At 34.7% G+C, this 102529-nt stretch overlaps 4 protein-coding genes across 4 annotated transcripts; all 4 read left to right on the top strand.

Moving 5' to 3' along the window:
• Positions 1-16051: 16051 nt before the first annotated feature.
• On the top strand, positions 16052-73082 carry LOC133337756 (titin-like). The gene is made up of 17 exons (XM_061545961.1): positions 16052-16180; positions 16212-16274; positions 30224-30283; positions 40522-40682; positions 40751-41062; positions 41220-41363; positions 41468-41562; positions 42663-42672; positions 43666-43914; positions 46927-48495; positions 48568-48768; positions 55692-55952; positions 56612-56758; positions 58430-58583; positions 58663-58820; positions 63635-63755; positions 71734-73082. The coding sequence occupies exons 2-17, from the start codon at positions 16214-16216 to the stop codon at positions 73080-73082; spliced, it is 5052 nt and encodes a 1683-aa protein (XP_061401945.1). The 5' UTR covers positions 16052-16180; positions 16212-16213.
• A 2870-nt stretch (positions 73083-75952) lies between these two features.
• On the top strand, positions 75953-92105 carry LOC133337755 (putative inorganic phosphate cotransporter). Its single transcript, XM_061545960.1, has 11 exons — positions 75953-75983; positions 76330-76401; positions 76525-77079; positions 77159-77307; positions 77420-77531; positions 79927-80024; positions 80101-80275; positions 89203-89339; positions 90646-91731; positions 91793-91977; positions 92087-92105. Exons 1-11 carry the CDS (start codon positions 75953-75955, stop codon positions 92103-92105), a joined length of 2619 nt encoding a protein of 872 aa, XP_061401944.1.
• A 3937-nt stretch (positions 92106-96042) lies between these two features.
• Positions 96043-96896, top strand: LOC133337754 (putative inorganic phosphate cotransporter). Its single transcript, XM_061545959.1, has 3 exons — positions 96043-96064; positions 96123-96259; positions 96321-96896. Exons 1-3 carry the CDS (start codon positions 96043-96045, stop codon positions 96894-96896), a joined length of 735 nt encoding a protein of 244 aa, XP_061401943.1.
• A 96-nt stretch (positions 96897-96992) lies between these two features.
• Positions 96993-97659, top strand: LOC133337753 (putative inorganic phosphate cotransporter). The gene is made up of 2 exons (XM_061545958.1): positions 96993-97403; positions 97465-97659. Exons 1-2 carry the CDS (start codon positions 96993-96995, stop codon positions 97657-97659), a joined length of 606 nt encoding a protein of 201 aa, XP_061401942.1.
• Positions 97660-102529: the final 4870 nt, after the last annotated feature.

The following is a 102529-nucleotide window of genomic DNA, read 5'->3' as shown; positions in this document are numbered from 1 at the left end:
ACAGTTGTGACTTCTCATGTCCTTCGAAATGGACACACGAGTCAGTAAACATTTTTTGGGGACTATAAATACATTCATATTCAATTTTAATTAGTATGAAGTAATTCACATTAAAAAAATCTAGAAATTGTGGGCTAATAATAAATAGGAGTTATTTTAAAAATAATAATAAAGAATTTCAAACTTTTAGAGAACATTATGTTTCCCCCCACCATAAAATTTGATGTTCCGTTTTCAACATATCCATATGTTCCCTGGAATACCCAAACAGTGTATTGTGGATTAGTATTGATTCAATGTCGATATATCCATGACCGTTCTGATGAAGATCGATCCTTATTAAGCGGGTCAAATGGGCCCATACTTTTATGTGAAAAATTACAAAATTTGTATTCTATGGTGTATTATCTCTATGCACATAGACTTGAAATGTTTATAGTATATCCGAGAGGAGTGGTTAACCTTTATATTTAAACCAATTATATTGTTGTCTGTTTGTGGGTGCGATAATTTTAATTAATATGATTACTTATTTATACCCTTCACCACACTGTGGTACAGGGTATTATGTTTTTGTGCATATTTTTGTAACAGGCAAAAGGAAACCAGATAGGCACATGGTTCCTTTTGAGAATATGCATAGAATCACTTTTAAGTCGATTTATGCATGTCCGTCCGTCTGTCTGTCTGTCTGTCTGTCTGTCATGTATTTTTGTGAACAAAGTACAGGTCGCATGTATGATCCGATTTTAATTTGGCCCAAAGACAATCCCTATTGAAATTGGAAAAAATCGGTTCAGATTTCGATATAGCTCCCATATATATATTTAACCGATTTAATGTAAAAGGTCCCTATATATCATTCGATTTGCACGAAATTTGGTACAGCCTAATCATTTAGGTCTAAAATGATGTGTGTAAAATTTCATAAAAATCGGTCCAGATTTAGATATAGCTCCCATATATAGTTTCGTCCGATTTCATGTAAATGGTGCCCCAAAGTCCTAATATATCTTTCAATTTGCACGAAATTTGGCATAACGTACTGAATTGAGCCTAGAATGATGTGTGCCAAGTTTCGAGAAAATTGGTCCAGATATAGATATAGCTCCCATATATATAGTTTCGACCGATTTCATGTAAATTGTGCACCAAAGTCCCTATATATCTTTCGATTTGCACGAAATTTGGTACAATGTACTGAATTGGGCCTAGAGTGATGTCTGCCAAGTTTCGAGAAAATCGGTCCAGATTTAGATATAGCTCCCATATATAGTTCCGTCCGATTTCATGTAAATTGTGCACCAAAGTCCCTATGTATATTTCGATTTGCACGAAATTTGGCATAACGTACTGAATTGAGCCTAGAATGATGTGTGCAAAGTTTCGAGAAAATAATTTCAGATTTAGATATAGCTCCCATATATATTTTCGTCCGATTTAATATAAATGATGTACCAAAGTCCCTATATATCTTGCGATCTGCACGAAATTTGGTATAACGTACTGAATTGGGCCTAGAGTGATGTCTGCCAAGTTTCGATAAAATCGGTCAAGATTTAGATATAGCTGCCATATATAGTTTCGTCCGATTTCTTTCGATTTGCACGAAATTTGGCATAACGTACTGAATTGAGCATAAAATTATGTCTGGTATGTTTCGTGAAAATCGGTCCAGATTTAGATATAGCTCCATATATAGTTCCGTCCGATTTCATGTAAATGGTGCACCAATGTCCCTATATATCTTTCGATTTGCACGAAATTTGGCATAACGTGCTGAATTGAGCATAAAATTATGTCTGGTATGTTTCGTGAAAATCGGTCCAGATTTAGATATAGCTCCCATATATAGTTTCGTCCGATTTTATGTAAATTGTGCACCAAAGTCCCTATATATCTTTCGATTTGCACGAAATTTGGCATAACGTACTGAATTGAGCCTAGAGTGAGTTCTGCCAAGTTTTGTGAAAATCGGTCCAGATTAAGATATAGCTCCCATATATAGTTTCGTCCGATTTCTTGTAAATGGTGCACCAAAGTCCCTATATATCTTTCGATTTGCACTAAATTTGGCATTACGTACTGAATTGAGCCTAGAATTATGTCTGCCAAGTTTCGAGGAAATCGGTATAGATTTATATATAGCTCCCTTATATTATAGATTGATTTTAAGTAATTGACGCACCAAGGAACAAATATATATCTGATAGGAACAAAACGTACTGAAAGTAGTATAACCTAACCTGTACCAAGTTTCGTTGAAATAGGTTCATTTTAGCATCCATATATAAGTAAATTGTGCATCAAACTCCTCATATTTGTTAGATTGACATCAAATTTTGCACAACGTACAAAATTGAGCATAGAATAACGTAGTTGGGTTTTCTAGAAGTACAGACATAGCCCAATGGATTAACTATTGATATTTTTTTGAAGTCGATTTACATACTTTTGTCCCATTGTAAGAAACGAATGACATGTTTATGGATAGATCTAGGTCGTTTCACATTTAGATAAATATCACATATTTTATTTCATACAATTTCATGATAATAGTCCTGTTTAATATACCCATAGTGGTGAAGGGTATCATATAGTCGGCCCCGCCCGACTTTACTACTTTCCTTACTGGTTTGATCATGGTTATGAAATTTTACATGAGGTTTCGATTATGTTCAAGGACGACGCATATAATTTTCAATGATGATAAGTTCATCTAATGTGAATGAAATGAACCAAAAACTTTATTTTGTCTTGTTTTCTAGTCACTCTAGACGTTGTGTGTATCAGACGAACATCACAAATAATGATATAATTTTTTACTCCGGGAAAACATGATTCGGAAAAGATGGCGCAGAGGAGCTGTCAAGAGAGTACAAATATCGCGAAATATTACCAAGGCTCGGGATATAGATCCGCAGTAACTTAGAGCTCCGTAGTAGTTGCGTAGGGTATCATATGGTCATATGCTCGGCCCGTTCTACTATACTTCTCCGCTAATAATAATTAATGAATCGAATAAACTTTTTTTATTAATTTTTGATAAAAAAAGTCAAAAAGTCGTAACCCTAATGTGTACCTTTCTATTATAGATAATTTGAGGGCCCTAACAATATTTTTCACCGAAGTAGGTATAATTTGGGCTTCCACAAGGTAAAGTGTATATTAAATTTGTCATTCCCTTTTCAACACCTCTATGTCGATTTATGCATGCCGGTCCTGACTGTCTGTTGAAATCACGATAGATCTCGCAAATTTAAGATAAAGCTTTAAAATTGTGCATCTATCTATTTACTCCTAAATATAGGTTTAGTATTGGGTTTTTAACATAATTGACTGTAAATTACTATTATGGGTTCTCATTGGTTAGCAAATTTCTCTATTAAAAATGAGTCCACATTTTGGGATAATGGTACTCACCATTATTCGGTAGTTTTTGGAGTTTAAGAATGCTTTTCTATCTACCAACAATTATCAATATTGGTCAACTTCATACTAAGCCGCCATATAAAGGTTTCGGTATTTTGGGAATTTTAGGCATTTTCTTAAGGGTTGGTAGCAAATCTCTCTACGAAAAATGATAAATTTTGGTATACTTTTGGGATATTGGTATTATGTCTCTCTCATGGAAGCCCTGCTCCTATGTGCAAAAAACTCTAGTAGTCGATTTTCACCATCATTCCTAGATACCAATTTTTACCATTAAAGAAATTTTGCAATGCAAGAAATAGATGATAATCGATTGGTGCTAAGTCCGGACTGTGAGGCGGATGCATTAAAACTTCCCAGCCAAGCTTCCGAAGTTTCTGGCGAGTCACTGTGTTGCCTAGCGTTGTCCTGGTGGAACAAGACACCTCTCCTGTTGGCCAATTCTGGTTATTTCTGGTCATTGTGAATTTTTAGCTCCTGGGTGATGTTACGACTGCAAACATGGCGGTAAACTTCGATCATTTCTCAGAGGACCGGGATACTTGTGCGAGGTGCATCTTTAACATCAAACATTTCTGAACGGAATCTATGAAATGGATTTCATTTTCCCCAACCTAATATTACGATTTGCAAAGTTTGGATCAATATAGACATTCCATTATCATGATATTGGAGCAACAAATTTTCAAAATGTTGACACTTTGTGGGAGAGGTACCAGAAGGAGTGTACTGATGGGCCACTTCTTTGAGTTCGATATAGGCTAGGTTCGTTTCATATTTATTTTTATACAGTTTCAGTTTCAAATTTTATACAGATTCAAAATTGTATCCTTTGTGGGGGAGGTACTAAAACCACAGCTCCCATTTCCCAACAATATACAGGTGTGGTTAAAACTATTAGGTTTGGTTCGATTCGTATGCTCTGTTCGCATGATGCATTTACAGCACAATTGTCATAATTTTGTGGGGAAGCTACCGGAATGAGTGAAATTTTTGCCTCCATCTTCGGTACTAAAACCACAGCTCCCATTTCCCAACAATATACAGGTGTGGTTAAAACTATTAGGTTTGGTTCGATTCGTATGCTCTGTTCGCATGATGCATTTACAGCACAATTGTCATAATTTTGTGGGGAAGCTACCGGAATGAGTGAAATTTTTGCCTCCATCTTCGAACTTAATTGGAGTTTGCAAAAAAAAAAAAAAAATTATTTCGATGTGCAAAGTTAGGATCATATCGGACATACCATTCGCCAAATATTGAATTTAAAATTTTGACAATTTGACTCTTCGTGGGGGGCTTCCAGAAGGATCCCTTTCGAACATAATCTTGGCTTGGTAAGGATTAGGTTGTTTAAAGTTTGGTTAAAATCGGATAGTTCGTTCGCATGATATTATGGCATTAATTTTTTAACACAATTTTGACCATTTTGTGGGGGATGTACGAGAAGAAATACCCTATCTACGAACTTGAACTATGTTTGGAACAAAAATAATACAATTTACAAAGTTCGAGCTATCATGTGTATCAACCGGCCAGATCGAATCCAAATTGTCTGAAACGGATTTGCTCCAAAGAAACATGAGGTCGAAGACCAATATTTCGATGAAGTACATTTTTGCCGTATCAAAGTTAGTATAGCCTTATTAGCCATAAGGCTGAGGGTAAAACAATTATCAATGTTTTACTATAGCCCCCACATAACGGTACCCCAATTATCCGTTATTTTTGGGATTTTTCTATGGAATTATCTGTAATTTGATATTTGGGTTCTCATAGGTAATTGGTTCACTTTTTATCATTGATCCACATTTATCAAAGAACGGATTTTTGGCAATTTTTTTTAACTGAATTGGCTGTCATTGGGTTCTAATTAACATCTTTTTACCAATAATTATTAATATGGGTAAATTTTTTAGGATAGATATAATGGCAACCCAATTTGCTCTAATTGGGTGTCAAATCAAAAATTTACCATGGCATAGCCCGTAATGTATAAAAGATTACAGGTTACAGGTATTTTATATGTTCACTTCATGATGGAGAGTATAAAAATTTCCGCTCGGTTGAACTTAGCGACATTTTTACTTGTGTTACAGTATAGTATTGAAATGCGGGTCAATGTTTAGACCTAGCATCAATACATAGGTACATTTTTCCATGTGACGTTAATTTGCAATTTTGAGTTTTTAAATCGGATTGCCTCTACCGATGTGGTTCTTATTTGGAAGTATGTAGTATTAGATCACCTCGCTGAAAATTTTCCATATAGGTTAATATGAAATTTTCGGTATTTTGAAGGTCACGAAGGTTTTTGTCGAATTTCTCCGAAGATTTCAGGCAACACATTGTAATGTAATTGGAGATATAAATCAATCAATTCCAAGTCGTTCTCAAGGATTGGCATCGCACAGATAAGGCATGTTGCCTGTTATCATATCCATTTTGGGAAACCCTTTACATCTACGATTCAATACTCACTTGAAGTTTTTATGTGGCTTAATTCTTCGTCTTATCATAGTTTACTTTATAAACTACAAGGACATTAATTTGTTTTATTAATCACACTTATTTATCTTTCTTTTGTGCCCAAGGAGAACAAAACCAAAATGTATAAATAATTTCTAATATATATTGTTATTGTTATTAGTAATTGTTATTAATGACAAATTTCCTTATTAAAAGACATTTAATTAATAACCTTGAAAATGCGTATATCTGTAGGGCAGTTAATTGAAATCGAATTAAGAAATTTTTGCTTTCAATTTATTTGTCAACAAAACTATTAACTGATTGAGGTTAAATTATTGGCACAAAATTGTTTTGTGTAGGAGAAATTTCTTTAACAATTTTTGAGGCATTATAAAAAGAAAAATATACTCTCCGTTTTGTTTTTAATAAATATTAGGCTACTTAATATTTTTGTATGATTATCTGATCTCCTATAGGAATATATTTTAGTTTTCTAAATTCAGACCTGCTTGTCTCTATTAAGTAGCTTTTCATTGTCTTCTGTTTGAGCGCACTTTGGCTTTCTATAATATCCATAGTATATGAGGCTGCTATTGGAAAATCAATTATCCTGCAAGAGCACTTGGTTTTTTTATATGAAAGTGTGTCCAGACATTATTTAAATCTCAACCACGATTTCCATACCCTAACCTTCCACCCCGTTGTTGTTGTTTAACACCGTTTATTCTATTATATACTTTTACCGAAAAAAAAGAAACTATCAACAACCTAAACAATGTAATTGCGGCCAGAATGCAACTGACCGCAAGTAATTAATTATTTATAAACATTTTTATATGGAACAATTGAAAACCAGAAAACAAAGGCAAACAAAGTTTCCCACAACAACAACAAAAACAACCACTACAGCGATATGTTTCACATGCAATTTTATGTTAGGGACATATAATCCTGCCGTATGATATACCCTAATAATAACAATGATGACTGATAATCATGGAAATATGTCGGGAACAAAATGACAGCTATCCCTTAAATGGTATCTGATTTAAATGAGGTGGCAAAAATGTTTCGTGATTTTTGTTGAGTTTTTTTTTTCTGGAATTTTTAAATGAAAAAAAATGTAGAAAAAAAAATGTTGACACATAGGTTTTTCTATGGTATTCGGTAATTGATTCAAGGGGGCGTTACAAAAAAGTTATTGCGTTGGAAATATTGGGATTAATTTAAAACTCTAAGCTGCGAGTTGAAAATGTTTGACATAATCACCAATAAATTCTAAAATTAGCTTAAATAATTCTTTACAAATATATTGAAAATACTTTAGAGACATTGTCTACGCATTACCTAAGTTTTTGAGTCAGTTCGAACCATGTAGAGTATAGAAACCCTATCGTGATATTTTGTTGTATTGATTTTTTTTTTCAAATTAAAAATTTAAGCAATTTCATTGCAATTCACTGAAATCGAAAAAAGAACAATGCGTGGGAAATCTATTGCAATTAAATACAATTTAGAGAACGATTTTCGTTAGAAAATGCGAATGACGAAATGTATTCGTAGGCATTATCCAAGATTTTGTCCACCAAAAAAAAATTATAAATAATTCAATATGTTTTTCAGTTCAAAATTGTTGTTTTGTTCTGCAGGTCATATTTTTAGAAATCCGATAGTCAACTTCGCTCAAAAATGTACAAAGGGGTGGACCTTTGATCAGGGTCACGTCAAGAATGTATTTTAGTAGAAGACCAAAATGAAAAGGATCAGAAGGTCTTAAAAAGTTCTTCTCACAGTAGACATAACTGAGTTCTAATATAAAACTTGAAGTTTTCAGGAGGTCCTTTTATAAATAGACCTTCTGCTCTTCTGCAAGTTATTATCCTGATAGATCAGAAGCACTTCTTACAGAAGACCAATTTTCTTTTTATAGAAGACCAGAAAGCCATAAATACATGGCTGTCTTCTCATAGAAGTCTAGAATGTCTTCTTATAGAAGACAAGGGGGTTTTCTCATAGAATACCTAGGATATCTTCTCCTGTAAGACCAGAAAGTCTTCTCATAGAAGAGCAAGAAGTCTTCTGATAGAATAACAGTAGGTTTTCTCATAGAAGACTAAAGGTTTACTCATAGAAGACCAGAAAGTCTTCAAATAGAACACCAGAAGGTATTCACATAGAAGACCAAAGGCCTTCTCATTGAAGATCAAAGGTCTTCTTATAGAAGACCAACGGTTTTCGCATAAAAGACCAAAAGGTCTTCACAAAGAAGACCCAATTTCTTCTCATAAAATAGCAGGACTTCTGAAAGAATATCAGAAGGTCTTCTTATAGATGAGCAGAAAGTCTTCTGATAGAAGAGCAGGAGGTCTTCACATGGAAAGACCAAAGGGCTTCTCATAGATGAGCAGGAGGACCGAGGAAGTCTTCTCGTAGATGACAAGGAGGTCTTCTTCTCATAGAAGACGAGGAAGTCTTTCGATTGAAGACGAGGAGGTATTTTCATAGAAGATCAGGAGATCTTCTTATAGAAGACCAGAATGTCTGCTATTGCAAGATCAAAAGGACTTCTCATCAAAGACCACATGTTCTTGTCATTGAAAGTCGGCGATTTTTTCATAGAGAGTATGATCGTGAAGTGAGGACCAGGAGGTCTTCTCATAGAATATCGGGGTGTCTTCTGATAGAGGGCCATAGAAAACGTAGAGTTTTTCTCATAGAAGACCAGAAGGCTTTCTCATAGAAGACGAGAAGGTCTTCTCATAGAAGAGCAGGAGATTTTCTTATAGAAGACCCAGAGGCTTTCTCGTAAAAGACCAGGAGGTCTTATCAAAGTAGACCAAAATGACTTCTCATAGAAAAAAAGTTCTTCTCATAGAAAACCCATATATCTTACCATGGAAAGATGAGGTTTTCTCATAGAAAGTGAGGTGGTGAAGTGTGGACTAGGAGGTGTTCATATAGAAGACTAGAAATTTTTCGCACGGAAAACCAAGAGGTCTTCAAGCAGAAGATCAGGAAGTCTTCTTGCAGAACTTAAAAGGTTATCATATAGGAGAATACGAGGTCGTCATATAGAAGGCCAAGATAACTGCTACTGGAAGAACTGGAAGTGTTTTCAAAGAAGATCGATTTGTCTTGTCATGGAAAGTGGGAGGTGGTTTTCTCATAGAAAGTGAGGTGGTGAAGTGAGGATTAGGAGGTGTTCATAAAGAAGACTAGAAATTTTTCACATGGAAGACCAATAGGTCTTCAAACAGAAGATCAGGAAGTCTTCTCGCAGAATTCACAAGGTTTTCATATAGAAGAGTAGGAGGTCGTCATATAGAAGGTCAAGTTAACTGCTACTGGAAGAACTGGATGTGCTTTCAAAGAAGATCGATTTGTCTTGTCATGGATAATGGGGAGATCTTCTCATAGAACGTGTGGGCCAGGAAAGTTTCTCATAGGTGACCAGGATGTCTTCTGATAATAGATCAAGGGATATTCTTATAGAAGGCAAGGATGTGTTCACACATTTTCTCGTAGAATACCAGGAGATTTTCTTAGTACAAGACCAGAAGATCATCCCGATGAATACATTTTCACATTGAAGATCAAGAGACCTAATCATTGAAGACTTCTTAAAAAAAACAAATCAAAAGTTATTTCTGGAAAATCCTGAATGTCCTGAGAATGTAATTTTATCGAATACCAGAAGGTTCTCATAGAGTAGACTTAAAGTGATTTTTTATAAGCCCCGAAATTCCACGTATATAATTCCAGGAGGTTTTCTTATAGTCAATCAAATGATACTCTCCTATAGGAGACCATTAAGCCGTATCATAAAGAAATGTCCAAAAGGTCAAAAGATTTCATACCAGAAGTCCAGAAGGTCTTCTTGAAAAAAAAACGGTCCAAATTTATTCTTGGAAATAACTGAAGGTATGTTTATAGAAAATGATAAAGTACTTTTATCGAAGACCAGAAGGTTTTCATAGCGTAGACTTGAAGATTTTGTAGTATATAAGGAGGTTCTCTTATAGTCGGACTCTTATACATAGAAGTCTGGAATATCAAATGATACTCTTATAGGAGGCTATTAGGTTGTTTCGTATAGAGAACCTGTAGAAATTCAGAGAAGATCTGAAGTGTTTCCCACTGAAGAACTATTGTCTTTCTAAGAAAACACTACAAGGTCTATTCGGGCTCTTTTTCGGTATTTTGAAGGGGTTTTGTACAATTTCCAATCATTATTGGTTTTACAATTTTTGGAAAACTTTATCTTTTATACTACCTTTTCACGTCATATATTCAGTATAGGTCCAAGTTTTGACATAAACTTCCCACTACATACTCGGTATTTTAAAGTCTTTATCTTAATTTTCCAACCAATAAGGCTGTAACTTGGCATTAAGGAAATTATCTTTGTAGAAAAATGCCCGCTATAGCTCCAATATCAAGGTCCTGCCCTATTTCCGTTTTTTTTTGGTTTACGGAGGCGTCCATCCTGGCTGTAATTTGGTATTTCAGATTCAGACAATATGGTACTTCAGATGAATAAAAACTTCTTCTCAAAAACATGTTCAATATAGGTCAATGATTTTAATAGTACCCTTACAATGGTCCATCATAATTTTCGGTATGTTAAAGTTACTAGAACAGTTTTCCAACCTGAGTTTTTGTAATTTTATTTTGCCAGATGATAAATAACACCTATGAGGGTGCTGGCCTATTTTATATATTCTAAGTGTGTATTTCATGGTATTGACGAAATTTTCCTAGTTTTCTTTTCAAAAAAAAAAAAAAAAAAAAAAAATCGATTTCACCATATATCGTATGCTGCTGGGCCATGGGTTCGACAACACGGTTCCATAATGCACTCCATTGTATTGGGTCTCTATGTCATTACAGCTCATTACAAATGCAACATGCAATAATGACAAAAGAAACGAAATCTGAATAGAAAAAAAATCACTTTAACCGAAAATCAAAAGCATATGTTTATTGAAACAAAATTGGACACGAAAATGTGTTATCTCTAGAAAAAGGAGAAATAAATATAATAATCCTCCCCCATAAATCGGAAAAAAGGACAATAAAACAAAAGAGAATAATACAAAATATTGTCACTGCACGAGAGAGAGAACCATCTTCGAGAGAATACCCACTATTCGTGTTGGACACAATATTTTATTATTATCCTTTAATGGAGATTGCGCCAGTTTCGAACATTAACTTATGGCCACAACTAAACCGTTATTCCTCTCCCCCCAAAACCCGCAAACACACACACACACTCACACTTTTATATTCTCTAATCTAACTACAGTTGTACGCTGCCATTTAGTTTGAATAATTTCTTCGAATTCAAAACTCGTCGGTCAGTTGCAGTTTGTCTACGCCACTCTTAGCTACACGTTAACGTGTCCGGTCGATTGTCCACTTCTTTTTTCTGTTTGTTTCGAATTTCAACGGGATTTGAAATGAAAAAAATAAAAAAAAGTTTTTAATGTAAATGACACAGCCTTATAGATTTTCAACGCCTACGGTACACAAATTGACTGGATGGTGAAAAAAGACACACACACATTCACGAATACAATAACTCAATACAAATGCAAATTGGCAATAGAACAAAAGGCAAACCTAGGAGAGAACGTGCCACTGAACGGAAGGAAATTCACAATAAAAAACGTGTGATTTTTAATGGGGCTACCCAACGTTCAAATTCGATACGCCCCACGTCAAACAAGTGGTCAAAAGTGTCATTGTGTGAATGAGTGAATTACGAACCGGTGCATAATGTTGTGAGTGTGTTTTGGTACGTTTGTGTGTAGATGTGTGTCGTGGAAATACATGTGAGATTGCAGTGCAGTTGATAAAGTTGTTGTATGAGCAATTTCATGTTAAGATAGATAATGTGAATGAAATATTTTCAAATTTACGTGGGTTATCATTATTTGGGTTATTTCATAATTTTAGTGATGGGGTTCTCTGTGATTGTCTGACGATGCATTTTATTTTCTTAGCGTTCCTCAATTAGCCTCGGCGTCTGAAGGTTTGTTGAGCCTGGTTGACTTCTTCCGTTTTTATGAATGGTTTTTGGTCAACACCCTCATGGGCTTTAGGATGCAATAAAGAGTCGAATTCATCAGTGAAACTTTACATCTAGGAGGAATGGATTATACTTCATCATACCTTAACAAATATTCAAATAAGAATATGGGAAATTACACTGTAAGAAAAAGGTAATAGGCAATAGACTTTAAAGCTATTTAAACAAAGATTCGGCAGGATTTTACAACAACATACCATAAAAAGTTCACAAAGTAGATTTATACTGGAAAAAACTATAGTGTCCAATTGGATTCGTTAGCAGAAGACCTAAATATGTCTTTGCAGAAAATGTTGGATATTGCCCCATTTAAGGGACCTGACCAATTTTCCAATTTTTTTTTGTTTAAAACGCCGCCAACTTGGCTGCAATTAGATATTCCATATTCCTAATGAATAAAAACTTCTTTCCAAAAAATGTCAATATAGTTTTATGGTCTTTATAGTCTCCATTCAATAGTCCATCATAATTTTCTGTATGTTAAAGTTTCTAGCGCAGTTCCATGATATAATATAGTCCGCTATGAAGGTGCTGACCGATTTTATCTATTGTAAATGTATACCTCATGGTATGGTCTAAAGTATTCCTGGAAGTATACGGGGGAATTCTTGCTTCGAAGTAAACAAGCAAGGGTACGTAAGGATTCTACAGACTTAAGTAGGTTACATGACTCTCGAAATATTCCTCGGAGATCCCTGCAAGCCAGATACATTGTGCCGATATACAAATATAAATCAGTGAGCGGAGCAGTATAGTCCGACGGGGCCAACCATATGATACCCTACACAACTACCACTGATCTCTATGTTTCTGCGGATCTACATTCCGAGCCCGAGTAATTCTTTGAGATATTTGTACTCTTTCGACCGATTAGAAGTCATCAGCTCCTTAGAGGCAAATATTCCAAATCATTTTTTACCGGAATAAAAATATTGTTATTTTACACAAAAAATACAAATGGTTGTATTTCAAGTCTGCTTAATATTTACTCTCTTGACCGATTAGAGATCAACAGCTCCACTTCGGCATAGTTTCCGAATTAAAAAAAATGGTTTATTTTCCCGGAGTATAATAATTACTCCATAAGATTCGAATTTTGTTATTTACTCGAAAAAGTTTTGGTTCAATATTTAGACTGGCTATTCGAATTAGTTGGGCAGATCCCCTTACCCAGTGAAAATTCGTTATGTTCGACTTCTATTCATCTAGAGCACTAGGCAAAAACAAGGAAAGATGTCTTCATCGGCGTTGCCAACTGATATGTATCCTCAGCCGTGGTTAGCGGAGGTCTTCAATGTGATGTTGATAAAATAAGTTATTCAATTCAAGGAGAGGACCCTTCGGGCTTGATCTAGGCTTGGTAAAGATAATAGTTAGTTCTAAGTTTTGTTTAAATCGGAAATTGCATTCGCCTGACATTTGTGAGGATTGTACCAGAAGGAGTGGACCAATGGGTCTCATCTTCTGAGTTGATCTAGGCTTGGTAAATATGATAGGTCGGGCAATGTTTGGTCCAAATCGGACATTCCAATCGCCTGATATTGGATTTATAAATATTGAAAATATTAGAATATTGAAATATAGAAGGGGTGAACCAATGGATCCCATCTTAGGACTTGATTTTGACTTCGAGAAGATAATATTTTGTGCAACTTTTGGCTAAAATCGGAAATTTCATTCGCCTGATATTGGATTTCTTGAAAGTTTCTACCATTTGTTAGGGAGGTACCAGAAGGAGTGAGCGAATGAGTCTTATCTTCGGCTTAGATTTAGGCTTGGTAACTACATTAATAATAAGTAGTGCACAATTTGGTTAAAATCGGACATTGGAAATATTGAGGTACATGCAGGAGTGGACCAATGGGACCCATCTTCGAACTTGATCTAGGTTAGGTAAAGATAACATGATGTGCAAAAGTTGGTTCAAATCGGACATTTATTAGCCCGATATTGGGTTTACAAATATTGACCGCTTGTGGGGGAGGTACCAGAAGAAGTGGATCGATCGGTGCAATCTTAACATAAGCAAAGTTTAGAAGAAAAAATAGGATGTGCAAAGTTGGGATGAAATCGGTTACTCCCTTCGAGAGTTATCGTGCGCAACAGCCAGCCAGTCATTTTTAAATCGACTCCAAATTGTCTGAAACGGATTTGGTCCAAAGAAACATGGGGTCAAAACCAATATTTTAGATGAGGCACATGTCTGCTGTAGCAAAATGTATATACCCTCATTAGCCGTAAGGTCTTCATCAGAGCTGTCATGCTTACTCCATGGTCAGATCTCTTTCTATGTGTAAAATTTCGTGATGTTCCTGTCATAATTGTGGCCTCTAGAGCGACTAGACAGAAAAACAGACAAACATTAAGTTTTTGGTCCATTCCAACAATAGTGATCTTCTTTGGCCAGAACCCGTCCTACATGCAAAATACTGTGGGCTGTACTGTGTTTACAAAATTGCATTGAAGTGTCTGATTCTGACTCCACTCTAAAATAGATCCAATCCGCAGCTATTTAATGTATAACAGTATCAAAAAATATTGACTGTAAAACAGGATTTACATTAGAAGTTTTTACCGGGTTAACCTACAGTATGAGGATTTATTTGGCATATTTACAATATATATTGCCAATTTTTACCCACTATGTTAACGAAATCCGATACAATGTAAACGTACTATAATGTGGCCTTGAATGTTCCCGAAGAAAAAAATTTAATGTGACCTAATGATAAGACATAGCGCCCATATATGGTACCGATATATTTTTTTCATTTTTAATATCGAATCCGATAGTTATATATGTGTCACAGAATGGACCTATTCAAGTAGGTTCATATTGTCGCATTACAACCGATTTTGGTTAAATAGTTTGAGGATCCTAGTCGAATTTTACAACTAAAATGGCTTCTTCGTATAATAACCGAACTGTTCATATGTTCTCGGCACGTCCAATTTAAGGTGTCTTTTTCAACAATAGTGGCTACACTTAATATTCGTCAAGTTCCAAGTTTGAGCGGAGACTAAAATATTTTCTAGCAGAAAAGGTTTTGACATGGCCCCTGTAAAAGGGCTCCGCTCGATCTTAAGTATTTTGAAGCCCCAGCATCACTCTTCAGCCAAAATTATAGCAATTGGTTATTTGAGGTTCTCAGGGGATAAGATATCAGTTCAGATTTAGACATAGTTCCCATATGTATTTTCTTCCGATTTGATTAAATGATTTTGTAAGCAGATTTAAATATAGCTTCCATATATAATTTCGGCCGAAAAATATAGGAAAAATTATTTCCTATTAAAAAATGATAGATTACAAAACCTCCCACCTTAAAAAAAAACTTCATCCCTCTGCATGCAATGGTTCATATACATTTCTATCAGTCATCAGTGTATGTGTGTGTGTTTTTAACTGAATGCATTTCGTTCTAATTTTTTTCAACATCATTATTACCACAAAAATAATAATAATTATTATAATAATCATCGCCATGAATTGAATTGTCCAACAGGATAGTGACAAAATATGAAAACACTAATACATGGCATTTTGTGTAAAAACCCAAGTGAGAAAAATATGACTTATTTTCCGGTGTCATTTCTATTTCACAGAATATAATAAAACAACAACAAAAATGGCGAATGCAAAAATTCCACCTCAGGTCATAAGATATGATAAATTAGTTTCAAACACGATGTTGAAATGAGGTGAACGTGAGCTGATAGACATCAATGCAATGTTATTAGCAAAAACAACAACAACAAAAATAACACCAACAAAACAAAAATGAGAGACAAGTGAAATATCTAAAAATTCATATGTATGAAATGTTGTGTGGAAAATTTTTATTAAAAACAATTTGTGGCTAGTAAAAAATAAAAAAAAAATTGTAACAATTTGTTAAACATCAACGAAGTCTTCGTGAATACGGTCGTAATCTTCAATCGTCGTTATTGTCGAGTCGTGTAGTTGTTGTATTATTGAATTCGTCATTACATTTTGTTTCGGTCATTCCATGCCATTCATTCATCGCCACCGTCGTCCTCGAGTTCAGTTTTCTTCCATTTATCGATGAGAATTGTAAAACGGAAACTAAACCAACAAATATTGTCCGCCCTAATGAATTCATTGTACACGGCGGGTAAATAATTAACAAAGTTTTTGTTGTCAACAATTAAATATTGAAACGAAACGAGACGAAATAAATAGAAGGAACAAAAATGCCTCCCAAACGTCGACGTCGTTTTCAAGGCTTATACTATCATTCGTCACCGCCTAAAGGTAAGTTGGGAAATTTTGTTCGTGTATTATTGTAAATCTATTTATTGTGGTATTAGTATATTTCATGGAAATCTTTTAATGTATTTGAAAACTGTCGTTGTTAATTAATATTATTAAAATATAGGCTATTGACTGAAAATGAAAATTGTATAGAGGGTTAAAGTGATTTAGAAATTCGAGCCACCTTCTTGGAGGACATGTTCTCAAGGTTTCCAGATTTAGGGTCATGTTATCGATGCCATTTTCGAAAAAAAACATTTGCCATATTTTACTTCCTGTTTAGTTTAACAACGCTGTATAAATTATCAATCTTAGAACACCGGGTGCAGAACACGAAAGAAAACAGGGTTCGTACCAGATTTTAGGTGTTGATCAATGTCTATTTTTTTCTATAGGAAAAAACACCTCAGGGGACCTGACGATTTTTTTTCTATAGGAAAAACACTTCAGGGAACCTGATGAATTTTTTCTATAGGAAAAAAACACCTCAGGGGATCTGACGAGTTTTTTCTATAGGAAAAAACACCTCCGGGGACCTGACGACTTTTTTCTATAGGAAAAAACACATCCGGGGACCTGATGAGTTTTTTCTATAGGAAAAAAACAACTCAGGGGACCTGACGAGTTTTTTCTATAGGAAAAAACAACTCAGGGGACCTGACGAGTTTTTTCTATAGGAAAAAACAACTCAGGGGACCTGACGAGTTTTTTCTATAGGAAAAAACAACTCAGGGGACCTGACGAGTTTTTTCTATAGGAAAAAACAACTCAGGGGACCTGACGAGTTTTTTCTATAGGAAAAAACACCTCAGGGGACCTGACGACTTTTTTCTATAGGAATAAATACCTCAGGGGACCTGACGATTTTTTTCTATAGGAAAAACACCTCAGGGGACCTGACGAATTTTTTTCTATAGGAAAAAATACCCCAGGGGACCTGACGACTTTTATTCTATAGGAAAAAACACCTCAGAGGACCTGACGACTTTTTTCCATAGGAAAAAACACCTCAGGGGACCTGGCGACTTTTTTCTATAGGAAAAAACACCTCAGGGGTCCAGACGAATTTTTTTCGATAGGAAAAAACACCTCAGGGGACCTGACAAATTTTTTTTCTATAGGAAAAAATACATCAGGGAACCTGACGAATTTTTTTTGATAGGAAAAAATACAGGGGACCTGACAATTATTTTTTCGATAGGAAAAAATACCTCAGTGGACCTGACGAATTTTTTTCGACAGGAAAAAATATATCAGGGGACCCGATATATTTTTTGCTATAGGAAAAAATACCTGAGGGGAACTGATGATTTTTTTTCTATGGAAAAAATGCCTCAGGGGACCTGACGAATTTTTTTTCTATGGAAAAAATACCTCAGGGGACCTGACGAATTTTTTTCTATGGAAGAAAATGCCTCAGGGACCTGACGATTATTTTCTATAGGAAAAAACACCTCAGGGGACCTGTCGAATTTTTTCTATAGGAAACCAGTAAGGAACCCTTCACCACTATGGGTATATTAAACAGGACTATTAACATGAAATTGGATGAAACAAAATATGTGATATTTATCTAAATGTGAATCAACTTAGATCAATCTATAAGCATGTCATTTGTGTGTTACAATGGGACAAATGCTGGGCCGTTGTGCTATGTCTGTACTTCTAGAAAACGCAACTACGTTATTCTATGCTCAATTTTGTACGTTGTGCAAAATTTCATGTCAATCTGACAAACACCATTTGCACCGTTTACTTACAATCGGACGAAAATATATGTGGAATCTATATCCAATATAAACCGATTTCAACGAAACTTGTCACAGGTTGGGTTACACTAATTTCAGTACGTTTTGTTCCTATCAACCATATATTGGTTCCTTGGAGCGTCAATTACTTAAAATCAATCGATCTATGCAATATTAGAACTTTGGTACATTATTTACATTAAATCTGACGGAACTATATATATTTTAATCTGAACCGATTTCCACGAAACTCAGCACACATCATTCCAGGCTCAATCCAGTATGCTATTCCAAATTTCGTGCAAATCGAAAGATTTATAGGGACTTTTGTGAATCTTTTACATAAAACCGGACGAAACTATATATAGGAGCTATATATAAATCTGGACCGATTTTCACGAAACTTGGCAGACATCACTCTAGGCTCAATTCAATACGTTATGTCAAATTTCGCGCAAATCAAATGATTTTCAGGGACTTTGGTGCACCATTTACCTAAAACCGGACGAAAATATATATGGGAGCTATATCTAAATCTGGACCGATTTTCACGAAACTTGGCAGACATCATTCTAGGCTTAATTCATTCTAGGCTTAATTCATTTCGTGGAAATCGAACGATATATAGGGACTTTGGTGCACCATTTACCTTAAATCGGACGAAAATATATATGGCAGCTATATCTAAATCTGAACCGATTTTTCCCAATTTCAATAGGGTTCGTCCTTGGGCCAAATAAGTGAACTGTGCCAAAAAAAAACACCTCAGGGGACCTGACGAATTTTTTTCTATAGGAAAAAACACCTCTGGGGACCTGACGATTTTTTTCTATAGGAAAAAACACCTCTGAGGACCTGACGAATTTTTTTCTATAGGAAAAAAACACCTCAGGGGAACTGACGAATTTTTTTCTATGGAAAAAAATACCTCAGGGGAACTGACGAATTTTTTTCTATGGAAAAAATGCCTCAGGGGACCTGACGAATTTTTTTTCTATGGAAAAAATGCCTCAGGGGACCTGACGAATTTTTTTCTATGGACGAAATTTTTTTTTCTATAGGAAAAAAAACGCCTCAGGGGACCTGACGAATTTTTTTCTATAGGAAAAACACCTCTGGGGACCTGACGATTTTTTTTCTATAGGAAAAAACACCTCTGGGGACCTGACGAATTTTTTTCTATAGGAAAAAAACACCTCAGGGGACCTGACGAATTTTTTTCTATAGGAAAAAAACACCTCAGGGGACCTGACGAATTTTTTTCTATAGGAAAAAACACCTCTGGGGACCTGACAAATTTTTTTCTATAGGAAAAAAACACCTCAGGGGACCTGACGAATTTTTTTCTATAGGAAAAAAAACCTCAGGGGACCTGACGAATTTTTTTCTATAGGAAAAAAACACCTCAGGGGACCTGGCGAATTTTTTTCTATAGGAAAAAAATACCTCAGGGACCTGACGAATTTTTTCTATAGGAAAAAACACCTCAGGGGACCTGACGAATTTTTTTCTATAGGAAAAAACACCTCAGGGGACCTGACGAATTTTTTTCTATAGGAAAAAACACCTCAGGGGACCTGACGAATTTTTTTCTATAGGAAAAAACACCTCAGGGGACCTGACGAATTTTTTTCTATAGGAAAAAACACCTCAGGGGACCTGACGATTTTTTTTCTATAGGAAAAAACACCTCAGGGGACCTGACGAATTTTTTTCTATAGGAAAAAACACCTCAGGGGACCTGACGAATTTTTTTCTATAGGAAAAAACACCTCAGGGGACCTGACGAATTTTTTTCTATAGGAAAAAACACCTCAGGGGACCTGACGAATTTTTTTCTATAGGAAAAAACACCTCAGGAGACCTGACGAATTTTTTTCTATAGGAAAAAACACCTCAGGGGACCTGACGAATTTTTTTCTATAGGAAAAAACACCTCAGGGGACCTGACGAATTTTTTTCTATAGGAAAAAACACCTCAGGGGACCTGTCGAATTTTTTTCTATAGGAAAAAACACCTCAGGGAACCTGACGAGTTTTTTTCTATAGGAAAAAACACCTCAGGGAACCTGACGAGTTTTTTTCTATCTATTTTTCTCAGGGGACCTGACGAGTTTTTTCGATGGAAAAAATGCCTCGGGGGACCTGACGATTTTTTTCTATGCAAAAAAATGGCTCAGGGGCCTGACGATTTTTTTTATGAAAAAAATGCCTCAGGGACCTGATGATTTTTTTTTTCCTATGGAAAAAAATGTCTCAGGGGACCTGACGAATTTTTTTCTAAGGAACCTGACGACCTTCTATGGGGACCTGACGACAAATGCTTCAGGGGACATGACGATTATTTTCAGCAATTTGTTTAATGTTAGAGATACATTACCTAAGTCAACAACATTTTTATTTCATTGACAATGTATCTTCTTTTCAATACCATCTCCTATTGTTCCTATAATTTTTATATGGGAAATTACAAAATTCTTTTAAAATTCCATTAAAAAAATTTTGAAAATTTTTTTTGCGAGCACATTTATGATTTTTGGTACATAGGTTAAGAAAAATATGCTGATTCGAAATCTGTTCGCGTTCACAAATTCGGATGCTGCGCACAAAAGTTATAGCGGTTTTAAATCTTGTATTTCAAATATATATTAAATGAATTCCTATTCGTTGTAATTCGCGAATTTCTTCACAAATGCTTAAACACCATTGTTTTCTTTGCATACTAGTCAAATCACACTGAAATACGGTTTAATAGTCGCGAAAAACAAATAGAAACATGAAGATATCGGAAAATAAAATAAATTAATTTTTGAATTAAAACTATTTTTTTTTTGAATTTTCGATTTTTTTAGTATGGTTAAGAGGATACGGTTTTGCCTTAATCTTCTAAAATATACGACGCTTTCTTCTGCAAATTCTTTTAGATGATTGTTAAATATCGGCAGATTCATCTGATAAGAGTTTCGACGTCATTAATGGCTAAATATATTGCATTTACAATACATAAAAATGATCAATATTGAAAAGCTTGCAATTCGCGAATTAATTGAAATCAGTTGATGCGCATGCGATTTTCGTATAAACCGAATCAATGTCTTTCAATAATTATTAATTTTTCAATGTTTAATTTAGCGGTCAAAGTGTGCCACTCGATGCACTTTACTATGCAAAAACCCTAAAAATGGCTAAAAATCACGCAACGTGCATACGATTTTTATGCGCATCCGATTTTAGTAATCTCCTATGAAAATACGCAAAAGGACACCTATTTTAAAAGGATCGGTTAGAACCGCGGATGTGCCTCCACAATCAATTTTGGATAAAATATGCATATTATTCGCGTATCGATGTATTTTTGACCTATTTCCACGCAGATTCGCGAATTTGACAATACAAGCATAAATGCATGTAAAATTAATTCGAAGAAAACCGCGATTATTTACGCGAATTTGTCAAAATAAGTTTTTGCAGTTTTTCCCACATTCAAGGTACCTATATCCGCCGTTTTAATGGGCGGAATTGAACATGGATGGGCTCATTAGATCCGGCACGTAAAAAAACTAAAATCACGCGGGGTTCCACGGAATTTGAATGGACTTTCTTAATTTTAGACTAAAAAAATATGTTTTTTATAAAAATTTACGCACTAAATTTTCGTCTTTGGAACCCAATTGCAAAGAAGCTACAGTGGGCACATTCATGAGATATACACTAAACGAAGCAGAATCACGAGTTCTACGATCCTATAATTAGTTTATTCTATTGTCTGGATGCGCATCCTAATTATAAGAAAAATTCAAAAAACACCGAAAATCCGGCTTCAAAATGTCAGCATCCATTTTGGGTGGTTGCAGTGATTATATCGAAAAATCATACATTAGAACCATATTGTCCATGTGGTATTCTGCAACTTAGTCACTGATCACATGTGTGTGCGTTGTGTAGTTTAGCCACAAATCGGGAACGAACACAAAAAAACTCGTTGGCTTCAACACATTTTCACCCATTTTTTTACATTACCACCATCACAGCTTCCACGCAACTTATTATTTATTACCAATATTTCAAGATTTTGACAAGAACACTTCATTTTATAGAATTGAATTTAAATTATATGCAATATGTTCATATTTCGCGAGTTATAACCTTGCAAACCTCAGCTTCAAGGAATTTAAAAGATTTTTGTAATTTCCCATATACCCAATGACAAAATTCATGCATGTTTTTGAAAATTATGGTAAACATAATTTGCATTATTAAAGGTTATGACTACATTTTATCGTTTATAAGTCACGAGTCTAGAGATAACCGCACATAATTCCTTTGTAACGAAAAAAAAAAACAAAAAACACATCATTTAATTGGCTATTCAATCGGTAAAGTGTTTTTAGATAATTTTTATGTCACTCAGACATGCAAATCCCAAAGAGACAGGAGAATTCACGCACACTGAAACGCGTACGCAATCATAGGAAATATGCGTAGGTTGCGTGTTCCCCAAGCCCACCAAAAAAACGTGGTGATTAGTTTCTTTGTTGTTTGATGTTGGGGAACAATTAAGTTATACATTAGTGGTGGTTGAAAAGGTGTTTGTCTACATGTATTTTTTTATTAAAGTGTGATTTATAGTACAGTAGGCTCCAGATAAATGTAAAATATTAATTTTTTAGTAACAGATCGATATATGTTGCTTGTAAATTGCATTTACCTCACATAAAGAAATATTATTACTCAGGAAATAGGTGCTGAAGTACTATGTATATGTAGGGGTTTCCAATAACGACCAGTTATCCCAGTGATACGGCTACATGACAGAGTGAATATGTACATTTAAATGTTAGAAGTATACATGTTATTTCCTGTCTATTTCCTATAGGCCTATTACGACCGATTTATGCTGTTAAAAGCGTACATTCGCTGATTACATTCAATGTATTTGATACCCCTTTAGAAAATCCTAGTTCACTTATTTATTAAAGATTTGAGTTGTGATTATCTGAAGTCATCTGTATTTATATGTAAAGTATTTTCACATAAACATGCGAAATATATATAAATGTGTATGTAAATAATACATGTACAGATAATTAATATTTGACAATAAATTTCGTATATTGGCGCTATGGGATATTAATTTACTTTTTTTTTGTAGGGCAACAAGTGTTATTGCAAATCACGAAATGTTGATGATTTATGTGTCGGTTAATAATTGTCCCAAGCAAATCTATTAATATGACTCTTGAGAAGTTAATAATTTGTTAATAATGACTTTTGTATGATATTTTGTTTGGCGATCTATGGAATCATTCGTGTCAAGTTGATGAATTTACACAACTATGTTGTCAGGGTATTATAGCTTTGTGCAGCCCCAAATGTTTGTAACGCCGCGAAATATTGGTCCTAGACCCACCTTTAAGTATATCGATCGTCATATCTCGATTAGCTGAGTCGATCTAGACATGTGTGTCCGTCCGTCCGTCTGTCCATTATAATTGTAAACACGATACAGGCCACAGTTATGGACCAATCTTCACGAAATTTTGCATGTAGGATGGATTCTGGCCAATGAAGACCCCTATTGTTTTTGGAAAAGATCGATTAAGATTTAAGGGATGAAATGGACCAAAAACATAATTTTTGTCGGTTTTTCTGGTCGCTCCAGAGGCCGCAATTATGGCCCAAACACAGAGCATGGAGAAGGGGCTCGGGCCAGAGAATAAGCATGCATGTTTTGATAAAGATCGGTCAATATTTAGCGGGTCAAATGGACCCTGACTTTTGTGTGAAAAATGACAAAATTTTTATTCTATGGCATATATATTTACTCCTGGAGGATGTAGACCCGAGGAGTTGATAGCATATCCAAGGGGAATGGTTGGCCTTTAACTTGATACCAAATATAGTGATGTATCTACTCAGATGTGGGAGTTACAGTCAAATATTTACAGGTGCTTACGTATTCAGATACTATTTAGTAACCCATTACCACACTAGAGGCGGAAATATAGCGCGGAACGCTTTGAAATTTTCCACGAGGGTCCAGGTGTGGTCAAGGATAACGTCTATAATTTTCGGTGATGATCAGATAATAATAATAAATATAATAATAATAACAGAATATTCGAAAAAGTAAGGAATATCAGGAAATATTACTCAGACTCGGAATAAATATCCTCAGAAAGTTAGAGTTCGTGGTAGTTGTGTAGGGTTTCGTATGGTCGGCCCCGTCCGACTATACTGCTCCGCTCACTGGTTATACCCTCTGTCTTATGGCTAATGATACGGCAAAAAAGTGCCTCATCGAAATATTGGTTTAAACCCCCATTTTTCTTTTGACCAAATCCACATCAGACAATTTGCAGTCGATTTACAAATGTCCATCTTATGTCGGGCAGGCTTGTGCGCACGATAACTTTCAAAGGGAGTAACCGATTTTATCCGAATTGTAGATACATATTTCTTCCCAACATAGTTTGAGTTCGAATGGGGAATATCGGTCTACTCCTTCTAGTACCTCACCCAAAAAATGGTCAATATTTTGCAAAAAAAGAAAATAAAAAAATTAATATATATATGTAATTCCGAAGACCTCCGTAAACCATAGACTGAGGGTATATATATATATGTAGGCAACACCGACAAAAACTTTTTAGAGGTTTTTATGAAAATTATATGTAGGCGAAGTTGGGTTTTACTTCCGTCTTAGGGAGACTTCCCTCTTCTCGGTTTCTATTTAATTCGAATCTCAAGAATGTCACTTTAAAATTTCAAGGGAAAATCTCAGCAACTGAGATTTTCTGATTCAGTGCATCAGAAAATTAGTCGGCAAAGGACCTATGAAGTAGGTCCCAATTTTCAACCACAAACAACGCTTATTGGTTTATATTTTATCTCTTTCAGACCCAGCTTAAGGGGACCCCCCCATTCTCGGGGTCAAAATTTTTTTTGATTTAATTCGATTCTACACTGATTCAAGAATGTCTCTACAAAATTTCAAGTGAAAATCTCAAGAACTCTTGAAGATATGGCCGATTTATTGTGTCAGCATCAAGTGACGGCTAAAGGGCTTCTCAAACTTTAAACGCGTTTTTCTCTTTTCTCTCAAAAACTAATAACCCAATCGATTCTAAACTTTTACACGTTTCTCTGTGAGTGTATAGCTATGGTATGAACTAGGATAAAGCCAATCGGTGAAGATCTTCCTTATTTTTTTACTTGGTTTTTGGTCAAAAATCGGCGATTTTCCAAAAATATTTTTTCAAAGGTCCGCCATTTTGTTAATTTTAGAGCGATGTCAATAATCCTAGTTCATACGAGAGCCAGACATGTACTCTTTCTAACACCGTTGAAATTTTCGGATTCCGATGTTCCAGTGAGGAGTTATCATGCCCGCCATCAAAAATAAGGACTTTTCTTTAATTACAAAAAAACAACAACAAAGCAATAACAAACTTTTCTTGTAAATTATTTTTCTTCTCTTTTAAATCTTCAAATATATATGTGCAAAGTTACAAACCTTAACAAGCATTGGTATTGATTTACCAGTCCATTGAAAATCTTGAAATATTAAAATCGAGAATGGGTGGGGTTCCCTTGGGTGGGGTTCGGACAATGGGTATACTAAGGGGATCCCACATTCTCACTTTCAAAAAAAAAATCGATTTTTTATTTTTATTTATTTTTTATTATTTCAAACCTATTAATTTACAAGAATGTCTCCTTAAAACTTTAATTGAAAATCTCAACTACTCTTGAAATCATAGCCGATTTATAGTCTCATCATCAAGTGACGTTATGAGCGATTCTCAAACTTTAAACTCGTTTTTCTCAAAACAGTGTTTTTACGGATGGCGGGAATGGTATCTCAAAAGCTAATTTAAAATTTTAACACGTTATTCTGTGTAATATATATGACAGGATTATCTATCTATTAAGTCCTGATTAACACGTTGAATTTTGTCTAAGCTGGTACCCAGAAATCGGCGTTAGTCTTTTGGATAGGTCGATATTGTTCCGAAGGGATGTACACTATTAAAGTTATAAATATAAATGTCGGCTGAATAAAACGTATATATTTTAAATGAGCTTATTACAACATTTTAATAATACTGATTTTACTCTCAGCCTCTTTTAATTTTTCATTTGCTTCGCCATAAACATTTTGAAACTGAAAATTCACAGGACATCCTTCCAACGACTTTGTGTCGTTCCTTTACACACTCTACTTCAAGGAAAGTAAGACAGAAACCCAACGAGAATATCCGTTTTTTGTGAACACAAACTTGCCTTCATGCTATATTCCGTACAAATAGAATTTCAAGAATTTTCCTTAGCCACTCGATGTTTTTCAACGAACTTAACTACTGGCTGTGTGTATTTTTGTAGAAATACTCTACATGATTGAATAGCTTCGTTTGTAATAATAACATGAAATTCTTATAAATAATTAAGTTTTAGGATAGCATAATTAAGTAGCATTTAATTTGACGATTATCGAAATTAATTAAAGAAAGAATAAGAGGGATATATAGGTATTATGAATTTCAATTGAAGTCGATATAATTCTTGCTTAATATGCAAATATTCATGAAATGCTTTGGGAAGTGGAACATTAGATAAGAACATGATTGAAAGGGTACGTTCGTTTGGAGTGATTGATTTTTTAATACAAATGAATGTAGTTATAAACAAAGTATATGGTTCGCAATTGTTGCTTTAATTACTTTAAAATTATTGAAACTTGCATGTGGTACGCGCAGTAACATTACCTTAGTTATATGCACCTCAAAAAGGATCAAAAAGCTTTTATACAAGTACTTCCAATTTTTATAAGAATACGGATTATTCTAAAGAAACCTATTATATATATCCTTAGGTAAAATTTGAATTTTTTAGTTACGCCTTTTTGCATTTATCAAATAAACCCACTTGTAGTTACGTCTTTTTGTTTTTTGTTAAAAGAAGCTCCTTTTTTGACCGCAGACGTGTCAATTTTCAATTTTTTGTTAGTTACGCCTTTTCGCATTTTAGCTGACGATATATATATATATATATAGAATGTCTATACAAAGAAAAACTAGCATTTCATTACAATATACAATATCAGAATATCGCCAAGAGGAATCAGGTAAACTTTAAAATAAAACCATTGAGAGGAGCACGTGTAGTCGAACTTCCATGGATCTATATTCGACTAGAAAAATACGATTTTGGTCCATTTCGTTCAATAAATATAATTAGACTACCATAGAAAACTGCAGGTGTCGTCTTTGGAACTTAATGAACATGGCGATAATGGTACTACTAAACCATATCAGAATAGGTAGAACCCAGAAAATATTTACGTATAACATACAACAATTCAGAGGTCAACTTATATTGACCCGCTAAATATTGACCGATTATCATGAAAAGCCATACTTGTTTCTGGGTCGTATCAATTTCTCCGTGTACAATTTTGTGGTGTTCTTGTCAGAAAAGGACACAAATAAGATGTTTGGTCCAATCATCTCCTAAATATTAACCGATCAGTACCAAACCGAGCCGAACCGATGGTACATTTTGTGAGGCTTGGTCCATAACGCTGTATTTACAAATTAAAATGCACAGACGGGCGAATAAGCTGTCTATTTCGACTCAGCTAGTCGAGATATGGCGATCGGTATACTAAATGGCATATTCAGTAATATTACACTGAGCAACAAGAATTTGGGGAGAGTGGAATTTCTTATGTGTACGAAAGGCCTTGGTGAATATATTAAGAATTCAGAGTTATGTTTTTGTTTTCAGATAAGCGGGTTACTTTCGAAATGATATGCCTGCAGTCAAATGGAATAAATAGCTGATTATGAAGAACTGTCGGATTTGTCCTATTACCTCACATTAATAACATTTATTTGTGGGAAGGAAATCCTGATGGTTAAATTCTCACACACATACCTGTCTTTGTTATAGAATCGGTAAACACCATTTTAAAACCAGTGAGCGGAGTAGTATAGTCGGTCTGCGCCGACCATATGATAGCCTACCCAACTACCACTGAGCTCTAAGTTTCTGCGACATTTGAACTTTCTTGGCCGATTAGATGTCAACAGCTCCTCTGCGTCGTCTTTTCCGAAACTTGTTTTCCGGGAGTAAAAAAATTCCGAGCCCTCATAATATTTAAATTTTGTTATTTTATAGAATCGGTAAACACCATTTTAAAACCAGTGAGCGGAGTAGTATAGTCGGTCTGCGCCGACCATATGATAGCCTACCCAACTACCACTGAGCTCTAAGTTTCTGCGACATTTGAACTCTCTTGGCCGATTAGATGACAACACCTCCTCTGCGCCGTCTTCTCCGAAACTTGTATTCCGGGAGCAAAAAATTCCGAGCCCTCATAATATTAAAATTTTGTTATTTTATACAAAATTTTTGTGGTGTTCGGCTTATAATTATGGGGTCTAGTGCGACTAGAAAGCAGACAAAAATACATATAATTCCCGAAATATCATCTGATAGTCATCGAAAGTTATAGGCGTTATCCTTGTCCATAACTGGAACCGCATGTACAATTTTCCTGCCGTCGTCTCTAAATATATGCATTCTAATGTGGTGATGGTAAAACTAAACAATATCGGAATACATAGCCACCTGTAAATTTTTACGCATAACTCCCACATCCAGCGACATACCCCAATATATTTGGTATCAATTTAAAGACCAAACACTTCTCTTTGATATAATGTCGACTTCTCGGGTCAATGTCTTTCAGGAGTAAATGTATACACACCAGAATTTTGCACACAAAAATGGTGTCCATTTGACCCGATAATACAGTTATGCTTATTCTATGGTCAGACCCCTTTCTCTGCGTAAAATTTGGTGATGTTCGGGTCATAATTGTGACCAGAAAAACAGACAAAAATAAAGTCCATTTCATCTCCTAAATATTTACGTATCATTACCAAAAACAATATGGATCTTATTTGGTCCATAACTGTGGCCTGTATCGTGTTTACAAATTATAAAGGGCAAACGGACGGACACACATGTCAAGATCGACTCAGCTATTCGTATGAAACAATTTTTTTACAATACCTCAAGTAGTTTAAAAGTTGTCGCACAAAAACCATAGTCTAAAATTGTTAATTTTCGGAATTTCAATCTACAGCATCAATAGATGGCGTTGCCGGTCGCAAAATAGTAAAGCAATATATATAACATTGTCCATATATGGTGTAAAAAAAACTTTCATGTTTAAAGTCTTCTTATAAAATACCAGAATATCTATTTTTATAATTTCTAACATTACAAAAATACAGCTACCCACATTATTAATAAGAATTAACTCCAACTATGACTTATGAGGTTCCATGTAAAAGTGTTCGTCCACAACATGTTGAAGCAAACAAATAATTTTCCTTTATTGTTAATGTGAAATTTTAGACGATAACCACCACTGGTCATTAGTTTTATGGGTCGCAGGTTTTGGACACCAGAAAAAAAGGAAACAATAACAAAAAACATACTTGTGGTATGATGATGACCACAATATTTATACACGTTGATTGCTCGAATGTGGGGCTGTTAACGACGGCGACGACAACATACACACCATGTTCTACATATTGACCATGTCATGTCAAAAAAGCAACGACGACGAAAGAAATCACAAATAAATAATATGCACCTTTATATTAGTGGCTATATAAATAAAAATCCTTTGTCCTTTTCCCACTTGGAGAGATATCGGACACATTTGTGGGTGAAATATTTTTTGGGGAGTTTGTGTTTTTTTCTGGGTTTTAGTTGTTGTTAAAAAGGTTCCATGAACTTAACTTTTTGATTTAGTTGTTAGCCGGCTTTGTGGGATAATACACGTGTCCTTCTGTTCAAAAATATATTTTCACTCTTTGACAGTTGTAATCAGTCAGTCAGTCTGTGCGCTAAGCAAGAAGTCATTCAGTCAGCCAGTTATCATTAGTGTTGTTGGAAAATAACATTTTTTGTTGTGCGCTTGTGTGTTCGTTATATTTAGTTGAAGTTGTAATTATTTGTTGGAAAATTTGAAATAATGTATATAATATTTTAGTGAAATTTACATTAGAGTTGATTGATTGTTTTTAGTATTGATTTGGTTGTAAATTTGTAGTTTTTTGAATAATGATTTTTTTATTAACTTTATTTTAAGTATCTAAATTTTTTTTTTAATTACAGTACTACCAATGAATGGTCAGCTGCCAAATGATAGTGCCCGTAAACGGCGAGGAAGCGATGGTAAGTTTGGGTGAAAAAATGTGAAAATGATTTGACTTCAATAACAGAGCCAAGGAAGGATTTTGTATGTTAACACCCAATAAATAGATATAAATGAAATACTAAAATGTCTTACTTTAGACTATCAAAATTTGTTCATAAGGCAAATAAGAATGTTATCTATTTGAATTTCTTCGTGTCATCTAAAAATACCAAGAAAATTTCTGTATTTCTGATGCTCCAATTTCCAATAGAAGACCAGGAATTCCAAAAAAAAGGTATTTTTATACGAGATCTGAATATATTTTTATAGAAGACCGGTAACATTTATAAAGACCTTGTGGACTTTCATAAGAAAACATTGTTATATTTAAAATGAAAAGTTGAAATTCTCAGCTTTTATATGACACAGATATGATTACAATTCCTCAAGTAGTTCAAAAGTTATGGCACAAAAATCATAGTCCTCTTGGTATTTATAGATTATCCGAAGGGATTCCAACAGAAGCTTAGTGGGTATTTTTATAGAAGATCATAATATCTTTTTATAAAAGACCAGAGGGTGTTTTTATAATAGAAAAACTTTTCTTTTCTAACAGAAATCTAGAAGGTACTCCAATAGCTTGCCAGACGTCCTTCTTTTAAGAAATCCATGTGGTTTTCCGTTATAAAACCACATGGATTTCTAAAAAAGGACGTCTAGCTTACTATAGGCCTAGTACCTACTATAGGCCTTTTTATGGAATACACACAAATCTTAAGTTAGAATGTCCAGAAGGTATTTTTATAGATTAAAGCCTGAAAGCCTAGAGGGTTTACTTATAGAAGACCAGTCTTTTTAGAAATCCATTGTGGTTTTATAACGGAAAACCATACGAATTTTTTATACATATCCAGAAGTACCTACTATAGTTTTTTTTATGGAATACGATCAAATCTTATGTTAGAATGCCCATAAGTTATTGGAAGACTGAAGATTGAATGACTAGAGTGACTTTCTAAAGAAGACCAGTAGGTGTAGGCCGTCTTATGAAAGAGTAAAAGGTCGACTTATAGATGACCAGAAGGTATTTCTTTCTAGAAGGCATCCTGTTGAAGATCAGAAGTGAATGATTGGAAGCTTTTCTACAGAGGACAGAAGACCTACGTGTAGTATACCATAACGTTTTTTTATAGAAAACCATAAGGTGTTTTTGGATGAATGACCAGTAGATATAGGAGATTAGAAGGACTTCTTCTAATAGACTAGATTTACTTCTTTTTTAGACCAACAAGTCTTCTACTAGAAGTGGCAAAATTCTTAGGAAAAAACTTTTTAAAAATCCCTGCATTATCAGAGGATTGAGGACAAAGCAAAAGTTTGACAGATAAATATTTTAAAAATTTCCAAATTACCAGAGGCTCAAAAAATAATCCTTAAAAATTGACGCATTGACAACATTTTTAAGAAATAAAAAACCAATATTCCAAATTCCTAAAAGATAATTCCTCAAATAATCCCCTACATAACCATTGGCTTGGAAAATATGTCTTCAAAAAATCTCGTCCTGAACCCGAGGCATAAAGAAGGATTTTTAAAAACACTTGGATCGCCACAGGTTGTTAAAATGTATTTAATAAAGCAGCTATAGCAGAGGATAATCTACAAAAAATCTTCGCATTATATTTATTGAAAAATTCCGAAACGACTTTCAGACGATGTCTGAAAAAAATCTGTTTGTTGGCAGAATTTATAAAAAACCTATCTTTAAAGCTCCCCAGCCTAAACAGAGGTTTTCAAAATACTATATTAAAAATCCACATTTGGCAGACTTCAAGAGATTAAAAACAATTCTCCTTGCTATAGGCTGGACAAATATGCTTCCAAAAATAAGTTATCCATCAGAAATTTGGCTAACTATTCTTCATCGGGCTTTTAAACAAATAACTTCGAAGATAGACAATAATGATAGTCCCCAAAGGAAATCTCGGATTGCCAGAGGTTTAAAAATATATTTCAAAACGTTCCGGTATTTTCAGAGCCTTTAAAAAGATGTTTGAAAAAAATTTCCTCATTCCCTTGTCGTAACAAAGTTTTGACAAAATATTTCTTTAAATAACCCCCTTTACAAAAACGAAATCAAAAAATAAATCAAAAGAATCCTCCCCTAAATAACCAGAGGCTTCAAAAAAAAAAAAACCCGAGTCATGAATTAGAATTATTCAAACCACCTAGATTGTCCCAGGTTTTTTTTTTAATAAATAGTCCCTGCATTAACAGAGACTTGAATAAAGACTTTGAAAAATTCCGGTATTACTTTCCAAAGATTTCTTTAAATATAAGAATTTTTAAAAATAAATTCTTTCAAACTTCCCTGCTTTAACAGAGGTTTTCAAAATACTACATTAAAAATTCCCATTGACCAGGCTTCAAGAAATTAAATCAGTATCTTTCAAAAAAGAAGGTATCCATCAGAAACTTGGCTAACTATTCTTTAACGGGGTTTTAAACAAATAAGCTCGAGATAGACTAAAAAGAGAATTCGTCAAAGAAACCCTCGGATTACCAGAGGCTTGAAAATATTATATATTTAAAAAATTCCGGTATTTCCAGAGCCTCTAAACATATTTCTGAAAAAATGTCTCCATCCCCTTGCCGTAACAAATTAAACAGAATCTAATTCTTCAAAACTTCCCTCCTTTGACAGAGGTTTTCAAAATACTATATTAAACATCCCCACTGAAAGAAATTAAAAAAATATGCTTGCCTATCCAATATCCTTCAAAATATTCGTTAAGAGATTTTTAAACAAAAAAGCTCTAAGTTATGCTAATAATTCGTCAAAGAAAACCTCGGGTTGAAAATATATTTAAAAACACATTTTTACGCCTGACGTAAAAATATAATATTTAATAAATCCTCTTCTTACTAAGGTTTGGAAAAACAATTTTATTAGAGCTTAGAAATAATTAGTCTTTTAAAAATGCAAGCCTTTGTAGAGACTCGAAAACCTATCCAAAGTATTTAAAAAAATTTTACTTAAATTGAATAAATAGTTATGAAGTCTCTGATAATTTATCCAGGTTTAGAAAAATATTCTTTGATTCATCTTTCTTTACGAAATCCACGCCCTACGAGGGATTTGAAAAAAGACCGTATTTAAGAAAATGTAAAATATTCTTTGAAAACCCTACTAGAGAGGCTATAATATACTTTGAAATATGCATAGAAATAAATATATAAGATGGAAAAATGTCTCTCTAATATGTCAAGATGACCATCTTATATTGATGGTAAATGTTCAAATATCCAAGACCAAAGGTCTTAAAATATATTGGATATTCACCTAATCATATTCTATATATTCTAAAATAAAACATAGTACGATTTTCAGAGTTTTTATATATTCAATTAGTTGTAGCATATATATTCGCATTATAGATGAAGCGTAAAGATTAAATGAATTAATATACACTAATTTTCTTCTACATATATGTATCCCCTTTGGTCACCTTTATTTGGTTAACATTTCCTTAATAACATACCTTTTTTTGGTAATGGTACTTAATGATTGTTAGATAGTTGTCCTTACTAGTTATTTATTTATACACGTAGTTAAATACCAACTTAAGAAAGCGTAAAGGTCATTCGCTCTTTCCTTTATATATTACACACAAAGAAAACCATGCTATTATATACAAATTAATTCGTTTAATGGAAATTCCCAAAAATAGTTGTGGAAATAATTTCAATTGTTCTAGGCCAATGAATTTACACGAAACACTTTTTTTAAATAATTGAAAAAAAAGAAAAACAAAAACAACAAATAACAAATAACAGACATTGTAGCTTGTCATGTGTATCGGTTCTCATGGGAAATATTAAAACAATTATCGAAATTAATTTAAACAAATTGTCAATTTATACTCAAATATAACCAAAAACAAACAAATTGGAATCAATCGTCTATGATATTCGTTAAATAAAAGTTATAAGACTGTTGACTTTTATTTAATATTTTCAAATGTCGTTACAGGACAATATTGGTTAAAGAAAATATTGATAAAGAAGAAAAATAGTTTATTTATTAATTATATCGATGAAAACATTTAAACGTGCATCCATACGTATACATAACATACATAAGTCAAATATAAAACATACGTCTTTTTAGTTTATATGTTTAAGAATATATATTTTTAGATAGACTTGCCGATATATTTATACGTGAACTTAGTAACATAGAAATTATTAGATGGTAGGACTATGTAAAAACCTGAAAAAAATGTTTACCAAGAGTTTTTATACCCTTCACCACTCTGTGGTACAGGATATTATGTCTTTGTGCATATGTTTGTAACAGGCAAAAGGAAACGAGATAGACATATGGTTCCTTTTGAGAATATGCATAGCATCACTTTCTGAGTCGATTTATGCATGTCCGTCCGTCCGTCCGTCTGTCTGTCGATGTAAAATTGTAAACAAAGTACAGGTCGCATTTATAATCCGAATTGGATGAAATTTAGCATAGGTCCCTTATTTGGCCCAAGGACGAACCCTATTGAAATTGGGAAAAATCGGTTCAGATTTAGATATAGCTCCCATATATATATTTAACCGATTTAATGTAAACGGTCCCTATATATCTTTCGATTTGCACGAAATTTGGTACAGCCTAATCATTTAGGTCTAGAATGATGTCTGCCAAGTTTCGTAAAAATCGGTTCAGATTTAGATATAGCTCCCATATATATATTTAACCGATTTAATGTAAACGGACTCTATATATCTTTCGATTTGCACGAAATTTGGTACAGCCTAATCGTTTAGGTCTAGAATGATGTCTGCCAAGTTTCGTAAAAATCGATCCAGATTTAGATATAGCTCCCATATATAGTTTCGTCCGATTTCATGTAAATGGTGCCCCAAAGTCCCTATATATCTTTTGATTTGCACGAAATTTGGCATAACGTACTGAATTCAGCCTAGAGTGATGTCTGCCAAGTTTCGAGAAAATCGGTCCAGATTTAGATATAGCTCTCATATATAGTTTCGTCCGATTTCATGCAAGTGGTGCCCCAAAGTCCCTATATGTCTTTCGATTTGCCCGAAATTTGGCATAACGTACTGAATTGAGCCTAGAATGATGTCTGCCCAGTTTCGAGAAAATCGGTCCAGATTAAGATATAGCTCCCATACACAGTTTCGTCCGATTTCATGTAAATGGTGCCCCAAATTCCCTATATATCTTTAGATTTGCACGAAATTTGGTACAGCCTAAACATTTAGGTCTAGAATGATGTCTGCCAAGTTTCGAGAAAATCGGTTCAGATTTAGATATAGCTCCCATATATAGGTTCGTCCGATTTAAGGTAAATTGGGCAACAAAGTCTCTCTACATCCTTCGATTTGCATGAAATTTGACATAGAGTACTGAATTAGGTGCAGAACGAATGGTGCCAAGTTTCGAGAAAATCGGTTCAGATTTAGACATAGCTCCCACACATAGGTTCGTCCGATTTACGGTAAATGGGGCACCAAATTCCCTCTACATTCTTCGATTTGCATGAAATTTGGCACAAAGTACTGAATTAGGTCCAGAACGATGTGTGCCAAGTTTTGAGAAAATCGGTTCAGATTTAGATATAGCTCCCATATATAGTTTCGTCCGATTTAAAGTACATGGTGCACCAAAGTCCCTATATATCATTCGATTTGCTCGAAATTCGGCATAGAGTACTGAATTAGGTCCAGAATGATGTGTGCCAAGTTTCGTGAAAATCGGTTCAGATTTAGATATAACTCCCATATATATTTTCCTCCCATTTTAGGTAAATAGTGCACCAAAGTCCCTATATATCCTTGGATTTGCACGAAATTTTGCAAGATTTAGATATAGCTCCCATATATATTTCCATCCGAATTTAGGTAAATAGTGCACCAAAGCCGATGCATGTTGAATTTCATGAAAATCGGTTCGGATTTAGATAATGCTCCCACATATATTTTCGTCGGATTTTAGGTAAATAGTGCACCAAAGCCCCTATATATCCATCGATTTGCACGAAATTTGGCATAGCGTACTGAATTAAGTCTAGAGCGATGCGTGTTAAATTTCATGCAAATCGGTTCAGATTTAAATATAGCTCCCACATATATTTTCGGCCGACTTAATTAAATGGTATAACAAAGTCCTTATATATCATTCTTTATCAAAGTCCCTAAAATTTGGAAAGTTTTGGTGTAATCGGCTTAAATTTGGATAGAGCTACCATATATATTATCTCCCGATTTTTAGTAAATGATGCACCAAGATCTTAAAATGTTTCTGATATGCACAAAACATACTGAAATTAGTATAACATAACTTGGGACAAGTTCCGATGAAATCGGTTTAGATTTTGATATAGCTTTTATGTATATTTCCGTCCTATGTTAAAATAAGTAATTTAGTATATGTTGCAAAAATTTAGTATAGGTTGCAGAATGGCATGTTTATGGATCCAATTTCATTTTACTGGTCCTTCAAAAATGCGACAACTCTTAGGATTCATCGGTTGAATATACCCAAAGTGGTGAAGGGTATCATATAGTCGGCCCCGTCCGACTTTACTACTTTCCTTTCTGGTTTACTCTCAGAAAATTTATAGACATATCAGTTCCGTTCCAGAATTTCCTAATTTTACAAGTATTTCAACATTTTACTCGAAAACCGTTCCTGAACCCACAAAACTGGTAAAACATTGAACCAAATTTAAGAGAACATAAAACAAAATGGCGTTCTCTTTGTAAACTTTTTAACAGAAAAATTTGTTCGAGTAAAAATGGTAAACTGGAATGCAAACTTCTGATTGGCTATTATGTTGATTTTGACATATTTACTAGATTTGCGTTTAAATTCTTTTGTACTCTAAGAGCGATTTTGAAATGTTTCCCTTTTACTAGCTTAACTATTAAAAAGTATTGGAACAGACCAATCGTTTCGAAAATATTTTTAGAATTAAAACCAGTAAGCGAAGCAGCATAGACGGACGGGGCCGACCATATGTTACCCTGCACAGCTCAAGTTTCTAACCCTAGCATATTTTCCAAATCTTGTTTTCCCGAGTTGAATATTTACGCCATTAGAGTTACTTCGGGAAATGTGGACTAGGTGTCTAATGTGGACCACCCCCCACAGGGACGTACGCGCCGAAACGAATTTTTTTCACAGTAAATTTATGTTTGCAACAGCGATTTTTTTTCATTTTGTACTACCACCCCCCGAAATGAAATCCAGTGTACGTTGCTGACCCCCCATATCTAAGAATTGCTTGCTAATTAGTGAAAACAAACATCAAACTGGATTTTTAATTAAAAATTGCAATGTTGAAAATTTAGCCGTAGAAAATGTAGCTCTGATTGTAAAAGTGTGATTTGAAATTTTTTTTGCCTCAATAGTCGAACGTTTTTGCAAAATAGTCGAACACTTGGTTTCTCTCGAATATAAATAAATTATGTGGTCTTCTTATTTCTTTTAACAAAAGTATACGTTTAGCTATATTTACAATCGGCGATTTTTAATTTTTATTCATTTTTGAAGCCGATAATTATTTAAAAAAAAAATATTCAATGTCCGGTAATGTCGACCACTATAAAAAAAGTGGGACCTTTGCATGAGGACGAGTTCGAAACATGAGCGCATTTAATATGCGAGGAGGTATTCTATTCTCTGAAAACTCGATATACAAAATTACAGGTGCCTCGGTTGGATAATGAAGCAAGGACCTTCAAAATACCTCAACCCTTAAATGGGGACTATTCCAAAACATTAACCCATATACTTTTACATTCATTGTTACCCAAGAGTGCAATAAATGGAAACTTATCACAACCAATCCACAACCTACCTTTAACTTACTGATCCTCATTACCCACACATACTGGTCCACATTACCCGCCAAGCTATTTTTTAGTCGCAGTTTAAAGTTTTTTGAAATATAATGCAATAAAATTTTTTTAGACAAATATATATAATGTTTGACCGAAATATTTTTAACCAAAAAATCTACTATGATGTGAAAACAATTTGTGTTTATTTTTTACCGTTGTTACGCCCACAATATCAAAAAAAGAGAATGGTGGTCCACATTACCCCATGTTACTCTAAATAAAAATTGGACCGATCTGATATTGACCGAGGGGATCTGGCCAAATATTTAGAAGTACTGTTTAGATGATAGTCGTTCTAAATATTTGGCCAGATCCCGTTCACTATGAAAAATATGCCATGTTCTTCATTTAATAATGACGTCTAGAGCGACTAGAAAACCTGACAGAAGTTAAGTTTTCGGTTCATTGCACCCCTTAAATATCATCTAAACATCTCCGAAAACCGGAACTTCATGTAATATTTCATAGCGGATTTGATCGCGAGTATCAATTTGATGGTCAATCATTCCTCTTGGATATACTGTCAACTTATTCGATCTATATCGTTCTGGGGTAAATATGTCTGACAAAATAGTTGTGCAGGGTATAAAGATACCTAAAATTATCGGGACCTTAATTATGCTGCTATATATTTGCCCACATATATTAATATATGCGCTATATTACTATATTTGGGCATATTATTACGTTAGCCTCCAAGAATTCCAAGTTAAGGCCTCCTTGAATGGGTCATAGAAATACATAAAATGAGGCGGGGTCCTAATGTGGAGATTACATCAATAATATGTTATAACATGTGAAGAGGTCGTTATGTTCGACCTGAGCTGGACTTTAATCACTAATTCAGGTTGAAATAGCCCCAGAATCATAAACTTGGTACAATGGTTGCTTATTTTAGTGTTACCATTTTATTGTGTGTGGCGCTATCTCCTGTCATTCCCATTTTTTCATTAAAATCATTAATTCAAAATAAAAAATACGCCCAGTATCATGGGACCATTTTTTATTTTGAATGATGGATTTTTTCTAAGGAATATATGGCAAAATCACTTAAAATGTCAGAAGTTGTGTGAAACCATTTATTGACACGTATTTCAAAATGTAAATTTCGACATTTTCTTGTGGTACTTCTCTTGGGAGCATTGAGCTTCCACAAATCATACCTATCTTACTTCGCCAGTCCTTGAGTTAATTTCGTGATTTTAATTCAGACTGATTAAAAAATAGATCTGCTGTAGCCTGCCCTAGGTGATGTGCCAGTCATCTGTCGTTGCCTAGAAACAACGCCTCATTGAACTTTGTGCAATGGTTGTGGCCCTTGCTTATTTTAGTGTTACCATTTTCTTGTGTGTGGCGTTATCTCCTGTCATTATCATTTTGTGTTACCCTCATGTGCTGATGTTGATACCGATCGAGTGGAACCATTTATTTGGAAACTATTCTTAAATGTAATTTTATATGGTTTCCACAAATCATCGTTATCTTACTCAGTTAGTCCTTGTGTTAATTTCGTGTTTTCAATTCAAGCTGAGTAAATTACAGATCTGCTATAGCCAGCCCTAGGTGATGGGCAGCCAATCTATGGTTGAGGTCCTTGCTTTTTTTAGCGTTGCAATTTTCTTCTGTATGACGCTATCTCTTGCCATTCCCCAATTGTGTCATTCTCGTATGCTGATGTTAATACCATTAGAAGTCCAGGTTCCGTCGGATGGTTGTGTGAATGCACTTGGTGGGAATGTGCCCTTCGATTTTAAAATCCGATCCACCAGACATCAATCCCTTCAGGGGCTTCCCCAATTTGTTTTTTTTTTATTTAAATTTAAAAAAAATCCTTCTACTATTTATTGCACCTTTTCAAAATTTATTTTTCTTTCGTCTAATAAACAACCTTGAACATTGATTGCGATAAAACTTTCACTTTTCAAACATTCCCTTTTCTCACTTCAACTTACTTTTACTGAAGAAATTTATAGTAATGTCATTTTCATTGCTTTCAATGATTGCACTTGAAAACAAATTTCATAAAAATTCTCGATGAGTATTTTTGTGGGGCATGGAACAACCAATCCGACAAATATCTGCAATTTTTGTTTTATTTAAAGAAGTAGTCAGCGTGTGAAATAAATAACAAAATAAGTTTGCTAAAAAAACTTGTCTTGATTGACATGCAAACATGCAATAAATAATAATTGAAAAACAAGAGTTTTTCACAGGCAAAAACGCAAAGACACTACAGGCAAGGCGAGCACAAAACTTTAAATTAGTTCTCGCGCTCAAAGGACTTTTTTGTTTTTTTGGCGAAAGGAGCAATGAAATGCTAATTTTGTTCATTTTATTTTCTTTGTAGATTTCTCAGTCAAGTTATCGACCATACGAATATGGATGCACGAAAAGGAAATTGGCAAATTAACCCGCATTTTATGGGCTGGTCAGGGAAATCGTTTAAGGCAACAGGCCAGTACCAATCCAAGAGTTAAGCGATTTCTAGCAGCAGTGCCTTATGTGATGGTGAGTAAAATATTTCAGCATTTCGATAACAATAATAACAATAATCATGTATGTTGTACTTACCTTAGAATTCCATACGCGATGTCCATCAAGCTGTTATCGATAATAACTTGGAAAATCTGCAGGCCCATTTGGAACCGCCCGTACCACCTGCCCTGGTAACATGTCGCGATGCCAATGGCTTAAATCTCATACACAAAGCGGCGGGTTTGGGCCATGCCACAATTTTGGAATATCTGATCACCACCTGGCCCGATGGCGTACATGAGTGTGATATAACCGGCAAAACCCCATTGCATTGGGCTGCCAGTGCCAAAAATAATATGCGCTGTTATACGCTGCTCACGCAAGCTGGCTGTGACGAAGAAGCCGTTGATTATGTAAGTTTGTCACTTTTGGAAACAATTTTTAAATTAAAAATCCAGGGCAACAAAATTTTGATTGAAATGTTTTGTTTGACATTTTTCCCTCTTCCTGCTCCATTCCTTTTTGTTCGAATGACATCGCCAATTGGTTGCGACTTAAATTATAAAACAGAAAATGAAAACGCCTTCATTTTATCGGCATAAACCGCATGAAATTGAAAGGGCGTTCCTGACGTATGTACCCGAAGCACCACGAGTCTCCCCAGATGTCGCCACAGATTGGGAGGCCCTAAGCGATGACAGTGGTGATGGTAAGGTGAGTAAACCGGTGTGATTTTATGTGTTCAAGGTGAACTGAAAAAATAATTTATTACTATTTTATTTGTTTTAATTTTTGTTGTTGTTTAAATTTGCCCTCAGAAGCCCGACATTAAAATACCCGAAATGAATGGTTTTGGTAGACATTCAAATACGGAAAGTAATGAAAATACATCGGAAGCCGAAATGACAGAGGGGTAAGTCTATTATTTTTCAAATAAAAGCAATAAAGACTATTTATATATTTGAATTCAAGTAAAATCAAAATCATGATCTTGTTCTAATTGAAAAGTCCATGACCTACCACAGTAAACCAAATTTGTTTCCTAAAATTAAGTTTTTATTCAAAAATTTCTCCTTTGCTTCAAAATATACCTTTTTTCCCGTCGATCGTTTAATGTGACAATGCTTTTTATTCCATGTGAGTAAATAATTGATCTGTAGTGATGGGGCTACCATCTATCGTTGCCTAGAAACAACGCCTCCTTAAACTTTGTGCAATGGTTAGGGTCCTTGCTTATTCTAGTGTTACAATTTTCTTCAGTGTGGCGCTATCTCTTTTCTTCATCTCCATGTTGATACTCTTGAGGGACCAGCGTCCTTCCGATGTTTCTAATATGGCGGTTATAAATATTCATAACCCACTTGGATGCCATAATCTATCGTTGCCTAGAAACAACGCTTCCTTGAAATTTTGCAATGGTTGGTGTCCTTGTTATTTTAGTGTCACAATTTTCTTCTTCTCATATGGCGGTCATAAATATTCCTAATCCACTTTGAAAGAATTGTCCTTCTTCCGCTGGGATTAACTAGGTGGTAATATGCCCTCTGATGTTAAAATCGGGTCAGCCAGATATCCATCCTTTCCATATCAAATTTTCGATAATCTTTTGATCTAACAATGTTCTTTATTCTAGCCGTAGGTGGTAGGGCAGTCATCTATCGTTGCCTAGAAGCAAGGCCTCCTTGAACTTTGTGCAAGTGGTGGGGATCCTTGCTAATTTTAGTGTTAATATTTTATTCTGTGTGGCGCTATCTCCTGCCTCCATCTCCATGTTGATACCATTAGAAGGCCAGGGTAATACGGATTCTTCTCATATGGAGCTTTTTTTACAAATATTCCTAATCCACTTTGAAAGAGTTTTTTTCTTATTCCGCTGGGATTAATCAGGGTGTTTGGTAAATTACACTTGTTGGGAATGTGCCCTCCGATATTATAATCAGACCCGCCAGATGTCGATCCTTTCCATACCACATTTTCCACAATCTTTTGATCTATCAATGTTCTTTATTTCAGCTGCTGTAGGGTTGATGGGGCAGCCATCCATCGATGCCTAGAAACAAAGCCTCCTTGATGTTTAAATCGGGTCCTCCAGCTTTCGATCTTTTCCATATCACATTTTTAGACAATCTATCAATGTTCTTTATTCCAGCTGAGTAAATAATTGATCTACTATAGCCAGCCCTAGGTGATGGGGTAGCCATCTATCGTTGCCTAGAAACAACGCCTCCTTGAACTTTGTGCAATTTTAGTGTTACTATTTTCTTCTGTGTGGCGCACCATATTCATGTTAATATCATTAGAGAACCACGGTACTTCGTACGCTTCTCATATCCAGGTTATAAATATTTGCAATTCACTTTGAAAGAGTTTTTCCTCTTCCACTCGGATTAATTAGGATGTTTGTGTAAAATACACTTGGTGAGAATGTGCCCTCTGATGCTAAAATCGGGTTCGCCTGATTTCGATCCTTTTCATACCATATTTTCGACAATCTTTTGATCTGTCAATGTTCTTTATTTCAGCTGAATAAATAATTGATCTGCTGTAGCGTGTCCTAGGTAATGTGGCAGCCATCTGTCGTTGCCTAGAAACAACGCCTCCTCGAACGTTGTGCATCGGTTGGGAATCCTTGATTTTCATACAACATTTGGACAATGGATTTTTCAAAATATCTCAACATATTTTAAAGTTATTTGAATTTTACCAATACCTCCGTTACGACCTGTTGATTTTGCGACTGGGACGCCATCTACTGATCTAGGTCGAAATGGCGAAAACAAAGAATTTAAGGTTTTCTTTAATGTTCAATAATTTTTGAAATACTTGGAGTATAGTAATAAAATTGGTGTCGTATTAAAGTCGTATCATAAATTTATAAATATGAAATGTTATATACCATTTCATTCGAATATAAGAGTTTACAAAGCATTAATATAAATCTACTTCGCATTCCATATAAAAAAATAGTGCGAGTGCTGCGGATGATGATGATGCCGGTGGTGGTGGTGATGATGAGGCCCTAACCGAAGAACCAGAAAAGGAAGAACCTGCCGCTGATGATGAAAATGGTGAAGAAGCTGAGGCACCAGCTGAAGAGGGCGAGGAAGAAGAAAAACCAGCAGAAGATGAACAACCTGCTGAAGATGAGGCCAAAGAAGATGATAAGGGAGGAGAGGAAGAAGAAGAAAAGCCTGAAGAAACAAATGAAGAAACCCAAACGAATGAAGCTGATGCTTCGGACGATAAAGATGAACCACAAGATGAAGTAAGTACTGTGTTTTATAAATTGCTTGTTTGCTTTTGAGATAAATGCACCCCTTAAGATTAAAGTTAGGGCAAGAAGTATGTAAATACAATATTTAGGAAGAATATTATAAAACCAGAAGCTTTAAAAATTTTTTAAGAAAACTAGCTAGGCCAAAATAAAACAATAAAAGCTTTCCTTATATTATAATTTGTTATCATAATTTATTTCGTTTTTAATTTTGAAAGAAACAATTGGGATTATTATATACAAAACACAAGATTGTGCGAAAGAAATAATTTTGTAAATATTAAATTTTTTTGTTATGTTAATAAAAAATGCTTGAAAGCACCATGATCCTTATGCAAAACAAAAAAAAAGCTTTTCTTGATTGTCTAATTCCCATAACCCACAATGTTTTACTGACAAACATATGATGTGAACAAAATGAACTTAAAAAAAATAAAAACAAAATATGATCTGTTAAAAGTAAGCCATTGTCGGCCTTGATTTTACTCCTCCCCCCTTTAGTTCATTTTGTTAAAAAAAATATTTCCTTTAATTCTATTTTAAGATGGTATAAATCAGTTTAAAACCTGGATGTCTTTAAGCTTAATATATGCTTTTAAATTTGGAGTAAGAGAGAGAGATAGAGAGAGAGACAAAAAAATTACTATCTTCAAATTATAAAAAGAGAAAAAGGAGCAACAGTAAATATCATTTACCAGAGAAGTATAGGAAAATCCTAAGGATGTTGAACCTCGAATCGAATGTTCCAATGATCAGAAATCATGTCTGCGTCAAAAAGAAAGACTTTTTGTTAATTATGTTTATACTTTAAGTCTTCAGTAACTTATATAACTTACACGTCTTCCATTTGCAGGCCAGTTGAAAATCACCAAAATTTTAAATCGAGAATGGGTGGGGTCCCTTAAACAAAATATCATTTTTCCCTTTTCACATTTTAAGTAATTAGAGATTCGACTTAAATAAAAAGGAAGAAACTCGAAAGCTAGAATGGAGGTCTGCTTAAAATGTATATTTTAATGGGATTTTCGAAAGATTTCGTTTGCTATATTTCACCATTTTTCCCAGATTCGAGCCTGAATTTATCTGCCCCAATCTCTTATATATCGATGATAAGCAGCATGGTTCTTGGATAAATACTAGTAGATAGATGCCCATATGGAAGTTGTTTTCCACTTTAGTGAATTTTATCTATTAAATATATCCATCATCTGGAATAAACTAACATAATTTTAAATGTGATTAAGTTCGGTCTGCCAAACATTTCTAGAAACTATTATGTAGCAAAAATTATGAAAATTTATCTATATTGAAGATTTTCTGACAATAAATATTTTCTTCACCAAAGCCTGGACTTTTATATGTTAAAACTACCAAAAACAAGGAATGCCAAAGAGGAACCTTTTCGGTTGAAAAAATACGAAAAAATGGGACCTTTATATAGGGAATATTTCAAAGCATAAACCTATAACGGTCATTTTGGGCGCTGATGTATGTCAGAATCCAAAATTTCGTTCGGGAAATGCGACTAAAACTCAAAATACCGAAAATTGGGGGAGATTTTTGAATGAGAGCTATGTCAAAATATGGTCCTGCATTGATAATTTTGTGTATAGATGTATGTCAGTCTCCGAAAATCTAGTATGCCAAATAACAGCCTATTCATGCGGTACGAAATATTGATGAACTATATACAGGCTTACATATACGGAAGGTCTATACAAGGACTATAGGATATACATGAGCATTTTTTTGTCCTTAACCTCAGTTTGTGTATTTACACTTCACATCAAGTGTATGTGGACAAATGTCTTTTCGTCTCTCTGGTTGACTGGTGCACTTGATAACTCTGGAAGAGAGTGACCGACTTGATCCAACTTTTAATAACGTATTATATCTTCCAAACTAAAATAAGGATCTTCTTCCACAAATGGTCAACGTTTCGATGAAACTATATTTTTAGTATCAAGATGAAATATATAGAGACACTTCCTCCTGATACCTCTCCCAACATATTTTTTGGAGAAACCGCAAAAATATCTTCCATAGGTTTTTGAAAAGCATTTTAAGAGTTTCGCATCAACAGGTCCGAAATAATATACCCTCGATTAAAACACCAAAATTCGAATTATACGATCAGATACTTCTGAGAGGGCTTAATTTTTCGTTTTAGAAAATGGGATCAGGGCGGTCAAAATATCAAAAATAGTTAACTATATCAAACTATAGACCTATATAATTTTTTTCATATGGGAATTGGTGTTTCCTCTGCGATACCGAAATGAAAAATTATAGCCACTTCGGAAAATGCAGTTATGACCAGAATACCGTCCACAGGCTCTCGACTTTCTATTCAGTCTCTGTAATTGGATGACCTATAAGAGCCGTCCTATAGATTGGAAATATTTTACTAGGCTGTGACAAAAAATATGACCTTAACATGTCGTCAATAGATACGAGAGTTCCAACTGTTTTATAAATATAACCCGTCTCAAATAGTCTCAATTGTTGAACTATGTCCCACAGGTCTCCTGAAGAAAAATGTCAGGATCGGCATCATATTTCTCGTCAAGAGAGCACGCGAGCAGTAGGGTGCTACTATACAAATATTTTTTCATGTATATAACATAATTAGCAGGTCTTCTATAGATAAGACGTCCATAGAACTCCTATTTAATATGTGTTCTACTAAGGCTACGGAAGAGCGGGTCTTTTATGGATAGAATTACGACATTCTTCTTTCATTACTGAGTAGGTATTCTCCTCTCTCTCTCTCTCTCTTAAATCCTAATTATATTAAGCTTAACATACCTCCTTAAGATTTTAACGCCCATACCATCTTATCATCTATGTTCTATATTTCTCTGTGCTTAAAATTTCCCTATAATAAAAAAAATGCAGAGGTTCTTAAAAAATAAAACAAAAAACAAATCCCTCCAAAAACTACAACAACAAAAACAAGAAAAAGACAAAAGAAATCAGTCGACAATTGTTTACTTTTTACAGAAACAAACACAGTCTGTAAATGAAACGAATGCCACCGCCACGAACAATGACAACGATCAACCGGATACGAAGCAGGAAGCGGATATTGAGGAGAATGAAAAACAAAATGACGAAGATGAGAGTGAAAATAATGAAGAGAATAGTAAAGAAACTGTAATTGAAAAGAGTACAGGAGCGGAAGAAAAGGACGAGGATGAAAAGGAAGCTCAGGAAAAAGAAGAAAATCAAATGGAAGTTGATGAAAAAGAATCTAATGACAAAGAAGAAAGTGAAAAGGAACTAGATGATGCTGCCGAAGGAAAAGATGAAAAACCTGAAGAGAAGGAAAATGATAGCAATGGCCTTGAAGAGACCAAAGTGGAAATTGAAAGCAGTGATACTCAAAGTAAGACCAAAGAAGAAGAAATAGATCTAGAAAGTCATGATAAAGAAGAAGAAGGAAATGAGGACCAAACTAAGGAAGATGATGATAAAAATGGAAAAAATACCACCTCAGACGAAAACGAAATGGATGGTCAAACAATGGGAGAGGAAAATAAAGACACAGGAGACAAGGAAGATGAAAATAAGGTTGTGTTGGATGACGACAAAAAAGGTGAGCACAAAGAAGAGGAAGTAGTAGACGATAATAACAAGGAAGGTGAAAAAGCAAGTGGGGAAAAGGAGGGCGAAGAGGAAATTACAAAGAAAGTCGAAGAAAAAGGAGAGGAGGAAATCAAAGCTAATGAAGCTCAAATAACAGAGCAAGCAATGATCTCAAAAGATGCTGCGAATGAAAATGAAAAAGAAAGTAATGGTAAAAAAGAAGAACTGGTAGAAATCTCAAAAGACTCGAAAAATGAAGATGACAAAGAAAATAATGTAGAATATGAAAATGAGGATAAACACGAAATTGATAAATCCCTTGATAAGGATCCTAAAAATGATAATGAAGATAAAGGAAAAGGTGATAAAAATGTGGCACCCATGGATGACGGTAAGCATGAAGATGGTACAGTGGAATCGACAAAAGAAGAAGAAGAAGCTGAAACGAAGGAAAAACCTGATGAAAAGGTGAAAGAGATAAGTAGTAAAAAGGCAGAAAATGAAAAAGACTCTAAAGATGAAACAAAAACAGATGACAATCAAAATGAAAAGGAAGCAAATACTACAGAAAAAGATGGAGAAAAGAAAGAAAAAGTGGAAGAAGAAATCAAAAAAGAAAGTATAACTAATAATGAAAGCTCTAACTCTCAGCTATTAGATGCTACACAAATAATGAAAAAGGACCAACATGAAATTTTTGCAAATGACGATAAAAAGGACCACGACAACGAAGAGAAAGAAGAAGATGAAAATAATAACAATGCAACAGCTAGCACAACTAATAAAGATGACGAGGATAACGATAAAACTCAAGATGACAAAAATGATAACAAATCCTCAGAATCTCCACAAAAATCACCTCCCAAATCCCCCAAAGCATCAGAGGAAGATCAAGACCTCTCAACTACCGAAGCTTTCCTCAAAGAAACCCAACAAGAAATTAGTGATAAATTCGATGAAATTACGGATAATTTAAAAGAAAATGTTAAAGATATTTCCAATAAAATAAAAAATATTTTTACCACTTCAGATGAAAATGAAAATAACAAAAACGAGCACGAGGAGGATGACTATGAGGAAAATAACAGCCACAAGGATACGAATGAAAATGAAATGAACGATATTGTTGTAGGTAATGCTGCCATTACTCCGAAAACTGAACACAAACTAAATGGCAAGGGCAGTGGTCGTAAATCGTCTAAGCCACACCCGGGTGGTAGTGGTGAGAATAGTAGCGAAGACGACGAAGATGATGAGGTACAATTTGGCACTCTCTAAATTCTTTCGAAATGTTTTTTGATTTGATTATCAAACTTCTAAGTAGTGTTGGATTGTTGCAAACCTATTTTTCGTTAAAAAAAAGAAACAGCAAATGTACTTCTCACACCTAACTCACCAACCTCTCCCCCATCTATTCTCTTTTTAACAATAACAAAAAATAATTAAAAAAACCAAACAACAACAAATACCTTTGCACTGTGGATTCGTATACGATTTTTGTGAAATAAGCAATCTAATTATTTAAGTGATAAGTTAAAAAAAAAATAAACCAACAAAAAATGTTTCCTATTTGAAGTAGTTCCATAAACTTTGTATGTGTGTGTGATTTCTATGGCACAGTAGTTTCTATCTTCTATTTTTGTGGTCTAATAAGAGCATCATACATATATACATGATTCTATCAATTAAATAATAAAATTAAGTAACCGATATATATTTGTAATAATTTAGTTGAATTTTTCCTTGAAGTTATTGTGTGTAATTGTCTAAAATCTTCTTTATGTTATGGAGAACATGTTCGAAATAAAACAAAAACCCAAAAAATATATAAATTTTATTTGATATGTTTGTTGTATGTGGGTTTTATTCTAAATTTTTAAATGTTGTAATTGGCAAATAATTGTATTGTAAGGGTTAAATAGTAGGAGGGAATAGAATAAATATATACATTGTAGGGACTTTTTAATCAAAATTCTAACAGGTTAATGTGTAAATTAAAATTTATTGATTCGATCCTTCATGCATTACCGTTGTAGAGCTTAAGTACATATATTATAAATGACTTGGAACATAGGTTTTATACAAATTATATATTTTTTTTTTGATTTTTTGACGATAATTCACTGACTATCCTCAACACTGAGTTGGAAGGTGTATATAAGAGTCTGTTTTTATATATAAGTCTTTTTATTGTTGCAGGGCGGTAAAAAAATAAAATATTTTAGGGCCAGGTCCATAATTTTGACATGATTTTGAATTTGTACAAGAAAACGATTATATATTTATTATTCTCGGAATTTTGGTAATTTCGCGGAGTATGAGCATTTCGTGTCTAATTTTTTTATCGGAAGAGTTTTACTGAATAATTGACTTTTCTGTTTGTCCTGGACCTACATTGAAGAGGTATTTCATGTTTCAAGAAAATCTTTATCGAAAATGCGACTTAAGCATTTTCAATACCAAACACCATAGGTATATTATTATACCCTATACAAATATGTAGTGAAGTTATTATAGCTTTGTGTGACGATGCTCAAAACATACCAAAATCATACATTAAAGTAAATGGTTAAAAACGTATTCTCATAGGTTTTCTTTTCCTTAGTTATTTTTAGTGATGAATTCTCAGTTACGCTCACCAAACTAACTCCTTATTTAGGTATGCACAACACTATCCTAGATCCATCTTATGAATCGAACATCACGAAGTTTTACAAAAAGAAAGGGTCTGATTATAGAAAAACCTTGACTGTTTTGATGAAGATCGGTCAATATTTAGAGGTTTAAGTAGACCTAGAATTTGTATGAAAAATTAAAACTGTGTATTCTATCTCGAATATTTTTACTTGTGAAGAACATTGATCCAAGAAGTTGATAGTATATCCAACAGGAGTTGTTGACCTTTAAATTGATACCAATTATATTGATGTATGTCCTCGGATGTGGGAGTTATACGTAAATAGTTACAGTTGTCTTCGTATTGTGATATTGTTTAGTATAACCATCACTGCACAAGATGGCGCTGATAGCATGGACATTTTGCTTGCAGTTCCGGTCATGGTCAAGGTCGACGCGTAGGTCGGTAGTGATCAGATGATATATAGGGTTTAAAATGGACCAAAAGCTTTATTTTTGTCTGGTATTCTAGTCGCTCTAAATGCCACAATTATAAGCCGAAATCACAAACTTTCCATGGGTCAAATAATCCAAGACATGTCTGTGTAAAATAAAAAACAAGTGAAAAAGCGTTAAGTCCAAACTTAGTTCAGGTTCGAAAATGTGGACTATCGGTCCACTCCCTCTGATACCTCCCACACAGGTGCTAGGCCTAAATGCGGGTTATAGTCCATGTATAGTTCATTATCGAACCTTAAGTTCTAACTTTATCTCGATATCCTACGCAGGTTAAATGATTACGACAGACTCTTAGAACCAAACCCAAAACGCGGAACAAATTAGATAACTATTTTAATAATAAAAGGGGGTTATATGGGGACTACCCCAAAAAGGGGGCGAATATAAATAATTTTTGGTAGGGAGATTTATTACCATATACGACTACAAAATACCAAATTGCAGCGAATTCGGTTGAAAAACGCGCCCAAGAACCCCAAAATACCGAGTATTGGGGGTACCCTTATATGGGCACTACCCGAAAAAATTGACCTTTATTCATAATTTTTTGTGGAGAAATTTGGTACCTATTAGGAACTCAAAATACTAAATTACAGCCAATTCGATGTAAAAATACCATCAAAACCCCCAAAATACCGAAAGTTAGAAAGTGTCGTTATATGGGGGCTAACAGAAAAAGTGGACCTATACTCATAATTTTTTGTGGAGACATTTAGTACCCAATAAGAACCCAACGTACCAAATTTCAGCGAATTCGGTTGAAAAACACGGGGGTACCGAAAATTGGGGGGTACCCTTATATGGGAGCTATGCCTAAACGTGGACCGATATATCCCATCTTCGAACTTGACCTGCCTGCAAACAAAAGACAACCCTACGCCAAATTTCAGCACCCTATCCCAATTCCTTCAGAAGATAGCGTGATTACAACAGACGGACGGACGGACATGGCTAGATCGTCTTAGAATTTTACCCTGATCAAGAATATATATACTTTATAGGGTCGGAAATAAATATTTCGATGAGTTACAATCGGAATGGCATATTAATATACCCTCCATACTATGGTGGAGGGTATAAAAAACAATTCGGAAAGTAGTAAAGTCGGACTATATGATATGCTTAACAACTTTGGGTGTATTCAACGGATGAATTCTAACAAACATAAAATTTTTAAAGAACCAGTAAAATGAAATTGGATCCATTAACATGCCATTCTGCAACCGGTACTAAATTTTCCATTTGGTCAGGTATAGAAGCTATATCTAAATCTGAACCGATTTTCAGGAAACTTAACAAACATTTTCAAAATCTAATTCATTACGCTGTGCCAAATTTCGAGCACATCGCGAAATATATTGGGGCTTTAGTGCACATTTACATTTAATCGGACGAAAATATATATGGGAGCTATATTTAAATCTGACCCGATTTTCTCGAAACTTAACACACATCATTGTAGGCTTAATTCAGTACCCTATTCCAAATTTTGTGCAAATCGAAAGATATATAGGGACTTTGGTGCCTATATAGGACGGAAATATATAGGGGAGCTATATCTAAATCTGAACCGATTTTTCCCAATTCCAATAGGGTTTGTTCTTGGGCCAAATAAGTGACCTATTCCAAATTTCATCCAAATCGGATCATAAATGCGATCCGTACTTTGTTCACAAAAATACATGGACGGACAGATGGACGGACAGACAGACTGACATGCGTTTATCGACTCAGAAAGTTATTCTATGCATATTCTCAAAAGGAACCATGTGTCTATCCCGTTTCCTTTTGCTTGTTACAAACATATGCACATAGACGTAATACCCTTTACCACAGTGTGATGAAGGGTTTAAAATGTATAACACCCCGTTAAAACAAAATTTGGAAAATATGCCGGGTTAAGAAGGACTAGCTGTTGACTCCAAATCGTTAAAGATCGTGCAAATGGTGTAAATTATAGCCCAGGCTCGGGATATAAATCCGCAGAAAGTTAGTTGTGTAGGGTATCATATGGTCGCCGATGTCTAATTATACTGTTCCGCTCACTGCTTAGGTATTGCGAGTTATGCTGTGATTTCCACAGACAATGTGAATACAAAATTTTAGGCTGAAATCTTTAAAAAACAAACAATTCTTCTTGCGTTTTATTTTGGGGATTTATGAAAACATAGTCGTATGCTACAGTAAAAAAAATTGTTAAACCCTATAATATACCAAAAATAGGACCAGTCCTTATTTGTGGAGTCTATATCAAAACATGGAGCTAAAATTAAATTACGGGCATTTCGGTAGGAAAATATGTCTAAAATATTAAAAATTCTGGAAAAAAAGGTGGGACCTTAATAAGAGTGCTATATGAAAACATGGAGCTATGTATAATGAATATTTCCAGCAAAATTATTGCTCACAGTTCAAGAACCCCGAATATCAATTATATGACGAATATAATTTATATTCATGTATTCTAAAAGTGTTCTGATTCTACATGTTGCTTTGTACCCTTTTCGTCATTTCAATCTGTATCGATTTATGGGAATCATACATACCAAATATCAAAATGACCAGTCATCATAATCCTTGATAGGTCTTTTGGGGCAAGATTTTTGTAGAATAATAGAAGGCCGGTAAATCTCGTCTCATTTATGGTGGAAAAAATTACAAAATAGAGGTACAGGGACTCGAGATAGCGCATGTATATCATTAATTTGACAACATGTAGGTCTTATTTGTTCTTGTTAGTCTCAATTCAACATATTTTTCAAATTTAAAGCATACTTTTAGGCTACTAATAAATTAAAGCAATATATGAGACATGTAAGTAAAATTTAGATATTTCCTATATTTGTTATGAATATTAAGCATGGAAATTCAAAACTTCTTCCCTCCTACTTAAAGTTTCCTTTTTTAATTCCATTGAAAAGTTTCAATTTTGTAATAACCTCTAAATATTTGTTTATAACTCCCACAATATTGATTTTATTCCATAGTGCTCCTTAAAATGAAATTAAAAGTTGTTTCCATAATATAATGTACATTTATATTTATATTGACTTTCATAGTATTTTAACCTAGAAATTGTTTAAATGACTTCCGTTCCAAGTTAGTTTAGTTGTGTTTTTTTTTTTTGCAATATTTTTTTCGATTTTGCCATAACTGTCAAACAATCGCCCGTTTTTCATGGCGCGAAACTACGGCGCTATCTAAAATGGCATCTAAGCATGCAATTTATGTGTGTTTTACCAAACAGGTGAATTGTCTTCTGAATTTCTGTAGTTCAGTATTTTTATTCAGCGTCAGTTGCAACTTTGAGATATGACACCACACTGACAAGTTTCAAGTCAATACATTATTTTTAGAGTTGTATTGACGTTGGCATATTGAATGGTAGTAAATATGTCAGTGTTGTGCGACGTAGTATTTTAAATATGACACTTTAAAATTAAAATGAAAATGACAAGTGGATAGAGATACTGTATACAATTTATCTAATTAATATCTCAGCTCTGATGAACTAGAATATATAATATCGTTGTTATACCCTACACAACTATGTTGCCAGGGTATCATAGCTTTGTGCAGCCCCAAGAGTTTGTAACGCCGCGAAATATTTGTCCTAGACCCACCGATCGTCATATCTCGTCTAGCTGAGTCGATCTAGACATGTGTGTCCGTCCGTCTGTCCATTATAATTTGTAAACTCGATACAGGTCACAGTTATTTTGCATGTAGGATGGGCTATGGCCAATGAAAACCCCTATTGTTTTTGGAAAAGATAGGATCATATTTAGGGGATGAAATGGACCAAAAACTTTATTTTTGTCTGATTTTTTGGTCGCTCCAGAGGCCGCAATTATGGCCCAAACATCGCGACTTTTTACATGGAGAAGGGGATCGGGCCAAAGCATAGGCACGCCTGCTTTGATAAAGATCGGTTAAAAATTTAGCGGGTCAAATGGACCCTAACTTTTGTGTGAAAAATTACAAAATGTTTATTCTATAGCGTATATATTTACCCCTGAATGACATAGACCAAAGAAGTTGAAAATATATCCAAGAGGAGTTGTTGGCCTTCAAATTGATACCAATTACATTGTCGTATGTATTTAGTAAACCATTACCACACTAGAGGGCGAAAATATAGCCCTGATCGATTTGAAATTTTCCATAAGGATCCAGGTATCGTCAAGGACAACGCCTATAATTTTCAGTGATGAGCAAATTGGCCCAACGAATAAGCAGGCTTGTTTTCACAAAGATCGGTCTATGTATTCTATAGCATATATATTTACTTCACTTCAAGAGGAGTGGTTGAATTTTAAATTGATACTAATTATATTGTCGTATGTACTCGGATGAGGGAGTTACACTTAAATGTTTACATGTACTTACGCATTCAGATATGGTTTAGTAACCCGTGTGGTCATGGGGCGGAATATAGGGCGGAAATATATCATAGATCGTTTTGAAATTTTTCCATGAGGTTCCAGCTATGGTCAAGGACAAGGCCTATAACGTTCGGTGATGATCAGAAAAAAAACTTATTTTTTGTGTTTTTTTTTTGAGCCGCTCTATAGACCACAATTATAAGCCAAACATCACAACACAACCCACGGTGAAGGGAATCTGGACATGTAATTAGACGGGTTGAACTGAATATTAGCAATATACGATTATCCGAGCCTATATATGAGGAGTAATGACAAATTTATATGGTTTAAAAATAAAGCCTTTTTTCAGCCATTCATAAATGAAAAATATTAATATCGAAATTCTTCTAGACCCAATCGATGTATTATGCGGTATGTAAAATTTGAAAAAAAATATCCATGTAGTCCAACCAAATTTATTTACAGAACATTCAAGTCGTAGAATAGTGACCTAAGAATGTAGATTAACTCGAATATAAGTAATAGTAATGTAGTTAGTGCATGAATACCCTAGATATTATCGTAGATTTTGTTGCATTTTAGCTGAATTGGCCATTAAAAAAATCGAAAAAATCTAGAATTCCTTTCCAAAGAAAAATTCTTCCCACTTTTTCCTAGGCAACTGAAACGGAAGAGGCGGTGGGCGAAGACACTGCAAATCAAAATGAAGAAGAAACAAATCAAGAAGAAAACGAAAATAATGAGGAGGCCAACAGTGACAATGCAAATGAACAAGATAATAACAACAAAGAAGAAGAAGAAGGAGAGGAAGAAAATGCTGATGCCGAGCAGGAGGATGATGGTGATGATGGCACTGAATCGCCCACCTCAGCACTGGCCATTGAAGGTTTTGTCCAGGGAGTTGCCGATGATAATACAGTTCAGTCACAAAAAGCTGCTATTCTTGATGATCATGATAATGATAAAGTATAACTTTTCAAAAACCAACTCCAATTGTTGTCCTGTTTGTTTATTTTTATTCCTCTCAGCAAACAAACAATACTGAAGCTGATGTTGCAATCTTTGATATTTTCATTTCTTATGAGTTTTAACAAGACCTTGTGCGTCGTAGTCTTGTCAAAAGCACACACTTGTCTGTCACACATTTCCGTTGAATCAGTCAAAATGGTGCACCTTTTCGAAACATTGCCACTTTCTATTCCAAAAAAAAAGTTCTCTTCAGAGATATTTGGCACATACACTTTCTTCTAATACCGAAGTTTTTCTTCATTCCCAATTGATTCTTTCTATAAACAAAATTTAATTTCTTAATTTTCTTTGGGCACCTTTTTTTTAAAGCACCATGCACCTTCTTTATTTGTTATGTCTTGTCCTTTGTGTATTATTTGGATTTCTTTATATTTGTTTTTTCTTTCATTTTTATATTTTATGTGTTTTTTTTTACAAAAATTGAAATTATATTTATTTTTGATATATAACGCCATCATATTTTATCATCACCGAACCCTACTACTCCTTCATTCCCAACTCAAAACAAAAAAATATGAAAAACCAAAACAAAACTCAAACCTCCAAAGGAATCACGTATCAGTAGAATCATAGCTTCTGGTGATATGGAACAATTGGCCCAAATCGTATTGAATGGTGACGGTCAGAAGCTATTGAATGTGAAAGCCAAGGAGCCGGAAATCCAAGCATTTTTGCGTAATGTACCAAATTATATGGTAAGTGCTATAATTTTGATGGGTCTTCAAAACTTGATTTATTTTTAAAAGAGGAAAAATGTCGTAGAGTTCGGAAAGTCTGAACTTTTCATACATCATGATGTGTCTTAGCCATTGTAAATGGTTTCTCCTCCGAAATACTAAATAAGAAACAATCAGGTTGGAAGCATCGGCTAGGACCCTAAACATACCGAAAACGTACGTTTGTGTTAATTATAAATGTGGATAAAACCTTGAAAAGTGGGCTCTGTAAAAATATAGAACTTTGCTGACCTTCAAAACATCGAAAATGGGGTGGGGCCATTATATTGGGGCTATGCTAAAACACGGACATATATAGGCCTTCCAAACACCGAAAATGGAGCTGGACGTTGGAAGCTCTTTTATAGTAAAAAGTAGACCTCCAGCTCATATATAGGAAGAAGAAGGCTTCCAGCTCTTCTATAGGAAAAAGAAGACCTCAAGGTCCTCCATAGGAGGAAGACTTCAGCTCTACTGTAGGAATAAGTAGAGCTCAAGCTCTTTTACAGGAAAAAGACCCTTCAGCTCTTCTTAAGGAAGAAGTAGAAGTCCAGCTCACCTACAGTAAGAAGAAGGCTTCCAGCTCTTCTATAGGAAGAAGAAGACCTCCAGATCTTCCATTGGAAGAAGAAAACCTCTAGCTCTTCTAAAGGAAGGAGACTTCTACCTCTTCTATAGGAATAAGTAGACCTCCAGCTCATCTACAGGAATAAGATCTTCAGCTCTTCTTATGGAAGAAGTAGACGTCCAGCTCACCTACAGTAAGAAGAAGGCTTCCAGCGCATCTATAGGAAGAATAAATCCTCCAGATTTTCTAAAGGAAAAAGAAGGCCTCCAACTCTTCTATAGGAAGAGGTAGATCTCCAGCTCATCTATAGGAAGAAGAAGACCTCTAGCTCATCTATAGGAAGAAGAAGACCTCCACCTCTTCTAGAGTAAGAAGAAAATTTTCAGCACTTCTTTAGCTTTTCTAAAGGAAGACGAAGACCTCCAACTCTTCTATAGGAAGAGGTAGATCTCCAGCTCATCTATAGGAAGATAAAGAAGGCCTCTAGCTCATCTATAGGAAGACTAAGACCTCCACCTCTTCTAAAGTAAGAAGAAGATCTTCAGCACTTCTTTAGGAAGAAGAAGACCTCTAAAGAGACCAATAAAAATGTTGACCTACGTGGATATTTTTCAGGAAATATGTTTTTCACTTTCAAAGAAGCCCGAAGACCAAATACAGCCGGAGGTATTTTTGGTAAGAAAGATTTTCCACGCAATAAGAATCCAAAGTATAAATTTGGAGCCAAAATATCGAATAACTATAAGGTAGATCGATAGTCTCGTCAATACCAGCGATAGTAGCAAAGTGTGTTTAATATTTCGAAGCTCTATCTTTAATAATAAATACTTATATAACGATGGAGATTTAAATAGGCAGACGGACATGGCTAATCGACATAGAATGTTATTCTGATAAAGAATATATATATATATATATATATACTTTAGGGGTCTCAGGCGAATGAAATGACAAATATATTATACCCTACACCTCATGATGTATTTTAAATAAATAAATAATAACGTATAAATAATGTTTTGAAGGCCAATTTAAACCTAGCATAAATTATGAAAAATAAATATTAACATAAAATTTTGCAGGATAAAATTCGTCGAGTCCACGAAGCTGCACGCGGAGGTAGCTTACTAAATCTGCAACAAGCCTTGGATCGACGAAAGTTTGCCATTGCCAAAGATGAAATATCACCGAATGGTGCAACGCCACTGCATGTTGCGGTATTATTTGGTCATAGTGGTAAGTTGGAGGATTTACACAGAGAGATTCATATTTGGAAAATGAATATAATTCGAATATGTTTTTGTTTTGTTTTCAGATATTGTACGATATTTGTCTGCCCGTTTCCCTGAGACGACTTCGGTAACGGATAATGATGGACGAACTGCTTTACATTATGCTGCAGTTATAAATGACAATGGACATTTTTATAATGTTCTACAGCAATTGGGCGCCAATCCTAAGGCTTTGGATAATGTAAGTAAAATAAAAAAAGAATTCACAGATATAATATATTTTACTCAGGCGAACTGAATTTGGTGTCACAAATATACATTTGTGAATAAAAATAAGCACCATCATTACGGAAAGTATAATAGATCTTAGACACATATTAAGATCGAAGTTGCGCTTATTTGGGCTTTTGTGTTTTCAGGTTAGGGATGAGTAAATAATCGACTTTTTGTATTGAAAAGTAATATATTCGACTTTCAGGAAATCGAAAAGTCGACTTTCGATTTTCTTCACAAATACTTATTTTATTATACCAAATTGGCCAAACATTACATATTCCAGAACTTTATTTATCTGCTTGACAACAAATTATATAAACAAATCAAATTTTTAGTCGATTTTCCATCAGTCGGCAAAAATCAAAAAAGTCTAAAAGTCGACTTTTGCGCTCTGGCACGTATCTATAAAGCAAAAATGCTCCATTTTCTTTCGCAAAACTGATAATTTGCCGGTTAAAACGGGTAATTGATGAGTACAGTCCTCACTTATAATACAATGACTTAATTTAATTTTCGTACTTGAATAAAAAATTCACAGTCTTGGTTCGCGGGATTTGTCGCTAAAAGATGCTGCCTGTTTGACAATATCTTCTTAAAAATGAGTATAAATCGAGCTGGACAATATTTAAATACCGAATATTTGGTTACCCTTGCTTGGGGACTATACCTGATCATGGATCGATATTGGTACTGCAACCAAAAGTAAGTGAAAGCAATACGGTTAAAAAACGTATCTGAAATCCTCAAAAATGGGTGTACCGTTATGTACGGATTATAATTGGAGGTAAAATTTCAAGAGGCGTACGCCAAAACTTTTGATATGGAGATCCTATCCAATGAGACTCCAAAAGTACCCGCTGGTACAATATGAAAAATGTCTTTGCAAAAAACCCTTATATAAAAACCAGTGAGCAGAGTAGTTTAGTCGAACTGGGCCGACCAACCAACTACCACGGAACTCTAAATTTCTGTATGTCTACCTTCCTAGTCTGAGCACATTTTCGTGACATCAACAGAGAGATCAACAGTTCCTCTTTCTTACCTTGGCATATTTTCCGAACCTGTACACGTTTAATTTAACTCTAACTTTCTGTGCGCAGTTGACCCTCTTGGCCGATTGGAGGTCAACAGTTCGATTTTCTTACTCTGACATATTTTGCGAACCTGTACACAGAAGGTCAACAGTTCGATTTTCTTACTCTGACATATTTTGCGAACCTGTACACAGAAAATTTTTCATTGATTTGAACGGCTAAATATGGACCGATCCTCTAATTCGTTGCCCAGATTCGCCTTCACTTGTGATGTGTTGTGGAGTTCAGGTTGTAATTGTGGTCTATAAAGATACTTGTAAAAAGCACACCAAATTCAAATTGTTCACACAAAGTCTGGGTTCATTTGATCCGCTAAATATTGACTGATTATCATGAAAAAATCCATGTTTCTCCTTGTTCAGATCCCCTTCTCAGTGTCTGCTGATAGGTTATTTATTTGGGAATATGAAAAACCAAATTACAGACATAATTTAACACGTTGACGGACAGTAGAAACCAGTGAAATTCGAAAACATGACACTAGGCTTCTACTTGTACGCTGGTAAATGCAAATTTGTGCTGCTACAGCCGTCATGTCACATAGTGAAATTGAACATGAAGGCTATAGACGCAACTGTCCGTCAACGTGTTAACGGCGAATTTGTATGGGAGCGATGTACCGTTATATCAATTGGCAAATTATTCGGTTGAAAATCGTGCCCCAAATCAATAATATACTGATTAATGGAGGGAGGTGGTACCATTATATGGGACCTAAGTGTAAACATATTGCCAATTTTTGGTAGGTATATTCAGAGAATCCAAAATATAATATTACAGCCAATTTGGTTTTATACCATCCCCAAACTTCAAAAAATACGGACTTATGCGAGGTACCTTTGTATGGAAGCCACCCGGGACTTTGTGTCAATCTTAATACAAGATCGGGGGAGAATCGAAAATATGAAAAAATCAGTGAGCGGAGCTGTATAGTCGGACGAGGCCAACCATACGATACTCTACACAACTACCACGGAACTTAAATTTTCTGCGGATGTTTATTTTCCGAGCCTGGCCAATATTTCGTGATATTTGCACCCTCTTGCCCGATTAGAGATAAACAGCACCTCTTCCTCACACTCACATATTTTCCGAATATTACGAGTATTCAGTACAGCTATTGTCCAGATTCCCCTCACCGTGGGTTGTGTTGTGATGTTCGGCTTTCATTTGTGGTCTATAGATCGACTCGAAAATAACACAAAAAATTATGTTTTCGGTCCACTTCATTCCAAAATTATAATCTGATCATCACCGAAAATTATAGGCGTTGTTCTTGACCATAACTGGAACCTCATGGAACATTTCAAAGCGATCAGCGTTATAGTTCCGCTCTCTAGAGTAATAATGGGTTACTAAATAATATGCCAATATGGAGATACCTGTAAATATTTAAGTGTAACTCCCACATCCGAGCACATTAAACAATATAATTGGTATTAATTTAAATGTCAACCACTCCTCTTGGATATAATATCAACTTCTCGGGTCTATGTCCTTCAGGGGTAAATATATACGCTATAGAATATAAATTTTGTCATTTTTCACACAAAAGTCGGGGTCCATTTGACCCGCTAAATATTGACCAATCTTTATAAAAAAAGGCATATTTATTCTTTGCCCCGATCCCCTTCTCTATACAAAATTTCTCGATGCTCGGCCATTATTGCGGCCTCTGGAGCGACCAGAAAAGCAGACAAAAATTTAGTATGTGGTCCATTTCATCCCCTAAATATTAACCGATCTTTCCCAAAAACAATAGGGGTCTTCATTGGCCAGAACGCATCCCACATGCAAAATTTCGTGAAGATTGGTCCATAACTGTGGCCTGTATCGTGTTTACAAATTATAATGGACAGACGGACGGATGGACACACATGTCTAGATCGACTCAGCTAGTCGAGATATGACGATCGGTATACTTAAAAATGGGTCTAGGACCAATATATCGAGGCGTTACAAACTTTTGGGACTGCACAAAGCTATAATACCCTGACAACACAGTTGTGTAGAGTTTAAAAATGAAGATAAAAAGAACCGGTTTTCGGTTCAATGAATTTAGCGCGTTGGTTTACTAGCTTTAAAATGATATGCATATAATGTATTAAACCCGGTTTTATTACCTGAATATCCGTTTCAAAAGAAATGGGTTTCTAAATTTTAAAACGATTATTCAGCAAATAGAACTTAAAATTGTTCGGTTCAAAAAATTAATCACGTTTGATCGATATTTTCCAAATGATATGCATATAATGCCATGTTCTGACGGGCATTCGAACAACGTAGTTCGCTCTCAGAATTACGTACATGAATTAACCCGTTCATACAACACCATTCTTAATTCATGTCATCAGAGTTTTTTTATTTCAAACATTTTGTTTCTTGTTTTACACCAAAATTGTAACATATTTGCGTGAATCACATATGGATCTAAATAGAAAAAATAATTCTCTTTCTCCTGACTATAATATCAACCCCTATCTCTTTACTTTTAATTCATGTTTTCCATTTTTTCTGAAAATATTGTTGTTTTCAATACATTTTTATATTTTCTCAACTCAAATGTCACATTTAAAAAATTGGAGAATTTTTGTTTGGGTTTCCCCACTTTTGTTTCTCGTTTTGTACGCTAATTAGAACCAAGGGGAAAGAAATGCATATTGCATTACGTAGACAACAAAATTTACATCCTTCTGCATATATAAAAACTAGAATTTGGGTTACTTTTCATTCATCATTTTCAATTTTACTGAAAAATTTTGAAAAATTTAAAAATTTTTTCATGCTGTCAAAATTAATTTATTTTCGATAAATTCTCTCAATTGTTAGAGATGGGACAAAATTTTTGGTGATTCAGAGAGTGATTCGAATTGAACAACGTACAAAAGTCGGTGTTCGCTCAGACAATTTTGTATGGGGAACTATGTAATTACTTCATAATTAGGGGTCGAACAACGAATGAGAGAGCGAACAACGCTCGTCTGTACATGGCATAAGGCATTATTTGCTGAATATCTGGTTCAAAAATTTAGAAAACAGGTTCTTATATCATTGAAATTTATTTCTTTTTGATGTATTTGGAACAAATATATACGGTTTTAGAAAAAATTCGGACGAATACGAATTTATTGAAATACATACATATAGGGTTTTAGTGACATGGAACTAGTAAAATTGAGAATAGATCATTAAAACATTAAAATATCGATTTGTGGTTACAATAGCTACAAACCAAGATATTAAGCTATATCTTGAAGTATAATAGGGTCGCGAACAAACAAAATAATCACGCCACATTCCCCAATAGGAATGTTCGACCCCAAGACACACATAGGACAAACATCGGGTTTTGGCTATTTACATTCTAAATAATTAAATGAGATATATAACGCACATATATCCTCCGACTCACAAGCATTTTTGTCATAATAATCAACTTTAATTACTCACCAATTACACAAATACTACTAGTAAATGTCTTCAAGTATATATATATATATTTGTCAAGGTGTTAATAATATAGGGCTGTATGACAATTCATGAGAAATAACATATGTTCATACCCATACGTATGTAATTGATGTCATCTCTCAATTATGAGTTGAATAATCATTAATATGATTCATATTCCCTTACTATTCCAATAAACACATTTTTCATTCATATTTGTTGTCATCTATTTCAGTTGGGTAAAACACCAGAACAATATCTAACAAATAACGACCTCAAAGATACATTTAACTATGGACAGTTATTGAAAAATTTCGGCGCCGAAGAATTGGAATCACAACTTCTTAGCGATCAAGGTAAGTAGTAGTGGGGTACTTGAGTTCTCTTTTCTTGTGACCTTCTTCATTTTTTTTGATTTTATGTGGGCGGGTGGATATTCCTTTTTTTGACTTTGAGAAGAAAATTATATAGTATTTGATTCTCTATGTGTGTGTGTGTGCTTGCATGTGTATGTGTGTGTTCGGGTGCATAATAAAATATGTGTTTTTGTTTATTTCCTTTGTGTTGAATTTTAATTAACTAATAATGGGGTGTCATCGCAATCTGTTTTTTCGTTTTCAGTTTCTATTTTTCATTCCTTTGTTTATTCAATGGCTTTTTATTGTCACTGCTATTTAAATAAAATGGACTGTAAATAATTGTTTGTTTTTGGTGTGATTAAATTTTTGTTATTTATGTTTTGTGTTGTTTTATTAAATATGAGTTAAAAGGCTTTCCATGGAATTTTTAATCACAGAAATTAATAATTACTGAGGAAGAACAATTATGATTGAAGGGTTAATTATACAGGTTTATCCATCTCGTGGTTTCAAAAGTGAACGTATACATTTTTTTAAATTATATATCATCATACCCTACTCAATAGTGTTGTAAGGGTATTATAACTTCTTTGTTTGGCTCAAGAGATTGTAACGGTACGAAATATTGGTCCTGGACCAACCTTTTTGTGTATCATGGCTAGCTGAGTCGATATAGACATGTGTATCCGTCTGTCTGTCCATATAATTTGTGAACACGCTCCAGGCCACATTTATGAATCAGTCGTCACCAAATTTTGCATATGGACCGCTTTTGGCCACAGAATACCCCATTAGTTTTTTGCAATAATCCGTTAATATTTAGGAAACGAAATGTACCAACAACTTTAATTTTGTCTGTTTTCTGGTCATTCAAGAGGCCGTAGTTATAACCCGAACATCAAGAAATTTTATGTGGGGAAAGCAATCTGGCCAAAGAATAAGCATGACAGCCTGGATTTCAAGACGAGTATTATTGAAATATTTTTTAAAGCCTGGATTTCAAGGATTTCAATTTTTTAACGATTTCTTTAAAGCCAAGATTTCAAGGCGAGGATTTTTTAACTTTTTTAAACCTTGAATTTCAAGGCGTGGATTTTTTAAAGCCTGGATTTTTTAGAAGCCTGGATGTGAAAGCTTGGATTTTTAAAGCCTACATTTCAAGACGTGGTTTTTTTAAAGCCTAAATTTGAACACGTGGATTTTTAAAGCCTGGATTTCAAGACGTGGATTTTTTAAAGCCTGGATGTAAAAGCTTGGATTTTTAAAGCATACATTTCAAGACGTGGTCTTTTTAAAGCCTAAATTTCAAGACGTGGATTTTTTAAAGCCTGGATTTCAAGACGTGGATTTTTTAAAGCCTGGATTTCAAGACGTGGATTTTTTAAAGCCTGGATTTCAAGACGTGGATTTTTTAAAGCCTGGATTTCAAGACGTTTTTTAAAGCCTGGATTTCAAGACGTGGATTTTTTAAAGCCTGGATTTCACGACGTGGATTTTTTAAAGCCTGGATTTCAAGACGTTTTTTAAAGCCTGGATTTCAAGACGTGGATTTTTTAAAGCCTGGATTTCACGACGTGGATTTTTTAAAGCCTGGATTTCAAGACGTGGATTTTTTAAAGCCTGGATTTCAAGACGTGAATTCTTGAAATATTTGTTGAAGCCTGGATTTCAAGGCGTGGATTTGTTCATGATTTTTTTAAAGCCTGGATTTCAAGGCGTGGATTTGTTCATGATTTTTTTAAAGCCTGGATTTCAAGGCGTGGATTTGTTCATGATTTTTTTAAAGCGTGGATTATTGAAATATTCGTTAAACCAGAAACTTCAAGGTGTGGATTTGGTCATGATTTTTAAAGTCTGGATTTCAATGATTTAAATTTGTAAAGATTTCTTTAAAGCCTGGACTTCAATGTGTGGATTTTTTTAGAACTTGACAGTATATCGAAGCGGAGAGGTTGACCTTTCAATAAATACTAATGATATGTATGTGTGTAATGGATGTGGGAGTTATAATTAAACAGTTATATATATCGTTAGCTAAAATGCAAAAAGGCGTAACTAACAAAAAATTGAAAATTGACTTTTTGAATGTCAACACATGTAGTTTATTGACATTCACAATATTCATTCAAAAAGTCGATTTTCAATTTTTTGTTAGTTACGCCTTTTTGCATTTTAGCTAACGATATATATATATATATGTGTCTACGAATTCTGAAATTGTTTAGACTTGCCATTATCACACTATCAACATGAAGTTCCGGTAATGATCAAGTACAACAACTTTCAAGGACGATGCCCACAACTTTCTGTGATGATCCAATGTTAGTTATGGGATGAAACCGACCGAAAACTTAAATTTTGACTGGTTTCCTTGACGCTACAGTTATTAGCCGAACATCATAAATTTTCCGCGGGGAAGCTTATAATTATCAGTCAATGTTAAGCGGGTCAAATGAGCCAAGACTTTTGTGTGAAAAGGCGAAAAAATCTGAATCCTATGGCTGCGGAAAAACATATTTTGGAAAAGCAGCCCAAAAAGTTGTTTATCATGTGATCAAAACCCCTATAAAGCTTTTTTGGCGCTGGGGCTTCACAAGTAAAATTTACTAATGAATTGAAATAATAATAATAAAACGCTTCGAAGTGACGGTGACAGTCGTTCCGTAGTCGTTTTCGCAGAAGTAAGGTGCAATAACTCCTTCGGATCAAATGGTGAACCAAACAGTGACTTTTTCGTTATGTAATGACATCTATTCAATTTATTGAGGATTCTCAGAACCCAAATCCCGATTCATGTTTGCTACTTTTTTATTAACATACCCAAAGTTGGACAATTCCGAATGACAATTATTTGTTAAATATAGCACTCATATGTTATTTATTATGCGTTAAAATACGATTCTTAGTGATTTGGGTATTAATAGTCGGCCCCTCCCATTTGAGTCTTTCCCATACTGGTTAATGAATACCAATTATAAATGTTCAGAATTTACTTATGTTTAAAACAAATGTGGTGGCGCATGGCGTATATTTTTCGCTATAGTTTCTAAAAAGTTACAGTGTCTCTCATGCCAAAAAAAATTGCCACTCTACATGTAATTTTTCAGGGTCATCCACTTGCGTGCATCTAAAAATTAATACCCGTGGTTCGTTTTCCCTCTATCCCTTCGTACCGAAATATATTCTCTATTTCATTAAATATTCAATTAAAATTTTAACTGAATTCGGGTCTATTTTGTATTTCTTCAATACTTTGTTTTGTCTTTTGTTTTCTTTTGCTGTCTCCACGTTTTCTTGTAGCACAATTGACCATACACACACATTTGTGGCCAATCGGTTATTTCTCTCTTTTCGATTGTTTACTCAGCGTTTTAAATTATAAATAATGTTTGATAGGTAACCACCTACGGTAGACAGTAGCATGCCCCCCCCCCCCCCCCCAAGTAGGGGGTTCAACCTTAAACTTGTTTGACCAATGGCTAAAGTCGTCTAAAGTGGATGGGGGAGAGGGAGGTGTTGCACAAAAGGATGACATTACTACTAACACACGGATCGATGTCAAGTTGACGTTGCCGCATGACAGACAGGTCATGAATTACATTTTTAAAATCTCTTTAGTTAGTCGTTGTTTTAAAGTTTTGCTCGGCGGTTGGTGTCAATCATAAATTGTCCCAAGGATAAAAAAGAAAATAATAAATAGTATTTTTGGTTTTTTTTTTCTCCAGTGCTAAACGATAAAAGGGATATAATCAGTGTTATTGTATCGTGTAGTGACATTGTTATCGATTTTTTTTGTTATTGTTCGTTTAGAAAGAGATATATTTATTGTTGTTTTTTATACTATTGGAGTTTTCTAAACTAAACGATTGTGTGTAATGAATTCATATTGTAATCCAGAATGGATAATCGTCAATTCTTTAATCATATAATTAAGAATATTGACGATGTTTTTGGTAAGTTTTAGGCAGAGATGACAAATAACAAATGATTTATTTGAGTTATAATTATAGGCTATACTTTACAGGAAATTTTAATTTTACAATAGCGTTTTTAAATTTATGACCTAATTTCAACTTGAATCACGTGATTTGTGAGTCAGTGTAAATATAATTGGCTAGTATATGAATTGTTGTATTGACACAATTACTGATTGTTTTTGCGCGCAAATAGTGCCAACTATTGACTCATGGGAAAATTTAAATATATATGTTTTCAGGGTATTATAGCTTTGTGCAGCCCCAAGGCCACAGTTATGGACCAATCTTCACGAAATTTTGCACGTAGGAAGGGTTCGGCCCAATGAGGACCCCTATTGTTTTTGGTAAAGATCGGTTAACATTTAAGGGATGAAATGGACCAAATACTTAATTTTTGATAAAGATCGGTCAATATTTAGCGGGTCAAATGGAACCTGACTTTTGTGTGAAAAATTAAAAAAAAAAATATAGAGCCGAGAAGTTGATAGTATATCCAAGAGGAGTGGTTGGCCTTTAAATTGATATTGATATTGTCGTATGTACTCGGATGTGGGAATTACACGTAAATATTTACGAGTGCTTAAGTATTCAGATATTATTTAATAAATCATTACCACACTAGAGGGCGGAAATTTAGCGCTGATCGCTTTGAAATGTTCCATGAGGTTCCAGTTATGGTCCAGGGCAACGCCTATAATTTTCGTTGATGATCAGATAATAATTTTTTGATGAAGAGGACCGGACTTTTTTTTTTTTACATCACAACCCAACCCACGGTGAAGCGAATCTGTGTAAGTAATTAGAAGGGTTGGGTTAGTAAAATATTTCAGTATATGGAAGAGGTGCTATTGACCTCTAATCGGGCAAGAGGGCGCAACTATCACGAATCATTACCCAGGCTCGGAATAAAAATCTGCAGAATGATAGAGTTCTGTGGTAGTTGTGTAGGGTATCGTATGGTCGGCCCCGTCCGACTATACTGCTCCGCTCAGTGGTTAAGCTTGATTTTGATCTTTGTTTTTTTTTTTTAATTTTTCTTCTATTTTTAATCCACAATTAGAAATTTCTAATTATCACTTATAGGATTGTTGTATTCGAAAATCTGAGGAATTTCCTACATATTGTGGCTATTTTTTCGGCGAAAATTTATATAGAATTATATATGGCGGATAAATATAAAACTGAAAATATTTGAACAAACTCATCATTCTAGCAATGTGTCGGTAGACCATTAAAAATTCCGTGGCAATGAAAATATATATCCCAATCTAGACCGATTTGAACAATAGGTTAATAAGACTACGAAGCCTTGTTCAAAGCTTATAAAATAAAAAATGAGGTTATAAAAGAAAAAGTGTTCTAAATCTGAACCGATTTCAGGAAACGTAACACACATCATCCTAGACCTAGTTCATTACACTGTGCCAAATTTCGTGCAAATCGAAAGATATATAGGGACTTTTGTGCACCATTTACAATAAATCGGACTGTAATATATATGGGAGCTATATCTAAAACTGAATCGATTTTATCTAAAACTGAATCGATTTTCAGGAAACTTAACAAATTTTGTGCAAATCGAATAATATATAGGGACTTTGGTGCACCAAATACATTAAATCGGACGAAAATATATATGGGAGCTATATCTAAATCTGAACCGATTTTCAGGAAACTTAACACACATCATTTTATACCTAATTCATTACGCTGTGCCAAATTTCGTGCAAATCGAAAGATATATATAGGGACTTTGGTGCACCTTAAATCGGATGAAAATATATATGGGAGCTTTCTCTAAATATGAACCGATTTTTCCTAATTTCAGGAAACTTAACACACATCATTATAGTCTTAATTCATAACGCTGTGCCAGTTTTCGTGCAAATCGAGAGATATATAGCGACTTTGGTGGACCATTTACATTAAATCGGACGAAAATATATATGGGAGCCATATCTAAATCTGAACCGATTTTCAGGAAACTTAACACACATCATTCTATACCTAATTCATTACGCTGTGCCAAATTTCGTGCAAATCGAAAGATATATAGGGACTTTGGTGCACCTTAAATTGGACGAAAATATATATGGGAGCTATATCTAAATCTGAACCGATTTTTCCCAATTTCAAAAGGGTTCATCCTTGGGCCTAATAAGTGAACTGTGCCAAATTTCATCCAAACCGGACCATAAATGCGACCTGTACTTTGTTCACAAAAATACATGGACGGACGGACATGCCTAAATGGACTCAGAAAGTGATTCTATGCATATTCTCAAAAGAAACCATGTGTCTATCTCATTTCCTTTTGCCTGTTACAAACATATGCACAAAGACATAATACCCTGTACCACAGTATGGTGAAGGGTATAAAAATGGCCGCTGTTCTCGATCCAACCTATTAAATTTTTACGTTTTTCTTGCAGAATCGTAATCAGTGTCCTCGAAAGCCTTGTATGTGTTATTTATATATGTCATAAACCCACCTTTGTAATTATTTGCAAAAAATGGTAACTCTGGCCTTGGTGAGCGGAGCGGTATAGTCAAATGGGGCCAACCATAATACTCTACACAGCTACAACGAAATTCTATATTTCGGCTGATCTATATTCTGAGCCTGGCAATATTTCGTGATATTTGCACCCTCTTAACCGATTAAAAGTCAAAAGCTTCTGTTTCTTATCCTGGCATATTTTCCAAATCTTGTTTTTCTGGGGTGATTTGGCCCAGTCTTTTATCGCCCATTATAATTGTGGGCTATAGGGCGACGTGAAAAAACATCCAAATGTTTAATTTTCGGTCAATTGACAATTATAATCGGCGAAAAAAGACTGGGCCAAATCACCCCAGAAAAACATGATTCGGAAAATATGCCAGGATAAGAAAGAGGAGCTTTTGACTTTTATTGATTGACCGACCGAAATTTAAACTTTCATAAATATAATATGATCATCTCCGAAGCTTCATTGACCATAATCAGACCATTATGTAAAATGTTATAGCGATCAGTGAGACATTTCCGTCCTTTAGTGTGGTAATGGTAATACTAAACAATATAGGAATTTGTAGAACCTGTAATATTTACGTATAATTCCCACGTCCGAATAGATAATATAATTGGTCAACTTTAACTTCTTATCCTTTAGTAAATATATATAAACAATTTTGTCATTTTTTCACACAAAAGTCCCGGTAAATATTGACCGATCTTTATGAAAAAAATCATGTTTATTCCTTGGTCCCCTTCTCCGTGTAAAACTTCGTAATGTTCTGGTCATAATTATGATCTCCAGAATCTCCAGTAAAAAAATTTTGGACAAATGTTTCGCGGCGTTACAAACTCAGTTGGCCACACAAAGGTATAGTACCCCCACAACATAGTTGTGTATGGTATAAAAAATGCCCATAGTTCTTGAAGAAGTTAGGATTAATATTTCGTTATTTATTTTTCTAATCAATTTGTTGGCTTTATGGTGTGAATGGCACCTGGCTTTTTAATGCAGCACCTTTATTATTTTTTGTGTAAATGTGTTTTTGATGAAAGTTTATATGTGCAATTTTTTTCTATTGTAAATAAGAATTTTAATTAATTGTTTAATTTCGTTTGGGATTTCAAAAATTTTCAAACTACCATTTTATTTTAATATTTTCCATTTATAGGATCGCAATAAGTGTTCTCTTCTTTTATTGTTGTTCGTTCTCTTCAGTTTTCTTTGTAAATATTTAAAAAAAAAATATTTGTGATAATGTGTGATGACAATAGCTGGCGTTGTGTGTATTAAAAAAACTAAATCAACAATTAAACTAGAACAAAAATCTCAAAATGAATCCTTTATCTGCACTTCTCTGCATTCTCCTCTTCTTTTGTCTTCTTTTCACAACAAAAACTCCAATTGCAACACTTGTAACCTGTTCGTCCGATCGTCCAAAACCACAAAAATGCAAAACCAAAAACAAAACCGTTATTTATTATGGCCCATCCGCCACCTTAGTACCCGACGATTTGCACAGTTCGAGGCGTGTGTTGCAGGATGGCGATATTCAACGTACCCTGGATCGTTGTTTTAGTGTGATACAGGAATCGAGCAAGGTGTGGAGTGGTGCTACGGCATCCGCCTTGGCCCAGAAGAAACCATTGTCGGAAAATAATTCCCTACAACTTGCCGTAACGGGATATTTGAGTCGTTTCCTCAAACCTTCGGTGTATGAGAAAATAAAGAAACGCCAGACACGTTTGGATCATAATCTCTTCGATGTCATTTGGCCGGCACTGAGGAAGACTTCGAAAGAACGACATTTGGAGGAGGATATTAATTGTGGCATAATAGCACCAGACTTCGATGTCTATGTGGTGTATCAGGAATTTTTGGTGCCATTGATTAAGGATATGCACTGCATGTCTGTCACCTCCGATTTTAAGCCACATCCACGCATTGCCTACTTCCCAATGCAGAATGGTGAACGTCTGAACACAGCCTATTTCGTATTTGAAGATGATTCCAATTTGGTAGTACGTTGTCTGGTTGAATGTTCTAGAAATTTAGATACCTTTGAGCTACCACTGAACTTGACCATTGGGCAAATTGAACAGGCGGAACGTCTGATGATGGCTAAAATATTTACCACTGAGTTTATAGAGGCCATTGATGAAGAGGAACCGGGTAGTTATTATACCCTAACAGAGGTCCTTGAAGATAATTCCGAGGTTTACGATATGCTCAACTCACATGGACTTCTTATACCTCTGCTCGATCAAAAAGATGAAGTTCAGCAAGCGGAATCGATTGCCTTTAATGGTTCCCTGTGGCCATATGGTCGTGGTGTCTATGTCAGTGCCTCCAACAATATGGCCTTGTGGTTAAATTGTCAAGAACATTTGCGCATAATTTCCACCACAACCTCCAAAGATGCAGACGATATTGGTTCGGTCTATACCCGAGTAGGGCGATGTATTTCATTTCTCGAACAGCAGTTGCACTTCAAAGAAAGCTATCTACTCGGCTATTTACAATCTCGACCATCCTATTTGGGCACCGGCCTAAAAATGACCACAATTGTCCGTTTGCCAAATCTCATGAAAGAAATGGACAATTTACGTCATCTATGCTCCGTACGAGGGCTGGCCCTCACCACCAATCGTCAATCGAAATTGAGTGTACGCCTGATTAATATGCAGTCTATGGGTTCGGTGGAACACATACTCTTCCAGGATTTTTGTACGGCTGTAACGAACATACTGTCGCTGGAAAAGGATATGTCGCTGACAAATTCCAAACACATTGCCTCAATGTTGGTGAAAATATTTCGTCGTAAGAAAAATAGTTTAGCTGATCGCCACTAAATGCCAATTGATTTGATGTGATGACCACCTACTCTCCCCAATTCCCAAAAAAATTTGCTTAAACAAACCCATCCCCACACTAACTCTGAAGCCAAAATAAAAAAGAGATGTGTAAATACAACTAAAATAAACCCATCACTCAAAAAAGAAAACTGTATTATACAATTAAATGAAAAGAAAAACAAAACAAAGAAAAAACTGTGTCCTCTATTATCTCCCTGCTTTTTGTTCCTGATTTTTTTGTTGTCAACAAAAGCAAAAACCACAAAACCTACAAAAATTTCATATGGATTCGTAAGTTTCATTTTTCAATTTCTTCTTTTAAATATTTGATGTTAGTTTCGTTTTTTTTAGTTTCATGTCTTGTCTAAAAGATTTTCTATTGAGTTGCTTTTACATACTGATGTAGATAATTTTTATTTCCTACTGTCCGTACATATATTTTCAAAATGCACATTAATGAAATTACCTTACTTTACTTGTTTTTGAATATAAATCCTTTTTCCTTTGTAGGATCTGAGAAAAGTTTGATTTACCCTAGCTCATACCATAGCTACGAATATATATAATTAGGAATTAATATTATAAACCGATAAAAAAAATACTTAGTGAGTGTACCCATGCTTCAATCATAAAAAACAATATTTGGGAAAAAATGTGTTTACAAGTTGGCAAAATACTCCTGCCGTTAATATTTCCACTATAAATTCAAAGGGTTTTTTTTTTAATTTTCGTACTTTACATCTAATATTGTTCCCAAAATATATAATATGATATGAGGAAGGGGGCGAAATATTCCTAGGGAGGGGAAGCTGGGTACCCAGGGTCCACTCTAACATTATTATTTTTTTCATACAAAAAGTTTGCAATGAAAATTTTTTAAATTGATCTAGTGGACTCTCCTGAAATGAAATCATGTGTACGTGTCCGGATCAGGATTACACTTATACGATGCTTCCAGAATTAAGCATCGTATAAACCGTATGTATCAATGTCTAATATTTCGTCGTTATGATCGGTCAAAATATGGATTTTAAATGGTAAACATAAAATTTTGACCAAAAACAACGTATAATTCGGAGTGGAGATGTTACGGTTGATAAAATAGGCTCCATAAATTATCATTGGTATCCGAGTAGTCTTGTACTATAGAATACATGATTAAATAACAAGAGCGGAGGTTCTAGTCTATAGTAATCCTGCAGGTCTTTCTACAGGCGACCTGACCAGATAAACGACCTTCGTCTATAATATTTATTTTGTCTTATTTATTTTATAAAAATAATCTCTTGTTAATTTTGAGGATACTTACGGAATCACTTTTTCGAAAATATTAAGTATGTCCGACCGTCTTTCCATATCTTTTGGTGTTCAGTGTTGTATAGAACTTTATATTAAGTATGTCAATTTTTTAGACTTTCTATCACAAGGTGGTGAGCTATTAAATTTGTCATTCCATTTGTAACACCTCTAAATATTCATCTTAGACCCCATAAAGACTATCTGTCGCTCGTTATAGCAATGTTTAAGATAGAGCTTTGAAATTTTGCACATAGATTGCAAGAACACCTAAGATGTTTAGTATTGACAATGACCGGTCAATTTTTTAGGGTAGACGGCATATAACGGTACTCTTCAATATATGGCATTTTGAAGCTTCGGGCACATTTTTAACCTTACCAACTGTAGTTTTGTATTTTGGGTTCTTACTTGGAATATATAATAAAAATTTACAATATTGGTCGATTTTTAGGGAAGCCCCCGTATTACTCCGCTTCCCAAATTTTAGTTTCTTTTGGTATAAGTAATAACCAAATTTATATTTGGGTTCTCCCTGAGGAGAACCCAAAATTATAAATATTGACACAAGTTTACGGTTGGCCCTCCTCATTATTCCGTATTTTGGAGGATTTGGGCACGATTTTAAAACGATTAATATCTGTTTAAGTTTTAGTATAGTTGCAATCTAATATTTTCCACCGATGTGGCTGGAGTTTGGTATAAAGGCTGATATATATCTACAGAAAGTCAATCGATATAGGTCCATGCTTTGACAAAAGGCTAGGCCCCCATTGTAGGTATTTTGAAGGTTTGAGACGCGAGTTCTTATCGACGTGATGGCATATTGAATTCCTGGTGAATAAACGACTTCTTTCCAGAAATTATTCAGTATACAAATGTTTCGTCTCATACGAATGCACCGTTTAAATTTTTGCAAATGGAGTTCTTAACCTTCAAATGACGAACAACCTGCTACCATATAATGCAATAATATACTCCTCATATGAAGGTCCCGAACGTTTTAAGAAATTCTGAATGATATAAAAAGTTCGGTCGATTAAAAACAACGACATTATTTGTTTTTAAATCCGCTCAGATTTTTATATAGCTTTTATATATATTTTCGTCCCATTTTATGTAAAAGATTCCATAAGAATTAGAAGGCCAGATAGTCTTCATCTATAGAAAACCAGAAGGTCTTTTCTGATAGCAGCCAACCAGAATGTATTCTCATATTCAAATTGGGAGATCTCTAACTCTATGATATGTGACGTCATCTTGTTGAATCTATAAAAAATCCATCGTCACTGAAGATCGGCAAAATCGGATCGGATTTTATCGGCAAAATAAGCATTTTCATGTTATCTCTGCAATACCCAATTAATCAACTCTATTCGCTGTCCATAGCCATTTAACCTAACTTCGTATTAGCAAAAAATAACAATATTTCAAATAATCACACTTCGAATGGAGCCAACTTTAAAATTGTGTTCTAGTTGGGACACCCTTTATATGAATCCCAATTTTGGATATCAATTTCTATAAGAAATAAATTCATACTATCCTACTACACTCAGGCGTAGGATAGTATGAAGGATATGGTTACTGGAAACCAGATAGGTATAAACTTTCATATAACCTGCAAGTGTCTGGTACCGTTATTTTAGAAAAAAAAACTTCAAATATTTCCTTTTTAAAAAATTTAACAAAAAATACTGAATTTGCCATAAAAATTATAGGCGATCAAAATAGATGTTAAAAAAGGGGGACTTCAATTACAATCTGTTAGTATTTTCCATTTTTTTTTATTAAAAATAATAACTAAATCCAGTATACACATTAAACTATGTTTTTGTAGGATTATCAGCTTCTTAATGCTTTATTAGTTGCATTAATTTGTAGTGTTAAAGATATTATGAAACCCCATTTTTTGATAATTTTTATTAAATGTCTTCTCTTATTTTAGGTAAAATAGAAAATCACAGCTGTGAAGAAAATCCCATATTTAAAACAGAGCAAGGCAAATATTTAGCAGAAAGTGAGTAAAAAATATATCAAATGTTATTGGTATAATAGTTTTTATGAGTTTACCCGGCACATATACAACCGAATCGGTAAATATTTAAAAATTCTAATTTTTTAATCTCGATTTCCTCAACAGACCTAGCAGATCCCTTGATCAAAGCTTTAACACAAGTTGCACAAAAACGCCCACAAGATCCCCTACAATATTTGACAAATTACCTGCAAACATTTGTGGCACAGCGTAATACAAACGGACGCACAGTAGTACAGGCGGCTATCCATTCAGGCAGTAGTCACACCGATTCAACAGCCTTGGCGGCCAATTCAGAAAATGATTCCCCCGAAGAAAAACAAATTATTCCAACATCGCGAATGAATGGTCACGTGACGCACGATAAATCAGAGGATATAGAAACCGAACAACAACTTGACGATGATGATACTGATGAAGCTGAAGCTGCATTATCCAAACGTCTAGAAGAACGAGATGAACATGGCCAGAGTATGTTACATTTTGCCAGTGCTCGATCACATCGTCGTGGTGGTCTGCTACAATTAATTGAGGAATCGAAAGTCGATATAACATATCGTGATGAGTTGTATCGAACGGCTCGAGATGTTGCATTGCAGGCGAATCAAGTTGTCAACGCCAAGGATATTGACCGTTATTTGATATCGTTGGCAGTTGTTGGTAGGAATTTGAAAGGGATTGGTTGTGGAATATGTATTTTTCTAATGAGGTTTTTATGGTTTATTGTTTCTGTGATTAGGTGATGTAAAACCCTTCGAGTATTTTGCCATTGCCGGATATGATCACATCATTGACGTTATGGATGATGACAAGACAATTATTGAAGTAGCCGAGTCGAAGGGTCACACGGAATTGGCAACTTACTTGCCTACAATACGCCCTATGGAGGTAAGGGATTTCGATTTAATTATTTTTGTCATAGAAAAGGAATGCAAGAAAAAAAATGGTTTACATTTTTAATCGATAATGTTTTATTTAATAATTTCTTATTATCCCATAGGAAATGCGCGAAGAACTTCATCAAATGATTCGTGATCATAAAGTGGATCGAGTTAAAGAAATTGTGGCTGGACCAGAAGGCAAATGGTTATTAATGGCTAGAAATTATTATGGTAAGAATACTTTACAGCTGGATTCGGAAGTAAAAAATCTACTATTCTACAAGATTCAGATTTATACCCACTATGTTGTATTAAGTTTGGGTGTAGACGAAATCCACCGTACTAGGTGATGTTAGGTTAATGGACCAAAAATCTTAGGCAGCAAACAAGATCTGGGCAAGGATTAACCCTGGATAAGTTCGTTAAAAAAATTCAGTAAGGAAAGTAGTAAAGTCGGACTGGACCGACTAACATCTATCCGAACATATGCCATCCTGCAATCAATGTTAAATTTCATTTCATTCGGGCAGATTTGGAGTTGTTTGCGCACAATGGGACAAATTTATGTAAATCTATTTAAAGCAACAGTTCGAAGTATATATAAGCTAGGTCTGTATCTGCCACAACGCAACAACGTCACCATTTACATTAAAACGGACGAAAATATATATGGGGGCTATATCTAAATCCGAACCGATTTCAACAAAACTTCTCGAACATCAATACGCTATTCAAAATTTTGCCTCAATCGAACAAATGTTGGTAGTATAGTGATCCATTTACATAAAATCGGACGAAACTATATATGGGAGCTATATGTAAATCTGAACCGATTTCAACAAAACTTCGCATGCATCTATCAGTACCTAATTCAGTACTCTGTGCAAAATGTTGACACAGTCGGACCCATATTGGGAGTTTAGTCTACCATTTACATAAAATCGGACGGAAGTATATATGGGAGCTTTATCTGAGCCGATTTTCTCCCATTTCAATACAGTTCGTCCTTGGACCAAAAAAGTGACCTGTGTCAAATTTCATCCAAATCGGATCATGAATGCGACCTGTACTTTGTCCACAAAAATACATGGTCGGACGGACGGTGAGACGGGCATGCATAAATCAACTCCGAAAGTGATTCTATGCATATTCTCAAAAGGAACCCTGTGTCCATTCCGTTTCCTTTTGCCTGTTACATAGATATGCACAATGACATAATACCCTGCACCACAGTGTGGTGAAGGTTATAAAAAACGGCAGTTGTGTCACAGTACATTGATGCGAAATTGAGGCATCCGTGCACATTTCTATCGACTAAAATTCATTTGATAGACCGTAGAAATCTTGTGTATTCGTGAATAAATGTTTCAGAAGAATTTATGGACCTATTAGGAGTCGATTTGTAAAGAAAGTTTTCAAAAGAATGTATGGACCTATTTTTAAAGAAAGGTTTTGAAGAATTTGTGGACTTGTCACGAGTGGATTTTAAAGAAAAGTTTCAATAGAATTTCGCTCATGGATTTGATTTTTATACCCTACACAACTATGTTGTCAGGGTATTATAGCTTTGTGCAGCCCCAAGAGTTTGTAACGCCGCGAAATATTTGTCTAAGACCCACCTTTAAGTATACGGATCCTCATATCTCGACTAGCTGAGTCGATCTAGACATGTGTGTCCGTCCGTCCGTCTGTCCATTATAATTTGCCACAGTTATGGGCCAATCTTCACGAAATTTTGTATGTAGGAAGGTTTCGGCCCAATGAAGACCCCTATTGTTTTTTGTAAAGATCGGTTAATATTTAGGGGATAAAATGGACCAAATACTTAATTTTTGTCGGTTTTTTTATGCCTAAAACATCTCGAATTTTTACATGGAGAAGGGGATTGGGCCAAAGAATAAGCATGCCTTTTTTGATAAAGATCGGTCAATATTTAGCGGGTCAAATGGACCCTGACTTTTGTGTGAAAAATTATAAAATTTGTATTCTATGGGGTATATGTTTGCACCTGAAGGTCCTAGACCCGAGAAGTTGATAGTATATCCAAGAGGAGTGGTTGAGCTTCAAATTGATACCAATTATGTGGATGTATGTGCTCTGATGTGGGAATTACACGTAAATATTTACAGGTGCTTACGTATTCAGATATTATTTAATAAACCATTACCACACTAGAAATATATGGCGGATCGATTTGAAATCTTCCATGAGGTTCCTGTTATGGTCAAGGACAACGCCTATAATTTTCGTTGATGATCAGATAATAATTTTTGGATGAAGTGGACCGAAAACTTATTTTATTTTCTTTTTTTTTTATTCTACAATTATAAGCCGAACATCACAACATAACCCACGGTGAAGGGAATCTGGATAAGTAATTAGAAGGGTTGTACTGAACATTAGTAATATTCGGAAAATATGTCAGTGTATGGAAGAGGTGCTATTGACCTCTAATCGGGCAAGAGGGTGCAACTATCTCGAAATAGTTGTGGTAGTTGTGTAGGGTATCGTATGGTCGGCCCCGTCCGACTATACTGTTCCGCTCACTGGGTTTCTTTTGTTTCTGATGTACACTTTCTTATTTTGTTTCAATTATAAACTATTCCCTTAATTTTCTTTACAACAGGAAGAACTGCCCTGCATATAGCCATATTAAAAGAAGACGAAGAGCTGGTGGAACATTTCGTCAAAATCTGTCCGGAGGCTTTAAAGATTGGTGATAATGTAAGCATACCGTATTTTACAATATTTCTTGAATTTCCTCGATGTAATAATTTTTTTTTGAACTCTTCTCAAACAGTTGGAACGTTCACCCCTACACTATGCCATGGGTACAAATTTGGTCGAAAGCATTAGTCGAATACTGATACAAAACGGAGCAAAGCGTACAAATAAAGATTTGAAGGGACGCCAACCGAGTTATTATTTTATGAACAAAGCTGATATTTTGCGTTTGCAAGAGGAAGAAGATGAAAGTCGTTAACGTGCATCAAAAAAGTTTACAGTCACATATTCACATATCCATACAGTCACATTTTATTTTTATTTTTTAATATAAATGTTCGTCTTAAACAGCACCTTGTATTGTTGCCTAATAATTTTGTCATTAAATACTGAATTAATGAATTTTAATTATACATATATACAAATAAGTATTATGTTTAAGATTAAAACAAATTGTAGTGTCAAATGTTTAGTCAGTAAGAAAACGATAATAGTTAAGTGCACATATATATGTATATCTGTCATGGTTTCTTTAAGGTTTTATTCTCAAATCAAGTGCCTTATCAAAGAATTGAATGAAAAAAATGTGGCAACTTTTAAGCACACCTCAAATAATAATTAAGTGCCTTCTTTTGAAAAAAGAAAATATTAAAAATTACTTTAAAATATTTCAAAATTTAAGATATAAACAAAATTCACAACGAATTTATTTATTTATAATTTGGAACATATATATTTCTTTAATTTATGTAACTATAAATAATTAAGAACAAAAAACATATTATATTTATTTAAGAAAGACAAATAAAATAAAGTAAATGGATTGGAATTTATTTGAAATTTGATATTTAGGACAAGAGTGGGATACAATGTATGGTAACATGTTATTTCATAACAATTCGTTTTGAAACAGAATTATAATTTAAAATGTATTTATATATAGAGAATTAAAGTATGATGATATGGCGGTGTTTTTGAAAATTTTACTATAAAGGTACGGAGTGCACTAAAAGGTAAAGAAATTAATAATTCCAATAACCAACAGCCAGATGAAAGTGGTGAATATAGAACCTTTAAATTTGGTATGGGGGTTAGTAATAGACCAGACGAAACAGGTGTATATAGAATATTGGGGCGTAGGCCTAGTTTGTGAAAGTTCGTGCAAAATGATACGAAAGTTACAAAAATGGTTATCAATGCTCAGACGCATGGGCTGATAGTTGGGGGGAAATAAATCCATTATTTTTAGGCAGATGGCTGTACTGATAGATTTCTCGTAAAGTATCGATCAAACTATTTCAGATTTATTCTCGAAATAAAAAAAAAAAATAATTTTGCTGTCTTTTGTATGGTGCATTCAGTTGTAAAGTTACAGGGTGTTAAAAATGGAATTGAATAAAGAGAAACTTTAAACAATTTACAAAAAAAAACAGTGAGCGGAGCAGTATAGTCGGACGGGGCCGACCATACGATACCCTACACAACTACCACGGAACTCAAACTTTCTGCGGATGTTTATTCTGAGCCTGGGCAATATTTCGTGATATTTGCACCCTCTTGCCCGATTAGAGGTAAACAGCACCTCTTCCCCACACTGACATATTTTCCGAATATTACGAGTATTCAGTACAGCTATTGTCCAGATTCCCTTTACCGTGGGCTGTGTTGTGATGTTTGGCTCTCATTTGTGGTCTTTAGATCGACTCGAAAATAACGAAAATAAAAATGTAGTTTTCGGTCCACTTCATTCCAAAATTAATATCTGATCCTCACCGAAAATTATAGGCGTTGTCCTTGACCATAACTGGAACCTCATGGAACATTTAAAAGCGGCCAGCGCTATAGTTCCGCTCTCTAGAGTGATAATGGGTTACTAAATAATATACGAATACGGAGATACCTGTAGATATTTAGGTGTAACTCCCACATCCGAGCACATACAACAATATAATTGGTATTAATTTAAAGGTCAACCACTCCTCTTGTATATAATATAATCTTCTCGGGCCTATGTCCCTCAGGGGTAAATATATACGCTATAGAGTAAAAATTTTGCCATTTTTCACACAAAAGTCAGGGTCCATTTGACCCGCTAAATATTGACCGATCTTTATGAAAACAGGCATGCTTATTCTTTGACCCAATCCCCTTCTCCATGGAAAATTTCACGATGTTCGGGCCATTATTGCGGCCTCTGGAGCGACCAGAAAAACCGACAAAAATGTAGTATTTGGTCCATTTCATCCCCTAAATATTAACCGATCTTTCCCAAAAACAATAGGGGTCTTCATTGGCCAGAACCCATCCTACATGCAAAATTTCGTGAAGATTGGTCCATAGTTGTGGCCTGTATCGTGTTTACAAATTATAATGGACAGACGGACGGACGGGCGGACACACATGTCTAGATCGACTCAGCTAGTCGAGATATGACGATCGGTATACTTAAAGGTGGGTCTAGGACCAATATTTCGCGGCGTTACAAACTTTTGGGGCTGCACAAAGCTATAATACCCTGACAACATAGTTGTGTAGGGTATAAAAAACAGAAAGGAAAGTAGTAAAGTCGGACTGGGCCGACTATATGATACTCTTCACCACTTTGGATATATTCTACATATCGCTCATTTGGTGTAAGCGAGGCATAACTAAAACAACGTGATATTCGAGTTAATGAAGCACGATTGTTCGATATAATAGACCTCATGTTGTGTAAAAAATGCATATCAATATCTCTTACACACTCTAATTGAGAAGCTGTAGATGTTCCTCTATCCCATATAAAGTGTGAGTAAATTGAAAACTTAAAACGCATTTTCTGCAAAATCATGTCTTTTGAGTTATGCCTTGCAGCAAATGTCTTGTAGCAAATGAGCGATATGTATCCTAACATAAGTGAACCTACTAACATCATATACATGCCTTTCTGCAACCTATGCTAAATTTAATTTCATTCGGGCAGATTTAGAATCGTTTGTGTACAATGGGACAAATATATGCAAAGCGATTTATAGCCCACTTGATTCACGGTATTCGGTATGTCGCACTGTTCAAAATTTAATCTTAATCAGACACCCGTTCGAAATATATATGGAAAATATATATGCACCTATTTCAAGAAAAAATGCAATAACGTAATTCCAGTCTCAATTTGAATTTCGTGTCAATCGGACAAATATTAGGAGTTCGGTGCACCATTTACCTAAAATCTGTCGAAAATATATATGTCGGAGATATATCTAAAACTGGACCGATTTCAATGAAACTTGCCAGAGATTAATTTTTATTAATTTCAGAACATTGTACAAAATTTTTGCTCATCGGAAAAGCTTTGGGTCTTTGGTATGCTATTTACATCATTCTAGACTCAATTCAGTACGCTATGCCAAATTTCGTATAGGGACTTTGGTGCACTGGAGCTATATCTAAATCAGAACCGATTTTCACGAAATTTAACACACATCGTTCTAGACATAATTCAGTACGCTATGCTAAATCGAAAGGAATATAGGAACTTTGGTACACCATTTACATTAAATCAGACGGAAATGCATATGGGAGCTATATCTAAATCTGAACTGATTATCACGAAACTTTGCACACATCAGTCTAGGCTTAATTCAGTACAATGTGCCAAATTTCGTGCAAATCGAAAGATATTTAGGGACTTAGGCGCACTATTCACCTTAAAGCGGACGAGAATATATATGGGAGCTATATCTAAATCTGAACCGATTTTTCCCAATTTCAATAGGGTTCGTCCATGGGGCAAATAAATGAGCTGTGCCAAATTTCATTCAATTCTATTTATTGGATGAAATTCGATTTGTGTAGTAGTAATCAAAGCCCAGACGATAAGGGTAGAATCTTGAAATTCTGTATATGTTAGTAATAGGACTTATTGGATTTGTGAAAATTCAAGTAAATACAATATTACCTCCACAATGAAGTGAACATTCAAAATGTCTAAACTAGACCGGGAATTTTACATCTTAAATTCTCAAACTACCTTAAATTCGTATAGAGTTTATACAAGAACTATAACTAAATATATACCGACATTGATAGAATACAAAATATTAACCAATTCGGCGGAGAGATATTCAAACCCCCGACTACCAGGATGTAGTGTCAGATTTACCATCCTCCGAGGAAGTGGAGGGAAGGTCAGGCTCCTCCTTCAGGATCGTAGGATATTATTGTGATCTGACAGGGTAATTCAAATCTCCGTCCCGATTCTTCAATAAAAAGACGACGGGTGCTGTTAGCCATCTGTGTAGTAACAGTTGACAGAGTGCATTTATTCTGGTGCTATGCTATCCCATGATTTGATTTTGACTATCCTACTAACTATTGATTGAGGGTTCGATTGTAGCCAGTACTATATTTTAGCCAAAAAAAAAATATTTGTTGTCAGAGAAGAAGTACGCTTGTTAGACTCTCCAATCCTGGACAACGACTATTATGTTCGCTGAACATATTGTTATATCTAATATATTCCCTCTACTTCTATTATATTGGTTTATTTGGTTATTAGGACCTTAATATTTATATGGTCTAGAAGGGTTAGCTAGGTAAATATTGCCATTCCCGGCTTCAATTTAGCTGCGACCGATGTAAACACCTCTGGGGAGAAGAGAAAGCACATGGTTTTGTGGCATATTATACAGGCTCTCGGTCGGAAAACTGTTTTTACATTAAAAAGTTGGTAATTGATCTGGTTTTATCCAGAGACCTTGTATTTACCCTCTAGATGACACCTATCAATTGCCTTCCAGTAGACCAGCCTCTTAGGCGTCGATAACTATTCACTTATGTTGTTGGGTATTTCTCCCCCGCTATTTTTCTGTGGTATCCTTCTCTTCAATTCTGGGTTTTCCGTTGTTGAAGTAGACAGCGTTTGGCACGAAGGACACCTTTCCCTTAGTCAGACATGCCATCCTCTTCCGAAAAAGTGTAGGGATGGTAGGTCTTATCCTTCTGAGCATCAGTATGCTGTTCGCGATTATTTCTCCGGTTCATCGCCGTTGTGCCTCAGATACTGCTTCTTTTTTGTTGTGAGCTCTTTGCTCACTTCCTCTACAATCTAATCAGCCTCTTTGCTGAGCAAGGCATTGTATTAATGTTCAGACTCCATTCCTCTCTAGAAAGGGTTACTCACATCAATTGCTGCTCAATGGCTGTGTGCTTGTAGCCATACGCTCTACTAAAGAAGCCCATGATGGCAGTATGACGACGGAGCGAGACTAGTGGACATGTCATCTCACTGTAACTTCTTCGTACTTTCCATGTATGTCTTCAAATGACCTATTTTGTATTAATATTTTCAAAATAAACAAACATTTAAAAATATTGATTATCTTAAAACTATCTTCAAAATTTCGATTCCCACACTTGACAGATTATCTAACTAAACAAAACACATAAACATAGTTATTTATTTTTTGTATGTTTTTAATAAATTATTTGGCCAAGCAATTTGGAAAATTTATGAGTGGTTTAACATCAAATTGAAGTACGTAGGTGTATGTACATTCGAGTGTGTTTCAACTATGAACTGCTAATTAAACACAACACCACAGTGAAGTGCCTAGCGCATATGTTTAGGGTGGTCAAATATCGTGATAAGATTATTGTCCAAATGACGTTTCATCTTCGATGCGATAATAACATATTTAGATTGCATTGATTTATAAGCCATTGGGTGTTATTAAAAATCAATAAAATTGTTCGACTTGTGTTGATAATTGCAGTAAAGCGAAAAGAATCTAATCCTTAGGACAAAATACAGAGAAACGTAAAATGTTTTGTGAAGACAGTATGAAATCTTTTTTACAGGTGTTTTTATTATCATTATTGGATTAGCCACATTCCCTTGGGATTTTTGATGACGTCAGGAGGGATTTATTTGATAGTCTTATCAAGACCTGTGTCTGAAGGTTTTTATATTGCCACAACACGTTTAGTTATGGGAAAACCAATAAATTTTCTTAAAGGGCCAGAGTCCAAAAAAGCATATAGTAAGAAATTTGTGCCAGACATTGTGTTTTATTATATTATTTTATATTTATTATGTTATTCTACACCATTTAGAGTTTACAAAGGATACATTTATATTAAAAATTCATAAAAACATTTAACAGCTAACGCAAGTATCAAAATGCGTGCTCTGTTAATAAAGTGCAAAATAAGTGCCGGCGGACAGACGGACATGACTAAAGCCCACTGATCAAGAATATATACATAGGATGATAACGGTGCTTCAAAATACAGTTAAACAGACTTTCCAGATGACAAATAATGTACATATATGTATGAACATGAAACAATACAGAAATCCAGGGTGTGGGCCTTCGAATATAACCCAAATCCAACAAAAAGGACTTCAAATGAAATGTTTCTTAGGAAAAACCGGTCATGTGGCTACTGTCCCGCTTGATTACCGTGAGGCGATCAATTCTGAGTGTTATAACACAATTTGTTTGCCCCAAATCTTCTCGCATCGGTTCCAATCAGTGCTTCTTTGGCCGCCCAACACAGTGGATTTAAAAGTTATTCGACGTACAGCTCTGACTTGGAAAACTTTGACATAGCCCCATATATCGATTTGGGCGATAACTACTTCATTCGACAATATTTACTTCCTTCTTCTGAGATCTAAGTCCAAGTCACTGTAAACAACTCAACACATGGTCGTACGTCAAATTAGTACGTTTATGCTAAAAAATGTAAAAATTTCCAGTGAAATATTACTATGGAGTAAAATAACAGATCATCTATGCCTACCGGATACAGAAGTCCTTCCGCAAGATTTCTATTGCAGACCCTCTTCAGATTTTTTATATTAATTGACCGTTCTTCTATAGAAAGAACCTTTATTTTATGGACACATATATAATTGATTCTCAAGTTATCAATACATTGAAGACCTTCAATTGACTTATTATAGCTAGAAGTCCGTCATAGTTTTAAATGAACGACTTTCCGTGAAAGTTACGGCCTTTATTAGATAAAAGAATCGGACGATTTTCTGTTTATCGCAGATTTCCACGGATAGAAAAATATCCTTCTATTCCCGAACATAAAGAAAAATGCGAACCACTATGTTCGTCATCAAAAGATGCTGTGGAGTGTTCAAATCCCATGTTTTCGGTTTTATTTAATATACACATTTTCCCACACTTCTGTTACCCAAAAATAAGCTCAACACATACGAATAGATACTAATTTTAAACATCTTTATCAACATTTGATTACAAATAACCCACTAGAAATCACTGCATTGTGTAGGGTACTATCAAACATCCACTTTTTAAATCAAATATTATTTTTTTGTTTTGTTCGTGTTGAATTTCCTTTGGCGGATTATTTGCAAATATTCTCCCTATCTAGCCGAGCCAGCGCGATTACTGCTGTAGTTTCTGTTATCATCGATTATCGTTGTTTTCGATTCTTATTGACTTTGATTTATATTTGTTTATGATAATATGATTAACTAACTCTACTGTGCGGTGTCGAAACAGGGGCAAAGTTTTCATTTTCGCGGATTTTAGATGACATAATTGAGTCGTTAAACGAACGTCCACTTTGGCGGTAGTGGAACGAACGGCTGCAGAAAAGTGAAGGATATTTTATACAGAAAAATAATTAAATTGAATCAAAAATGACAGCCGAAATACCAAAGGGTAATGAAATTGAAAGAAAAAAATTAACAAAGTGGAAGTGATATAAAAAGGATAATAATTAATTTCCAAACAAAAGAAGACAAAAAATAATAAATTAAGAATTAATAACAAAACAACAAATAAAAAATCTTAAATTTAAATTATAGTTGTTATTAATTAAACAATGTTGTGTGAGAAAGCTATTTTATATAACATTAAAAATGCAATACAAATATTATCACAGTCACTTAAAAAATAATCAAATTCAAAACATGTTTTGTGAAATTTTATATAATATCCTCGTGATTAAAAACTAAAATTCTGAAAATATAATAAGTAATACTTTTTTAGTTCGATGAGATCGAAATTTTTATGCATTCCATATTTAAAATCGATCACATTTGTCTACAATGAGTTATAATCCGAGAAAACGAAATACCAACTTCCAGTCTCTAATGTTTGTTAAGATCATCTAAATACCAAAGCGGAAAAAAGGGCGGAAGCTTTATATGCGGACAAGGTCAACACATTGACCTGCATTGAACATTTTCTGCAAATATGTTTTTCACCTTCTAAGAGCAGCTAGTAGGAAGTGCGAATATTCACTTTAGAATCTCGAAAATGAGTGGTACAGTTATATGAGGGCCACACCAAAACGTAGGCAGATATATACTAGTTTCCAAACTACTAGTAGTGGTAGCGATGTAGTATGTTTTGAAATTTATGGATTCTATCTAAAATGTTGTGATTTTTCTCTCGTAATTTCAAAATACGAAATTTTTTTAAATAATTCCATTTAATTGGAATTTCAAGTTACAAAATATGTTGTCTTTTCTGAAGAACAGTTATTGAAGGAGACATTCACCTTGGGGCCACCTATCACAATATAAATAAGAACAAAGTCTTTAGCCAATGCAAGTTTACTTTACATGGAATAAAACATGGAAATTTTCATTGGGAATATTTTCCTTCCTATTATTCTGTTGAGCTTTGGGCGCCGTTTAAGATTTTCGATATATAATGACTTCGAGTTAATATATAAAATGCTGGGCGTCATTTGCCTAAATAAACAATTCCAGCATATAATCTGACGAATGTATTTTATGGGCAGATATTTAAAAGACCTTCAATTGGCCTTTTATATTTTCAAAAGTTAAAATAAGCGAGGTTTCGCAGCCGATAAGAACTATCTCAATAGATAGAATAACATTGGACCAACACAAACGTATTTTATATTGAATAAAACATGTAGACTACCATTGCGAATATTATTCATTTCTATAATTTTGTTAGGCGTTGGGCGCCATTTAAGATATTACGATATATAATGACTTCGAGTTAATATATTGAATAATCAAATTTTCATCATCCGTATTTTATAAAATGTTTGGCGTCAGTTGCTTATATAAACAACTCAAGCGTATAATATGCTACATCGGTAGCACTTATTGCAATATGTTCGAAGTTTTATTCACAAATTGTAATTTATTTTTTTTTTGGTTTTCCTTAAACAGGACCCGTTTTGGGCCAACGACATCTGCAGGTGTTTTTGCTGTTTCTGTCCATTACCGTAAATTATATTGCCAAATTCAATGCTGGTGTAGCAGTGGTTGCCATGACAAATGCCGAAACAACAAACCCAGATTTTCCGGTAAGTATAGACGAAGAAGGTGTTCTAGAGACAACTACTACTAAAATTTAACATTCTGATTTTGTATATTCTGAGCCTGGGCAATATTTCGCACTATTTAACCCTTTTGACCATTATAGGTCAACAGCTCCACACTCTAACCTTGATATATTTTCCAAAACTTGCTTTCCCGAGATCGACATAAAATAAAAATTTTGTCACATTAGGTTTTGATGGATTTGACCCTCGGAATATTGAGCCATTTTAAGGGTTTTGCCAGATTATGATTTTCTGCATATAATAATGGATCCAAAGGTTCATTGCATCCCCCAAAATATCATCTCGTATAAATATATACGCCCCATAATACAAATTTGGCAATTTTTTACACAAAATATTAACCTTCTTCATTGAAACGGTCATGCTTATTGTTTGGTCATATTACATTCTTAACTGTCGCCTCTGGATCGACCAGAAAGCAGACAAAAATAAAGTTTTAGGCCCATTTCACCCCCTAAATATAAACGGATAATTACCATAATAGGGTTCTTATTTGACCAGAATCGAATGCGGTGTATGTGGAAGTAATTAAAAACACAATCCAAGCCAAAACAAGTAAACAATACATTGTCGTACGTCAAACTGTAATTAGTAAGTTTGTGCTTAGAAATGGTAAATTTTGCACAGAAGTCCTTCTAAAAGTTTTCTATAGCAGACTCTCTTCAGGTTTTTACGGAAAGATAATAGACAGAAAATTGAAACCTTCATCAAGTTCTTCAAGATCTTCAATTGGTATTTTATAGTTAGAAGTCATTCAAAATATCAAATAAAAAGGATACCTATAAAATGCTTCAATATATAGAATCTTGGACGATTTTCTATTGATCAAAGAATTCCACTAATAGAAAACATCCTCTACAGGTCCTCTACATATAAAAGGGCATTAATGCTTGAGTGTTCCTTTCCTACCGATATTAGTGCGTAGGTACCCATTGGACTCTTTCGCCAATTCAAGTAACAGCTTTTTGATTTTTTAGATCTACACTTTTTTAACCAAATTGTCGGCAATTATAACATTCACCACACTGCGATAAATGGAACCGATATTTTCAGAAGACATATTTTTGATCATTAGTATTAAATTCAATTTTAGTAGCGCTATCTATGTGTTAAGCTGAGGGTTTAGCGCCATCTATATTTTAGACTAAGGATTTTTCAATAGATCTCTTCTAAGATAACCATTAGTTGTCTAAAAGATTCTATTGTAATTTTTATTATGAGTTCAATTAACGATCTTACAAAATTTATATATATTTTTCATTTTCAGGAATACGATTGGAATGAAATGGAAAAATCCTACATTCTGTCCAGTTTCTTTTGGGGTTATTTTGTGACACAATTTCCCGGTGGCTATTTTTGTCGACGTTTTGGGGCCAAGTTGACAATGTTTATATCAACATTGGGTTCAGCATTGGCGGCTTTGCTAATACCCCTCACCGTGGATTGGGGTGGTTGGCAAGTTTATTGTGGCATTCGAGTCGTGCAAGGTCTATTCCAAGGTTTACTATTTCCCAGTATACATGCCCATTTGGCTGCTTGGTGTCCGGTGAGCGAAAGGAATCGTTTAGGCGCTTTAGCAAATACCGGAATTGAGTGCGGTACTGTTCTCTCAATGTTTTTGAGTGGTATAATTGCGGCATCGAGTATGGGTTGGCCGGGTATTTCGTATATTTCATGTGCAATTGGTGTCATATGGTGTATTTTGTGGATTATATTAGCTGCCAACAGTCCAAGTGAATCGAAATTTATATCAGAAGCTGAATGCAGTTATATTGAAAATTCCAAAAACCCATTGAAAGATGTGAATGCAGGGGAGACACCCAAGAAAATACCTGTGCCATGGGCAGCAATTATGACCTCAATGCCATTCTGGGCTTTGTTGGTGGCCAGGTCTGCTCAATCATGGGGTTTCTCAACCTTGCAAGCTGAGATTCCCTCATATATGAATGGTGTCCTGGGCATGGATATGAAGAGTAATGCATTATTTTCAGCTTTACCATATTTCGCTATGTGGTGTATGTCTTATATTTATTTAATACTATCGGATGTGTTGCTGCAAAAGAAGATCTTGACTTTAAGTGCGATTAGAAAGACATTCAATTCATTGGCATTTTGGGTTCCCGCCATTGGTCTAATAGCTGTGGGTTTTGTTGGTGAAAGTCAACAGACATTGGCTATTGTCTTGATGACAGCTAATGTGGGCATTAATGCTGGTTCCACAATTGGCAGTGCCCTGAATACCATTGATTTGTCGCCCAATCATGCTGGCATTCTAATGGGTATTGTGAATACATCGGCTAATATTATACCAATATTGACGCCACTCTTGGTGGGTTTGATAGTCAAAAATGAGGTAGGTTATTATTGTTTATTTTTCAATGTATATAAATAATTAATTTTTGTTTTGTTTTTAGGACGATCGTACCGAATGGCAAATTGTCTTTGCAATTTCAGCCATTGTCTTTGGCTTGGGTAACCTATTTTACATTGTCTTTGGCTCAACTAAATTACAGCCATGGGACAATGAAAATTTCCTCTTATCGAAAGATATACAAAACGAAGACTGTGTTGATAAAAAATCAGATGAAAAGAAAGAGAAATATTAGAAAATAATACAATTTTTTTTATATTAGATTATAAATTTAAATCTTGTGATATGCTAAGTTATTGTAAATATTTTGTATTCTTAAGAATTTTTTAATTAAAAGTACATTTCTAACTGATTAAATACACACAAAGGTTTTATTAAGGATTATAGTTTCGAACGAGAGCATACATCGAAAAAAAAATCATAGTCCACGTAGAGCTGTAGACAATCCGAGGTCTCATCAAATGTATTGTGCTACGTATGTTCGACTTTACGAAACTGGTTGGTCGTGTTTTGGTGTGCCCTTCGATTGTTTACAATTCGAAAAAAGAACAAAAGAATCTGATTTAAGTTCAAGGAAAATCTAGCCAATTTCTAGCAGGACATTGCTCAATTGTGTTATTACCAGTTTAAGGAAATCAATGACGATGCATGACCTGATCCCCCGAGCCCCTCATCAAGTGAAGAAAATAATTTTGGTTTATCGTCGAATCTTTAAAAGAGAGACTTGACACGAAACATCAGCATCGATTATTATTCTAATATTGCTAAATTTTTGACATCGCTCAGGAGAAGTTCAACATTATCAACGAATACCCATGGTACTTGAAAAGGGTTTATTATTGGTGAAGAATCATAAGTGTTTGGCTATGACATTGCAATCAATGTCGAATCTTCCAATGAAAATGAAACGGATCGGGTAAAAATGGAAATATACAATGAAAACATACGAATTTCGATTCTTTGTCTTTAGGAACCTTATCTATGATATAATGAACGACATTTTATACCCTCAGCGTTATGGCTAATGAGGGTAAGATGTGCCTCATCGAAATATTGGATTAAGACACCATATTTTTTGGGATCAAATCCGTTTCAGACAATTTACAAATATCCGTCCTTCCATACGTCTGTCTGTGCATGACAACTCTCGAAGGGAATAACAGACTTCATTCAGAATTTGCACATGGTAATATTTATTCTAAACTTAGATTAAGTTCGAAGATGGAGGATATCGATCCACTTCTTCTGGTACCACCCCTATAAAATGGTCAACATTTTGATGAAAATTAAACTTTGCACAACCTAATGTTATAACCATGACCGTATATTGTTGAAAGATTGGACTTATCCTTCCACTTCTTCCAATACCACAAAGAGTCAACATTTTCAAAATTTCAACATATGAAGCAAACGGAATATCCGAATTCATTGAAACTTTGCAAAAACATAATGTATTTTACCGTTCTTAGAATATGTTGGAAGATGGAACTCGTCGGTCTACTCCTTCCGGTACCTCTCTTTACAGTGTCAATTTTTTTAATTTTTAATAAGTATACCCTTCATCACACTGTGGTACAGGGTATTATGTCTTTGCGCATATGTTTGTAACAGGCAAAAGGAAACGAGATAGACACATGGTACCTTTTTTAGAATATGCATAGAATCACTTTTTATGGGAACCCTCCCCCCACCATTCTCGACTTTTTATTTTTAAGATTTTAAATGGGCTGGTAAATGAATACCAATGCTTGTTAAGGTTTGTAACTATGCACATATATATTTGAAGATTTAAAAAGGAAGAAAAATAATTTACAAAAAAATTTTGTTATTGTTTTGTTGTTGTTTTTTGTAATTAAAGAAACGTCCTTATTTTTGATGGCGGGCTTGATAACTCCTCACTAAAAAGTAAGGAAGATCTTCACCGATTGGCTTTATCCAAGTTCATACGAGAGCTATACACTTACAGAGAAACGTGTAAAAATTTGAAATCGATTGGGTTATTAGCTTTTGAGTTATCGTGCCCGCCATTCGCAAAAAAATGTTTAGAGAAAAACGCGTTTAAAGTTTTAGAAGCCCTTCAGCCGTCACTTGATGCTGACACAATAAATCGGCTAAATCTTCAAGAGTTCTTGAGATTTTCATTTGAAATTTTGTAGGGACATTCTTTAATTAGTTTAGATTCGAATTATATCAACAAATTTTTTGACCCCGAGAATGGGGGTGTCCCCTTAAGTCGATTTATGCATGTCCGTCCGTTTGTCCGTGTTAAATTATAAACAAAGTACAGGTCGAAATTGGATGAAATTTGGCTCGGCTCAATTATTTGGCCCAAGGACGAAGCCTATTGAAATTGGGAAAAATCGGTTCAAATTTAGATATAGCTCCCATATATACTTTCGTCCCATTTAATTAAATGGTGCACCAAAGCCCCAAAACATCTTTCGATTTGCACGAAATTTGGCATAGCGTACTGAATTAAGCCTACAATGATGTGTGCTAAGTTTCGTGAAAATCGGTTCAGATTTAGATATAGCTACCATATGTATTTTCGTCCGTAAATAGTGCACCAAACTCCTAATGTTTGTCCGATTAACACGAAATTTTGCATAACGTATCAAATTGAGACTTGAATGACGCTATTGGGTTTTGTTGAAATTGGTGCAGATGCAGCCATAGCTTCCTACTTTCCTTACTGTTTTTTTTTTCATTGAATGTTATCGTTCGTTCCATGGCCTCTCACACCAGCCCCTGCCTAGCCTAGCGAGGGAGCTAACTTTCTATATATAGGGAGCACATACACCCTCGAAACCCGTACTAGGGTGGGTTAGTAGTAGTAATATAGGATCGACATTTGGTACTTTGAAGATTTTTAATTGAATTATATTTCATATTTTTGACATTTTCGTGTTTTAATTGTCACTGAGACGCATTGTTGATCAACAGTATTTCAATATTTTATTTTAAAGAGATTTGTCGTAGTGACACAAAACATTTTTGTAAATAAACTAAAACAAATTAGATAACCTAAGGTATTTTATCTAAAACGAAAGTGAATAAATGAAACAGCATTTTATTCGCTTTACCATAAAATGCAGGTTATATTAAATATGTCATACGGTTTGTAACAATTTAAATTATTAATCGGATGCCATATAATGTCGGTAGTTGTGTGCATGCTAGGGTTGTTGCATGCTATGTTTGTGATTCCAAAAGTATGAAACTAGAATTCGACATCTTCCAAACTATATTGTTAAAGAATTTTTTTTTCTTTTCAATTGAAAGACTGGCATTGACGAAAATGGATCGCTTCACTATCTGTCATCTCATAAAAATGATCAAACCGTAATATGAAAATGATATGTTCCAAAAAAGTGGTTGAAAATGACCTCAAAATAATCAATGCTTGCTACCATTAGTCCTCGTATAACCTTTTTTCTGATTTCGATAGTAATATCCGCTTTTATCCGAGTACTTAAAAGTTTTTCCAAAAGTTCATGGCGAAGTGTATAATAAGTTCGGTCTGCCGTTTACATTTTTAATAAAAAACCAGTAAGGAAAGTGGTAAAGTCGGACGAAAATTTATATGGGAGCTATATAAAAATCTGAACCGATTTTTATGAAACTTAGCACACACCATTCTAGGCTTAATTAAGTACGCTGTGCCAAATTTCGTGCAAATCGAAAGATATATAGGGACTTTGGAGCACCATTTACCTTAAATCGGACGAAAATATATATGGGAGCTATATCTAAATCTGAACCGATTTTTCCCATTTTCAATAGGGTTGGTCCTTAGGCCAAATAAGTGACGTATGCCAAATTTCATCCAATTCGGATAATAAATGCGACCTGTACTTTGTTTACAATTTAACACGGACAGACAGACGGACGGACATGCATAAATCGACTTAAAAAGTGATTATATGCATATTCTCAAAAGGAACCATGGGTCTATCTTGATTCCTTATGCCTGTTACAAACATATGCACAAAGACATAATACCCTGTACCACAGTGTGGTGAAGGGTATAAAAATAACTCTCGTTTGTAAACAAGGGAATAGACAAATCCTTATCGTAAGTTCCATGTTAGAAGTTCTTGACTTGAGTACACCTACAGTCTGGCACTTGTTATGGCGGAAGATAACATATTTATTTTTTAGATCAATATATTCCATTTCAATTTTTTCTAATTTAAATTCAATATTAACCTGTAACAGATTACAACATATGGTCGCTACCAAAAAAACTATATATTATATCGATCAAAGTGAAATAAATTTTGGAAAATAAAAATGGCTGCTGTTGGTCTAAAAGGTATAACATTAATTTTATTTAAATGTCTTTAGTAATTAACTTAAAATTCTAACAATAGGTCCAGCATTTGGACAAAGGCATGTTCAATCGGTTTTGTTATTTCTGGGTATTGCCATAAATTATATGACCAAATATAGTGCCAGTATATCACTGGTGGCAATGACAAATGCCTCAACCACAAATCCTAATTTTCCGGTATGTATAAAGAAAAAAAATAATTTCCAATAATCCCTATTATAGAGTTTCTTAATTTTAGCAATATAATTGGACGGAAGCTGAAAAATCCTATATACTTTCCAGTTTCTTTTGGGGTTATGTGGTGACCCAGCTTCCTGCCGGCTATGTATGTAAACGTTTCGGTACCAAGGTTACATTATTTGCTGCAACACTGGGCTCCTCGCTGGCGGGTCTTATATTACCCTTCACTGTGAAATGGGGTGATTGGCAAATATTTTGTGCGGTACGTGTACTGCAGGGTCTGTTTCAAGGCTTCGATATAACTGCAGCCTATGCCCACGTTGCTAAATGGTCACCGGTGGAGGAACGTAATCGTTTGGGTGCCATAGTTAGTTCGGGCATTGAATGTGGCACATTACTGGGCATGTTGGTAAGTGGTCTTATAGCCACCTCAAGTATGGGCTGGCCAGGAATTTCTTATACCTCATGTGCCTTCGGATTAATTTGGTGTCTTTTCTGGGAAATATTTGCCTCGAACACACCAAATAAGTCAAAATTTATATCTCCCGAGGAGAGAAATTATATTAACACATCATTAAGCAAGAAACGTGCTGCTGAGAGTAATACATCGAAATCAATTCCAACACCCTGGTGAGCTCTACTAAGATCATCAGCTGTTTGGGCCCTATTATGTACATGCTGTGCTGAAGCTTGGTGCTTTACAACAATTCAAGCATCAATTCCCACCTACATGAGTGGTGTCTTCGGCATGAATATGAAAAATAATACACTATATTCCGCCTTGCCATTCATTGTGCTATGGATAATGTCATACGTGTATTTAATACTGGCTGATTTACTTCTCAAATACGACGTGTTCACACTGAAAAGTTTAAGAAAAACTTTCAATTCCATTGCTTTTTGGATACCTGCCATGTGTCTTTTCGCTATTGGATTTTTGGAAGTTGAACAACAAATATTTGCTGGGGTGTTATTAATTGCCATTGTAGCTCTAAATGCTGGCAATATGATTGGCAGTGGTTTGAATGTCCTCGATTTAGCTCCGAATCACACGGCCATTTTGATGAGTTTTATAAATTCAGTAGCAACTATAATGCCAATTTTAACACCGCTAGTGGCGGGTGCCATTGTTAGCGATAATGTAAGTGTAGTGTTATGTTATTCGAAGGATATAAAATAATTATTTGTTCTTCCTTTTCTAGTCTAATATCAAACAGTGGCAAATTGTGTTTGCCATTTGCGGTTCCGTATATGTTGTTACTAATATGATTTATCTGATCTGGGGTACAACCGATGTCCAGCCATGGAACGATCCAGATTTTCAGGAATCTAGAAGAGATATTCAAAGTGTTGGCAATATTGATGGTCGTTCGAAGGGAATTAAAGTGGATGTGTGATAAACTAATATTAATAAATTTTGAAACTAAAAAAGTCACACTTGTATTTTTACATTTCGTGATGTGATGTTTTCAAATTGTGGTAAGCATACAATAATTGATTTGGAGGTTATATTTAAAATTACCTGTTAAAAATATTCCATACATTGAAGACTTGTAAACAATTAAATTTTTAAAATATGGAGGGTATATTAATTATACCCTATACAACTATGTTGTCAGGTTATTATAGCTTGTGCAGTCCCAAGAGTTTGTAACGCCGCGAAATATTGGTCCTAGACCCACCTTTAAGTATACCGATCGCCATATCTCGACTAGCTGAGTCGATCTAGACATGTGTGTCCGTCCGTCCGTAAACACGATAGAGGCCACAGTTATAGACAAATCTTCACGAAATTTTGCATGTAGGGTGGGTTCTGGCCAATGAAGACCCCTATTGTTTTTGGCAAAGCTCGGTTAATATTTAGGGGATGAAATGGACCAAAAACGTTATTTTTGTCGGTTTTTCTGGTCGCCCCAGAAGCCGCAATTATGACCCAATCACCGCGAATTTTTGCATGGAGAAGGGGATAGGACCAGATAATAAGCATGCATGCTTTGATAAAGATCGGTCAATATTTAGCGGGTCAAATTGACCCTGACTTTTGTGTGAAAAATGACAAAATTTGTATTCTATATATAGCGCTGCTCGCTTTGAAATTTTCCATGAACTTTCAGTTATGGTCAAGGACAACGCCTACAATTTTCGGTGATGATCAGATTAAACTTTTGGGATGAAATGGACCGAAAACTTAATTTTTTTGTGTGTTTTCGGATCGAATTTAGTCCGAACATCACAACACAACCCACCGTGAAGGGAATCTGAACAAGTAATTAGAAGGGCTGTACTGAATATTCGAAAATGTAAGGAAGAGGTGCTTTTGACCTCTAATCGGGCAAGATGGGGCAATTATTACGAAATATTACCCAGACTCGGAATAAACATCCGCAGAAAGTTAGAGTTCCGTGGTAGTTGTGTAGGGTACCGTCCGACTATACTGCTCCGTTCACTGGGTTTGTTTTTCCGTTTGTATATATATATATATATCAGCCGAAAATTCTATGACGATTTAATCATGTCCGTATGTTGTAATCACTCTAGTGTCTAAACGAATTCAGATAGATCTCCAGGCAGATCAAGTTCGAATATGGGCTATATCGGTTCACGTTTAGGCTTAGCCTTATATGGATTCCCCCAATTTTTGGTATTTTGAGATTCTTTATGCACGATAACCCAATTCGCTGAAATTTGGTACTAAATATAGATCCACTTTTTCCGGTAGCCGCCATAAAAGGGTGCCCTCGCGTTTTTCTATCGAATTCGCTGTAATTTGATATTTTGTAGTCGTATATGGTAAAAAAAACTCCCTACCAAAAATTATTAATATTCGCCCCTTTTTATACCCTTCACCACACTGTAGTTCATATGTTTGTAACAGACATAAAGAAACTAAATAGGCCCATGGTTCCTTTTGAGAATATAAAATCACTTTCTGAATCGATTTATGAATGTCCGTCTGTTGATGTTAAATTGTAAACAAAGTACAGGTCGCATTTATGATTCGAATTTGATTAAATTTGGCACAAGTCACTTATTTGGCCCAAGGACGAACCATATGGAAATAGGAGAAAATCGGTTCAGATTTCGATATAGATCCCATATATAGTTTCGTCCGATTTTATATAAATGGTGCACCAAACTCCCATATATATTTACATTTTCACGAAATTTTGCATAGTGTACTGAATTAAGCCTAGAATGATGTGTGCTAAGTTTCGTGAAAATCAGTTCAGATTTAGATATAGCTCCCATATATATTTTCGCCCGATTTAAGACAAATGGTGCACCAATGTCCCTTTTGATCTTGCGATTTGCACAAAATTTTGCACAGCGAATTAAGAGTAGAATGATGTGCGTTAAGTTTCGTGAAAATCGGTTCAGATTTCGATATAGCTCCTATATATATTTTCGTCCGATTTAATGTAAATGGTGCACCAAATACCCTATATATTTTTCGATTTGCACGAAATTTGGCATAGCGTACTGAATTGAGTGTAGAATGATGTGTGCTATGTTTTGTGAAAATCGAAATGGCGTGTGATAAGTTTCGTGAAGATCCATTCAGATTTAGATATAGCCCTTTATATATTTCGTCCGATTTAATGTAAACGGTGCACTAATGTCCGAATATATTTTTCGATTTTCACGAAATTTGGCATAACGTACTGAATGACGCTATTGGGTTTTGTTGAAATTGGTGCAGATGCAGCCATAGCTTCCATATGTATTTCGAATGGGTGTCTGATTGAAATTAACCCGAATAGTGCCGTAATTATTTTTTTTTTCGTATTATCCAAAAATTTGATTTGTAACATTTTTTCTTATCAGGATAATCGACAGGATCAATTGCAACACACAAATGACATTGATGTCAGTGGTATGTTTATCAGTAGTTCACACCAGATGATTTATTGATCGTCATATGAGTGTGACCATATGGTCGCGGTAGCACAGCTCGGGTTAAATTTTGTACCGAATAGCGTGTATCAATTTTGCTAGAAATCGTTTTCCATAAATTTGTCCCACGGTACGTAAATCTGCCAGAATAAAATTAAATTTATCTGCCCGAATGAAATTAAATAAATCTGCCCGAATGAAATTCAATTTATCATTGTAAGGATACATATGTACAATATACCCAAAGTGCTGAAGGGTATCATATAGTCGGCCCAGTCCGACTTTACTACTTTCCTTAATGGTTTTCTTTGGGGACCCTATTTAAAATCGTATTTTTGTAGAATATTTTGATGATATGAAGATTTTTCTTTTTTCATCATCACACTACAACAAAAAAAACTTGACCTATAGCGCCATAACTCGAAAACTTGACCAAGGGTTTTAATGCCCATAAAGAATTTTCCACTCCTACAGCTTGAAATCTTGGCCAATAATTTCGTACCCTACCAACATTGATACAATATTGATACAATTTTAGGCATATCCCCATATAGCATTATTCCAAATTGCTATACCCTTAACTATCTGTCTGTCAAAATCGCGATAGAGCTGGCGTCATTAGAATTGCCATATGCAATGTTGAACATTCGGTTGGACTTGTTGTTCGTATCAACACTTGTTTGGTATATTGTATTTAGCACTTACTTTGAAAAAATTTGAAAAAAGCATATGCGAATTTTTAACACCAATACCGAGGTCGGTAACAATTCGGTTGCAAAAATAACAACTGCCAAGTAAGTGGAGAGTTGGAGAACGACGCCAAAACAAAACACAGCCGAACACTGATGGTTGTGGTGTATTTTTTCATGAGAGGAATACATTTGTTTTTATCAAAGAGAGAGAAAGAAAGAGAGAAGGGTAAAATGAGCGCAAATAGTGGTAAAGTATAGCGAGTTGTATTATGAATGAAATGTTTACATTTTTTTTTAAATGGCTTTCTCATGATTATAAGAATTTTTACTTGTATTCAAAGCGAGGTACATGCTCATTAAATTTTTTTCTGTGTATTCGATTTAGACTCCAATAACATTTTCTGACTCCGCAGCCCTTGCTTTAAGTTATGACGTAAAATTGGCCGAATCAATTGATATCAATGTAATATCTTTCAATTTCATTGTCATGCCAAACAAATACCTAAAACTTGTTCAACAATTTATTGTTATCTGCAGCATTATGTTGTTGACTTGAGTACCCATAACTTGGCACAAGTTCTGGTTATTTTGATAACAATATAATTTTAGATAAATTGCATTTTCGATTTTTTCTCGATTCAATTAAGACTGAGAGACAGGAATATCAGACGCTTTTTAGGAGGTTCATAAAAATGACAGTATCGTATAGAGAATTTTGAGGCAAAAAATCAATAAATAAAAATTATAATGGAACCAATTGTAGCCAAAGGTATGTTCAACCCGTTTTAATTATTACAATTTACAATCCCACAAGTATTAATTTTTCAATGATTTTTCTTGTATTTAAAGATTTTTTTAATTAATTTTAATTTCTGGTTTTCATTTTCAGGCCCCTTTATCGGTCAAAGACACATCCAGTCATTATTGTTATTCACTTGTATTGCCATAAATTATATGACCAAATACAATGGCAGTATATCATTGGTGGCAATGACAAATGCAACAACAACAAATCCTAATTTTCCGGTAAATATTTTAAATCAATCAATGCCTTTAAAAAAAATATTAAAAAAAATCAAATCTAATTTTCAGCAATATAATTGGAGCGAAGCGGAAAAATCCTACATATTGTCCAGTTTCTTTTGGGGTTATGTCATCACCCAATTGCCAGCTGGCTATGTTTGTAAACGTTTCGGGGCAAAGGCGACATTATTTATAACCACCCTTGGATCTTCACTGGTTGGCTTAGCATTACCATTCACCCTAAAATGGGGTGATTGGAAAATATTTTGTACCGTACGTGTTCTGCAGGGATTTTTCCAAGGTTTCGACATGACAGCGATTTATGCACATTTGGCCCATTGGAGTCCGCCGGAGGAGAGAAATCGCCTAGGGGTTTTGGCTAATTCGGGCATTGATTGTGGTACGGTAATGGCCATGTTTGTTAGTGGACTCATTGCAACATCAAGTTTGGGTTGGCCAGGAATCTCGTATATATCATGTGTCCTTGGATTAATATGGTGTTTCTTTTGGGAGATATTTGGTGCCAATACACCGGGAGTTTCAAAATTTATTACACTCGAAGAAAGAGATTATATACAGTATTCCCTAATGAAAAACGATATAAATGATAGCAGTCAAAAAATTAAATCAATACCCACCCCATGGAAGGCAATTTTAA

This window comes from Musca vetustissima, unplaced genomic scaffold (assembly GCF_032173495.1).
Source record: "Musca vetustissima isolate MV318-11 ecotype Yass unplaced genomic scaffold, APGP_CSIRO_Mvet_v1 utg73943, whole genome shotgun sequence".
Classification (NCBI taxonomy): Eukaryota; Metazoa; Arthropoda; class Insecta; order Diptera; family Muscidae; genus Musca; species Musca vetustissima.
The sequence above is the reverse complement of the archived record's forward strand: the minus strand, read 5'-3'. Positions and strand labels throughout refer to the sequence as shown.

Coding starts and splice junctions, on each gene's coding strand:
- LOC133337753 (XM_061545958.1), top strand. CDS start 96,993: ATGAGTGGTGTCTTCGGCATGAATATGAAAAATAATACACTATATTCC. Junction 97,404..97,464: donor GTGCCATTGTTAGCGATAAT/GTAAGTGTAGTG, acceptor TTCCTTTTCTAG/TCTAATATCAAACAGTGGCA.
- LOC133337756 (XM_061545961.1), top strand. CDS start 16,214: ATGCCTCCCAAACGTCGACGTCGTTTTCAAGGCTTATACTATCATTCG. Junction 48,769..55,691: donor AAGACGACGAAGATGATGAG/GTACAATTTGGC, acceptor ACTTTTTCCTAG/GCAACTGAAACGGAAGAGGC. Junction 63,756..71,733: donor ACAACTTCTTAGCGATCAAG/GTAAGTAGTAGT, acceptor CCGCCACCTTAG/TACCCGACGATTTGCACAGT.
- LOC133337755 (XM_061545960.1), top strand. CDS start 75,953: ATGAAGGATATGGTTACTGGAAACCAGATAG. Junction 75,984..76,329: donor GGTTACTGGAAACCAGATAG/GTATAAACTTTC, acceptor CTCTTATTTTAG/GTAAAATAGAAAATCACAGC. Junction 80,025..80,100: donor CTTTAAAGATTGGTGATAAT/GTAAGCATACCG, acceptor CTTCTCAAACAG/TTGGAACGTTCACCCCTACA.
- LOC133337754 (XM_061545959.1), top strand. CDS start 96,043: ATGGCTGCTGTTGGTCTAAAAG. Junction 96,065..96,122: donor GGCTGCTGTTGGTCTAAAAG/GTATAACATTAA, acceptor TTCTAACAATAG/GTCCAGCATTTGGACAAAGG. Junction 96,260..96,320: donor CCACAAATCCTAATTTTCCG/GTATGTATAAAG, acceptor TCTTAATTTTAG/CAATATAATTGGACGGAAGC.